Consider the following 114,125-nt stretch of genomic DNA (forward strand, 5'->3'; position numbering starts at 1 on the left):
TGAAAGCGGGTCTTTCCCCTCCCTCCCTCTTTTGCCAGCCTTTAAAGTCTTTTTCTCCGTCAGAACGGAGGGCACCACCTGTGGCTTGGGTTCTCTTGATTACTCTTAGAGGCTTTTGAAAAATAAAGCATCGCCAATGGAGATGAAAATGAAAAATAGAGGAATAACAGACAGCCGATCCACAGGGCATTTGAATCTGCTTTTAGACCAGTTTAGTGTGATTAAATTAAAGTCATGCTAGCAACCTAAATTTCAATTTAACAGACTTATGGATTGCAGTGCGATCATCGCACCCATCTTAAATCTGAATGCGATAATAAGACACGCATTGAAAATCCGGATAGAGGTACTGTGATGTTTCTTTCTGCGTATGAACTGTTGCGGAGGGCTGGGGAGGGAGGGGAACGAACGAGCGGAATGAGGTTCAGGCACAGGCTGCTTACTTTTAAAGGGCAAGAGCCCCTTTCAGGCATCATATTATACAAGGTGGTTGTTGTTTTTTTGAGAATGAGAGGGAAGGTGCAGGGGCGGCACTCAGAAAGGATGCGGGTGTCTCTTGGCCAAACAACCAAGCAAGCGCCCCTCCTATGCTTTTTCCGACCAGAGCACCCTCTCTCCAGCCAGCCCCGCGGAGGACTTTGCAAAGCGTGAGCGGCTCAGGACACACACAACACACACACAGACGCTGGCCAAAGGCGGCGGCAGCGCTCCGCCCAAGAAACAGCGCGGGAGGCCCTCCGCCTCCAGCCGCGCCCTGAAGCCTGAACTTTCATTGCAAAGGGACTCTTTGCTCAGCGAAGAGGATGACCGGGGCTTACTTTCGAACAAACACGCGGAAGAGCGGGTTTTAAGGCATACATATTGTTTGCACGTAGTGGGTAAAACAAGTTAAAGCTCCTCCCTCTCCACTCTAGTGACTTGGCCAACCCCCTCGCTTCTTCTCCCCTCAGGGTTAACACCAAAGTTTCCTCGTTAAGGAAGCACCATCAGAAGCAATTATTGCTTTAATTAGCTGTTGTGCTGTCGGTGCGGGCCGGGGAGGTTGTAAAGTGCACTAAAATCTTTTGTTGTAATGAAGTGCCAACCCTGCGGCGGGGACTGGACTTATAAGGCTCCAGATGGTATCTTTACCGCCATGAAAACCCGCTGATTCTAAAAGGGCCCCCGGGAAGTGGGCGGGCCGTTCAGGGGAGGGGCGGCTCTAGCTGATGGGAAACATCAAGGAAGTGGTGTAAGAGCCTTGGAGGAGAGCCAGGCAGGCTGGAGGGCGGGGCGGGGCGGGGTGGGGCGGGGCGGTGGTGGCGTGAAACGGGTCCAAGGCCAGCAAAGCAATGGGGGGGGGGGGCGCCAATGCGCTCCCTGGACTGCTGCTGCTGAGCTGGCTGGAGAATTTTTTATTAAAAATTTTTTTTAAAAAATGGGGGGGGGATCGGCGGGGGTCATGGCGGCGCCCCCCACGTGACCTGCAAAGATGGCGCCGGGGGCACATGCCCCCCCTGCCCCCCCTATAGTTACTCCTCTGGGCAAACTAGATTGTGAGCCCTTCGGGGACAGGGTTCCATCTTATTTGTTTGTTATTTCTCTGTGTAAACTGCCCTGAGCCATTTTTGGAAGGGCGGTATAGAAATCAAATGAATGAATGAATGAAGCAAGCAGCGGCGCTAGCAGGAGTGGCAGCAAGGCACCATAGATTTGCCCTTATACAAATCTATGGTGCAGCCACATTTGGAGTACTGTGTACAGTCCTGATCACCATATCTTAAGAAGAACTGGAAAAGGTGCAGAAGATGGCAACCAAGATGATCAGAGGCCTGGAAAACCTTCCTTATGAGGCAAAGCTTCAGAATCTGGGGCTCTTTAGTTTGGAAAAGAAATGACTATGGGGAGACATGATCGAGGTGTATAAAATTTATGCATAGAGTAGAGAGAGTAGACAGAGAATTTTTTTCCTCCCTCTCTCATAAGAACAGCCCTTCTGGATCGAGCCCAAGGCCCATCTAGTCCATCATTCTGTTTCACACAGTAGCCCACCAGATGCCGCTGGAAGCCTACAGGCAGGAGTTGAGAGCATGCCCTCTCTCCTGCTGTTACTCCCCGGCAACTGATACTCAGAGGCATCCTGCCTTTGAGGCTGGAGGTGGCCTATAGCCCTCCAACCCTCTCATAACACTAGAAGCAGGGGTCATCCCATGAAACTGAAGGTCAGGAAATTTAGGACCGACAAAAGGAAGTACTTCTTCACACAGTGCATAATTAACTTATGGAACTCTCTGCCACAGGATGTGCTGATGGCCACTAGCCTGGATGGCTTTAAAATGGGCTTAGACAAAGTCATGGAGGACAGGTCGATCAATGGCTACCTGTCTAGTGGCTATAGGCCACCTCCAGCCTCAGAGGCAAGATGCCACTAAATACCAGTTGCAGGGGAGTAACAGCCTCATCTGCTGCCTATGGGCTTCTCAGAGGCATCTGGTGGACCAAACAGGATGCTGGACTAGACAGGCAGTGGGCCTGATCCAGCAGGGCTGTTCTTATGTAGAAGGCCACATGTTCAGTCCCTCACATCTCCTGGTAATGGTGAGAAACAGCCCTGTCTGTCTGCAGGTGAGTGGAGGGAGTTGTGTATGTGCATGCACAAGGGCACCACTGCAGCAGGCATTGTGTAGGGCCATGTGCCAATGGGGGAAGGAGGGCTGCATGCTGGGAGCAGGGGCAAACACGGGCCCTCTGGGTTCTAGCTTTGTTAGCAAGTAGGGAAGATTCCATTGGCAACAGTGATCCTGAAGTGGCCAGCAAATAATACACTTGACCAGACCCCTGAGTGCAGCTGTTGCCTGGATCTGACATCTTTCCAACAGATGGTATGTTAGTTTCCATGGGGCAAGTTATGACACTTCTCTCTCTCTCTCTCTTTCTGTTGTTGGGCTGCTTCAGATGCTCCACAGGACCTCAGTGAAACCCTGGCTCGGGAGTATGTGCTGCCTCTTCCATGTCTATGTGAGCATCTACTTCCAATTTAGGTCAAAATAAACAAGTCAAGATTTGGGCCCCAGAGCAGGATCTAAGGGCACATGAAACAGGCCTGAGCCTGTTGAAGCTAAGCAGGTCTTGCCGTGGTGAGTGCCTGGATGGGAGACCCATGTAGCTCAGTGGTAAAGCATTGGCTTTGCAAGGAGAAGATCCCAGGCACAATCTCTGGCATCTCCAGCTAAGACTCTTGCCTGTATGTATTAATTGGTTAGCAGCTTGGACACCCCCATGCCACAGAAGCATTAAAGAATCTGGCAGACAGTCCTGGAAAATGGTGGGCCGTCAAAATGCTTATTGCTCTAAGAACACATGGGAAGAAGGGGCCATAGCAGTGGACGAGGCCATCGTTCAGGGGCAGAGCATCTGCTTTGCATGCAGAAGATCCCAGGTTCAATCCCTGGCATCTCCAAGTAGGGCTGGGAAAGACTGCTGCCTGAAACCTTGGAAAGCTGCTGCCAATCATTGTTGACAACACTGAGGTAGATGGACCAATGGTCTGACTCGGTTCCTAAATTCCTATCTGTCACGATGTTTCAACCAACCGACCAATCTCAGTTTATTCTAACATGCTCAAATTGAAATAAACTGAGATCTGAAATCAAGGTTTTAAGTGAGTTACAGACCACAGTTAATTCAGGTAAGTAGGTTAGAATAAACCAAGACTGGTCAGTTTGCTCATGTCTCATCTTGGCTTATTTTAACCTAAATCAAAAGTAGATGCTCACACAGGCATGGGAGGAGGAAGTATACTCTCCCAAGTCTCAGGCATGTTGTATGGGCCACATTTGCATGTAACACAGAACTGCGGGTCCAATGAAGTTGTGGTTCCATGCCCCTTCTCTCCCCCCAACTCTACTGGAGAGTGTCCTCTCTGCAGTTCGCAAGACTGCAGAGAGATGAGGGAGCTGGCTGTGTGGTCTTCCTTCATGACTGAATGACGGCCTGCACAGCCAATCAGGGAGGGAGAGGGAGCAGTTTCCCCCCTCAACTCTAGTCTGGCCAAATGCAGCCTCCAATGCTACATTTGGACAGAACGGATGCTCCCTAGACCTTTGGTTTGGAGCAGTGAAACTCATGACAAACTGAGGGTTCAAACTGAACTGAACTCCTGAGCTCAACCTCGGGTCATGCTATGGACGGGGCCGGAGTTGCATGAGTTCGGACATAATGGTAAGGAAACCGCAGGACCCTGTAACTCCAGTTCCCTGTTAAATTTGAATGCGTACATAGAGTCAGGCTTTAACTGAGGTCGCACGTGACCTCTGAACCAACTCTTTGTCTTGATCACTTGGTCTCTGAACCAGCTCCTCTGTCTTGGTCTCAATCACCAACACACATCTTTTCCTAACTGCAAACCTTTTTCAACACCAGGCAATGGAATAAATACATGCCATTCAGCTGTATGGAAAAGGGGTGTATGTCTGCCCTTGTAGAAACTGGGACAATAAAATCCAGATTGAAAAGCAAATCATGTGCCCCCTTTAAGGGTTCTCCTGCTCCTTTTCACTCATAGCCCTTTTCCATCACTGCTGTTCATGATTCTTGTTTCTCTTTTCTTCTCATCTAACTCCATACCCACCTCCATGATCCCATCAAAAATACTACTGACTAAATGCAGCAAGGATGGTCAATTTTGAGAAACCATATTCTAGGGCAGGGGTGGGCTGGCCATAGACTTGTGGGATCTATTTTGCTTAACTACAGCAGATCCCCATGATCTGCACAGTAAGTTGCTTGGGAGTGAATGACCTACATCACCCCATAAGCCATACACTGGAATGTGACCTCTGAATCAACGTTGCATATGCAAGAACAAATCAACATCTAAGTTACTCCAGACAGGAATTTTAGTACAAAACTCTAAAACTGGTTGGCTGGGTTGTTATCCCATCTGTGCTTCCTCTTTTAGATGACTCCCAGGAGGAACACTTGCTCTTGGCCCACAATGTGCAACCAACCAACAATAACAACAACAACATGAGGCCACCTGAGTCCATGAGGTGGAAACAGCCCTCTTAATAAGCCCTTGGGCATAACATCAAAAGACCAGTCTTTCTTTAGACTTTATTTTTTTTTTTTTTAAAGGTGAAATCAGTTTATTTGGCTTCTGTCTGCTTTCAACCACAGACCATACCCTCCAACTTTTCAGCAATGGAAACAGGGAAATGCTTGTAACACTTCTATTAGTATGCCAAGGATCACTTCACGAGCCACACCCCCTTCATTGTTGCACATTGGACAGCATCCTAGTAGTTCCATGAGTGGGGGAAGTTTCACTCGTGCAAGAGGAGAGGTGATTCTCACTGATGCCTCCTTCCTTCTCCTGTCCTGTGCCCCAGCCCCAAATCTGCTCTTGAGGTAGCTCCAGCCCTCAGGGACATATTTTCAGGGGGCACAGTGGACAGTGTGAAATGTCCGACTGTGCATGGCTTGGCGCCGTGGTGTTCATGCACATGCATTTATTTTCATGTGTGATTCACACAAACAACTTTTAAACAAGAAAACAGGGGCTGCCCTTGGTCAATAGGATCAGTTGGAGGGTATGTCACTGACCAGTTCTAGCAAAATATACAATTATTCATTGATTAATTTACTAATAAAACCATTTCCCTCAGAAAGCAACAGTGACAGTGACTCAAATGAGGATATGAGTGCTTGAGATAATAGACATACAGCAGATACACATTTCATACGACTATGTATTTGGGACAGACAGTACAGTGGTGTACAGAGGGTGTAGCGGGCCCATAGTGGCTTCTCCCCTGGTGGCAGTGGCTCCCCCACCCCCCAGCAGCAGCTTTCCCCCCTGCGACGGCTGCATGGCGTGGCATGGCGCTGGAGATGGTGGGCGAACAAGGGTTGAAGGGGAACCCCACCATGCTGCGTGGTGGGGTTCAGTTCTCAGTTCTCCTGCCGCTTCCCTCAGGGTGTGTAGGGGTGCTCTCCCAGCCCCAGGAATGGCTAGCCAGTGAGGTGGGGGAGGCAAGTGAGCTGGCCCCAGAGGCAGGAGCCCACGTGTGCTCAATTATCGCTCCGCCTCTGGTACAGTAGGTGAATGGGATAAGGTAGGGGTTGGCAACCTTTCAGAAGTGGTGTGCCAAGTCTTCATTTATTCATCCTATGTTCAGGTTCCGCATGCTAGTAAAACATTTTAAGGCAGAAGTCTCTCTCTCTCTCTTTCTCTCTCTCTCTCTCTCCTATTGTTGTGTTGCATGTAAAGTAAATAAAGTTTTAAAAATGCACAATAAGCTCAATTTAAAATAAATTAAACTGTAGATCTTATCAGTTTAGTGGGATCTAGTGTAATTCACTGATATGTTTCAATTGTCTCTCCATCTTGTGGGAGTTTACAATTTTAAAAATAAGATACAGTCTAAGTTTTCTTCCTGGACAAGCAGAATTTTTGAGAAACTCCCACTATTATGTTCATTCCTGGATAAAGATATGGAGAAATTCCAGTGTTCATTTCTGGATATGGGGGAAAAGATGATCTAGCACAGAAGAACTGGCTCCTGCTACATTCATTGGTGCAGTCCCCTCTCAGGAGTCGGAGTGCGGGCCACTTGACATCATTCTGTGTGCCAGTCCTGACATCTGTGCCATAGGTTGCCTACCACTGGGGACAAGGAATGAATCCCTCGGATAATAAGCATTTTCAAGGGAAACTGATAGAAATTCCAGGTACACAATTTGGGGTGCTTTCATATGGGCTGAATTCTGCCAAGGTCAATTTGATGTACAAAATCACTAGAAACAAGGGTGCAACTACAATTGAACAAGAGGAGACAAATATTCCTGGGCCCCTGAAGGAGGGGCCCACACAGGCTTACTCCCCACCCTGTAGAAGAAGGGGGACAGGGGCACACCTTCACTTTTTATCTCAGGCCCACTCCAGCCTTGCTATGGCCCTGACCAGGACCTATTTAGACACCGCTCAGGAAGGCTGTCAGCTGCTACTGGAAATGGTGGCCCAGGACCATTCAGAATAGCAAACCTAAGAGTCTGCACCTTCAGAAAAGTGTATTATATCTAGCACAAGAAAGTGTTTTACATGTAAGAAGCTACATGGGGCTAACTGGCCCCTAACAGTCCTACTGTATGAACGTACCTTTAGGATTTTTGAAAGCATTCTTAGGAAACCTGTTGCTGCTAGAAATGTCTTTCTTCCTCTAAACTTCACATAGGCAAAGCACTGCACTGCTGTGCTTATATTAAGTAGCTTGGGGGAAACTAAGTGACTGTCTAATAGCCAGAAGAAGCTATAAAAACAAAAGGCAAGAGAATTACTTTTACAAGCAATAAAATTGGTCTTCGGGAGGTGGGGGGCTCTTGGTGCCTACAAATGTACTACCTTGAAAGTGAACACATGAAGTTGTCTTATATGAGTCAGTCTACTAGTCCATCTGGGCACTTTCCAGACTAGACCCTGCAATGGGGTCAGGGCGCATCTCAGAAGCGTGCTTCCACACTTCCTGCATCCTGACACCTTCCTGCATCCTGACACCTACGCGGACAGCAGGGTGCCGTTCACACTTCCAATGCTTTGTTTCGAATTTAATCGCTGTGAAATGGAGTTACAACGTCGTACATCCGGCATGGAAAAGTTGCTGTTTTGTTGGGTTGTTAGTTGCTGCGAGACTGCTTCTCCTGCTGTTTATGTTTGGAATGCGACTTGCCCGAATGGAGGCATTTTGATGTTAATGAGCAGCTAGCCTGGAAAGTGCCCTAGCCTGATACTGTCTGTTCTGACGGCTAGTGGCTCTCAGGAAGAAATCTTTGCAAGCTCCGAACCCAAGATTCTTTAACTAGAGATGGCAGGAACTCAACTGGGAATACACACACCACATCTGCTCTATCACTGGGCTGTGGCCCCTCCCTACTGGGACCTCTGCCTGTCAGCTTTGCTTCTCTGTAAGTATGCATAGTGCCAAAGCAGGCATGATTTGGGAGATCTGTGACTGGCTCTCTCAACTTTTATTTTTGGTTGAGAGCAACTTCCAAGATTTTGATTGGAGCAGTGGCTTTCCCAGTCTAAGCACCTGCTCCAGTGGTGCCATTAATCCTTCTGGGGGGGAAATAAATGCAGCTACCTGTATTTTCCCCCCACATTAGGGCTAATAGCAGCCTTGGGGCAGAGATTTAGAATAGTACAGGAAGAAAGAGTTCAATCAAATCAGAGTCCCTGGTGGCTGTTTTAAAATTAAAACAAAACCAAATCCAGAGATGGGACCACCTGCATCACACCTATTTTGCTCTATACCTCTGGCCTGAGGGGAGTGTGTAAAAGTATGGTTGATCAGGTTTGCACTGTGACTTTGAAGGGGGAAGATGCAGCACCAGTGGAAGACACTGATTAACCACAACCTTGTTCCAAACAAGAAAAGTGCCAAACCCATTCCCTCTTTCCAATATGTGGAGCAGTTTGAAAATTTGTATTAAATGCCTGCCTTGTGTTTTCAAAAGACAAAGGATGAACATCCAGATGAACAAATAAGTAGCACTTTAAAAACTGGGGGTGGGGGTGGGGGTGAAGGGGAAGGCAAGCAGTCCACCTGAAGCATGGCAGGGAGAGGCAAGACTTAATCAGTGTCTGAGGTCTAGGTGTGTCTGTCTGTCTGTCACAGAGGCCGGCCATGGCATTTTGGCGCCAGGGACAGAGAATCCAAGTGGTCCCCCACCATGGCGATAGAACTGTGATGAACGGAATGATTCTGCTTCCCTTTAACATTGCCACAAGACCTGCTACTTACCTACCCCCCTTCCCAGTGGTCCTGCTGGGTTGTGGCGAGCCAAGTGTGTGGGGAAGGACATGGGGCTCCTGCTTGGACTGGCAGCAGGACTGGGGGAGCACGTGCGGGGGGGGGGGGGTCTGGCCCGAGACAGCCAGTGCAGCTGCCTTGTGCGGAGCCCGGCCACGGTCCTGTCTAGCCAAGGAGTGCCCACTCTGGCCAGCAGCAGCTCTTTGCTCAGGCCAAGAGGCCTTTCCTAGCAGAGATCCTCTTGAGGGGACCTGCCCAGGGCCCAGCCGGGAGCTCCATGCTTGCAAACCTCTTGTTCTAGCACTGAAAGTGGAGCCGGCTGCAGGACCTGGGACAGAGAGAGAAAGAATCCAAGTGGTCGCCCACCATGGTGATAGAACTGTAATGAACGGAATGGTTCGGCTTCCCTTTAACATTGCCACAAGACCTGCTACTTGGCCCTGTCTAATGGAAGATCCCAGCCCTGGTCTCTCATGCAAGCTGTGAAGCCCAAAAGAAGATGGCTTCACATTGTAGGTATAGAGACTTGTTTTCTCATGTTATGCCAGTCTTCAGCACCAGAGTCAATGCAGCAGTGAGCAGTCAGGAGGCATCTATGCTTGATCCTGACTTTAAAAAAAAAATCAAAAAAATCCCCAGAGTGCAAATGGCCACTAATTCCCCAATCCTCTTGCTGCCCAATATTGATCACTTTTAACCCACTGCAAACAGCTTGATCCACAAATGGCAATAATATTATCTTTTAACTGGATTTTAGACATGAGAATGACAACCAAGAACACTTCCTTGCCATCTAAATGCAATGTGCAAATAACCGTCTGATTTCATTCAATATTTATATTTATGTATACTATCTAGTTCATATAGTTATGGAAACAGTTTGAAAAAAGCATGGGTTGTGTTCAAGAAGTCGGAGATGAGTGGCCAGGGCTTTAAGTGATCAGAAGAGATCCTTGTCCTCCTCCCTATGATTATTTGTCCCTGTCACACATACCATCACCCAACCTCACAGTTTCCCACGGTTTCTGTTTTTAGTGCTGGCCTCTCTAAATGTTTCACATCCTAAATAATATTCAGAAGATGTGGTTCCTTCCAGCTTCCATGCAGCTCTTAGAGGTCCTTCTGGAATATAGTCACACACTCTCTGCTCCTCATTTCAGGGACTAAGGACTGAACAGATTATATGTATGCTTTGGGAAGCATCTGGTATAACCTGGAACGGTTTCATCACAGTCAGTTAATAGGGGATGCTGCAAAGTGCTGTCTCATATCTGAAAACTGCAAAGTACCACTACATCTCAGATATGATGTTATACAAAGAGATATTTTTAAAAATACAATATATTTCCCCCATCTCCCAGGGGTCTGTGTTGCTAAAATTGCATTTGCTGGCTGTTGCTTAGATATCATGCAATCATAGGACATGCTCTAAAAGTCAGCTAGTGCATTCTGAGCCGATATAATCTTCCCTTTGTGCTGTCCCCTCTGGTTTCCCAACAAGTTACTCCAAAGGTTAGTCTTGCATGAACAATTTCAATACCAGCAGCAGAAATGCTCTGCTATTAAGCTTCTTGCACTGACTGGTCTCCTGCTCTTCATGCAATATCTTCCTCTCCACAAGTGCCTCTATCCTGGGCACATGGCATATCTCAAGGGGTTAGCCAAGGATTAATATAGGATGGGAAGGACCATTAATACTGTTCCAATACTGGAGAGGAAGACCAGGTCATTGTTATTGCCCACTTCCTCCTCTTCATTTTCTCATCCATGTACCTCTACTAGTAAAACACCACACTTTCGCTGTTACTAGTTCCCAGATGTGAAAAAGCCCACGTTGGAATTTCTACTGGAGCAAGCATTAATAAACAGCAAGTAGACCCAAAGACATAACTGTGAATGTTCACCATATACAGAGATAGCAGCAGCATGTTAGATATTCAAACAAGCAGAAGATCTGTTTTTGTTTCAGCTTCTGCTACAGCAAACTTCTCTGCCCCAGTTAGCGTTGCTGTCCTCCTCAGGTTCTCTTTGACTTTAATAAATTCGGGTGCATTTTCTTCTTGCTTCTCTTGCTCCCTTTCCAACTGAAATAGATAGCAAAGGAATGTAATTTTAGGGCTGTATTTCAAAAGATGCAAAGAACAGTAGCAACAGTTGTAAACAATTGTTTCCTTCACAGAACTATCTGGAAAGACAATCAAGCTCAACTCCCTGTCCTAAGACAAGACTCTCTATGCTTTAAGATGGCCAGCTAGTGTTTTGCCCAATAAAATGTTATTTTTTATCTGGGCCCTTCATGCCTTATCATATTTTAATCAAGAAATAGTATCTGGTGAAGGATAGTGTTTTGGAGGCCTCAATTCCAAACAAACCCTCTCCCCTTCCCCCAAGGTATGGAAGGCAAAGGGGGGGGGGAGGTAGGAGTAACAGAGACAGGATGCAAATTTTTGAGTGGGTGGGGATTCACATTTAAGTTTCCCCTATTCTAAGTCCTACCCCATCTCTATCTACAATTTCCTCTTTAAAAATGAAAGGCAGCTGTTAGGGAAAACTAATAGGGGTTAATAAAAAGGTGTCTGGATCCTGTTTTTGCTGTTTTGCCAATGCTTTGATCACAATAAGCCAGGGTAATTAGGAAACTACTACAATTAGGTTGGGTTTGGACAATATTAATGAATAATCCTGATGATCAAGAGGAATTAAAGCAACATAAAGAAGAAAGTTAAGAACCTTTTAATTAAACTTTTAGGAATGAAAGCATTCCGTATATCTTTTAATAAAAGCACATTTTAAGCTGAGGTCAGGATATTAACCATCCAAGCAACTAAGCACTTAGTAGAATGCAGGCGCGTAACAACGATCGGGCAAGGGGAGACAGTTGTCTGGGGGCCCCACTGCCTGGAGGGGCCCCCCAGAGGCACCTCACGTGACTCCCCATTGCCCCCTGCCCAGCCCCAAGGCTCCTCAGCCACTTGCCCTGTTCGCCGTCTCCCCAGCTTGTTCTCCTGGCCGGCAATGGAGCAGCAAACACGCTGCAAAGAACTCCTTTTCTCCCGCCTCTCAGCTGATCGGCGGGTGGGCGGGGCTTCCACGGAGGTCTGGTGTAGGCCTCTGTGAATCCTGAACTCCAGTAGGGCCCAAGCCAGCCAGGAAGGAGGAGGCAGCCAGAGAGGCCTCCACTGTTCTCTGCAGCAGAAGACCCCCTGCTGCCAGGTAGAGTGTGAACTCCTTTTTGTGGTTACCTTCCCCACCCACCCACCTGGATATATAGGCATCTGCTTGCCATAGGGCTTTGATATGGGGGGGAGGGACTGAGAAGTCTCTGAATATTTATTTTTAAACAGCTTGGAAAATTTGCTGGCTTAAAAAAAACTATCTAAAAAGTCCTATAAGTGGCTTGTTTCATGGCAGAAAATTACAAAAACTTCTGGAAGAAACAGTATTATATTTATTTTATTCATTCATTTATAAATGCACTTATGTGCAAGTTGTTTTGCAACCCAGAAGGTCTGAGTGAGAACTGTGAAGCATGTCTTCTGCTTTTATTTTATTTTATTTTTCTTGTGTGTGAACTGCTCCCCAATAACTTGCAGGGACTTCAGGGTAAATCTGGCCAACATGTGAATGCAGCACCTCTATTCCAGAGGACATGTGTGTTAAAGGGCTTTAAAAGCCTCCTGTGAAAAACCTCCTGGAATCAAACTTGACTGAATTTGTTCAGAATTCTGAGAAAACAAACATAGGCTCACCCTGCATGGTTGAAAGTCTCCTTGGCTAATCTGCAGCGAGGGGCCCATTTTAATCATTCATCTTTCTAGTGTGTTCTAGGCATTAAAAGTAAAACAAATGTATAGTACTCAATGTATATCTCTATATATTGTGACATGTGCGTGTGTGTATTCAGTGAAATGTATTTCCAGGCAGCATACTTATTTTGGAATATCAGACTTAAATCCTTGGGGGCCTGGGGTGTGCGGAGGCCCTGGACTTTGAGTGGGGGGGCCCCATTTTAAAATCTTGTCTCTGGGCCCACTCCAACCTTGCTACGCCCCTGGTAGAATGCCTCTCTCTTATGTTTGAAAGTATTTGCAAATTATATAGCGTGAGGAAAAGAACCTACCTGTATTAATGAAAACAAATGAGAATGAACATGTTGGTAACTGGCCCTTCAGGAGGTGTGTGTACACACATGCTTACTCAACATTTAATTAAGATTTCTATCAGGTAAGAACATAATGTGCAACCATCCAACCAATTGCTTGCCATCCTATTCTGCGAGGCTGCTTAAAAATCTGTAGCCCTGAAACTGTTTACAGGCTCAGAGCTCTTGATGACTTTGGTGGGATTGAAGAGCTTGTAAGTGGCATAAGACTGGGGATTAAGTGAGGATAGGGACTCAGCCGTCAGGGAGAAGGCTCTGGAATCCTCATGACTGCAATCACATTACAGAGGGCAGAACATGGATTGGGAGGGTTTATTCGGATGAAAGCTTGCAAGATAGCCCTGCCAGACTTGAGCAAAGGTAATGGCACAGTATCTACGAATGGGATGGGAAGGAGAAGTTGCCAACTTCTTTTTATATTGGCCTCTGCTCCTATGCCTTCAACAGTAGCTTATTCTGCAGACAGTAGTGAAGTGAAGATGCTTCTCTGCATGCCATGAAAAGCATCACCTCATCATCTCTAAAAGTTGCTGTCAAGGAAAAAAAGAGCAGGTCAGACTGCTTTTTTCTTGCTTTGTTAGCCCTATAGATGATGAGTTACATGTTTGTCACACCCTTTCTCCATAAATGAGCAATGTCCATGGCAGAGGCGTAGCTAGGGAAAATAGCGCCTAGGGCAAACACTGAAATTGCACCCCCGTCCAAGCATCTGACACCCATCTTTCAGACAACTTTACCATAATATCAGCTCAAAAATACAAGTCAAGCTCGTTAATCTTTTAATATTTCAAAAACTATTTAGCAGTGGACTTAGCCAGACCAAAATATGCTGGAAAACTACAAATTTCAGTATGTGGGGGCTCATGAAATACCCAAATACTATGTGGAGATATACTTGGAAAACTAAACAGAAGTGCCTGTCTAATTCTCTACTATGCACTGTAGCATCACCATTACATAAGTTTTAAAAATCAATGGAGAATTTGACTTTTCCCAGATACTCTGTAAATAATTAAAGGATATGCAGAGTAAACTGTGTCACTGCTTGGAATATATTCTAGTCTTTCAGAAAGACAATTAAAATGAGAGAAAGAGAGCAAGAAACTCCCAGTGGGCCTTAATATTAAGGGTTTCACACTGATTCAAAGACAAACTCACCATTAATAGCCATATTAGCAAGACATCACATTTAACTCACTTATCACAAGAAGCAAAGTAAGAGCAAATGAATACAATCCTAGCTCTTAAGCGTCAGCTCAGTATTCACAAGCCCTGATTCTCTGTACATAGTGCCAATCTGAATATGTGTACAGTGTCTTATATTATATTATTATTATTATTATTTTTACCCATAGCCCCTTTGGGGGGCTTCCTAAAGGCTGGGGGGGGTTGCAAAGATTCCCCCTCACCCCGCTGGCCTCTAGGGCCTCGCAGGGACCATTTGAGCATGTGCAGTGGCTGTTTTTAAAAATAATCTTTTTTTTTTAAAAAAAGGCCACTGAAAACAAAATGGCCACCGCACATGCTCAAATGGCCTCTGCAAAGCCTGGCATAACCTAGAGCCTCACAGAGGCCATTTGAGCATGCACGGTGCCCATTTTGTTTTTGGCAGCCTTTTTTTTTTTAAATTTAATTTTACAAAATGGCGCCCCCCTTCAAGTGGTGCCTGGGGCACGTGCCCTGCCTGCCCTACCCCTAGATACGCCCCTGGTCCATGGTACTCCACTCATCCACACCAATTTCACCCCCACAACAACTATGTGAAGTAAGTTAGACTGAGAAGTCATTAATGTTGGAGATGGAGTTCCAGTGCATTGACCTTTTGCACCAACTATCCTAATGACCACTAAGGGCATTGGGAGTAGAGGTAGTTAGTGAGGGTCCCCTTGCCTGTCCCTGCTTTGCCTCTACTCTATGACCCCTGGCTTGACTCCCCAGGTATTTCCTGTAGCAAGTCAGTTCTACTTCCTTTCTCCTTGGAGAGCAGATGGGAGCATCTCTCTCTCTCACCCCTCTTATTCACTTTGTAGCTCATAGTTAGGATAGGTCTTTCCTATCTCAAATGTACTTAACCTAATAAACCTTATTTACTTTATACTGCACTACAATCTCCATGCTTGTTCTGGACTAACTGCAAAAATAAGGCTCTGCACTACTTCGTGGCTGGAGTGGGCAGCTTCCTCTGGGAGCTTTGCTAAACAATCACAAATTAGAACAATTAATGGCCTAAGGTCACCCACTGAGCTTCACAGCGAAGTATGGTTTTGAACCTGGATCTCACCAGGTCCTAGTCCAATAAGCTAACTGCTATATGACTCTGCCCATAGGAAATAGCAGTTCTGCTGCTCCTTCCATTAAAAAATGGCCTGATGTGCATTCTAGCATATCAAGAAGGGAAATGATTGGTTGGTACACAGTGCACTTGCTTAGGAGTTGAAAGTGACTAGTTTCCAGGCAGCTAGACTAGCTAAAGTCCGAAGGGGAATCTGAAAGCTGGCTGCAAGGGGTGGTGATGGGAGTAGAGCCGATAGAGTTAAAAATGGCAAGCACTGCTTTGAGTCTACAGGTGGAACTTGTTATGCACGTGGGTTCCATTCCTGCCAATTTCCATGGATAATAAAACAGTAGATAGTGAGAGCATCAGTCAATGGCAATAAGACCTTAAGTCAATGGCAATTGGGGGGTTAGGTTCCCGGAGGACAACCCCCCACAAAAGGCAGAAATTGGGGAAATAATGTACCGAGCCATGCTCTGTAGTTCTTCATCTGCTAACTGAGCAAAGAGGCATCTTTTTAAAATGGTGATTCTCTTTATTGAGCAGGGGGAGAGCAACTGGCCCTATCCAGCCCCAGCACAGCATCCTTCCAGTGGCAGTTGCTGGTATCTATGTTATGTTTCTTTTTAAGCCTGTAAGCCCTTTGGGGACAGGGGTCCTTAGTTATTTATTTTTACTTCTCTATGTAAACTGCTTTGAACTTTTTTTGAAAGGTGGTATATAAATATTTGTTTTCATCGTTGTCCATCTGTCTAGCAATGCCCTCCCCATCCCCCAACTGTGCCAATTTCCCCACGAAAAATTGTGGAAATTGTGGGATTTTTTTAAAAAAGGGAAGAGCCACAAAATGGCCCCAATCAGCAAAATAGTGGCCAAAAAAGTCCTCAGAAGTCATTTCTGGCCACCCAGGAACCGTGGATAGGTGAATGTTAACCCTTTGTATCTGGCAGCAGTGATATAGGAAGATGCTGAAAGGCATAATCTCATACTGTGTGGGAGAGGGCTCTGTGGTCGCCAGAAGTCAACACCATCTTGACGGCACACTTTATCTGCAAAAAACAAGGCTGGGTACACATGGCCCGACCCATGGATATGCAAAACAGCAGGTGCCGGCACCACGGAGAATGAGGTTTACCCGTATTCTGTTTCAGTGTCCACATGAGTCCCTGGCTGTATGGTTGTGTTGGGGGCACAGGATGCTGCAGACAGAAGTTATGATGCTTATCATCATTAGGGACATCATGGTAAAGTGTGCCATCCACTTGGTGTCGACTCCTGGCACCCACAGAACCCTGTGGTTTTCTTTGGTAGAATACAGGAGGGGTTTACTATTGCCTCCTCCTGAGCAGTATGAGATAATGCTGTTCAGCATCTTCCTATATCGCTGCTGCCCGATATAGTACCAGCGGGGATTCAAACCGGCAACCTTCTGCTTGTTAGTCAAGCATTTCCCTGCTGCGCTGCACCACCCAATTAGTCCACAGGATGCATACACAGGCACTTCGCAGACAGCATTCCTGATACCACTGGATGTTTTTGAGAGTCAATGAACTGTAAAGCCCTTTGTATACTGAACAGCACTACAAAGTGTTCAGTAACAACTAGTGCAACGTGAAGACACTCCCTTTGAACTAGACTGAACTTAGGGTTGTGAAAGCAGTTGGATGCAATACATTTCAGAACAGTTTTCTACCTGGTCCAGCCGCTGTTGCCTCTTCAAGAGTTCTTGTTCAAATGGAGACTTCAATTTCTTTGCCTCTTCTTCATCTTTCTTTTGTCTTATCAGCTGGTTTCGTCGCCGATGCTCCAGGACCCGCTGCAGTTCTGGTTTGCTCTCGACTCCCAGTCCTCTGTGAGTGGAGGAGCGGGGGAAATGTCAATTGAGATTGGACTTTATGTGCAGAGGGATGCATAGTGGAGGGAAATACTCCAAATTAATGATGTACAATGATTACGTTGCCATGGTACTGTGGAAGCAAGGGGAAGGCAGTCTGTCACAGGAACAAGGGCCACTGGGAGGTTGTGCCCCCCTCCCTCCTAAGAAGATCTCCATGGAAGACGAAGACCAACCTAGCCTCAGCCATTGGCCAGAGAGTGGGGAGTGGCAGGGAGCTTGGTTCCTCTTTCCTTGCCAGAAAGAAAATTCTGCTCCAAAAGCCCTTTTTTCTGGGGCTGCAGGAATGAGAGGAAGGACTCGGAAACTGGCCAGAAGCACAAAAGATGCTGGGTTTTTGTACTGTCATCTGTTGTGCCACTGCGGCACACACACAGACACAGACACACACCCCCTTCACAAATACAAGGATGCATCTGAACTGGAGATAAATATCCAGGAAACAGATTTTGGGGTCATGGGGGATAGCTCAAAGAAAATGTTGGCCCAGTGTGAAAATGGGAAATGCTGTGCTAGTGATATTAGTAAAGTGATTGGAAGAAATCCACCAGTACTGTAATGCTCTTATATAAATCAGTGGCGAAGCTGTACTTGGAACAGTGGCTTACATCCCGACTAAGCTAATAGTACTATTCAGGAGATATACCGGGACTACTAAATTGCAGGACTACTAAATCACCCGTTCACATAGAGGCCCATTGGGCATGTCCGACAGCCTCCAAAATGGCCGCTGCTGCGGAGGACAGGCCCGGAATAAGCCAAAGAGCACCTGAACTGGGCTATATGGAATTAAATGGAGGCCAGTGGCGGGAGGGGGAACCTCTGAACACACACACACACACACACACACACACACGGTGGCCACGCAGAAGCTCCAGGACTGGTTGGCAGTTAGTTTAATTATATTTTTAAAAATGTTTGTTTTTTTAAAAAATCTTTTATTTCTTTACAAACCCACAAACCCAAATCGGGGGTTGTTTGGTCCCAGATTGGTTTGGTTCAGGGGTGGTTCTACATAGAACCATCAAACTGGCCATATTCGATGTTGAACGGGTTCGATTTTGAACCCGTTCGCGCATCCTTATGCCTCACCCTGCCTCTGCCGTTGCAGGGATGGTGACAGAGGAGCTATACAGCACACTGCCAGGCCTGTGAAAAGCGAGCAGGTAAATGGCAGCAGGTGCACACACACCACTTCCCAGCTGGCCTTTCGTATACCATGCAGTGGCGCATTTAATTCCACTGCTGCCACTAAGGCAGTGGCAGTGGCAGTGGCAGCGGCAGCGGCAGCTGCCCCCTGCCAAAGGTAGAATAAATATTGCGGCACTTATGGTGCCACAATGGTCTGAGACAGGCCCAGGATCCTTTGTGGGGTGTAGCAATGGCCCTGGAACTTTGGCATCTTTGGATACAGTTAGAGCCAGATTAAAGCTATGAAGGGTCTAAAGCTAATGGGAACCACCTAATGGCTCAGCGGGGAAATGCTTGACTATCAAGCAAAGAGGTTGCCCATTCGAATCCCCGCTGGTACACCTGTATCAGGCGGCAGCAGCATAGGAAGCTGCTGAAAGGCATCATCTCAGACTGCGCAGGAGATGGCAATGGTAAATCCCTCCTGTATTCCACCAAAGACAACTAATTAAAAGGCAACAAAAAATTTCTAGTCCTTTCCCCTTTCTCCAGCAGGGGGAGTGATGCCACCAATAATCATATGCGTGAATCCAGCTTTACATTAAACATGTAATTGTATCTGATGGTGCTTTTTTGTCATGCAAACATGACCCTAATCATGTGAAGTGAGATTGTTTTTAATGAAAGGCGGTATATAAATTTAACAATAAATAAATAAAAATAAAGAATCATAGGCAGTGCAGAGGGCTGGGTGTGGGGCGGGAAATGCACTCCCCACAACAAATAGTTTGCTTCCTTATTGCTGGTTCCCTGTGGTTACTTGAAGGAAATATACCTTTCACACACTGAAAAGTGCTTTTCTTTAAAGAACAATTCCCAATGGTCTCAATTCCATCTGTCAGTGACCGAACGAGGTGGGGGAGAGAACTTTTAATTTCCTCAAAATCAACAGGACTTCAGACAAGATATATGTAAGCTGGGAGCATCATGTGAATTATGTGGCTATCTCCACCCCCACCCCCATCTCTAAAATGAGGGACAAAGCCTGAATTCTCAAAAACATTTTAGCCCTTCTGTGACCCATAATATTTTTTCTGGTGCTGCCACATCTCTCAAGTTCAACACTGCAAGCACAAAATGGCCTTGCCAATAGCAGTGGCGTTAGTAAGGGAGCTAAAACAACCCCAAACTCCTCCAGGGAAATTTTTCACACGGGGCTTTTTAAAGCTCTTTAACTCCCATCTCCTACGGAATGGAGTGGGTGCTTTCACATACTGGCCAGATTTACCCCAAAGTCCCTGCGAATTATCGGGGAGCAGTTCACATACAATTCGGGCTTTTTTCACTGTACACTGGAGTGTAGCCTGATTTATATCCTGGCCTTCCAGGGTTTTAAAACTGTTTTTAAACCGTAAAGGTTTGGCCTGGTTTCCCAGGGTTTTAAAAACTGTTTTAATTGTTTTAATAATGGTTTTATGTTGTTTTTACAGTTTTCGATTTTGATAGTTAATTGATTTTAGTTTTGTTTTAATGTAAACCGCCCTGAGCCATTTTGGAAGGGAGTTAATAGAAATCAAATCAATAAAATATCCGGGGTAAATTCCACTATTTGCATCATTTGGGGGGGACAACTTTGAGTTCGCAGTAAAGTCTCCCAGTAAATTCGTGATAAAGCCTGCTGTGTGCAGATGTCCCTGGGCAAATCTCCATTTTTGTCAAGGCTGTCTACCTATTAGATAAAACAGTCATTTGTCTAATGCACTGATATGGCAGCATTTCTGCAGTAGACTACTAAGCACTGGAAAATATTCCCCTTAAGGGATGGGGCTGCTCTTGGAAAAGCATCTGAGATTCCAAGTTCCCTCCCTGGCATCTCCAAGATAGGGCTAAGAGAGACTCCTGTCTGTAACCTCAGAGAAGCTGCTACCAGTCTGTGTAGACAATACTGAGTTAGATGGACCAATGGTCTGACTCAATATATGGCAGCTGCCTATGTTCCTATGTTCCAGTGCAGCCATTCCTGACTAGCTGATTCAGAGACAGAGACAGAAAGAAAAATCTTCATAATGTCCTATGAACTACAGGACACATTCCTCAACCTCTTTTGGTCCAACCTACCTATCCATGGTAAGGAACATATTATAAGGCTGTTAGGACGTATCCTAACTTACTCAGCTTGCAAAATGGCCAGCAGTTGGTAATTTTAGCAAGCAACTAGCCCCTGCCTGATGTGGAACAGGATTAAACAACACACTGGATGAAGTGTGGAGACTCAGAGGAGAACATATTATAGCTAGTATCTGAAACATACAAAATACATCAGCAACGGAATCAGAAATGAAGTCCAAACATTCTGATTCCATTACTGATGTATTTTGCATGTTTCAGACACTATCTATAATATTTAAGGGTTTTGTAAAAATTATACTGGCACAGTCATGCCGGTATAGTTAAGACGGAGAGTAGTTTAAACATTCCGTTATTATAAGCCCTACACATGATTGATTGATTGATTGATTGATTAAGTGCCATCAAGTCGGTGTCTACTCTTAGTGACCACATAGATAGATTCTTTCCAGGATGATCTGTCTTCAACTTGACCTTTAAGGTCTCTCAGTGGTGCAATCATTGCTATTGTAATCAAGTCCATCCATCTTGCTGCTGGTCATCCTCTTCTTCTCCTTCCTTCAACTTTTCACAGCATTATGGTCTTCCCAAGGGAGCTGGATCTTTGCATAATGTGTTCGAAGCATGATCATTTGAGCCTGGCCATTTGTGCCTTAAGTGAAAATTCTGGATTGATTTGTTCTATGATCCATTTGTTTGTTTTCCTGGCTGTCCATGGTATCTTCAAAAGTCTTCTCCAGCACCAAAGTTCAAAAGCATCAATCCTTTTTCTATCTTGCTTCTTCAAAGTCCAGCTTTCACATCCATAGAGTGTCATAGGGAAAAACATTGTCTATTCGATTCTAATCTTTGTAGGTATAGACACATCATGGCATCTAAATATCCTTTCCAAGGCCTTCATTGCAACCCTACCAAGTGCTAGTCTCCAGCATATTTCTTGACTGCTGGATCCTACTGTTGATGGTCGATCTTAAAAGGCAGAAGCTATCCACCACTTCAATGTCTTCATTGTCAATTCTGAGGCTGGTTCCTTTTCCCCTTTGTCATTAGTTTAGTCTTCTTGACATTTAGTTGTAGTCCCATTTTTTCACGGTGTTCCTTGACTTTCATTTCTAGAGCTTGCAGATCATCCGCATTCTCAGCTATCAGAGTGGTGTCATCAGCGTAGCGCAGGTTATTGATCTTCCTTCCTTCCTCCAACTTTAAAACCACGCTCATCTTCTTCTAATCCAGCTTCTCTCAGTATATGTTCAGCATATAAATTGAATAAAGAAGGAGACAGTATACAGCCTTGTCTTACTCTTTTGCTGATCTGGAACCTGTCTGTTTCACCATGTTCCGTCTGGACTGCGGCTTCCTGTCCTGTGTATAGGTTTCTCATGAGAACAATGAGATGTTCTGGGACGCCCATTTTCCTAAGGATATTCCTCAACTTGACATGGTTGATGCAATCGAAGGCTTTTCTGCTGTCAATAAAGCACTTATTGACTTATTTCTGGTATTCTTTGGCTTTCTCAATTATCCAGCATGCATGCAGCATCCAGCATGCTTGTTCCTTGGTCTTTTCTGACACCAGCTTGTACATCCAGCATTTCCCTTTCCACGCAGGGCTCTAATCTGCATTGGATGATCTTGAGCATTATTTTGCTAGCATGTGAAACATTATATTGCTTATATTACTGAACATTATATTGCTTATAAAATCAAAACCATCTGTCCAATCTGCCTGGCCATCAGCACACATTCTCTAGGTGACAGCTCCACTGCAAATTTGGTGATGATCTGCTGGAAAATGGCTTAGATTAGAGCAGTTTAAAGTTTTTCTCTTTTGAACAGGGGTTTAATGGGTTGGCTATGTTTCTTTGGACTGAGGAAGTGGTATTTAAATGACGTTGTAGTCCATTTGCACAGTTTCAGCCTTTAGACTGCATGCCAGAAAAGTGTTTTTTGTATATCCCTCTGAGACCCAATTGATGGTTATTTCACAATTGATCATCAAAATTGCATTTTAAGAGGCAGAAAAATGAATCCTTACTGCTAAAAGAGTATGTGCAGTAGAACTTTTGAAGCTGCCCACAGCATTGCCCACAACCAGTATGGCAGTTAACCTCTTTCCTGTCTGAGCCTTGGGAGCACAACCCTTCAGTTTCCTTCCCTGTCCATTTTCTCCTCCAAATCTGCCTGCTTGCCTACCCACCCTCCTTTCCCAGTGCTACTTTTTACACTTCCCGCATTTCTGGGCCACCACCTGCAATGGGCAGAGAAGCTTAGTCCACTTGATGGGCACCACCGCCGTCTTGCTGATGTCCAAGTCAACGCCACCCGCTAGGAAGTCCTTGGTGATGGAGAGGGCCTGTTCTGCTATGATAGCACTAGATGGCACCGAGGGGGGTGGGGCTGGGAACCGAAGCACAGCAGTGAGCACTGTAGACACCAACTGAGCGTGGAAAGGGAAGGGCCACCTCGGTGCATGAGTTAAATGCCTGGCTCCACAGGGCATTGCCTAATGACGCCCACTAGGTGCCATTGGTGGGGAAGCTGAAAAGGGGCAGGGGTCACTTGGATGATGTCGCTGGAAAAGGCACTCAAATGTCCCCAGTTAACTGAGCAAAGAGGCACCTTTTTAATGGTGATTCTCTTTCTTGAGCAGGGGAAGAGCAACTGGCCCTATTCCTCCCCAGCACAGCATCCCTCCAGTGGATATTGTTGGTGTCTGTCTTCTGTTTCTTTTTTTAGAATGTGAGCCCTTTGGGGACAGGATAGGGAGCCATTTTCTATCTATCTATCTATCTATCTATCTATCTATCTATCTATCTATCTATCTATCTATCTATCCATCCATCCATCCCGCTTTGGGAACTTTGTCTTATTCATATTCGTGTATAGTCTGTCTGCTGTCTCCGTCGCCTTGTCTCCGACGCCTCACTACTGCTCAGCCTATGTGTGCCTACTTGCAAATAAACCCCACTGAGTCCTCTGGGGATTTCTCCCAAGTAAATGAGTGTAGGATCGCACGTCGGTGACTGCAACACTCACAGAAGTTTCATTATTTGTAGGCAGAGGCAATAATCGCAATATACGAGGCCGCAGGATGTTGGCATGCATCTTGTTTGGGAAAGGCTATGGGTGTGTGTGTGTGTGTGTGTGTGTGTGTGTGTGTGTGTGTGTGTGCACTTAAGATTTTCCTGTTCAAGTTATTAATGAAGTCTGATTTTAAACCTGGTGTTAACATGTTTTCTTTGGATCTAGAAGCCTGCCCCCAAATTTACGAGCCAGACTTGACAAAATTACCAGATTTATTTATGGACAATGTGGAGGGTGGTGGTGAAATTATTATTATTCCCCATAGCGTCTAATCAGATTTTCAGCCTGAAAATCTGCTTATAGCTACTGTCATTGAAAAAAATGGTAACGTGCCTGATTGTGTTACCTTTGGAATTGCCCCCATAATGCACTGGGAAAGATATGTCTCCTGATGCATAAGGGAGTGAGTGGGCTTCAAAAGCTGGGTTTCAACTCCCCACTTTTGGAGAGAATTCTCTTCCTTATGAACTGCATGGGACATGCCTTCCCAGTGCATTATGGGTTATGTCAGCTCAAAGAGCAGAGCAGTTTAAACTCCCTGTTCTTGGAGCTGACTCTTTCTTCATTTTGATCATTTGAACCCTCATTTCTGTTATAGTTGCACAGAAGCACATACATGTGTATTTGTTATCAGGACTATGTTCCATGCAAAAAACAACAACCCTGCAACTTTGATATTTTACATGAACTCTGCAAATGCATGCAAATATGCTTATTTCAACATTTTCTAGGATTGTGGGAAGGAAAAGCAAGGATGCAGCACACTGAAGCTTAGCTTCCTAAACACTGGAAATCCTTCTCAAGCCTGGTCTATATTTGTAGCAATATGGCAGAGTTCTGAGGTGGTAGAGAGGACTGTACCACTTCAGATTGCTGATAGGGGATTTACATTTTTGAATGGTGCCTGGGAATTGTAGTTTGGTTAGCAAAGTCTAGGAATGTCTAACAGCGATTTATAAGTACTTTACCAAACTACAATTTCTATAATTCTTTTGAGGAAGCCATGAGACTTAAACCTGTATCAAAACCAATATGCTTGCAATGAGTAGATAGGGCTATATGAATGTTGGGGTACTGAATTCTTTACCAGATCACTTTCTTTTCAGGCATGAGTCTGGATCATAATAATTCTAAAGTAGTCCCTTCCATGTAGATAAGCTCTCATGTTTTTAATTCAAATGCCATGATATTTCACTGAAGGCTGAAGTAAGGAGTTTTTCTACAATATCTATAATACTTATCATGGCCATTGCCTAATGATGCTAACAAAAAGATGTAAATCAGCAGCAGCCCCGCCCCCATCATGATATGTGTGGGCTCTTTTTGTACTGGAGATAACCCCCTCTCCCCCAGTTATTACATGTGTGTGACTCATTCTATAGACTAGCTTCACTGTGTCTGGCTTTTCAAACAAGATATATGCTGAGTAAAACAAATAAAACTTGCGGATGTCATTGGAAAACAGACAGGATGTTTACCAGCTCCTCTGCTTCCTTTTATCTGGAAAGACCTTTACAAGCTCCTTGTCTTCCTTTCATCTATAAATACATGTATCTTTTTGTGAGGCTTTGGGAGATCTCGGGCTGTGGCTGACATTCTTTTGATTCTATTGACGTCACAAGAAACCAGGAGGAGATTATTAAATGATTGGAATTGTGCAAGGGCTTCGTTAGTAGAGAGAGAGCTAGAGGAGTGCATGTTCAATCAGGCTCAGTGATTCTGAATAAAGATAAAAGGAAATGGAATTTTTGTGTGGAGCCAAACAACACCAGCAAGGCATCTAAAGAACACCAGCAAGGCATCTAAAGGTTTACATGTACAAGATGCGTCCACATGGTGTTGGGTTTTTTCTTTTTTGGTTCTCTGGGCTGGGATCCAAATAAAGACAAGCGTGCAAGACAGAACTGCACATTTAGCTAAAGCTTTGCTTGGGCTTTTTTTTTTTTTTTAATTGCAGTGGTTCCCAGTGCTGATGAGACAAGCTGCTTTTAAAACTAAACAGCAGCTTGTCTCTTATGCAACGGTTTCTCTCTGGGTGAAGTCAGCTCATTGGATAGGAAGGATAAAGTGTTCTACTGTGTTTAGGTAAAGTGTGCCGTTGAGTCGATGTCAACTCCTGGCGACCACAGAGCCTGTGGTCGTCTTTGGTAAAATACAAGAGGGGTTTACCATTGCATCTCCCATGCAGTATGAGATGATGTTTTTCAGCATCTTCCTATATCGCTGCTGCCCAATATAAGTGAGTGGGGATTCAAACCGGCAACCTCTGGTTTGCTAATCAACTCATTTCCCTTCTGCGCCATTAGCTGGCTCTACTGTGTTTACCTGCACCAAATACTAGGCCCCCCCCACAAGTTTTTTTATATTAGAAATTAGGTTGCCTTAAATTCAGAGTCCTGTTCCATTCAAGTAAATGCAGGTATAACCTTAAAAGCCTCTACTTTTTAAGGGCGTAGTCTTAAATTCGGAGTCATCTTCAATTTGGGTAAATATAGTATTTAAGTTCAGCCTTTGCCTGAGTTTCAAGGTCTCCTTGGTCTTGATGTGTTATGCGATCCTGGCTCCTGCTTGGCTTGACAACTGGCTTTGGCTTGCTTTTCACTTCTGGTTCTTGTTTGTCTGCTTGACGTTGACCTCTGGTATTGACCTGGCTTGGTTTCTGACCTCAGTTCTAGAACTATCCCTTGCACTTAGCTGTCTATTGGGTCCTCCCATTCCTGACTTCAGGCTCCGATCCAAAGCTGGCCCAGATTGTGTATATTGCTCTACGTGCATTGAACATAATGTGTGAAACACATGCACAGATCAACAACTGGTGTACACTGTACATAGACTGTACATGTAGATGTACTGTATGTGAAATTGCCCTTATAAGGCTATGCTATTGTGCTCTAGTACAGAATGGGTGTCCATTATGTCCACAATGCTAAAACCATGTCCATAATGTCGGCTTTCTTTTTCATTCCATAGAGCAAGTTTCTAATTTGCATGGCTATATAGAAACATCTAAAAAGGTGTGAGCTATTTCTCAACAGGATTCCTAGTGGCAGAATATCTCCAGGCCTCTATTCCAAGAATCCACTTGAATTCTGTGCTTCGTTTTGGTCCACAGAGCTAGGTTCTGATAACATATTCTGCATTCTGGTGTGCAGGTGGGTGGTAGTGGAATAAAATGTGCACATCAGTGGTGCCAATTTGTATAATGTAACCACAAAAATTGCATTATTTTTCATTCAGAATTCAAGACACCATGAGGTAGGGCGCTGTAAGCAAGTATGTTGTTCCCCTCACCTTTTGTGATTCATAAGCAGCTCTCTGTGAAGCTCTTGGTGGCTTTTCGAGGCTCTTACAGGATTGAGGAGCTTTTTAGGTTTGATAAGATCAGGATTTCCATCCATGTAATCTGGATGAGCCATGATATTCCCAATATCAGGCCGTTCCCTTTGTATTTCAGAATACATAGATGCTGGAAGAGAGAGAGGAAAATATCTCTAGATTAAAACTCCAAACAAAAAACCCAGAGATTTTTCCACAGAATTTTTAAAAAATAACCAATAAGGTACATAATCAGTCTCTAAGGTCTTTCAAATGACCATTTGGGAGTGTCTGAGGGGAGGAAAGAACCCCTACCCTGATTTTCAAAGGTGATCAGAGCCTCTGATTGTCGTCATGCATCACCCCAGTGACTGCAGCAAACACTTTGTCCATGAGGGGAAAAAAGGAAATTAGGTTCTCCAAGTATCCCATGATACACTGCATTCTCAGTAGAAAGGTAGCCTCAGTACAGCAGTAGCTATCCTCTGACTGGCCCCTCTAGCCACATAACTCTATTATAAACATGGCTGCTGGCTTCCAGGAACAGTTTTAAGCAGCAGATTCAACACACAATCCAAGGAAGGGCAGCTGCTGTTTTTGTCCTACCTCAGTTAAAATCAAGGTTAAAAAGTCAGACAACCCACATTTGAGCGAACTGAGATGGAGGGCTTCAACTCAGTTCTCACAAACCTCAAAAGCTGGGTTTGATGCCTTCTAACTTTATGTTGCTGATTGTGAAAATGAACTCTCTGTCTTTCAGATATTGGAATCATCATTACAATTTGGGCAATTCCTGTACCTGAAAAAATTAAGTAACTTGCAGTGGACCTCTTTCAAGACACCCTGTATGCCTCACTATGCTCTTGAAGGACTACCTCTACAGACAGATCACATTTTGTTGCAGATTGTTTAGACTGAACTGCATTTCCCCCAGTTCAGAGTTTGGGCCCAGTAATATTTGCTACTTGTATAAAACGTTCTGAAAATCAAAGTGTAAGCTGAGAGGAAGCAGAGCAGTATTAAGTGAATTACAATTAGATAAAATTCAATAATAAATCTTGGTTTGTAAAAGAGAATTCACGATGTTGAACAGCTTCCCAATTGCATGCAAACGGGACTAGTGTGTTCCATTGCTATGGAAAAGGAATGGAGAAAACAGATCACAACCAATTACATCAGCATAATTGGGGTGAAAAGTTCAGTGCTACAATTAAATGCCACAAGAATACTGGGTCCAGTGACTCCTTCCACCAAATTATTTTGTATGAGAATCAGATACTGCTATTGGCAGAAAGCAAAAGGCAGGCTGGCTGTTGTTGTTTAGGTCCGCCACCCTGCTTACTCCTTGCTCCAAATAATCACAGCCTTATAGAACACAGTGGGCACCTGCAGGGTTGCCAGACCTCCAAGATTAGCCTGGTGTCTTCAGGAATCAGCATCAATCTGCAGGTGACTACTGAAAGCAATCCTGGAGATTTTATTGGCTTGATATTATTATTATGAAAAATATTGGGGGGAGGGTAATCCCCAGGAATAGCTTTGGTCAGAGTTGGCAACCCTAAGCATTTGATTATCTGTAGCTCCATAATCAAATGGCCCATTATATTTGGACACCCCCACCCCCACCGCCACCATATGAAGCTGTCTTATACAGAGTCTGCCACTTGGTCTATCTAGATTTGTATTCTGACTGGAAGCAGTTCTCCAAGATTTCAGACCAAGACCTTTCCCAGTCCTGTCTGGAGATGCCAGGGATTGAACCTGGGACTTTCAGCATTTGCTCTACCTCAGTGATCTTCATTATTTTTACAGCAGGGGCTTATTCTGATGAGGGGAGAGGAAAGGGGGCAGTGGTCCTGGTTGTAGCATGAGGACAGCAGGCAGAGGAAGGGAGCAAGAAAGAGAAAGCACACGAGTGCGGTGGTAGCTGCGGCAGCACTGGCAGTGGCGGGGTGTGGGGGAGAACATGGAGAGAAACATAAGAACATAGGAACAGCCCTGCTGGATCAGACCCAAGGCCCATCTAGTCCAGCATCCTGTTTCGCACAGTGGCCCACCAGATGTTGCTGGAAGCCTACAGGCAGGAGTTATGGACATGCCTTCTCTCCTGCTGTTACTCCCCTGCAACTGGTACTCAGAGGCATCCTGCCTTTGAGGCTGGAGGTGGCCTATAGCCCTCCGACTAGTAGCTGTTGATAGACCTCTCCTCCATGAAGTTGTCCAAACCCCTCTTGAAGTCAAACAGTCATACATGTGGCACTCTGTGCACTACACTGAGAAGTGTCCCCTCCCCTGCTGACTTTCTATCTTCATAGCATTTGCTCATGTGTAGTAGAAAGAGCACGGTGTGCTTATGTGTGCTTATGAGCTCGGTGTGCACGGAAAAAGCACGGTGTGCTTATCTGTGTAGAAAGAGCATGGGCCAGTTGGAGAAAGAAGGGGAGAGAGAACATGGAGGAGGAGGGGAGCAAGAGAGAAAGAGCTCAAGCCAGTTGGCTGGCTGTGGCGGCAGCAGCAGGAGAAAGAGAGCGAGCGAGAGCGTGGACGAGGAGCAAGCCAGGGGCCGCCACTGGGGTCTGTGTGGGCCCCCAGTGGCCCATGGGCCATGCAGTGAAGAACAGTGCTCTGTTTCTACCTCTGCACATTCCTTCCCTTCCTTATCTGGCTGTTTGGCTGGGGTGAAGTGACGGCTGAGCCCAAAGGGTGTTTCTAGACTGAACCAGGTGTGAATCTTTAAAGCCAATAACAGCCTGGGATCAGGCTACCCAGGACAGGGGTTGCAAACCTGTGGTACTCTAGATGTTGCTGAACTACAACTCCTATCATCCTCAACCACAAATTGTAGCTGGGGGTGATGGGAGTTGTTGTTCAGCAACATCTGGGGTGCCACAGGTTGGAAACCCCTTTTCTAGGACTACCTCTTCCCATATGAACTTGCCCACATGTGAGATTTAGAAAGCCCTCCTCTCTGTGTCCTGTTACCTTGTACTCTTGGGCAAGTACAAGAGACAGGCCTTTTCAATGGTGGAGCCAAAACTCTAGCATGCCCTCTCTGGGGAGATCTATTGGGCTTCCTACCTTCCTGTTTATAGTTGGGCTTTGAAAACCTATTATTTAAATAGGACTTTAATGCTAAACACGGCTGTTTTAAATCTGTTTTAGTTAATGCTGCTGCTCATTTTTGTTGTTGTTAGTAGGATTGGGTTTTTAAATGTTTGAATTAAACACTTGTGGTGTTTAATTTTTGTTCCAGATGCCACTTAGCAGGATATGAATGAAAACAACCACCACCAGGGCTGTCCATATGATGTGTCAGGAAAACACAAATTTGTCTCTCAAAATAAATTACTCAGCTCAAGAAAATGAACACAAACGTTCCTGTTTTGAATATGTTTGCATGCTTATTTCAAACCTGGAGGGTTTTTGTTTTGTTTTACTTGTGTTAACTGGTGACTGAAGCACAGCACTGAAGAACTGTACCCCAGCTTCTTCTGAGATATTGCAAAGGATGCTGTGTGGCACCTTTCAGATCATGTGCCGCACACAGCATCAACAGCAGCACATAGTCCCAGAGGTGTGCTCCAGCATCCTCTGTGACATCTTATCACCTACACACTACTTCTGCAGATCATGCCTCTGAGGAAAAGTCTTTGTCAGATATGGATTTACATGGTACAGGTTAAAAAAAAAAGTCCCCAGTATTGTACCAGGTAAATCAGTTTCATTGCAGAGCATGCAAAAGAGAAAGATAGGAAGAGGACTACAACTGGAGCAGACAAGTAGCCATGCAGGATGGAGAAATCGCTTCTTTTGAACTACGGAGCTTTTCCAGACACTGACTACATGAACTGTCAAATGCTATTTCCAGAGCCTTTGAAGGCTAGAAATTTGCTCAATGCAAGCCATGTCGTGAATTCTGGCCAGACAGTGGACAGAGTTATGGGACTAGAACTTCGTAGAGCTCTGCCATGAACACAAAGCAGGCTTTGGAAAGTCACGTAGCCTCGGTTGCTCATCTGTAAAATGGAAACAATCTGGACCCATGCCACAAGTTTTGAGAATGAATTAAATAAGGATTGCAAAGCAGTTTGCATATTAAGAAAACATACATGATCAGGACGCAGGAAATTATTGCAATTGCTGCTTGTCAGTCGTAGCTTTATAAATTTTTGCAGTATTTATATGCTCCTTTGAACAGACCGTTTGGGTCTTTGAAAGGTGTTGCAAGGCTTGAAACTCCAAAGTACATGACCTGATGGAGGCGCAGGAAGAGAGAGAGACTTGCATTGAGAAGAAGATGGGATTCATGAATTTGTTTATTCAAGAGAGGCAAGGAACTTCCCTACCCCAAATCAACACAGGGCAAAACAACAATCCCCAAGCAGACCACCTAAAACTTGGTTACAGGATTATATCAAACAGCAATCCAAAGTAAGTGGGTTAGCTCTAAAGATGCCTCTAAATACCAGTTGCAGGGGAATAACAGCAGGAGAGAGGGCATGCCCTCAGCTCTTGCCTGTGGGCTTCCAAGAGGCATCTGGTGGGACACTGTGTAAAACAGGATGCTGGACTAGATGGGCCTTGGGCTTGATCCGGCAGGGCCATTCTTATATTCTTGAGTGCACACAAGACATGCAAGCATTGTCTAGCAGCAGAGAAAAGCTCTCAGGCCATCTATTCAGCGGCTAGAAAATCATGAGATCGAAGAAGCTATAATACAGAGCTCACACCAGACAACCAAAATATTTCATGGGATAGCTTGGTCATCTGTAGCATCCTGCCAAGAAGAAAGGAGATTATTACCAACAGCAGGTACAATGATCATAAGCAGGGGCCTCCCCCCAGCTGGATTGCTAGTAAGTGAGTAAGTACCAGGGAGACATGCTTGTGCCTCCCCTGAACTATTGCCTTGGGTTCCTTAGGAAAGGAGTCACTTCACTTTTTAAGAATCCCATCTTCAAAAAAGATTCTGTAGGCACATTGTCAAGTTTTCTTCTCATAAAGTCTAGATAAGATGTCATTGAGGGACCTGGGATCTCTTCCTATCATTCCACACCACACCACAGTCTCACAATGTTATCAAGGCTCCCTCTGCTGAATAAAATTGTCTTAAGGAAGGTTGTACACAGTTTGCCCTTGAACTGCATCACGCCAGTGGCTGGTTTGGGGCCAAAAGGCACAAAGAATTGTAGTGAATGTTTTAAAGATGTTGCAAGGGAAAGAAGATGCCCGAGAGCCTTTTCTTTATTCATTCTTCCCTCTGTGTGTGAGAAATAAGTGTGCCCCTTTGGATGTTAATGTAAAATGAGAGGTGTGGAGAGAGACAGTCTCTGGCCACTTCGTCAAGAGTGGGGATCAGATTTTCTTGTTATTCTGAGTACTCTTAGGTAACCTTTTATTTCCTCAAGAGGACTGAACTTTGTTCTTGCAGAGGGAGGATTTGCCATCTGCCAAGAGAATTTAAAATCAAAATTGTCAATAGCCAAAAGTGCACAGGGGAGAAACACAAAATTGACATTTAGAGCCCCTGCTAATCTTATGAAGCTGCCTTAAACTGAGTCAGACCTCTCTAGTCGAGTACAATCTATTCCGATTAGCAGAAACCTTCGAGGTCTTTCCCAGCCAAGTTACTCAAGATTCTTTAACGGGAGACTGAACTTGGGACCTTCTGCTTGCAAGGCAGCTGAACCCAGAATGGCTTTCCTTATAACTAGGAAAAACAGAAAAAGACTCTCACATTAATAGCAGTGGCAGAGGATGTTTCCCTCAAGTCACTTTTTTCTGCACCTACACATGTGCAAATCATGTGTAAATATGGATATAGGCAGCTAACTTCCTAGAGACCATCGAACAGTGAGCTGGACAGCAAGACCACTCCTCACTGCTTGCTGTATTTTCTGTGATAACTCACTGTGTAAGTTGAGGCTATTACATAATAAGATTCCTTACCCTATAATCCATGGTAATGTAATTTGTGGAAGGCGCAGGGATGTAGACAAACCGTCAATGAAAATTCTCAGATGTTTCTGCTTGAGAGGAACCCTCTTCAAATTTCAGCTTCTCCTCGGAGGGACACTGAAATGTTCTTCAAATATCACTATGGAGGAATTTGAGTTCCAATCCTACAGACCAGAGAAACTCACTGAGGTTGTGCCCATGAACTCACTGGGGAGGGTGGGCGGTCTGCAGGGAAGGTAGGAGCTTGCCTGCCTTCCCTGGCAGATGAGCAGCTGCCGTCCTCCTCTCCACCATGCCACGCACCCACATAAGTGGCGGCACGGCGAAGGGAGATGCTGGATGCGGGAGGACTTCCCCCTCCCCCATCCCAGGGCTCTCTGGGGCACGAGTGTGGTAGCCGCTCTTTAGAGTAGCCACTGCACTTGGTGGAACCACTTCTTCCCACTGGCTTGCTGCTGGAAATGGCGGCAGGCCAGGGGGAAGCTGGTTAACCCAACAATGATCACCCAGACAATTGCTGGCCAAGGAAAAGTGAACCACAGGTTTACTTAACCTTGGCTAAATGCTGGGTTAAGAACTGGGGCTTGGCCCGAGGGCGGTGCCGGGAACAACCTCACTCCCAACACTTCATGTGCGCAGTAGACCCCAGGCTAGGCTGCCCTTACTATGTGAGGCTTCCGCTTGTGCAATGAGTTCTAATAGACTCAGGGTGACTGAGTGGGTACAAAGTTCCTATGCCAATATTACATCTAGACCAGCTCAGAGAGGCACATTCCAAAGGGCACCGGTTAGTTCACATAGGCCTTTTGTCTTAGCCATGGACTCACTGTGTGTTTTGTGGCAAAACCAGAAGCTAGGGATGTGCACGAAAAAGAATTTGCATTCTGTTCCGAGCTTGGAATGGAACGCAAATGCCCGGATAGTTCCATTGGAACAATTGGTCGAGCCAGTTGGTCTAACAGAACAAGCTTGGAATACATGAAACATTCTGAGCACCATTTTGGACTACTAAATGGCACTCTTCTGGCCTCTGCGCATGCATGGCAGCCATTTTCATGGTGGTCACGCAAATGGCTGCTGCGTGTGTGTAGACGCCAAAATGTTTCCAGTGTCCCGATCCCGGAATGGGGTTGTTCCATGCTGGGCTTGGAACAGGCCCTTCGCGGGGCGTTAAACTAGGCTAACACCCGCCATGGCAGGTACAGTGCGGCAGGAAGCATCAGATTAAAGGTTTCAGTTTGTGACTCCTGAGCATGGACAAGCTGCTCGGAACGGTGAGGCCTATCACTTGTTCTCTTGACCCTTGTCCAACATGGCTTGTTCTGTCTAGCAGGGAGGCTGTTGTGGGAGGCCTGGTAGAAATAATAAATGCTTCTCTGAGGGAGGGCAGGATGCCTCCTTGTCTTAAGACCTCTTCTTAAGAAGCCTGCATTAGATCCCTCAGAGTTGAGCAACTATAGGCCTGTCTCCAACCTCCCGTGGCTGGGCAAGGTAATTGAGAAGGTGGTGGCCTTTCAGCTCCAGGCAGTCTTGGAGGAAACTGATTATCTAGACCCATTTCAAACTTGTTTTTGGGCAGGCTGTGGGGTGGAGACTGCCTGGTCGGCCTGATGGATGATCTCCAATTGGCAATGGACAGAGGAAGTGTGACTCTATTGGTCTTTTTGGATCTCTCGGCGGCTTTCGATACTATCTACCAGCGTATCCTTCTGGAACATATGAGGGGGTTGGGGGTGGGAGGCACTGTTTTACAATGGTTCTGCTCCTACCTCTCGGAGAGATTCCAGATGATGTCGATTGGAGACTGTTGCTCTTCAAAATCTGAGCTTAAGTATGGTGTCCCTCAAGGCTCCATACTGTCTCCAATGCTCTAAAACCTCTACATGAAACCGCTGGGAGAGATCATCAGGGGATTTGGAGCTGGGTGTTACCAGTATGCTGATGACACCCAAATCTACTTCTACAGGAGATGGCATAACTTCCCTAAATGCTTGCCTGGAAGCAGTAATGGGCTGGATGAGGGAGAATAAACTGAAACTGAATCCAGATAAGATGGAGATACTTATTGTGCGGGGTCAGAACTCTAGAGACGATCTTGATCTGCCTGTTCTAGATGGGGCCACACTTCCCCAAAAGGAACAGGTTCGCAGTCTGGGACTACTTCTGGATCCACACCTCTCCCTGGTTTCTCAGGTTGAGGTGGTGTCGGCTGATACGCCAGCTATGTCCGTTTCTTGAGATGAACGACCTCAAAACAGTGGTATATATGTTGGTAACCTCCAGACTTGACTTCTGCAATGCACACTATGTGGGCCTGCCTTTGTACATAGTCCGGAAGCTTCAGTTGGTACAGAACGCGGCGGCCAGGTTGGTCTCGGGGTCATCTTGGAGAGACCACATCATTCCTTTGTTGATAGAGTTACATTGGCTGCCAATAGGTTTCCAGGCAAAATACAAAGTGCTTGTCATAACTTATAAAGCCCTAAATGGCTTAGGCCCTGGGTATCTAAGAGAACGTCTTCTTCATTATGATCCCCACCACCCACTGAGGTAGTTCCGGAGAGGTCCGTCTCCAGTTGCCGCCAGCTCGGCTGGTGGCCACACGGTGATGGGCTTTCTCGGTTGCTGCCCCGAGACTGTGGGATGCGCTCCCTTCTGAGATACGATCCTCCCCATCTCTGACAATTTTTAGAAAGCATTTGAAAACCCACCTCTTCACCCAAGCTTTTTCTGTTCTTTAAAATTTTAAGGTTTTAATTCGTGGTGATTTTTAAATTGTTAAATTGTTTTAAGTTTTTGTATATATTTTAACTTGTTTTATACTATTGTTAACTACCCAGAGATGAAAGTTTGGGGCGGTGTACAAACGTAATAATCAACAACAACAATAATAAATCGGTGCTGCACCTTAGGTAAGCATTTGTCATCAAAGAGGAGGAGCAGATCCCTTGAGGCTTGACAGATCAGGGATGTTGCTCAACTTCCTCTTCTCTGCAAACAATATCCTTCCGTATGGCTGGACAGCATTGGAGGGGTGTCATTGGTACCAGAGACCTGACCTTAGGTCAGCCAAGAAGGGTGCCCCCGTTTAGAGCGGTGGAGCCACCTGGAGCCAAGGTGCTAGCGTCACGGTTATTTAGGCCAAGGCGACCACTATCATGGCTGGCCTGCTAGATACCGCACAGTGGTAGGTACAGCGCCAATCCCAGCTGAGTGCCTTGCCAGCACACAATGAACTAAGTCTCAATAAAAGTGGCCAATTTCACTAAAGTATCAGGTGTCCGTGTCTCCTTGAGTCTGGGTGCAATGGCCCAGCTGCAGTTGGAATGTTCCAGCTGTGAATTGTTCTGCACATTCCTACCAGAAGCAGACCTGAACTTCCCATCAGAAGTCTGAGAATAATACTGAATTTTAGTTTGTATCCTGCCAAACACAATGAGCTTCAAGATGTTTTCAAGTGCTTGAATCTGAGAGCAGTATCTTGACTTGGAGACAACCGAGAATAATCACCAGGAAAATTGTATAGGTCAGTGTAACTGAAGCATGCACATACTTGACAAGTTGAGTGAGTTTTAGACAAATATTTACTCTGGTTTCAGTCAAAAGGAGGCGTATAGCAACTTCTTACTGGATTACACACCTTGCAAGATCACAAGTTTCATAACTCATGTGTGCAGTTCGTTCAAAGCTAGAAGAACCAGTCGCTCACTGCCAACAAAGCAAACCCACAATATGTATTATCTTGGCAGCCCCTGAGATTGCTGTAGTTGTCAGTTTTGAATTTGCTAGCTGGTACAGAATTCAACCCATTTACACAGAGATCCTGCATACTGCTGAGAGAGGAAGGGAGGGACTTCTGTGGTAGAGAGTACTCGCAGAGAAACCATTTGAGAAAATTCTCTGAAATATCTCCTTGGGATAAACCCTGAAATATTATCCAAATATCAGTTCCTCCTTGGGAGGAACCCTGGAATACACTTCAAATTACTTCAGATTTCAAATTTCTAGTCCTAGAGTGGGACCCATGGAGGGGAGGGCATCGATTTCTCCATGTGCTCTACCCCCTCACAGGGCTTTTGGCCTAGACATCTGCCGATCGAGTACCATGGTTATGGGCATGAGTTGGAAGTTTTGGCTTCAGAGCTTAGCTCAGCCATGGGTAGCTCATGGAGCAGTTTTGTACATACTACTGTATCCCACTGTTACCTCTCAGGGATAACAACACAGAACTTGGGATGTTCTGTATGCAAGGCCCACATATAGCTCTATCCTGAGCTATGTAACACAGTAACACAGGGGATATTTAATAATACATTAAATAAATGAATTAAAATGGACTTATGATTGTTGGAAGCTGCTGAGATAATGTATATGAGACACTGAGGAAAGTGCTATATATATAGCAAACTATTATTATTTGGAAGATATTACTGGATGGATGAACATGCTTAGTTGTCATGATTCCCAATTATCCTAATAATACATGCAGATTAGCATTAACTATGCATAAGCACTAGGGCCTATGATGTGACCAGCATGGCCCTTAGTGCTGAACAAATTCCTCACTTCTGCAATATATACTGTATATATCCCCTTATATGCTCCATTCAACAGCTGAGGCATTAATCTATGTTCCACTGGAGACTGAAGGTTGTTGGGTTTCTAGTAGGTGCAGGGCCTTTTCTGTTGTGGCATCAGTCTTGTGGATCACCCTCCCTAGGGAATCCTTTCTTGCTCTTTGGCAGCCAATATGGCTCCCACATTCACAATAAATATACCTTACATAAGAACAGCCCTGCTGGATCAGGCCCAAGGCCCATCTAGTCCAGCATCCTGTTTCACACAGTGGCCCACCACCTTGTGGCAGAGAATTCCACAAGTTGATTATGCATTGTATGAAAAAGTACTTCCATTTGTTGGTCCATCTGGTGGGCCACTGTGTGAAACAGGATGCTGGACTAGATGGGCCTTGGGCCTGATCCAGCAGGGCTGTTCTTATGTTCTTATTAGCAATGAATGTTGTGTCACTTTCCCTAATCATTGTGTGTCTTCTGGAACATGTGGCGCATTGACATGCAATTAGATCCTAGGTATGTTTACTCAGGAGTACGTGCTATTGGGTTCAGTGGGAATGACTTCCACAAAAGTATGTCTAAGCCAGGGGTTCCTAATCTTTGGTCCCCAGATGTTGTTGGACTACAACTCCCAACATCCTCAGCCTCTGGCCATTGTGGCTGGGGATGATGGGAGTTCTAGATCAAAACCGCTGGTGTAAGTCTTAGTGTAAGACCTTTGCTTTGCGAAAGAAGTGAAATGGTTGACTTGTCAGCATACACAGTATTTTGCAGTCTTTCCTTCCCTACATAACAACCTTGCTGGCTTTTCCACTACTGAATGTTAGTAAAAAAATTGGTATCTATCTAGTACCTTTCTTACTTGGCATCTCTTGGTTTCTTGGACCAACATGGCAACAACTCTCCATACCAAGCCATCACAATAGCTACAATAATGGAAACCGGCAATATTGCTCTCTGCGCTGAGAGAGGCAGCCAAACCATTTCTAGCTTGAAGGAGTCTGGGAGAGTAATCTAATACCTCATCTGATGGTATTAGATTACATATGCTGGCAATAATTTACAATGTGTTGGGGGGTATTAGGTAATGTTTTAAACTCCTAGGCAACAGAAATAGAAGAGAATCCTGTTAAAAGGTGAAAGTGCTTTTGACTAGAAGGGTTTGTGCGATAGGAAATGATTGAGCCAGCCATGATTTTGTTCCAGCTGGACCACCATTCACCGGAGCTTTTCTTGCTTTCAAAGCAAAGAAGGAGAATGAATTGCTTCTCCAGCCCATCCGCGCAACAATATCGATTTGGAGCTAATGTTAGGCTGTTCTCACAATCACCAAAAGCCGTGGCAGCCATGGGAGAAAGCTCAGTCCATGAAGCTCAGCCCATGAGCAGCAGCCCATGGCAAGACAGTTGTGTGCATGTCCACAGCCATGTGCTGAATTCAGCCACATCAAAGCCTGGTATGTTGCTGAAACATATGTATTGTTGGGCATCTGCAGTAGCGTGTTCAAGCCTGATCCATTCTGAAACAATGAAAACAATAAAGTAATGAAAGTTCTGTCAATAGGGTTTCTTTTTTCATCACGGTCTGACACATGCAAGACATAGGGCAGACAAAAGGAAAAAACACACAATGGGAAGTACGTCTTCACACAGCACATCATTAGCCTATGGAATTTGTTGCCACAGGGTGCAGCAATAGTCACCAGCTTCCATGCCTTCAAAAAGAGATTAGACAGATTCATGGACGACAAGTCAGTCAATGGCTACCAGTCTTGATTAGTATGGGCTACCTCCAGATTCAGAGGCAGGATGCCTCTGAATACCAGTTGCCAGGGAGCAACAACAGCAGGTGAGGGGGCTGCTGGTGAGCTTTCCAGAGGCATTCATCTCCTGCTGGTGAGCTTTCCAGAGGCATCTGGCAAGCCACTGTGGAAGACAGGATGCTGGATTAAATAGGCCTTGGGCTTGATGTAGCAAGGCTCTTATGTCCATGCAAGTTATCACTTGATGTTGCAACCATGCATCCATATGTGAAAGCCCTTTGGAGAGTGTTGATGCCACAGCTACCAGTTTCGATGTACTCTATGATCCCACCCCCAACCCCCATGATCTGTAAAATCAGAAATAGAGGCCATCAGAAAAACTGTGTGACAGTGAATTCCATAAGATAATGAGATAATTGCAGTGAGACTCGCCTCTAGGGGTTTGCGGGGAGAGTGGGCTTAGCCCACTCTCCCCGCAGATGACCAGGGAAGCAGCCCTGGGTGGCCAGAACGGTCGCCCACACGGCCGCCGTGGTGGGGGCTGCGGGGATCAGGGGCAGCGTGGCCCCTGGAAGTTCCGGGATGCCCTGCGCAAGCGCGTGGGGCATCCTGGAGAGACCCCCAGGGCCGGGAGGCTTGTTTCAGCCTTCCAACGGGGTGCTGCTATAGCGCGGAGCCGCACCGTGGCAACACACAATCAAATAGACGGGGTTAGCGGAGCGCTCGTCTAAACGGAGAGGGAATTAAGAGGGTTTGCTGCTGGGAGCTGTGTGGCTCCTGCTGCAGCACAAGATCAGCAAAAAGCAGGCTAGGCTCCCTTAGCCCGCTTTTTGCTGATCGTGAGAAGCTCCTCGATATGTTGTGTGAAGAAATATTTCTTTTTTGCTTTTCTTTTAATAGGTTGTCTATTAATTTCATTAAATGACTCAAAGTTATTGCATTTTAGAAGAGAGAACGTACAGTGTTCCCAATGCAGATTCCCCACAGCATTCAGGATTTTATAAACTTTCTTTAACCATAATCAGCTGTTTGTAATCTAAGCTAAGCAGGACAATATAGCCAAATTTTACTCCCCACCCCCTTCCCCTCCCTGTACCTTCACCATATCTTGGGGGTGTGTTGCTTACAATGGGGACTTTGCACTGTGAGTCAAAGGGGCATTTTCATACATGATATTAGGGGTAGGAATTCCACATTACATCAGGAAAAATGAGTTCCAAAATCTGGGGAAATGGGTTCCCAAATCTGCATCTCTGGGCTGTTGTGAGAGTGTAAGGCAACTCATCCTCCTTCATCCCCAGCCAGATGTATGTTTAGTCATGGAAAAGAAGCATCAAGTTTCGGGCTAGGGGTGAGATAGAGCCAGACGGAGTTTTGGAAAGGCTGGAATGGGGAAGCTGGGGGAGAGAGCTGAAGCACCCTGGGGTGCAAGGCTATTCTCTGAGGTCACCAGGTGCTCTGCTATTTCAACTCCACCAAATGCTCAAAATGTGTATTTGTAAATAAACTAAATACGACAAGGACACCATAAGCCTTGTAGTATAGCAGAGATCAAGTTCCAGTCCCTCTCTTAAACTATCTCTTTCTTTCTACACATCATCATCATCATCATCATCATCATCATCATCTAAAGACTGGCTGAAACAAGGCAACTGCTCTGTGCTTGAGTTAATGCATGAAAGAACTGTTCCCCTTCCTATCCAGCCATTTCCTGCTCAGTAGCTTGCAGTCACCTGCAACCTCCTATCATGGCATCCTTAAGACCAAATGGCTATGACTATCACCACCATTTCTGCTTCCTCTCCCCAAGTCTCCTTCCTTCCCTAGCCTGCGGACAGGATGAGTAGAGGTGGACCACAGGACTGGAGCCCAGGTCAAGCCTGGTCTTGAACAGCCTCCTTTTGGGGACACTATACACCCATGAAAATGGGCAGAAACCCATGGAGACTGTTTCATGCATGTATTGTGGCCTGAGATGTGTAATAATATTGCAGAAGCACTCCACAGAATATGCATGAGCCACATGGGCGCTTTCCAGATTGCGAGTCTTACACTGCAAAAAGCGGTTGTAAACGGCCATGCCTTGTGGTGCCGAAGTCTAACCACAGTAGAGATCCATTGTAAGGGGGCAAGTCTCCTACAACGGGCAAATACAGCCATTTTTTTGCAACGCAGATGTGACGTTTTAGGGCTGTGACAGAGCAATAAAATCCGAAAGAAAGCATGGGGAATATGAACGACACCTTCCTTACAACGCAGGGGATGTGATGTCAAAACATATGCAATATGGAAGCACACTTAAGGGACCCGTTGCGACACTATGATAGCATGCAATCTGGAAAGCGCCTTGGTGAGCTACCCTCTACCACCACCAGATGGAAAAGCTGACAAGTGGAGGCTGTATCTGCCAGCCTCAATATGTATTCGTGTAATAAAATGTATAATGCTTTTCTTTTACCGTGAAATGAAAGACAGCTAATACTAAATTAAAACAATTCAAAAGCATCAAGCACCCATAACATAAATAGACTTTAAAATAGCATTACACCAGCAGTAGCGATCAGTGAAATCCCATGTCAGCAGCAACACAAAACAGTCAAAAACAGCCTCCTGGAATAGCCAAGTCTTCATCAGATGGTGGAATATCAACAGAGATGGGGTCAGGTAAGCCTCCGGGGGAAGGGATTCAAAATGATGGTGCCACCACTGAAAACCTCCATCTTTTGTGGCCACCCAATGGGCTTGAGCTGGCAGGGGAACATGGCATAGGGCTCTCAATCAGAGTGTACGAGAGGGAATTTTATGGTAACTCTGACATGGAGACTGGGTCTTCTTAAACTGCTTGAGAGCCACACCTGGTATCTCAAAGTGCAGGTGACTGACCTGTCAATTTGGTCACCCCTCGAAAGGAGCATGTGCAGGTTGGAAAAAGGCTATAGCTCAGTGGTAAGCTTTGTAAGCAGAATGTTGCAGGTTCAATCTCTAGCCAAAATAATCAAATAGCAGGTGACAGGAAAGTCCTTGCAGAGCTGCTGCCAGAGTAGAAAATATTAGGCTAGATGGTCCAGTGGTCTGACTCTGTTGAAGACAATATTAAAGTAGGATTCTATGATTCCATAATACTCCAAGAGAAAACCAAATGTCTCATGCTATTTTCTGAAGGAAAGGAAATTACTTCAAGCCCACATCCAATACAGACTCTTTTCTCCTTGCCTAACACAGTTGGTACTTCCAAGAAGCTGACATTATAGTGGCCCATTAAACAAAACCGGCATTTTGCCTGCCAAAGTACAAATATTAAATACAAAGGAGTTTCCATGCCAACTCAAACTCTCCCCTGTTCCTTTCCAGGTTCTTGTGCCCAAGTCTGATCTTTTCCAAACTCTGTCAATTAAACTTTTTGTGTGGAAGAAATGCTATCAAAAATGCCTCACCCAATTAAAACTGTTATTTAGAAAACGTATTTTATTGAAAGGAAGACAAGAATAAAGCACAGTACCTTTGCTCCATTTAATTGTCAGGAGGGAGGATAGGGAAAATGTGCACACACACCCTTTTCTCTAAGTCTGAACAGTCTAAAAAGCAGAAAAACGGTCATGGAGATTTCTGAGGTGTGATTTAGGGGAGCACAAGAATCTCAGTATTCAAAAAACCCAAATCTTTTGAAACTCAGCTCAGTTACTATTAGGAATAGTTGACTTCACCCTTTCTTACTGCCACAGGTTGGTGTTGTGACACCATTGCATGTATTAATTGGTTAGCAACTTGAACACGCCCAACTCCATAGAACCATTAAAGAATCTGGCAAACAGTCTTGGAAAATGGTGGGCAGTCAAACACTTACTGTTCTAAGAACACAGAGGGGGATGGGGCTGTTGCAGGGGGTGGGCCCATCTTTGAGGGCTGAACATCTGCTTTGCATACAGAAGGTCCCAGGTTCAATCCTTGGCATCTCCAGGGTGTTATCCAGTCATGGCTTCATGCTGAGGGGTAACCAGAGAGCAAATCTGCTTCACAGTAGATTTGTAGCTGTTTAATTCGGATGAGAAGATGGGCCATTCACATAGGGTCGGTTCTTGTCTGCATTCCCTTCAGATCTTTCCCCTGTGTGCACTCCCACAGCTTGCTCCAGGTTTTTCTCCAACCAATCACATCCCAGGAGGAGGCAGGAGACATCTCCCTTCATTATTACTTTTCTCCCCCCTCCCCCAGTTTGACAGTTGGTGTCATTCCGCAAAATTGACTAGTCAAAACGCTTAACCTGAACCTGCTGAATCTGACCCAAATCTTTGCTGATTTTTATAATGAACTTGCCTTTGTGGTTGCCTTCATCACCTCATGTCCCCCACCCCAGACCATTTAAGAGGCCATGGAAGTTGAAAGTAGAAACCATTCCTTCCTCTCTCTGTTGAAGAAAAATGCAGCCTCATGGAATCAGCTCAGACACAAAGGGCTCAGGTTACATTGAACCTGTAGTCTCCATTGTTAAACTTCCAGGCATCCTCCAACAACATCTGCATATGTAAAGCCTACCTATCTGCCTGATTTGCAGCGTCTATGTTCCTATGGTGACCAGGCTTAAATAAGACAAAACCAGAGACTCATATATGAATTAAAAGTAGCCAAAAGACTGGAGTAGCGCAAGGATCTTGTACATACTGAAAGCACAGGAAGACCCACATTTTGCATTCCCATTCGTGCTTGGGTTTAACTCTGGCATTTCTCTCTCCCCCCCCACCCCTGGACTCCCTCCACAGAATTTCACCAATCTGCCACAACACCTTCCCCCTGCCCCCAGTGCTCACAACTGCAAATCGCTCAAAGAGCAGCCCATACTGAACACAACTGTCAACTCCCCTTCATCTAGCCTTGCGGAAGATCGACGAGACAAGTTGCCAAGCAGTGGCTTTTGCTGACACTTGGCATTCCGCTAGTTCACTCAAGTCTCCAGTTCCTAGCAAACTGTGAGGTGCTCCACTTGCCTTCAAATGTTTTTGGAAATCGACCTGGCAAGGAGTGACCTGCTCAGTAATTCAGCAAAATGGCGGGGGGAGTGATGCAGGGAGAGAGAGAGAAAGAGAAGCAGCTTTTATTGGTTGGAGATAGTGATTCCTGCTGCCAGCCTCGTCCTGTCCACAGGCACGGCATAGGGCGGGTGTCAGGAGTCAGAACACATTAGGAGAGTCTCGCTGAACTGATCTGTTGAACTGATCAGACCTGCCTTGGCAGGAGGTGAGAAAAACAAACAGCTGGATTTGGGGGCAGGCAGGCAAGGCTTCATGCCTCCTCTTCTGATCCCCAGCGAAAAGCCCCTCCTGAGCTGTAGGCTCTTTCTGAAGCTGATTGGCATGGCTTGAAACCCCCCCCCCCAAGTGTAAGTTTTGGAAAAAGCCGAATTATTGGCAATGGCCCCTCCACACATTGTGGGAGAAGCAGAGTGGCATTCCGGAAAGCTTGCACCCGACCCCACCCCCAAGCTGCAGCAAATAGAGGATTTTTTTTTTTACGCTGGACATAATTTGGGCTAAGCTAGAATGTGCAGCAGTAATTGGGGGGAAAGCAGAATCGTGTGTGAATAGGTTCCTGATAGCCCGCTGCGACTTTGGGGTAAATCCAGCTGATATGTGGACTCACACCTTCCATTCCGGAGGAGATGAGAAGTAAAAGCAATGTGTGTAGAAGCCCCAGGTAGGGCTGGGAAAGACTCCTGCCTGAAACCTTGGAGAGCTGCTTGCACTCAGTGTAGACAATACTGAACTAGATGGACCAATGGTCTGACTCACTGTAGGACAATTTCTTGAATTCATCCAATGAGTTCATGGAGAACATTAGGCCTAATTTTTACAAGCACCAGATCACTGAGTCTTACCTATAGAGAAGGAGTAGATATCACTTCCAATGCAATGCACACTTCTCATAATGTGCAGCTTGTGGCTTCACTTTAAACTGGCATTTACACAGCCCCCCACCATATATATCAATGATCCAGTGCTTGTAAAATATATATCACATTCAAAATTGGCTCAGGGCAGTTCACAATAAAAAATAAAATTGTTTAAAAATAAACCCCATTAAAAAAACCATTAAAACCACTTAAATATTACTAAAAGCCAGGCTGAAAAGATGGGTTTTTATGACTCTCGTGAAAGCCTCCAAAGATGATAAACCTCTTCTATCCACAGGGAAGGCGTTCCACAACCTAGGGATGACAATTGAGAAGGCCTGATCCCAAGTTGCAGGTTTGAATCCTCACTGCTATGTTTCTCAGACTATGGGAAACACCTATATTGGGCAGAAGTGACATAGGAAGATGCTGAAAGGCATCATCTCATACTGTGAGGGAGGAGGCAATGGTAAACCCCTCTTGTATTCTACCAAAGACAACCACAACTGGCAATGTGGGTGCCAAGAGTCAACATTGACTTGACGGCACACTTTATTTTACTCCCATTGAAATTTGCAGGACAAGTAAACTTGCCCCATTAATTTCAATAATTCTTCTTATGAGTGACTTGGTGTGAATGTGAGTCAGTGACTATAGTAGTCTGTCTCCCTAACCCTAAATTTGTGTGAGCACACATGCATGCACACACACAATCTCTATGGGGTACCTAAGCTGACGGTTTGCAACAGAAGGGATAAACTTCTTTAAAAGGGTTGGAAACCCCTCTGCTAGAGGATATTTCTACTCTTTTCTGTAAATAAAATTGTGGCATTTCCTAGATATTTAGAAGTTGCTCTTTGACTGGACAGTAGAGAGCATCACCCTCTGCTAATACACAGGTGAAACTCGGAAAATTAGAATATCGTGCAAAAGTCCATTAATTTCAGTAATGCAAATTAAAAGGTGAAACTGATATATGAGACAGACGCATTACATGCAAAGCGAGATAAGTCAAGCCTTAATTTGTTATAATTGTGATGATCATGGCGTACAGCTCATGAAAACCCCAAATCCACAATCCCAGAAAATTAGAATATTACATGGAACCAAGAAGACAAGGATTGTAGAATAGAACAATATCGGACCTCTGAAAAGTATACAGTGTACTGTGCTTGATTGGCCAGCAAACTCGCCTGACCTGACCCCATAGAGAATCTATGGGGCATTGCCAAGAGAAGGATGAGAGACATGAGACCAAACAATGCTGAAGGCCGCTAATGAAGCATCCTGGTCTTCCATAACACCTCATCAGTGCCACAGGCTGATAGCATCCATGCCACGCCGCATTGAGGCAGTAATTGCTGCAAAAGGGGCCCAAACCAAGTACTGAATACATATGCATGCTTATACTTTTCAGAGGTCCGATATTGTTCTATTCTTCAATCCTTGTCTTCTTGATTCCATGTAATATTCTAATTTTCTGGGATTGTGGATTTGGGGTTTTCATGAGCTGTACGCCATGATCATCACAATTATAACAGATTAAGGCTTGACTTATCTCGCTTTGCATGTAATGCGTCTGTCTCATATATCAGTTTCACCTTTTAATTTGCATTACTGAAATTAATGGACTTTTGCACGATATTCTAATTTTCCGAGTTTCACCTGTACAACAACAGAAGGGGTCAGGAGCTGGAAAGGTATAGAATACTGAAGTGAGAAGCAGAGAAGGCGAAAGAAAACAACTGAGGCAAAATCAGAAAATCTTGATCTCCTCATTCACACCAGGATAACCAATTGTGCAAACACAGGTACTTCCAGAGTTAGTGCCAACCAACAGTATTCTGGCCACAGTAGACTGACCCTCCTCCTTTACCCTTCCTTTTTGGTCTGCTGTATCTGGCCATGAGCCTCTAAAACAAAAGAGAAGAAGCAGAGGCACTAACAATAGTTCACATTTGTGGTCATAGGAAGATAGGAAGCTGCCTACTGAGTCAAACCACTGTCCATATAGCTCAGTATTGTCTACACAGACTGGCAGTGGCTTCTCCAAGTTTGCAGGCAGGAGTCTCTCTTAGCTCTATCTTGGAGATGCTAGGGAAGGAACTTGGAACCAAGATGCTCTTCCCAGAGTGGCTCCATCCCCTAAGTGGAATATTTTACAATGCTCATACATGTAGTCTTCCATTCAAATGCAAACCAGGGTGGACCCTGCTTAGAAAAGGGGACGATTCATGCTCTTTAAAAAGTTGGATTTTTCTCTATAAAGAACTTTGATAATATAAACGGAGGGAAAGCAGAGGTGGAAAACAGATGGATAATGATGATGTGTGAACCCTCCATAAAGAGTGAGTAAACACAGTGTGACAATCCCAGACAATATGCCTCATCTGGAAGGTTTCAGTCCCTGGCATCTCCAGGTAGGAGACTGGGAAAGGCTCCAGCCTAAATACTGAAGTGAATACAGTCTGTGTCGACAAGTCAATGTAGACAATACTGAGCAAGATGGACCAATGCATGGTCTGACTCAGTAAAAGAAAGCTACATTCACTGTATTCATGGCCAATATTAGGTCCAGTTTTTACAATCAATCAATCAATCACTCAATCAATGATTCGATTTCTATACCGCCCTTCCAAAAATGGCTCAGGGAGGTTTACAAAAAGAAATAACAAATAAGATAGCTCCCTGTCCCCAAAGGGCTCACATTCTAAAAAGAAACATAAGACATACGCCAGCAACAGTCACTGGAAGTACTATGCTGGGGGTGGATAGGGCCAGTTACTCTCTCCCTGCTAAATAAAAGAGAATCACCACATTAAAAGGTGCCTCTTTGCCCAATTATCAGGCAAAACTACAATAAGGACTGCTGCATCTCTTCTGGAGGGAGCTCAGTATACTATAAAGACAGTGAACGATCCATGAACATGTCAATGTAAGGCTCAGTTCTATTTAATGGTCCTTCTGCATGAGTGCTGTGAACCTGTGGCAGCAGCCCTATGAGCTCCTAAGGCACTCACATGAAGGGCTAGCCTCATACCTCTCAGCCATGGATTGCTCAAACTTGGATTGTGCCCCCAAAGCATGGCAGATCCTCCTACATCCAAAAGGGAACAGTAACAGCACCCATGTTTCTCCAGGCTTGCAACCTATATGTCACTATTGGGTCAGGTATAGAATAGGTGTCGACAGGTATGGTGATGGCAGTGACTGTAAGCAGGCTATTGGGTTATTGTGTGGGCCTGGTGCCATTACTTCTGAGATTTTGGAGGCACTAGCTACATCTGGATTCTTATGGCAATTTTTTAAGTATGCAAAGGGAGAAACACATAACTTCTGGGAAAGCTGAAAACCAGCAGGGTGTTTCTTGCAGCTTAAAAGTGACAGGTATATGTTTTGCTTTGCATTTTCACAAAAAGAAAAGAAGCAACACTTCAACACAATATCCTTTTTTATTTGTCTGGAAAGATTGTGCATTGCAATTCTCACAGGAATTGTATTTAATTGTAGTTCTAATTGTGCTTCTAATTCTAACTGTAATTCTAATTGTACTTACAAAGACTGAAAGAACAGAGTTGGAGTTTCGAAAGGACAGATCTAAGGCTGTTTGTTTGCCACCAAGCAGAGTTTTAGTTGGTTAAGCAGCTGGCTTTTAACTGATTACTATCTTTATAGTTTCTGTTCCATTCCCTGTTTAGTAATACAACTGTTTCAGTTGCAGCCTTGCCAATTAAAATTGGTCTCCATCAATTAATCGGTTAAAGCTGAGGATCAGAGTGAGCAGTATTCCTTTATCTCACATGAGTGTTGACCATCTTTAGGGCTGTCTATAAAACTTCAAAGATGAGCTCAGCTGGATCAGTTTGGGTGCCAGATCCAAGCAACTGAATATGTGCACAGTGCAAGTTAAGAGATTCAACTATACCCCTTCTTTGCATTTGATTTCATGTACCACCCACTTCTCTTATCACCACAGCATCTGGTCAGGACTGTCACATGCAGACCTCTTTAGCCCATGTGACGGCTATCTCTATTTAGTTAACTCTTTGTGTGCCGCCACTTATCACATAGACCACACCGTTTTCTCCACGAAGCCACGGCAGTGAGAAACAAAACAGAGCCTCACCCCTGGGATGGCATGCGGAAGATCACTTGATCTGCATGGTGAGGTGCTTAACGCTAATGGCTCACACTATGGAGGGATCATGTGGAACAAGTTAAACTCAGTTGCAACCTGTGCAGCAGCCTTGGGAGGATGGCCGAAGCATTTGGAATGGTGAAGGTCAGGATGCCACTGGGGACTGAACCTGGGACCTTCTGCATATAAAGCAGGTGGTCTACCACTGACCACAGAAAATGTGTAAGATGACTGTGCAAGTTGACAAGGCAGAGGATGTTTCATGCCAAGAACATGGAGGTTAGGAACTGTAGTAGTCGTCGTATTCCTGTTCTGTCCTTCCTCCAAGGAGTTCAGAGTGGAAGATTATTCTCTCCAGGGGTTGCCCAGTGCTGCACTGGATTCCAGTGAAATGCTCAGAGCCCCAAATCTCATCAGCCACCTGACCTCCCTCCCCCATGACCTCTTCCAGAAAAGAAGTACAGCCGTGGAGGCAGCTGTACAGAGCAACTCTGTGAGTGAGGCAGAAAGGGAATGACCAGAGCTACCAACTGAGCTGCATAGCCCAACAGGGATTTGAACCTGGTCCTCTTTGCTCTTAGTTCAACCCTCTAATCACGACACATTCTGGGTGGAGAACACTTATCTGGTAAAAGCAATCTTGAGAAAAGAACCCGTGTACCTGGAGGAAAGGTTGCAGCCTTTCAAAACTACAAACAGGACTACATTCGGATTGGGACCACAGTCATCCAGCTTTTATCATCAAAAGAAATGTTGCAAATTAAGAACATTTGCACACATTTATGTGTAACTTTTTAGTTTTGCAAAGAAATGAGGTGATTGAGTAGAAGGGAAGGAATAAGGATGGCAGCCGATTGTCTAATAGAAATAGTGCCTATAGGAGATAGGTAAAGCTAGATAGTGCAGTAATAATTTGAGCTCTGAACCCTGATATACAGCCGCTCTCGAGTTACTGAGACAAATTCTGCATTACTGATGCAGTAAGATTCCTAGGATCAAAGCTTTGGCTTAAAAAAATTGTAGCTCCCATGATTACAGAGAAATGGGTGGCAAGTTGCTTGCTATTATTAATAAAAATAATCCTATAATACTTTCCTTCTTTCCTCTACAATAATCAGATCTAGAAACTTGATTTTTTTTAAAGGCCAAAGTTTTGATTCTTAGGAAATGTACTGCACCAGGTACCAGATGCTAAACCTCTGCACTGAACTATTAACTATATGTACACAGAGCTCCTACACATATAGGCTTCACATAGGAACATAGGAAGCGTACCGAGTCAAACCATCTAGCTCAGTAATATCTACACTGACTGGCAGCAGCTTCTCCAAGGTTGCAGGTTGGAGTCTCTTTCAGCCCTATGTTGGAGATGCCAGGGAAGGAACTTGAAACCTTCTGCTCTTCCCAGAGTGGCTCCATCCCCTGAGGGGAATATCTTGCAGTGCTCACACATCAAGTCTCCCATTCAGATGCAACCAGGGCAGACCCTGCTTAGCAAAGGGGACAATTTATGCTTAGTACCACAAGACCAGCTCTCCTCCATTCACTTCAGTGGCAGGAAATTCCCCACTGAAAGTTGTCTCTTCCAATGAATGAATAAGGGATCTCTTGCAGATGCTAGGGATATGCGGGGTGTGTGTGTGTTTACCTTTAAGGATTGGGGAGGGTGCTTTTACACGCCCCCCCCATTGTGGTTCCCCTGCTGGCACTGTCTTTATAGTCGCTGGTGTGAGCAGCAGCGTACCTCCTTGCCACGCCAGTCACCATCAAACCAAAAGAGCCCAACGCGCATGCGCACAATCCTTAAAGGTAACCCTCCGCCCCCTGTGCTGAACCGGCCGAACCACCAGACCTTTGAAAAGAACTGCCGAACCAGTTCATGCATATCCCTAGCAGATGTTTCAGCTGTGTGTCTGTGCACTAAAGTTCTTTCAAATTAAACCTTATGCACATGAGAACTACATACAGCTTCAACCATCCTAGTAATTAAGTGTCTAGCCAACTACCTCCAAACTTTTGGCATAATATGCGTACTTCAGCTTAAATTTATTCTGCACTCTCCCTTTAATCAAAGGACTTTATCCTCCGCAACTGATAGGAGTTTGCAGAGATTTCCAACACCCCAGCTGTATCTGCCAGCTAAGAGGAAAATGTAGCATAACTTCAGACTAGGCACCTTTTGCTCTCTTGTTACTCACTCTCATGCTACACAATTCATCGTGCAAGAACAAAAGCCATGAAAGGAAGCGCCCCTTTGTGTGGTTTGCATCTAAAACATTAAATAATTAACTAGCCCTAATTCACCTGTATTCATAATGCAACAAGGCATCTGGAAGCTGAGGCTGACTTCATCCTGGGTCATCATCGCTAAGGAGGTGGCATTGCTCAAGGGTAGACCATCTGTCTTACTTTTTTTAAAAAAACATTTAATATCCTGCTCTTCCTCCAAGGAGCCCAGAGTGGTGTACTACATACTTAAGTTTCTCCTCACAACAACCCTGCGAAGTAGGTTAGGCTGAGAGAGAAGAGACTGGCCCAGAGTCACCTAGCAAGTGACTGTAAGTGACTGTTTGTAAACCACCCTGGGCCAAATTGGGAGGGGCGGTATAAACATTCAATAAATAAATAAATAAATAATGAAATATCACGGCTGAATGGGGATTTGAACTCAGGTCTCACCAATCCTAGTCCAGCACTCTAACCACTACACCACAGAAGGTCCCAGGTTAAATCTCTGGCATCTCTAGGTAGTGCTGAGAAAGACCTATGTCACAAACCCTAAAAAAGAATGCTGCCAGTCAGTGGTTGACATAAGACAAATTATGCAAATTAGTCCCATTGAAATTAAAGCTTGTCCTTTTAATTTCAATGGGACTACTATGAGTAATTTTCTTCATCACGTCAGCCAGTGTAGACAATACTGAGCTCAATGGACTGTCTTGATCTAAAGGTGCTTCCTATGTTCCTGTAATTCCTCCTTGACAGATCTCAAGGGAAAAGCACACTGAACTCCACTGTTTGACTGGTGCTTCTTGTCACGCAGACAGAAATAAGCCTGGTGATGCACATGGCAACCCACCCTTAGTTAATACAGGTCTAAAATCCTTTTTAAGGGAGTAGCAGGACTCCCCTTGCACTGACCCTTCTGAAACCTGCAGAAGATTTTATGGTTTTTTTAAAGTCTCAGTCAATTAATTAATTAATTAACAAACAAACAAACACAAGTTATCCCTCTATTAAATAACACAATGAATCACATTAGTGCCACTCCAAAATGTCAGGCACTTTCTGTTCACCAGACACACCCGGGTAGCTCACAACAGTTTATAGTAATTGCAAAAGTAGTACATCAATATTGGGGTTTGTTTTCTGAGAGTATACAACACTTCTCTCTGATTTTGCTAATGCAATAGTTATACAGAGCAACAGTGTGTGCTGTAAATTATTATCAGAGCAAGAATGTACTTTTTTGTTAAGCAGTGACAGCTACTAAGAAATCAAATATTTATTTGACAGCCCCACACTTTATTTTCTCTCTTGTTTAATTATTAAGCACTTAATTATCTACACATGTCTCCAAAATGGACTGCTTCCCCCTAACTCTATTTGAACATGCAAAGCAAAATGTGGTCTACAGTTTGACAGGGGTTTCTTTATTGCTAATCTTTCTAACAGAAAACCTCTTTGAAAACACAACATAACTAACTAGCCTTTCCTTTTTCAGATTTGGCCACCCTGTGATCCTGGGTTCTGCAATCCTAGAAGCAGGAGCAGTGAAATCTTCCAGAGCCACGTAGGGTCCGAAAGATAAAACAAAATGCCACCACCACAAGACATCTCAAGACAGCAAAGCTCTATGAATGAACAGAGTTGCAAAATAGAAAAGAAACGTGCAAGAGACTCTGCAGCATCTAAGAGAGAAACTCCAAGGGAGTATGAGATCCACAATTCCTGTTGTCAAAGGAAAGATGTGGGGGTGGGGTCCAGCTGCAAATCTGATGGCAATAAGATTCCTTGCGCTGCCTTCAGGTTACTCAGCAAACATTGTCAGGCTTCTGCTTACCTGATTTGACCAGCATTGCTCTGTACAGCCCAGTTGCTCCAGGTGGGATTCTCACCTGGTTTTCCATCCTCTGTTGTCAACAAGCCCTCTGTGTCCCTTTCTGCTTCCTAGAACTCTTCAGGATGGTTTAAGCCTCTTTGTTCCCCCACCTTTCCTTACCCCTGCATGTTTCTAAGTGGGCATGACTTTTTGGCAGTATACAGCTAAGCTCTTTCACTTCTGCAAGATCTTTTCAGAGGCGGTGAAAATAAGCAGTCACGTGACCCTCGAGTGACTGTATAGCTGCTGCCCTCCCCTGCTGACAAGCACATTCTGCTCTAACAAAAACCATTTCCCTGGGATCCTGTAATAATATTACATTACTCTTGCTGCGCAGAGTAACACAGCCCACACCTTCTGAAGGGGGCCTTTTAAACCCTGTTGCACTAGGTTTGTTTTCTGTGCTGCAGATTTTTGGGGTTTTTTTACGAGTGCAATCTCACTTGTACTCAAGAATCTTATGTTGTGTCCATGCCACTGAGATTTTTTTTTTTTTTTTTTGGTGTGTGGAAGTCAGCAAGTGGGCAGCTTGGTGCAAATAAAATGAGTTACGGAAAGTAGCTTCCCATGAGCTGAGGAGTAGCTGGAATGGCAATTGAAGACGGGAATATGTGCAGCACCACTCCTACGCTTGGAACAACAGGTGCCAAATCAGCACAGGCATCATAGTTAGCACCCAGGTTGCAGCAGTCACAGACTGCTTCCCTTAAAGAGGCACTAAGGCTGAGAGAGTAGTCAAACTCGTAAGTAAGTCAGAACAGCTTATGCCGACGAGTCCCTGGCTTAAGTCTTTCCGTGAGGCAAGGTGAGGCAGTTGCTTTAAGTGGCAAATTACTGGGACATGGTGAGGGACAAAATACCCCATGCCACCTCACTTGCCTCCTTCTACGATCCCCGCCCCCATTCAAGAAGCTTTTTGCCAAGTGGTGGCCCAGGAACCACTCAGTAAAGAGCCACTCCTCACCACTACCACCACTACCACTCCTTCCAAGGAGCCCCTGGTGGCGCAGTGGTAAAACTGCCGCCCTGTAACCAGAAGGTTGCAAGTTCAATCCTGACCAGGGGCTCAAGGTTGACTCAGCCTTCCATCCTTCCGAGGTCGGTAAAATGAGTACCCAGAATGTTGGGGGGCAATATGCTAAAAATCATTGTAAACCGCTTAGAGAGCTCCGGCTATAGAGCGGTATATAAATGTAAGTGCTATTGCTATTGCTTTCACCTCCTTCTCTTCACTGCTGCCACTGCCTCCTCCCTCATTTGCTGCTGGTCAAGTTAGGAGAAAGGGGAGGAAGCAGAAGAGAAAATAAGGTAAGGGAACTGGAATACTGTAGATGCTCTATAAAGTGTCTCCAATACTCTAATGCCCTTTACCAGGAATACTGTAGATGCTCTCTAGAGTGCTTCCTATACCCTAATGCCCTTTTGCAATTTCATCTTCAGCTTCCTCCCCCTCTCATTCTCAGGCCAGCAGCAAATGAGGGAGGAGGTGGAGGAGGGTGCATGTGAGGCATATTGCATGGTGGCAGCTATTCTTGTTGCAAAGCAAGAGCAGGCACACACACTCACTCAGAAATGAGTATGTGGTGTGCACACCAAATCAAGCCGTGGCTATTACCACTGCCACTTGAAAAAATGATTTGGCGCCCTGCCTCAGCTGCAAGGTAGTCTTGGGCTGCCACTGGTTGCTGGGTTGTAGCCCACCCATCACAGTAGACTAGGGTGTTAGGCAGTGGGTTCCATATGGGTCCAAGGGATGGGATAAGAGGAAGTGCTTACTGGCTGACTGGTATCTACAAGAAATATGTTTGCATCACTTCCAGGTCAACATCCAAATGTATGCCAAGGTGGACAGAGGTATAGACTTGTGTACAAAATATTGTACACAAAATAGACTTGTGTGCAAAGTAAATAAATCAAACATGCAATGATCAAGGGATGTGTATTTAGTAGGTGTAGGGATACAGTAGTACCACACAGTAAGGAGAATATGGTCTTGCATGCTTGTCAGGGGAAACTCTAGAATAATTAATCTGAAGGAGCAAATGAGTGCCAAATAACATTATCAGGGAAGCAAGGATTTCCCCCACTACTGCCTCTGTTCAGGCAGTTTGGCACATCAGGGGCAGATGTGTGGAAGAATATGTGGTGAAATTGTCACCAGTAAAGGCTTATAGTTGTTAGTTCTTTGATAATCCACACTTCTGCTGATTTGTTAATTCAAACTCAAGCATGCCACAGGAGTCTGTGAAACTATACAGGTGCCTGCATAGTCAAGGTGAGGAGGAGTACAAATAATTTATTCCTCACCTTGACTATGCAGACACCTGTATAGTTTCACAATGTTCACAAACGAAGTTCTACCATGCTAAGCCCTGAATTTATTGGACAAAAATATCCCAACCATTGGTCGAATCTGCCTGTGCAGATCTGTTGAGAAATGGCTAAGATATAGCAGTTTTTGGTGTGTGTGTGTGTGTGTGTGTAAAAAAATCAAATAAACTAATCAAAGCAAAATTGTTAGAAGCAAGCCCACTGAATGTGTTTTTCATTTTTGTGTCTGTCACAAAAAGTAAAAAGAGTGAATTGCATTGCATTGCGGGTCTCTTGTGACAATCACTGTAATTAGCTTCCATGTATGCACACTTGGTCTTGGTCTTTCAGCTAAACTTTGGGCTGGGGAGAGATGTTCCAGGCAGAAATTCAATAGATGCAGCTTTTCCAGTCACTTGCTAGCTATGTACTTGATTAATGTGCCTCCGTAGATTGAAAGACCAAGGCAAAGTGTGGATACATTGAGCGTAATTTGTAAAGCCAGCATAATATACAAGACTATACAAAGTTTTTAATGCTGATGAATTTAAGGTGACCATGTTAACCTGCAATTTCCACACTTTTTAGAGCATGCATGAAATTTTAAGCACCTAAATACTCATCTTAAACCGAAGGGCTTTTGTCTGGATATTCCACTGGTCATGTTGGTGTGCTATAAAGCACAAAACTGTTGGAAATGTTGGCACCATTCTTCAGCCCAACCTTTGTTATTCAGTGGAGGAAACTGGAGAGGGGGAGGTGGTGGTAAAAGGTGCAGTAAACATGCTGGGTACCTGGCAGGATGCTAATACTCTACTTGGTTTTTTGATGAAAAGCTATTTTCCATAACTTATTTTTTTGCACTAAACTAACCACTAACTACTTTTTCTAAAAAACCACCTCAGTTAAATAAAGTTAAATAAATAAACCCAACCCATATTCTCACACACACACACACACACACACAGAGATCCGTGAGACCTGCTTTTGCTGAAACTGCGGGGAGAGCGGGCTAAGCTGGCAAGGAGACCGGGCAGGGAGTCCTGGGCGGCCGGATCGGTCACCCACATAATTGCCAGCTCCGTGACGGAGCCGGCGGGGGTCGCACGGCCCCCAGAAGCCCCAGTATGCCCTGCGTGAGCGTGCAGGGCATACTGGGAAGACCCCCAGAGCCGGGAGGCAGCTTTTCGCCTCCTGGTCGGGGGTCTACTTGCGCTGAGCCGCGCCGCGGCTACTCATGAGCAGATAGCCCAGGTTTGTGGAGCGCTCGCTCTGCAAACCTGGGCTAAGGAGTGGGCTACTTGAGTGGGTTAGCCCGGTGGTTCTTACGATTAACAAAAACCGGGCTAGGCTCTCCTAGCCCGATTTTTGTTAATCATGAGAATAGCCCCATATTCTCTTTCACTGCCTTCTTTAATGGGGGTGGAAGAGGAGTGGAGATAGAATTCCAACCCTGCCATTGACCAGACAGGATGAGGATTTTCCTGCTTTAGCTACTGTGCAGGAGTGGGGTGGGGGCAGGTTGGGTGGGGTGAATTTTATACTCCAGTTTGCTGCTGAATTTTCCAAATTTAGGAGAAATAGTCATAGATAACCTGCAATAGTTCCACATGTGGATTTTTTTAAAAAAACCTTGAAACACACCTGTTTTCTCAGGCTTCTGATTAAAATTAATTTTAAACAATTTAATTGTTTTTATCCTGTGAAATTACTTTGTATTACTCTGAACTGTTTTTAATTGTTTTTATTCTGTGAAAGTGTTTTGTTTGTTTTTGTTTTTATATTGTAATTTGGATTGTGTGCACTATCTAGAGATGAATATATGAGACGGTATATAAATATGATAGATAGATAGATAGATAGATAGATAGATAGATAGATACTGTAGATATGGTCCAAAAAGCTTTTTAATTGAGGGGACTTCTAATGGACTGACTCAGCATCAGATGTTTTATTCAGTTTCAGAATAGTAGCTGCTTATGAACATATGAAGCTGCCTGTTACGAAATCAGACCATTGACCCATCTGACTGGTGGCAGCACCTCTTCAGGGTCTCTCAAACAGGGGTGTAGCTAGGGGAGAGGGGGCCCGTGTTCATCCCTCTCTCGGGCGGCCCCCCAGACAATGAAGAAATAGGGAGGGATGGAGCTGGAGGGCCCTCAGGAGCTGGGGGCCCGTGTTCTTTGAACCCTTTTGTTCAATTATAGCTACGCCCCTGGTCTCAAAGAGGCTTTTTATAAAATGTTAGAGTTGGAAGCGACCTTGGAGGTCTTCTAGTTCCTGTTGGTCTTCGAGTCCTTGCTCAGTGCAGAAAATGGCCACAGAAATGACCTACACTGAGCAGTCCTGCTAGCTCAGATCCTCTAGTAAGATGCAAAGACTTGAATGTGGGGCCTTCTGCATCCAAAAGAGGTGCTCTGTCCAAAGGCTCCTCCTCACACACGGGTGGCGTTGATCAATCTGTTCAAACAGTAATAGTTTAACTCTCACATTAACTTCAGCAGTGAGATATTACACTTCTGTAATGAGTCAATATGTCAGTGATGCAATGTGCATATTAACTCCAAACTCTCAACAAAAAGATCGTTTATTGCACAAACAGAGAAAAACTAAAAGTTGGTGAACATAATCGTTAACACTTCTGTAATGATCATCAGTGGATATTAAACTACTGCTGCGTGTGTATGTTGCTGCCCTGCAGAAATGGGGGCAATCCATTTAGTGGAAATAGCCAATCCCATGTAATGGAAAATGGAGGATTTTGAAAGTGGACTGCATGTCATTGTTTCTGCACAGGAAAACAAAAGTGGTCACATTCTGATCCAGAACATTGGAGGAGAGCTGGTCTTGTGATAGCAAACATGAATTGTCCCCTTTGCTAAGCAGGGTCCACCTTGGTTTGCATTTAAATGGGAGACATGTGTGAGCACTGTAAGACATTCCCCTCAAAGGATGGGGGCCACTCTGGGAAGATCACCTGCCTACTTGCATGCAGAAGGTTCCAAGTTTTCTCCCTGGCATCTCCAAGATAGGGCTGAGAAAGTTCTGCCTGCAGCTTGGAGAAGCTGCTGCCAGTCTGTGTAGACAATACTGAGCTAGATGAACCAATGGTCTGATTCGGTATAAGGCAGCTTCCTATGTTCCACATCGTCTCCTTTCAAGCATCTGATGGGGAAGAAACAACAACCAACCACTAGAACTTCCAGCATGAATTTCATATGCAACTCCTGTTTGTCTGGTGCAAACCTATTTTCAGCAGTAGTTCCAGAAGTTAATCAGCCACAGAATGCTAGTGCCAACACATGATACAGTCCAACCCTATGGTCCTATGTAGTAACCAACTCTATGGTTACTGTGCCAGGTAACATTAGAACAGGGGTGCAGCTAGGTAATTTTGGACCCTGGACCTAATGAGCTTATGGGGAGGGGAGCTCCTGCAAAATAAGCATTCTCTTTCCATAAATATACTGTACATTTCACCACAAACCCACAGATCTGGGCCCGAGTGCCTCTCCACTGCCACCACAAAAGACTACACAAGTCCTAATAATGGATTCACACAGTTTCTTGACCATTCACAAACTAAGGGGGACACAAATTGTGTTCCTTGCTTCAAGTTTGAACACAAAACCAACTTGGACATATAGTGCATTCGTAAGGAAAAAACAATTAAAACCACAACACATGCCCCTTTGCTTCACAGTTCTAATGAAGACCTTTTGGTTCACAAACCAACTTGAGCATAGCACATTTGTTAAAAAAATATATATTGTTGCTTCTTTTTTCATATGTAACAGTTGGTTCCACTTGTATTAGGTGTGAGGTATCCTATGGATAGCTATAACTCTTTCTGTCAGCTTTATATCAAAGAGCCAGTGTGGTGTAGAGGTTAGAGTGCTGGAGTTGGAGTGCCCCAAGTTCAAATCCCCATTCAGCCACGATATTAGCTGGGTGACTCTGGGCCAGTCACTTCTTTCTCAGCCTAACCTACTTCACAGGGTTGTTGTGAGGAGAAATTCAAGTATGTAGTACACCGCTCTGGGCTCCTTGGAGGAAAAGTGGGATATAAATGTAAATAACAACAACAACAACAACCCCCAGTGAGGCACTACCTTGGCGTGGTTGTGGGGCTTGTGTGCTCTGAGGAAGGTGAGAGCTATGCCAGAGGTCCAACCATACTGGACAGGTCTCACCAGAGGAGCCAGACAAAGAGTGCCTCTTCAATCAACAATATGGTGAGACGTAACTTTAATAAATCTATACCGGATCGGTCGTCGCCCGGGTCAACAAAGACCGCGCCAGGTGCTATAGTTCCTGGACATCTGGTGGCAAGTGGGCAACGGGACTCAGGATCTTCAGTTGAGCAACCAGGGCTGGAGACTGCAAGGTTACTGGAAGAAATGTCGCTTAACCGAAAAATATATACGAAAAATGGCAACAAGGCAATAATGATATGCTATTACAAGTCTAGTCCAACTAGAAGAGGTTATTTAAAAAGAATGTACCAAATTTGGAAAGAGAAGCATCCAGATACAGAAATCACAGAACAAAGGCTAGCAGACCAGAGAAGATTCATAATAAGAAATAAAGTATTCACAGGAGTTGAGCTGGAAGAACTGCAAAGAGCAACACAGGCTCAAGACATGGAAGAAGAATTACCACCAATTGAAGAAGTTGCTCAGGCGTAGGTGGAGGAGGTGTTGGAAATAGAGGATGCCACTGTTGCTGAACTGTTTCAAAATCAAAACCAGGCAACCTCCTCTTTGCCTTCACCTCAAAAACCCAAATGCCGTTTAACAGAAAAGCAACAAGAACTAAAGCAAAAAATAACTGAGCACATGAACCAAACAACCACCAGGGTTCGACTTCCAGCTCTAAAAACAGTTGCCAAAAAACAACTTGCTCAGGCATTAAAAGATGTCAATGCTGCACTTGCAGAAATAACAACCAATAATTTGCAAGAAACAAACCAACTAATGTACAGTGCAGCAACAATAACAACACAAGAGCTCGGATATAAGATCAGTGGACCTGTAAAAAAAGAAAGTAGTACATCACCTAAATGGAAGATTAGATTAGAAAATAAAATCTCCAGGCTTAGATCAGATGCTAGTAAATTGAAAGATATGAAAGACAAGAAGCTGAAGAATGAAAACACCAAACAGTATCTGATCCAATAATACCACCTAGATTCAAGGAAAATTAGAGTAGTCCTGGAAATAATAAAGCAGCAAATAACAGCAGTGTCAAAGAAGATTAGCAGATATGAAGCCAGAATTACACAACACAGGCAGAATCTCCAATTCCAGGCGAATCAGAGACGTTTCTACCAAAGCATAGAAGGAGAAACTGCAAGAAATGTAGAAACACCAAATAAAGAAGAAACAGTGCAATTCTGGGGGAAATTATGGGACAACCCAATAGATTATAATAAAAAAGGAGGCTGGATGAAAGAGGTCAAAAAATGTAACCAAGAAATGCAAGATCTAATAATAACACCAGAATTAATAAGTGAAAGAGCAAAGAAAATTAAAAATTGGACTGCGCCAGGCGACGATGAACTGCATGGCTTTTGGCTTAAACACCTAACAAGCCTTCATAAACAACTATCAGAACAGTTCAATCACATTTTGCAAGGCGGTGATATTGAATAATGGCTAACAACTGGGAAAACTCAACTCATCATGAAAGACCCAGCAAAAGGTGCAGTTCCAAGTAATTATAGACCGATAACCTGCCTGCCAACCATTCAAATTATTAACTGGAGTAATAGCAGATGAAGTGATGCAACATTAACTAACCAACAGCTTCCAGTTGAACAGAAAGGAAATTGCCCGAACACCAGAGGCACAAAAGACCAGCTGCTGATTGACAAAATGATTTTAGAAAATTGCAAGAGAAGAAAAACCAATCTAAGTGTTGCATGGATTGACTACAAGAAAGCCTTTGATTCATTGCCTCACACATGGATACTAAAATGTTTAGAAACAACTGGTGTCAGCAAAAACATTCAGATATTTATTTTAAAAAAAGCAATGAGCATGTGGAGTACACAGTTAACAATCAATGGTGAGGCACTTGGACAGGTTAGCATCAGAAGAGGCATTTTCCAAGGGACTCACTATCCCCTCTGCCCAATGGAAGCAAGATCAAGAACCTGGAAGAGAAAGAACATTACAAATACTTGGGCATTCTCCAGGCTGATAACATCGCACACACTGAAGTTAAAAGAAAAATTGGGAGTGAATACATCAGGAGAGTTAGAAAAATCCTCAAGTCCAAACTCAATGGCGGGAACACCATACAAGCCATAAACACCTGGGCTATACCTGTTATCAGATACACTGCAGGAATAATAGACTGGACCCAGGCAGAGCTAGAGACGCTAGATCGTAAGACCAGGAAAAACATGACCATCAATCATGCTCTGCACCCCCGCAGTGATGTGGATAGGCTATACCTCCCTCGCAGCTCAGGTGGAAGAGGAATGCTGCAAGTCCATCAAACAGTAGAGGAGGAGAAAAGAGGCCTTGAAGAATATATCAAGGACAGTGAAGAAGATGCACTTCAAATGGTCAATAATGCGAAACTATTCAACACCAATGAAACAAAGCAGGCCTACAAGAAAGAACAAGTCAAGAACCGAGCAGAAAAATGGAAAAATAAGCCACTGCATGGTCAATATTTGCACAATATAAGTGGAAAATCAGACATCACCAAGACCTGGCAATGGCTTAAGAATGGCAACTTGAAGAAAGAAACAGAGGGTTTAATACTGGCTGCACAAGAACAGGCACTAAGAACAAATGCAATAAGAGCAAAAGTTGAAAAATCCACCACAAACAGCAAGTTCCGTCTTTGTAAAGAAGCAGATGAAACCGTGGACCACCTAATCAGCTGTTGTAAAAAGATCGCACAGACTGACTACAAACAAAGGCATGACAAAGTAGCAGGGATGATACACTGGAACATCTGCAAAAAATACAAGCTACCTATAGCCAAAAATTGGTGGGACCATAAAATTGAAAAAGCTGAAGAAAATGAAGATGTAAAAATATTATGGGACTTCTGACTACAAACAGACAAACATCTGCCACACAATACACCAAATATAACTGTAGTTGAGAAGAAAGAAAAACAAGTCAAAATAATCGACATAGCAATACCAGGGGAAAGCAGAATAGAAGAAAAAGAAATAGAAAAAAATCACCAAATACAAAGATCTACAAATTGAAATTGAAAGACTGTGGCAGAAAAAGACCAAAATAATCCCAGTGGTAATTGGCGCCCTGGGTGCAGTTCCAAAAGACCTTGAAGAGCACCTCAACACCATAGGGGCCACAGAAATCACCACCAGCCAATTACAAAAAGCAGCTTTACTGGGAACAGCCTATATTCTGCGACGATATCTATAACAGCAACAACATTGACAATAAAATTCTGGCATCCCAGGTCCTTGGGAAGGACTTGATGTCTGGATAAAACAAACCAGTCAATAACACCTGTCTGACTGTGTAAAATAATAATAACAATAATAATAATAATAATAATAATAATAATAATAATAGAAAAAGTTGAAGAAAATGAAAATGTAAAAATATTATGGGACTTCCGACTACAAACAGACAAACATCTGCCACACAATACACCAGATATAACTGTAGTCGAGAAGAAAGCAAAACAAGTTAAAATAATCGACATAGCAATACCAGGGGATAGCAGAATAGAAGAAAAAGAAATAGAAAAAATCACCAAATACAAAGATCTGCAAATTGAAATTGAAAGGCTGTGGCAGAAAAAGACCAAAATAATCCCAGTGGTAATTGGCGCCCTGGGTGCAGTTCCAAAAGACCTTGAAGAGCACCTCAACACCATAGGGGCCACAGAAATCACCATCAGCCAATTACAAAAAGCAGCTTTACTGGGAACAGCCTATATTCTGCGACGATATCTATAACAATTGACAATAAAATTCAGCCATCCCAGGTCCTTGGGAAGGACTCGATGTCTGAATAAAACAAACCAGTCAATAACACCTGTCTGACTGTGTAAACAAGAAATAATAATAATAATATATCAGTAGGGGAAAAATTCATTAAAAATCACAGGACTGACCAATTTCCTTGAATATAAACCCAGTCATTCTGGAAATGTAAATTGTTGGACAAAGCGGGAAGGGCGTGTTGCACTTTTTAAATGAAGGCAACGGGCAGAATCCTTCATATGGGGGTGGAATTTTGATCCAAGAGGGCCTTCAGTTCCAGAGGATTTTGTAGTTTGTGCCATGGAACAAACCACTTATACTTTTTTGAAGTTTTTTTTTTTAAATTTAAAAAATCATTAAAAATCAATGGATTGACTTTAAAATGCACACACAGAGTCTTGCTGATCTGTCCTACATCTCTGCCCAATTTCAGAACTCTAGGCCAAGCCATTCTGGAAAAATAAAAAGGGAGGAGGGGAGAGTGGTGATATTTGCCTTTTTAAATAAAGGCAATGGGCAGCTTCCTCCACATGAGGGTGGAATAAAGGTCCAAAGGAGGATATCAGTTCCAGGTGTTTTTGTAATTTTCTGCCATAGAAACAAGCTATATAGAACTTTTTTGATTTTTTAATCACAAAATCATTAAAAATCAATGCATTGACCAATCTGCTTAAAAATCAATACACTGAGTCCTGATAACCTGTCCTACATTTGTGCCAAATTTCAGAAATCTAGGCCAAGCTATTCTAGAAATATAAAAGGGACCCTCTTTTCCCTTGGGGAACACAATGGGGCCCTCTAGGAGAGTGGGCACACAGACTTGGGCCCCCAGGTCCATGCCTAATGGTGCCCCTGCATTATAATAACTTCCTTGATGGTTACTCAGGGCATAAGACTCATCTCTTTTCTCATGCTTTTAGTGATTTCTATGGCTGTTGATGTTGCTGCTGTTATGTTAATATTATTCGGTTGGTTTTTACATTGTATTTTTGTTATAATAAACTACTTCTACTTTCAACTTTTTGGAAGAGTGAAATGTTTTTTGTAAAGTAATGGACATGGTCAAGTTTGTGTACAAGCTATAGCTGTAACTCTTCTCATCTAGGCTCATAGTGTCCAAAACTCTTACCTGAGCCATTAAGAACACGTTTCCCATTTTCCTTGTGGTGCTTGGACTGGAGAGAATATTCTTTCTAGGAAAGTGAGAGAGAGAGAATGTTATTTATTTTATTGTGTTTTTAAATGTCTAGCCCTTCCCCAGGCCTTGGGACAACAGACAACGAAGACAAATATTTATATGCCACTTTTGAACAAAAGTTCCCAAAGTGGTTTACATTGAGAACTAAAAATAAATAAAGATGGAGACTTTTAAATTATGTTTCAATTTTAAAAAACCCAATTTTTGGCTCATCTTCTCATAGCAGGAGTTTGACCCAAAGGTAATATAGCTTCCTTGGTAGATCTAAGGGATTATGGTGAGATGTATGAAAGGAGGCAGACTCCAAAATATGTGGGCTAAAGCTGGTTAGAGGTTCAAAATTAATTTAAAAAAATTACAGCTGTAATAAAACTGTACATAAGACAGGGGAATTCCCATATCTCCAAGTGGCAAGAAGTTCCAGAACAGTGTTACGGTTGGGCTTCCTTGGAAAAGGGACCACTAGGAATGCCTGACTTTTTGTAATATTTGCTTTTTCTACACATATGTGAACAGAGCATAAATGAAGGAAAATCGGGAGGGGGGCACTCCTACAAGGCAGCAGATCCATGGCCCCCTCATTAGATCCCCACAGAGAGGAACCTGAACCACTGAACATGGCTGTTGTCACTGGTGGGCTAGGTTGAGTGAGGGCCCAGGCCCACATGACCTGACTGACCCCTTTGCGATGGCAATGGTGACACAGGCCAGCCAACAGATTCATGCCACTGCTGCCTTGGCTACTGGGCACTTCATCTGCAAATGGGAACATCCCATACTTCCCTGTATCATTGTTGGGCATTGGGGATACCCACCTAGACGTGTGGGGAATTGGGAGAAGGAGGAGCTTCTGCACGAGTCTCCCAAAGGCCCTACAATGACACAAGAGCCTTTGGGAGAAAGCCTATTGGCTGGTGAAAGGGGGAGGAGTTTCCATCAAATGACTTGGCAATTAAGTTGGCAGTTTCTTCCTAACCTTTGGGAGTGGAAGGACTCACTGTTGAAGCAACTGAATGGTGCAGGGACTCCACTTCTTCTCATCTCTGAGGATGGGTGTACAGATCTGCGTGTGTATACACAGATTGTACATGCATTGGACATAAGGTGTGAACCAGGCTTCTATCTCTTTCAAAACTGCAAATAACGGTTTCTTCACATTCATACATAGCAACAAGCACCTGACCACTCCCTTCGTCTGGGATCGCCTTCCCCAAGTTCTGATGGCTTTGTGAAAGCAGAGTTATTTCCAACCATCCACTAACCCAGGGGTTTTCAGACTTGGGTCCCCAGATGTTGTTGAGCTATAGCTCCCATGATGGGACTTGTAGCCCAACAACATCTGGGGATCCAAGTCTGAGAAACTCTCTCTTAACTAGTAGCTCCCACAAGAAATATCAGCTGACCATTAAGGACTATTAGGAAGTAATCTAGCTAGCAAAAGGATATGGCCTGCCAGCTATATGAACCCACCACTTCCCCAAAGAAAGGTATGCCCCCACCTGACAAACTTAAAAGGCTTATAACTCCTCCTGGGCATTTTTCACACAGCAAGCTTTACCACGAGTTTGCTGTGAGGCGTTACTGCGAGTTGCCCCCCCAAAAGATGCAAAAGGTGGATTTTTTTTAAAACCCTGGATATAAATTAGGCTAAACTCTAATGGGCAATGAAAAACCCTAATTGTGTGTGAAATGCTCCCCGATAGCTTGCAGGCACTTCAGGGTAAATCTGGTCGATATGTGAACACACACCCTCCATTCCAGAGGAGATGCAAGCTAAAAGCGCTGTGTGAAAAATGCCCTGGAAAAGAGAATAAATGAACAGATTAAGAAGAAATTAAAAAAAACAAGCAAGGTGATTAAAGGTCACTTAGTTACATATGCCAGTATGAATAATGTGTTTGCAATGCATTCTTGGTTGTAGGTTATAGGTAAGTTAATCTTTCAAAAAATTATTTGGTATGGCACCAAACCCCAAAGAAGTGACTTATTAATTTGGCTCACACACTATCCTACTATGAAGGATACTTTGTTCTCACAATGTGAAACCAATGTACTATGCTTCTTTGTCAAACTGAGGGCTTGCTATCTATAAAGGAATTTCTCGAGTGTGTGTGTGTGGTTATATATGTGGTGTGTATGTGGTTACATATATAATTGGTGAGTGGCACTGGTATAGACAAGGTCACGGACAGAAAAACCAGTTTTGATTGTCATCCTGCTTGTAGCAAATTAAAGGTAAAGTGTGCCGTCAAGTTGATTCCGACTCCTGGCACTCACAGAGCCCTGTGTTTTCTTTGGTAGAATACAGGAGGGGTTTACCATGGCCTCCTCCCGCACAGTATGAGATGATGCCTTTCAGCGTCTTTCTATATCGCTGCTGCCTGATATAGTACTAGCGGGGATTTGAACCATCAACCTTCTTCTTGTTAGTCAAGCATTTTCCCTCTGCGCCAAGGTGACTGTAGCAGATTAGTTCCATTCATTTATAGGAGAAGATAGCTACTTCAGAGTAAATGAAGCAAGGAATGTGACCCAGGCCACTTTGACCTTGAGCTAGAGTTAACGGGTGGGTTTCATATCAAACCAGTTTTTCCAGAAGTTACTTGAGCTAAGACCCCAATTTGGCATCTAAATTAGGAAACAATTCCAACCTGTGCTTTTAAAGACTTCTGGACAAAAAGCCTTTTGTGTTTCTCCACAGCTCCCTGAAGGTTACTATGTGTCAGCACGGCTGGTTGCTAGGTGATGTTTATCTGGAGTAGTTCCTTTGGACAATGCTTTTCATGGTTAGAAGTCTTCTCTGGCAATAGTACTTCTGAAACTGAAATTCTTACACTTGATACCCTGAGACAATGTAATAGGAATGCAGCTCAGCCCCAAGATGGTAGCAGCTATCTGGGCAAGTCATCATCTTCCTGCAGGCTTAGCAAGCATGGCATGTTCCTTAAAAGTTTCATTTCAAATCAGAGGACTTTTGTGAGTTAACGTCACAGGCGCTGTGTTCCTCTTATCTCGCAATATGATGGGAACTCAAAGACACAGACCTGACCCTAGACAGCTGGGGCATCCTCACTGAGCCACTGCTCTCTTCCCCAGAGGTAGAACGCCCCACTCACCCCCTTCCTCACACTTCTCCCTCACTTGGCTGTTGCTCCTTCCAGCTGAGTGTCAATCAAGCTGCAGTCCTGCTCAGCTGAGGTTAGATTAAGCACAGTTGGGATGAATTAGACTGCCTTGGCCTCATTAGCTCAGGCCTTCCAGAAACATCCGTAAAAGGAAGCTGGAAGCAGAAGTTGGTGGGGGGCTCAGCTGTTTTTACCTGAGTTGTCTTGATGGTGTATTGCTGAATCTGTCCTGGTTTCCCTCACCCTTTGCTATGCCTTGCCCCTTCTGTGAAACTCTTTCTGAGCCTGTAATCAGCCCTGATCCTGTGGTTGCCAGGAGTCGAAACCGACTCGATGGCCCACTTTACCTTTATCTTTAATCAGCCCTGAATGCCTTGTCTGCCTACTTGCTGTAGGATTCCTGTTTTTATCTGACTGAGGTTTTGCTTCTGCCATCACAAACTCCTAACAGGGCCCACTTAACCACAAGAGATGCTCCCTAATGACTTCCAGGTCAAGAAAGAGTGATGATGATATGACCTAATAAGACAAACATAACCCCACTCAAAGTTTTCTCTACTAAGAATTACAGTAATGTTCCTGTTCAGTTTCGAGGCAGATAAACTTCAGCACCTGACCTGCTGACCCACCAGCCATTTAATTCAATGATGGGGTTCTGGTGAGGCCATTTCCCCTTATCTGTATGTTTATGCATACGGAGTATCAGCGTCAAATCATAGCTTTTAGAATTGCATTTTGAAGGTCATGTGCAAAAATGCACATAAGGAAACAGGGCTGGGACTAGGGCTCCGATCCCACCAGAACTTCCTTTCAGCACCTGCCAGATACAACAGAGAATGTGCAAGGCCTATCATAGTGAGAGGTGGGGGGGGGGAGCAAAAGCTTGGGGGCAGATAGAGTAAAACAGACACAGTGGGCCTATTCATGTGGCCCATTGAGAACTTAGTTCCTGGTCAGCAACCTTCCCCCGCCCCACACACACCGGAGTGCCACTTTGAGAAGAAGGTGAAGGCTATTGGGTAGGGGTGTCTATCCTCCAGGATTGGCCTGAAGTCTCCAGGGAATTGCCATTAATCTCCAGCTATTGAAAACAGTCCTGGAGGTGTTAATGACTTGATATTGTGAAAAATACTGGAAAAAATATTGAGGAAAAGCATCTCTAGGAATAGCTCCAGTTAGAGTACGAAATCCTACTGTGGGCCAAGGCCTTGCATTCCAGCTCTATCAGTAAGGCCCGTCATTACACTACCTCTCCCTACACATATTTCTTTTGCTCTTAGTTGGCAACTTGGGCAGTTGATGAGCAGTAATAGTGGATTCTAAGTTCATTCATCATTTTGCACCAAAGATGATGAATAGACATCTTTGTTCATTCATCATTTTCTTTGGTGCAAAATGATAAATGAACTTAGAATCCACTGTCATTCCCCACCAAAGAATCTACTCTCAGAATACCTCAAACATTGAAAACAACAAAACCCAGTACCCCATGGGCTTGTGGTTTTGGGGGTGGATGGGACCCTATATGCACTACACCACAACCTGCTCTGGGCCACCCTGGTGCCCCCAAGTGGAGTTATAGGGCTGCTGAAATCCCCATTATTCCCTATGGAGGAAAAGCTTAAAGATGCACCAACTTTAAAAAGAAAATTAAAAATCACTCCTTTGCCAAATTCCTTTGAAATTTGGGTGGTAGCTTCCATCCATTGGGCACTACCACTCAACCCACTGTAGCCACAAAATGGAGATCCGAATCCCTGAATTTTTCTGGGTCCGATCCTGGGTGATTAATTTTGTTCCTGTATCTGGGCAATTGAGCACAGGGGCAATTTGTTCTGTCTACAAATCGCCTGAATCAGCTAGATTCGGGTACAAATTGTCTTGTACCCGAATCGATTTGCACATCCCTAGTTTCTAGCAGCTGAGCATGGATATTTGCTATTTTTTAAAAAACAAAAAACTGTTGCAGACTAATACATGCTGTCCTTAGTAGGGGCTGCTTTTATGCTTGCAAGAATCCTATTTGGCTTGTCAATGCTGCTGGCTGAAAGATAACTTTGTATAAAGCTTCTGGCCCTGTCTGTATCTTTATTAAATATCTCACCACAATGAGAACAGCTGTTTCCATGGAGGAGGACATATTGTGCCCAATTTTTTTTTAATCATTTTCACAGCCCACATATTGGAAGGAAGTAAATACCCATTGCTTTAAAAGATATGCCAAACATTTCCTTTTTGCAACACAGAAAGCCTGATCCTGTGTTCATGTTAACTAAGCTTTATATTTTGTTGTTTTTATAGCCTGATCCTGTGTTCATGTAAATGAAGCTTTATATGTTGTTGTTTTTATATTACCATCAGTGTTTAGGTCCCAGCCCTGAAGAACTTACAATGTAAAATTTCAGTGGAGACGGATACAAAGGGAGAGGTGAGCGTAACAAAGAGGAATATGAGGAAGCTCTGTAATGTTTAACAGTGTAGTCCCAGGCGTGTTTGCTCAATAGAAGCCCCACTGTGTTCAGTGGGATTTACTTCACTGTAAGTAACATTGCAGCTTTAAGCTTCATTTCAGTTACACCCATGCCACCCGGGCAAAGTGCAGCAATCTGGGTACTGGGATGGGCATATGTGAAGAGAAATGGCAACTGACTAGTCTTTATGCAGTACCCTAAAACCAGAGAAAGTGAGGGTATGAGATAAAACACTTAGAATAGTATATTTCCACAGAACAACTGAGGGCGGTGATCCGGTGTAGTGGTTCACAGCCAGATCAGCATTGCATTGTTAGCTAGCTGCCAAAGACTAAGGCCTGAGAAAGGCCCACTGATGCATGCTGAAACCACCTTTGTGCTCATAGCCTTTGTGGGGGTGGGGGGGGGTGTGGGGCATTGGCCTTGGGGCTCACCCAAACAGGAGGAGGGCCTAGAGTTGCCAACTCTATATTAAGAAGAGTTGTGCTGTTGAGTCAGTGTCGACTCCTGGCGACCACAGAGCCATTGGTTTTCTTAGAATACAGGAGTGGTTTACCATTGCCTTCTCCCATGCAGTATGAGATTATGCCTTTCAGCACCTTCCTATATCGCTGCTGCCCAATATTGGAATTTCCCATATTCTGGGCAACACACCAGCGGGGTTTCTAACCAATAGCCTCCTGCTTTCTAGGCAGGTTGCTTCCCCGCTGAGCCATTCGTTGGCTTCAACTCTATATTGCCAACTCTTTATTGTGAACTGCCAAGGGACTTTTTTCTATGGGGCGGTATATAAATGTACTAAATGAATAAATAATATAAATAAACTCCGACTGAAGCTATGCCTTCAGGTTTCCCCCTCAATATTTTTCACAGTATCACAACATTAAAACCTCCACGGTTGCTTTCAGTAGTAGAGGTGTGCACGGAACCAATTCCAGCGGTTCGGTTCAGTTCAAATTTGAGCCAAATTTGAACAGGACTGCCAGACCACAAGCCACATGCACGGAGGCCAGAACCAGGCCATGCTGGAATGCCAGACCAGGTCTGGAGGAGCCTCACCGCCGCCACCACCAAGGTGCCCTCTCACTGCCCCCCATTTGGAGTATTTTAAAGGCAGGGTTCCCCCCTTTGCTTGCAAAGGGGAATCCTTACCGGATTCCTCTTTAAAAGCATGCTCTTCGAAGCACCAAACCAGTTCAGAACTGGTTCCATTATAACCTGGGCTGGTTTGGCTCAAACCTGGGCCAGCGCCCCCTTTTTGGGGTCCGGTCCGAGTCTGAACTGATCAAACCAGCGTGGATGGTTCTATCCAAACTGGGTTTGAATAGAACTGGTTCTGCACATCCCTATTCAGTAGCCATCTGAAGATTGATATTGATTCCTGGAGACTCCAAACCAGTCTTGGAGGGTTGGCACCTCTAGAGGCGGCCTATGAAGGGCAGTCTGCTGTGCACTCCATGAAATCTGGAGCCGGCTCTGGTTGACAGGTCTTGCCGTCTTCTGTACCATTTGCATGTACAAAGTTCCACAGGGATGGCATAATACTTCAGGGGTAAGGAAAGTTGCCAAAATTCCACCCTCAGCAAAAAGCTATGCTTAGGCTGAGAGGCCTCAGCTCTGTGGTCAAGCATATACTTGCCATGTAGAAGGTTTCAGGGCAGTGGTGTAGTGAGGCCGTTGGCAGCCCTGGGGCAGGATTCCAGGAGGGGGGTCTACGAACTATCTTTGTGGCCCCCTCCCATCTTCATCATCTGCCTTCATGGCCCCCTTCGTCTGCCTCTACCACCACTACCACCGTCTGCCTCTGCCACTACCACCATCATTTGCTCACTGCTGCCACCTAAGCCCCACTGTGTCCAATGGGGCTTACTCCAGGAAAGTGTCTCTATAATTGTAGCCTTAAATATTTAATTCAGTGGATTGCTGTCTGGTGTTTTTCACCTTCCGGGTCTTAGCAGCTAAATTTCCATCTCCTACACAAACATTAATGGTATGAGAACCCCGTCTTCCTTGCATAAGACCACCCCTAATCATAGTTTTATCTTTTTATCTGTGATTGAGGTATTAATTACCTATCCATGCTAATCAAACTGATCAGTGACTACTGCTCCAGTATGTCTTAGTGAAGAGAGCTGAACTATGAGAAGGTTAATAAAACACAAGGAAAATGAGAATGTGTGTGCGCGATGGAGGAGATCACCCAACCATTTTTAAAAATATCATTCTATTTTAACAATCTTCGAACTTGTTTTTCTGAGAATACTGACATTTCTCATTTCCTGGCTGGAGAGACACAGCGTGACACAAGGTGGCGTGACACCACTGAGTCATCTGGTGAAAACGGTTGCACCAAATGATAGTCATCTCTCTCTCTCAATAACAAGCTAATTAACTAGCTCAGAATCAGGATATTACATAGAAAATATACTCCTAAAACATTTGTGCGCGATTGTCTTGAGTGCATTTCCTGGATCGCTTGTGGAGGACAGATGAACAGGATGTGCATTTTAAAACAAATGCTATTTGCTCCAGTTTTTGAACCTAACCCTTGTCTTGTTTAATAAATTATTATTATTATTATTATTATTTACATTTTATATCCCGCTCTTCCTCCAAGGAGCCCAGAGCAGTGTACTACATACTTGAGTTTCTCTTTCACAACAACCCTGTGAAGTAGGTTAGGCTGAGAAAGAAGTGACTGGCCCAGAGTCACCCAGCAAGTCTCATGGCTGAATGGGGATTTGAACTCAGGTTTCCCCGGTCCTAGTCCAGCACTCTAACCACTACACCATGCTGGCTCACAAATAAAGATGTATACAGGTAAAACTTGGAAAATTAGAATATCGTGCAAAAGTCCATTAATTTCAGTAATGCAAATTAAAAGGTGAAACTGATATATGAGACAGACGCATTACATGCAAAGCGAGATAAGTCAAGCCTTAATTTGTTATAATTGTGATGATCATGGCATACAGCTCATGAAAACCCCAAATCCACAATCCCAGAAAATTAGAATATTACATGGAACCAAGAAGACAAGGATTGTAGAATAGAACAATATCGGACCTCTGAAAAGTATACAGTGTACTGTGCTTGATTGGCCAGCAAACTCGCCTGACCTGACCCCATAGAGAATCTATGGGGCATTGCCAAGAGAAGGATGAGAGACATGAGACCAAACAATGCAGAAGAGCTGAAGGCCGCTAATGAAGCATCCTGGTCTTCCATAACACCTCATCAGTGCCACAGGCTGATAGCATCCATGCCACGCCGCATTGAGGCAGTAATTGCTGCAAAAGGGGCCCAAACCAAGTACTGAATACATATGCATACTTATACTTTTCAGAGGTCCGATATTGTTCTATTCTTCAATCCTTGTCTTCTTGGTTCCATGTAATATTCTAATTTTCTGAGATTGTGGATTTGGGGTTTTCATGAGCTGTACGTCATGATCATCACAATTATAACAAATTAAGGCTTGACTTATCTCGCTTTGCATGTAATGCGTCTGTCTCATATATCAGTTTCACCTTTTAATTTGCATTACTGAAATTAATGGACTTTTGCACGATATTCTAATTTTCCGAGTTTCACCTGTACATGTTTGTGCTGATACTGTTGCTGGGACCAGAACTCCAGACCTAGCCATGCTAACTGAGCAAAGAGACACCTTTTAAAGTGGTGATTCTCTTATATTTAGCACAAGAAGAGCAACTGGCCCTATCAGAACCCAGCACAGCATCCCTCTAGTGGCTGTTGCTGGTGTTTGCCTTATGTTTCTTTTTAGGCTGTGAACCCTTTGGGGACAGAGGACCATCTTATTAATGTATTATTTATTTTTCTATGTAAACTGCTTTGAGAACTTTGGTTGGAGATTGGTATATACATATTCGTAGTAGTACTAGTCATGTCAAGCACCCTTTCCTTTTTTCACCTGGCCCCTCGCAACTTCCCCATGATTAGGGTTCCCATCTTTTTAACTGGCTCTGCTCATTGATTTTAACAGCAGTCTCTGACATGCAGACATCTAGAAGCTGAAGCTTTCCCCATTACTTATGTCCATTTTCGGGAAAAGGTTGCCTGTGAAATTTCTGCATGCTAGGCTTCTGTTAAAGGCACAAGAGCAGAGACAGTAAAAGTTGGCAACTCAACCTGGGTTTTGGAAATGCCTTTGGTCTTGCTTCATCAGTTTCTTTCATGAAACTGGAGAGTTGGACTAGCACCAGGATGTTTCCCATGAGATGTAAAAGCAGCACAGGAGATAAAGAAGAGTGCCATATGCCTTCCATATTATTTAGTATCTTCCTCCTTTGAAGGCAAAACTAGAAATGATATGGGAGGCCAATGATTAAGATACCCTGCTTTTTTTTTTATTAAAAAAACCCCCAAAACATAAAGGAGAGAACACCTCAGTTTGATGGGGCTTGTGTCACTAGGATGGTAAAAGTTAATCTTCCTTACATCATTTTCCTGACAGAAACAGACTGTGAGGCTATTCTCACGGTCTGCCAAAATCAGGCTCAGGGAGCCAGCCTAGCCTGATTTTGTCAGTCAGTGAGAACCACCAGGCCTTCAGATTGTGTGTTGCTGCGCCATGATTCTGCACCATGGCAACTCACGAGGAGACCTCCGACTGGAAGGCTAAAAAGCAGCCTCCCAGTTCAGGGGTCTCTCCAGCATGCTCTGCGCACTTGCGGATCCCCTGATCCCCACTAGTAGTGTGCATGGTTCGGTTCGGGCACACTATTAAAGCCCTCCGGACTGGTTCGGAAGTCCGGCAGTTCGGAGGTTCGGATGGGCGGGGGACTGTTACTTTAAGCGGGGTGTGTGTGGTAGTACTTACCCCCCTGCCGCTCTTTCCCCTCCAACACTGATCCTTTTAAAAATCTTCTTGGGGCGGCAGAGTTCCTCCCTGCCGCCCCTGCCCCCGTCATTGTTCCTTAAGGCTAAAAGAGACTAGAGCTAGCGACGCGCATGCGCCCTGCACGGCGCGCGCACTCGTCTCTGACGCGCGCAATGCATACGCCATGAATGCGGCCTGCGCGCGGCAGCATCAGAGATGAGCGCGTGCGCCGCACAGGGCGCATGCGCACCACTAGTGCTAGTCTCTTTTAGCCTTAAGGAACAACGACAGGGGCAGGGGCGGCAGAGAGGAACTCTGCCGCCCCAAGAAGATTATTAAAAGGACCAGCGCTGGAGGGGGAAGAGCGGCGGGGGTGTGTGTTAAGTACTACCACCCCCCGCTTAAAGTAACAGTCCCCCCCGTGCTGGACTGGGAGGGACTCCGGACTGTGCACACCCCTAATCCCTGCAGCCCCTGCCGGCTCCATGACAGAGCTGGCAGTTGTGTGGGTGGCCAATCCGGCCACCCAGGGCTGCAGCAGGGATCGTCTGCGGGGAGAACAGGCTATGCCCGCTCTCCCCGCAAACCCCCTTATGGCGGGTTTCACCAATCGTGAGGTCCGCCTCTGTATCTTAACACCACAGCAAAGAAAGAACCCTAAACAAGCCAAAACCACCACCAAAAGGAAAAAAACCTCAGTTTGGACCCATGAGTCTGAGCAAGTCTCTGTAACTTTTTAAATTTTATTTTGCAAATTATGTTGTTTGTGTCAAGAAAGAAACTTTAAAGTGCAAAGTTATCATTTAACTGTTATTATTGTGTTTAATTTATATGGAAAGTTAAAGAAATCTCACAAGGCAGGATTACACTGCCAGTTGTAAAACAACCCATGCATGGTGTAAAGATAGTGTTATACTAGAAAAAATAATATATACTAGAAATATACTAGAAAAAAATATATATACTAGAAAAAAATAACAACAGGCTCTACACCAGAGGACAGGAAAGTAGCTAATGTAACTCCAATTTTCAAAAAGGGATCTAGGGGGGATCCAAGAAATTACAGGTTGGTTAGCTTAACTTCTGTGCTGGAGGCATACTTAAGGACAAAATTGTTAAACAGAGAAGAAGAGGCCTTGCTGCAGCATGGCTTCTGCAAGCGAAAGTCTTGCCTCACTAACCTTTTGGAGTTCTTTGAGAGTGTCAACAGGCATGTGGAAAAAGGTGATCCAGCTGACAATATACTTGGACTTCCAAAAAGCTTTTGGCAAAGTTCCCCACCAAAGGCTCTTGAGTAAACTTAGCGGTCATGGGATAAGGGGACAGGTTCATGTGTGGATTGGTAACTAGTTGCAGGACAGGAAACAGAGGGTAGGAATAAATGGACAGTTTTCACAATGGAGGGAAGTAAGAAGATCCCTGGTATCTGTATTGGGACCAGTGCTCTTTAACTTATTCAAATGTTCCAGAAGTTGGCGTAAGCAGCAAAGTGGCCAAATGTGCAGCTGACACGAAATGATTTAGGGTAGTGAAATCCATGACCAGGAAATTTAGGACCAACAAAGGAATTGATCTATGGAATTCTCTGCTACAGGATGTGGTGATGGCCACTAACTTGGACAGCTTTAAAAGGGGCTTGGACAAATCCATGGGAGAAATTTGTTACTAGTTTGGTGGCTACAGGCCACCTCCAGCAAGACCTCCCTGCAATTGGTCTTGGGCCCTCCATTATAACTGGTAGGTCCTTAGATGACTCCTCCAAATAGGGTGATGGAGGCAGGGCTATGTCTTTGGGTCCTTGTGGGGATCCAAGTTCCCTTGATTCACATGGAATGAAAGGTCCAAATGGCACAGGATAACCCTGTGCCTGAGTCATCAGTGCCTCCCACTGTATCTCTTCTCCTGGACTTTCTGCCTTATCCGCTATCTGAACATAAGAACAGAACTTCTGGATCTGGCCCAAGGCCTATCTAGTCAGCATCCTGTTTCACACAGTGGCCCAACTGATGTCTCTGGGGAGACCACAGGCAAGAGGTGAGGGCACGCCCTCTCTCCTGCTGTGGCTCCCTTTGCAACTGGTATTGGGAGACATCATGCCTCTGAGGCTGGAGGTGGCCCACAGCCACCAGACTAATAGCCATTAATAAACCTGCCCCCCACCAATTTGTCTAAGCCCCCTTTAAAGTGTCCAAGATGGTGGTCATACAACATCCCAGGGCAAAGAAAGAATTGCATAGATTAATGATGTGCTGTGTGAAGAAGTACTTCCTCTTGTCATTCATTCATTCATTCATTCGATTTATATACCGCCCTTCCAAAAATGGCTCAGGTTGATTTACACAGAGGAATGAATAAATAAGTAAGTAAGTAAGAAAGAAAGAAAGAAAGATGGATTCCTGTCCCCAAAGGGCTCACAATCTAAAAAGAAACATAAGATAGACCCCAGCAACGGTCACTGGAGGTACTGTGGTGGGGGTGGATAGGGCCAGTTACTCTCCCCCTGCTAAATAAAGAGAATCACCATATTAAAAGGTGCCTCTTTGCCAAGTTAGCAGGGGTCCTAGATTTCCTGACCTTCAGTTTCATAGGATGACCCCTGCGTCTAGTGTTGTGAGAGAGGGGGAAAAAATTCTCTCTGTCCACTCTCTCTACTCCATGCATAATTTTACACACCTCCATCATGCCCCCCCTTAGTTACCTCTTTTCTCAACTAAAGAGCCCCAGATCCTGTAGTCTTGCCTTGTAAGGAAGGTGCTCCAGGTCCTTGATCATCTTGTTTTCCCTCTTCTGCACCTTTTCCAGTTCTGCAGTATTCTGGTGCATCCCAGGATCCAGGTTCATGACAGCGAATAGGGCTCCTATCTCCTTGCTTTGTTCTAGGAGCCACGTACAATCCAAGAACAGAGGGGTTGCCCAGGGGCGTATCTAGGGAAGAGGGGGCCCATGTTCACCCCTCTCCCAGGTGGGCTCTCAGAGTGAGGGAGATAATCAAGAAAATAGGGAGGGGTGGAGCGGGGGGGGGCTCTCAGGAGCTGGGAGCCCCAGGTTCTTTGAACCCATCTGCTCAATTATAGCGACACCCCTGGAATTGCCCCTGCATCGACTCAGTAACACAGGCAAGCTCTCGCTTTCCTCTCTCCCTCCGCACAATGGATGAACTCTCTGGCATTGTTTCTAGGGCTTCTCCCATGGGAAGCCCAGATTTGCAGGCCATGAAACAGGCTAAAAGATTAGGGCTCATTCTTCAGCTCAGCTCTTAGCTCAATTGATAGCATGGAACATGCTAATTTAGATTTTTAAAAATCTCAGGAATTAATCCAGGGGTGTACTGTAGCTGGATTAATTTCAGCCAACTTTGAATCCTGAAGTTTGCTGAAATTTCATTCCAGTGTTCTCTCAGCATTGGACTAGCAGCAATATGTCTCTTGCAACCTCTTCTTCTCATTCTCCTCCTCCTGCTATTTCATTTCTGCCAGCAAAGGTGTCAGAAATGGCGTTTAGTGCACATGCCTTGCCTAATGGCTTTCTTGAAAGACAGCATGCAATGCTACAAAGCCAGAGCTTTCTGCCGGTTCTCCTAGGCTAAGTATTAATCATGTGATAATTGTTCTACACCTGGCTAGCACAGAATCACCTTTCAGTGGAATGAATGCTGTCGGCAGTCTCTGCTTGTGTCCTCGCTTTCATTGAGGTTGCTTTGATAAAGCCAGCTGTCAGCCTGCTCATAATCTAAGTACCAATAATGCAGATTTAATTGCTCCATGGCAAGAATGCCTCTGAATAGATTTAGGCCTGTGTGAAAAAGCCTTGTGTGAGAGTGTTGTCGTCACTGTATTATGCTGCCATTCAGATCTCATGAACTGGGGAAGGAACTGCAGATAGACTGGGGTGATTATGAAATATTAAGTTCCAGAAATTTCCATCCAGCAAGGAACTAAGAATTCAGGCATTGTCCGATCCTATATACACCAGTACAATTTCAGGGAGTGTATCAGACCATCTTCCAATATACACCATGGTTGACATACCGCGCGATGCAATGCAATGTGGTGTAGTTGGGGCACGGCTTGTGCTGCCGCATACGTGTAAACACTGTCAAAATTGTTTGTTTGTTTGTTTGTTTATTTATTTTTACATTTATATCCTGCTCTTCCTCCAAGGAGCCCAGAGCGGTGTACTACATTACTTAGGTTTCTCCACACAACAACCCTGTGAAGGAGGTTAGGCTGAGAGAGAAGTGACTGGCCCAGAGTCACCCAGCTAGTATCATGGCTGAATGGGGATTTGAACTCGGGTCTCCCCGGTCCTAGTCCAGCACTCTAACCACCTCATGCTGGCTCCCGATGTTGCACCCTAGGGCAACTCTGCTCTGGTGCACAAATGCAGTTACTCAGACACAGTTTGCACAACAGGATGCCCTTTATTTGGACAGGATGGAGCTGGGTCTGTAGCTCAGTGGTAGAGCATCTACTCTGCATGCAGAAGGTCCCAGGTTCAATCCCTGGCATCTCCAGGTAGGGCTGAGAAGGACTACTCCTGCTTGAAAGCCTGGACAGTTGGTGCCAGTCAGTGTAGAAAATGCTGAGCTAGATGGACCAATGGTCTGACTCAGTATAAGGCAGCTGCCTGTGTTCTTCTTATTCAGATGTCCGTCCTTGAAGAAGTGAATGTATTTGGAGGGAGCAGGATTTCAGCCACTGGTCCCACTTCCCATCCTCCATATGTACACTCAAACCTGTGAACCCAAACTGATGCACAGCTTTGGTAGCCTTTAGTTGTGTCACTGTGCAATTGGGGACCCTGAATTTTGCATATGTGCAGCTCAGGACCAACCATTATAGCAGTTTCTGCTCATTTCTTTGCCAATCTGTGTTCATTTTGCACATATGTACATCCTGAATGCAAACAGGCTCTCTTTACAGGCTCAGGTGAATGCACACGGAATGAGGACAGAGCAGCAACAGCAGCACAATCTCACTCCCCACATCTACGTGGCTGAGCTGTCTTTATACTTTCACCTTTCTTCAGGCAAGCCTGCCCCCACACCCCCACTGGTGCCTGAGGTGGCATGGTGAGCCATTGCCCCCACTTCTGTAGTGTACAGAGTGTGCTGCACACTGATTACCTCCTCATATCCGATTCCAAGGGTGCACAAAGTCACTGAGCATCAATTTCCTCTCCATCTCCCCTTACCTGGTAGCCAGTGCCTACACCAAATTGCTACCAGAGGCAGTTGCCTTGTGAATAGGCCAGCCCTCTACTCAGTGGGCATCTACACTACACATATCAAACTTTTACTTGTATAACTTACATCAGGGATTCTCAATGTTGGGTCCCCAGATGGTATTGGACTTCAACTCCCATAATCCCCAGCCCCAGTGAACTTTGGTTGGGGATTATGGGAGTTGAAGTCCAATAATATCTGGGGACCCAACGTTGAGAATCCCTGACTTACATGTTCCTTGCAAAGAATTCTAGGAATTGTAGTTCAGTAAGAGAATCCTCTGGTAGAGCTCCTTGTCCTCCTCACAGAGCAATAGTTCTTAGGGTTCCCTGGATTGGTGGGGAGAATGACTATTAAACTGTTTTGTGGTAAAGATTTGCATACAGCCTCAATTGTATTTTTGCATCTGATGAAGGCTATTGTTATCTCTGCAGGCTCGTGTTTTGACAAGTCATTCTCTTTCTAAAGCACTGCACAGCTGCTTTTCTTTCTAAACATCATGATTTGTGCTACGTGTCATTACGGTGTCACTGTGACATTGTGAATTTATTTGTGGTGGCTCTTCATGTATCATTTTAATGAAGTAGTAACATGAAATGAGGCTTTTGATTATTTGGAACCAAGGATATTTCTGTCTGCGCATTGGGTCCTGGATGATTTCCCAGAATGCACCACTAGAAAACACCACAGAGAAGAGAAGTGTCTCATGGGCATCAGGCTGAAAACTTGTGAGGACCATAACATGGATATCCTAAATCAGAGTTGCCAAGCAGCCTTGAAACACTCTAAAATACAAGAGCTTTTATGTTGACTGTCACTGCTGTGGCACTGCTTCAAAGCAGGTCCTTAAAAAGAAAATTTCTAGTGAGAGGAGCTATCAGCATTTGGCAGTGAGATCTATGGCTTGGCAGCCAGCTGGAAATCTCCCCAGCATATAAGAAATGCCAAACCATTGATAGTTTGCTCACACCAAGCTCCTTCGGCTGTATACAGAATGACAGGTGTATGACTTAATGTCACAGTGAATGCAGCTTAGGCGCAGGTGCAGACATCATGGCAGCAAGTACAGTTCTGTCAACGGCCTGGTGAATATGCAACTCCGGAGCGAGCCACAAGTTCAGCATACTTCATTATGTCAGACGCCACCAATGTTGGGTGGCCAAGCAGCACTTCCCTCAGCCACCTGACATCTGTAACCAAGATCTGAAGTTGGGTGGTGGGTGTTGGGTGGCGGAGGGCTGCTCGGTCACCTGACATGGGTGAGTTCAGACGTTATGAAATGCACGGAGCTTGTGGCTCGCTAGACACCAGCAATTGGTAGCACCGTACTTGCTGAGGTGTTGTGTGGAGCCACCCAACAGAGATGAGTAGAGACAATTCAGGAACAGTGTGCAAAGCAAGAGAAAGGAAAGAATGGATGGCTGGTTTCATAGGCAAGCTCAATTGCCAGCAGTTCTCTCTCAAGCTACAGGTAAAGTGTGCCGTCAAGACAGTGTCGACTCCTGGCAACCACAGAGCCCTGTGGTTGTCTTTGGTGGAATACAAGAGGGGTTTACCATTGCCATTTCCCGTGCAGTATGAGAAGATGCCCTTTCAGCATCTTCCTTATATCACTGCTGTCCAATATAGGTGTTTCCCATAGTCTCGGGGAAATTTAACAGCAGGGATTCGAACCAGCAACCTCTGGCTTGTTAATCAAGTCATTTCCTGCTGCGCCATTAGGTGGCTCTCTCAAGCTAGTTTCTGATTCATTTATATTGAGGAACACAGGAATCTGCCTTATAGAACTGAGTCAGGCCACTGGCCCATCTAAGTCAGTCTTGTCTTCACTGACTGGTGGCGGCAGCAGCTCTCCAGGGTTTGAGGCAGGGGTCTTAATTCCTAGCCCGATCTAGAGATGCCAGGGATTGAAACTGGGACCCGCTGCATGCAAAGCATGGGATCTACCATTTAGCCACAGGCCCTTCCTCATTTGTCTCTCACTTTGCTTCCAAAGAGCTCCAAGGCAGCATATATGGGGTCCCTACACAATCCTGCAACGCTGGAGTGGCCAACATGATGCACAGTCTCCTGTTGGCAGTAAGGACCCACTGGGGCTTCTGCACAACTTAAAAGGCAGTCCCAGAGGTATAGCAAAGGGGTGGCTGTAGAATATCTTTAAACCACTTCCAGTCAGTGGCAGAGCACTCCTTTCATTGTTTCTGGAGAGAGAAGAGCTGGTTTTGTGGTAGCAAGCAGGACTTGTCCTCTTACCTAAGCAGGGTCCACCCTGGTTGTATATGAAAGGGAGACTAGAAGTGTGAGCACTGTAAGATATTCCCCTCAGGGGATGGGGCCGCTCTGGGATGAGCAGAAGGTTTCAACTTCCCTCCCTGGCTTCTCCAAGATAGGGCTGAGAGAGATTCCTGCCTGAAACCTTGGAGAAGCCGCTGCCAGTCTGTGAAGACAATACTGAGCTAGATAGACCAGTGGTCTGACTCAGTATACGGCAGCTTCCTATGTTCCTATGAGCGCTGCACTGCTGCTAAGTAGTTTATTTTTACATTTATATCCTGCTTTTCCTCTGATAAGCGTTGTACACAGTTTATGTTCATCCTCACAACAACCCTGTGAGGTAGGTTAGGCTGAGAGATAAGGGACTGGCCCAGAGTAACACAACTGAGTTTCATGGCTGAATGGGGATTGGAATTCAGTCCTCCTTAGTCCTTAGTCCTAGCTCCACACTGTAATCACTATGCCACACACTGGTTCTTGAGGGCCTTGAGTAATTCCTCAGCAGCCAAAACAAGGTTGGAGGCTGGGAGCTTGATTGTGAGCTAAGCCCCAGGTGGGTACGATTATTTTTCTTCTTACCTAGTTCTGAAGCTGGGGACGAAATCTAGGTAAAGTATGCTCATCCTACCCATCTGGGGCTTAGCTCACAATCATCAAGCTCCCAGCCTTTGACCTTGTTTTTCAATGGCACACAACTGAAAATCAGGAGCTCCCACAGCTCCCGAATTAGGGTAGGAGGTTTATCCTACCCTAATGTTGATCATGTGAACTGCCCTTTTGTCTATTAATTCTGTTCATTTTTCTTCCATGGCAGAGCCACACTGCAGTGCAAACGTAATGGTGCCATGTTTTGACTCAACAGATGCTCTTTGGCCACTGCCACCTGCTGTATCATCTTTGCTTCAGCATATCACAGTATCCTTTCCGAAGCACATAGAGCTAGAATGAGAGCTGTCTGTTTAAGACATGTCTTATACTGACTTAGACCATTGGTTCATCTAGTCCAGTACCATCTGACTGGCGCAAGTTAACCAATGTGCCCATTGGATCTCTGCTACCTGAGATCCATAGCCTTGGATCTTCTGGCCACTGTTGAGCTAAATCAATCCAAAGAGGCTTGAGCAAAGAGGCAGAGAATTACTATTGACTAGGCTATAATAACTCCCTCTCAATCCTTTGGATTAAAAAAAAAAAATCTTACAGCTTTTTCACCTACAAAAGTGGGTTTACTTTAATTATTTTTAAAGTGTATTCTCACCCACCTTGAACTTTCAAGATAGGGCAGGATAAGGCCCCCTACGTTTCTGGAGAAGTGGATCTGTTCTTGTAGTCAAATACACTGTTTCGGTTTTCTTTACATTGATGTTACACTCAAGTGTCCTAGCATTTTCTGCTCATTCCTTTGTCAGGATGACATAGCCTCTCCTATTTGTCCTTCCTGTCTCCTAGTAACATCCACAGACATGTAGGCAAAATGTTTGATTGTTTTTTAAGTGATGCACAAATATAGTACTGTATTACGTTTGTTTCCTGACCTCAACATAATAGATTTTGGTAAGTATCATATTGTGCAATGCTCTTTAGAGTACTGAGTGTTTGCTGTAATATTGTGTTACTGATCTTCTAATTTCAGGAGGGAAAACAAATTCCAGTTCCCATGCTGGCAAGAAGGAGGGAGAGCAGGGCGTTTTGCACAGAGGGCTTTTAGCTCACATCTCCTCCGGAATGGAGGGTGTTCATTCACAAATTGGCCAGATTTACCCCAAAATCCTCGTGAACTATCGGGGAGCACTTCACACACAATTCGGGTTTTTTTACTTGTGAGTTAGAGTGAAACCTGATTTATATCCTGGGTTAAAAAAAAAATCACTTTTTGCTTTGGTTTTTTGGAGCAACTTCAAACTCACAGTAAAGCCTGCTGTGTGAAAAATGCCCTGGGGAAAGAAGAGTGGAAATGGTAATGCTCCTGTCACTCTATAAAGTGTAGCCACCTGTTGGATGCATGAAGTGTAACCCCATTTTGGCCCAAGGGAGCAGTCTGAGGAGACTGAAGGAAGAAGATTTTTTAGTTTTCTAAGTGCAGGGATGTTTATTTTTGTATGTTGGAACATTCAGTCATGTGATCCCACCACCTGTAGTATAAAGTGGTACAGCCCAGACACAGGTTTACCATCTCAGGAAGAGGTAGGCTGGCCTTACACTGATCTGACTTCCTCCTTTGCATAGGATACTATGTGCCATATCAACCAACTGCAGGGTGAAGTCCTTACAATTACTACTACTACTACTACTACCTCCACCATCTTTCAACATAATAACAATAAATTATAATATATGATAATATATTGCTGCCTTTCAGTGGAAAAGTTCTCAATGTGATATATATAGAAAAAAGAATAGTAATAATAAGATGGTCACGATCTCCACAGCATTCACAATCTTAGAAGAAATACAAGGTAGACAACAGCAACAGCCACTGGAGGACTAATTCAGGGACACTTGAAGGAACAGAACTGTAGGTGGTAATCCTAATCAAAAAGAAACATCAGGTAGGATCAATCACTGAGAAAGAACTGCAGCTAGGATTTGTTTCAAGCACATACACAGCATGACTTGGCACCAATAAAGTGTGTTTTATCTTCAGCATTTTCTCCAGCCTTATTAAGTACAACTAGCTGGCCTGGGTGCAGAGCACCTGCGCCTCTAGTTCTCCCCACTCCTTCCCCCTCCCTCTCAGCTCTCCCCCTGTTCTCAGCCCCACTGGGCGCTGCCACAGTTTTCTCCCCCCAGCCGACACAATTTTCTCCCACTGCTGCCACCATTTTCTCTGTCCACTGCCGCTTTCCTCTCCCCCTCCCGGCAGTTCGCTCATGAACTCTCGTGAGAGCTGCCACACATGGGATTAGTGATAGGGACGTTTTAGAGAATTATATATATATATAGATGTTCACACCCCTTATTATTGATTTGCCTGACATTCTTCTCCCACAGATATCATAGTCATATAGACACTTCTCAATCCATGTAGGAATGATAGCTTATGCAGACTGCCACATGATTATATTTAATCTGGGGGAAGTGGCAACACCTCTACAAATATTCTTTGTGTAAGCATTCTTGTTTAATCTGCATTATCAGGGTGGAGCCACATTGAATTTACAGGGCCCAGAGTGAGCCAAAATATACCTGGTTTTTGTGCTTTCTGCATTTTAGCAATACACACTGGCCTTTTAACTACATCGCATAACTGGAGGGAGTGCCTAGCAGACACTGCTTCCTTGAAGCAGCTGAAGGACTTCTCAGGGTGTCTTCCATAAGAACATAAAATAAGAAGAGCCCTGCTGGATCAGGCCCAAGGCCTATCTAGTCCAGCATCCTGTTTCGCACAGTGGCCCACCTGATGCCTCTGAAAAGCCCATAGGCAAGAGGTGAAGGCATGCCCTCTCTCCTGCTGCTGTTTCCCTGCAACTGGTATTTAGAGGCATCTTGCCTCTGAGGCTGGAGGAGACTAGTAGCCACTGATAGACCTGCCCTCCATGAATTTGTCTAAGCCCCTTGTAAAGCCTTCCAAGCTAGTAGCCATCACCACATCCCATGGCAGAGAATTCCATAGATTATTAATGTGCTGTGTGAAAAACTTTTGTTGGTCCTAAATTTCCTGGCCTGAAATTTCATGGTGTTGTTAGAGAGGGAGAACAATTTCTCTCTGTCCACTCTCTATACTCGAGCCTTTGGTGGGAAACTCTATCGAAAGCATTTTAGAAGTCCAAGTAAACTATGTCGACCAGGTCACCGTTAACCACATGTCGGTTGACACTCTTGAACTCCCAACGCAGGCTAACACACACACACACACACACACACACACACACAACACCTGTAAAGAAGAAGTGGATGGTGTGACATCTAATGGAAACTTGATGGGCAGGAAAAGAAAGGGCTGCTGAACCCTTCCTTCACCTATCACACCCCCTCCCCAATCTCTCCCATCTCATTTTTTCTCCAGACAGGCTAATTTCTGGTTGGAGCCCTCCATGGAAAAAAATAGCTGAGGAAGGAGCTGCAGGGGGGAAAGCACAGGTGGAAGAAGGGCTTGGCATTTCCTCTCAGCCACTGCTTTTCTGCTTGAAATTACACACACACACACACACACACACACACACTTAATGTGCATTGGTAGTGACCCATGTTTGAACACACAGGTTTGCTGCTGTCACATGGTGTTACACTGACCACCAGTGCAATACCTCACTGACAATTGACTGGAAATAACATATCCCACTGCTGGCTATCCCACAGCTTTTTCTTACTGCTGGCCTTTGCTTGATCTCTAGAGTGGAGGAAACTTTGCTGGTGCAGAGCATAGGCCAAAAGAAGATCTCTCATGTTCCACAGAATGATAGTTGGGAGATAACAACAAACGTTCAATCCCCAAGTCAAGGCCTCAACAGCCTGCTGCCCTGGTAAACCTACACAATCCAATGTAGTGGTCAGAGTGTTGGACTTGGACTGGGGAGATCCAAAGTAAAACCTTGGTTGTGGAATCCACTCTTGGTCAGAGTAAGAGCGGCAGCATCTCTGATGGCCTTTAGAAATACATTCAAGACATACCTATTCAGCCAGGCTTTTAGTCAAAGTTTTACTTGATTTTACTTGGTTTTAAATTTAACTTGTTTATCTGTTTTTAAAATCAAATATTTAACTGTTAATTCAAATATATTAAAAAGCAAATATGAATTTGTTTAATTCAAGTGTGAATAATCTTAAGACCTTTGGTTACAGGCAGTATAAAAACAAGCAAACAAACAAATAAATAAACAAACATCCCCGTTCAGCCATGAAACTCACTGAGTGACTCTGGGCCAGTCATTTCTCTCTCAGCCTAACCTCCCTCACAGGGTAGTTGTGAAGATACACATAACCATGTACACTGATCCCTGGAGAAAGAGTGGAACATAAATGTCAACCAGCCAGCCAACCAATCAATCAACCAACCAGTCAATCAATCCAGACCTCAGTGTGCCATAAGCCAAGATAAGATGTACCTTGACTGTGGTTCTTTCACAGCATTAGCTCCAGATGACTGCAACACAAAAGAAGCATGTGTCTACGTAGGCAAATGTGCACCCCAGAAGATACATCTTGCCTCCAACACACTTACTTATGGGGTTCACTTTTGTTTCTGAGGGACAGGAAACCATAACCAGTAGATGGACATATTTTTAATAATGCCCTGATAACGAGATGTAAGTGAACCTGGCAGCACATGAAAACAAAATTCTTGCACTGCCATCTGCTGGCTATGCAGTTTGCAGGCCTTCAGAAGAAGAGAATATCTTCAGTCCTTCATTTCATGCCTTCCAGGGAAAACTCATCTGCTCTTGTATAATTGATTGTTTCAGGTTAAAATGGAATGTATAGAACCACAAGTGGAGTCCACAGATTTACCCTGTAGGGCAACCATCTATGAAATTTACTCATCTGTAGTAGGCCTGACTCACACAACGTAGGCCAAAGCAGCAGTCCAGTGAGGCCATTCAGAGGCCATTCAAAGAGGCCATTCAGCCTTTATTCAAGTGATCATACTGAGCCATCACATGTCTGCCAGCTCATATTTTTCTGTGAGTAATGAGCTGGCCAAGAGGCTCTACAGAGGTATGTTTCTCTAGTCAGCATCTCTGGGCTTCCTAACTAGACTTTCACACTAGTTTGTTAGCTGTGTCAGATTTAGGGGTGTGCAAACCGGTCCGGTTCGAATCCCAGTTCGACTCACAACCGGGGCGATTCAAGTGGTCCGGGTTTGAACCAGACAGCCCCCCACCCAAAGTGTGTGCTGATCTGAGTTCGGCCCAGCTTGGCCCTGGTTCAAACCTGACTTGTTCGGGGGTCTACTAATAAAGGGGAATCCAGTGAAGATTTCCCTTTATGAGTAAAGGGCTGGGTGGGGCGGGGGCTTCCCTACCAGTAAAGGAGGTGAGAGGTGAGTCAGGGGTATTTACTTTAAGGAGCAGCGTTGGCAGCATCAGGGGCGGTGCTGGGGGCATAGGAATCTCCCCTCACCCCCGACAGCCACCTCCAAAGTAGCCCGGGTCGGCTGCAGCCCAGTTTGGGCCTTCTCTGGCCCAGTTCAGCACAGTGGCTATTTTAGTGAGGTCACTAAAGTGAGGTCATTTTAGTGATCTCATAAAAATGGCCTCCGCATGTGTGTGGAGGTCTGAAGAAGGCCCAAACCGGGTTGCAGCCAGCCTGGGCTACTCTGGAGGAGGCCGGTGGGGTAGAGGGGAGCTGCTACCCCCCAATGCTGCCACCGTTTAAGGTAAGTACTCCTAACTCCCCTCTCACCCCCTTTCGCAGTAGGGAAGCCCCCCTGGCCCTTTACTCATAAAGAGGAATCCTCATTGGAGTCCCCTTTACGAGTAGACTGCCAAACCAGCCTGTGAACTGGTTTGAACCAATCCGGCAGTTGAGCCGGACCAGGCTGGGTCTGTGCACATCCCTAGTCAGATTAACCATTGTGCTAAATACTATATACAGTAAGCCTCCTGTAACATTAGGGTCCTATTGTGATCCAATGATTACATTGTGAAAAAAATGAACATCTCTTTTCCTGGTAGAGCTCAGTAGTGATCATTAAAAAGGACCATATTTGTAGTTATCATCTATCCTGCTGTTGTGGTGGTCTTGGTTTAAGATTAGATTGTGTTGTATCCGATCTGATAATCAGTTTTGTTATTTTGAAGTTTGTTCCAGTGGGAATCCTGTGTAGAGAGTGCATGTGTGTTTGGGGGCTGTCTGGCTAATGGTGATCAAGAGCCTGGTTATCAGTGATGTATATGTTACTGAATAGATGGATAGATAGAAAGATAGGCTCCTTGCAGGAAGAGTGGAATATAAATGTAAAACTATTGAACAATGCCAGCATTTATTATTTAGAACATAATTATATTATACCACATTTCAACCAAAACGTTCTCAAAATAGTTTACATAGCAAAATGAATAAAATGCCTCCCTGCAAGTATTTTACACTTCATGGTGGATGTTTATCTGTAAGCTGTTCTGGTTGTTGTTGCAGAAGCAAATGGGGGGTGGGCAGCAGAAGGGAAGGTCATCAAGTTCTTAAAACAAAACTAGCCGACCCCGCACAGAGCATCTGTGCCCTCTTTGGGGCCGGTGGTTACCTCTCCCCGCCCTTCTGCCCAAGTCTCCGCTTCCGGGCCCAGCTGCCTCTCCTCCCCACCGCCCTTTCTCTCCCCCCTCCTGGGCCTTGCCTCTGCGGCCAGGCTGGGCCCATAACCTCTGGCCCCCACGGTTGGGCTGCGGCAGTGGCAACCCATCCTCCTGGGTGCACCTCAGCCAATCAGGCACGTCCGCTGCCCAGCCAATCAGCTGGGCACTGGGACGCACATTCCAAGGCACACCCAGAAGAATTATATAGATAGATGATTAATGTTAAGAAGAAAGGTGGGAGTCAAAACCATGCATCACCCAAAAACCTGCAAGCAGATCCCTATCTACCTTTTGCTCGCCCTAACTATTCCCCAGATCAAGGATAGCCAGTTTGGGAGTCTCTCGCTGCTGTTGGACTATCTTTCCCACCATCCTGAACCACAACAGCTAGGAATGATGGGAACAATAGTCCAGCAATGGCAAAAGAGCCCCAAGTTGACCACACCACAGTCAATGCCTTGCAGGAGCTCACAGGAAGCTCCAGGTGAGTCAGCAGCAGAGGAACTCTCCGTCTCCATGCTCTGACTGGACTCTGCAGACAAAGCAACAAGACCTCCCCACCTTGCCAGCAGCATCTCCTTTTGGGCACAAAAGAACCAGGGGAAAGAAATAACCTTTAAAGTCCCCCCCCTCCTCCCCATTGCCCCCACTCACTGTTTAGCTTGTTGCAGAGAGAAGAAGAACTCTGGCAAAATAAATTGAATACATGAGCCAGAGAGAAAGAGCTCAAGCATTCAAAAGCTACACACAATAAATATGATCATTTCTCATTCTTCTAAGGCACTACAACAAGAGTAGCAAAGCAACTGTAGTTCGCTCCGCTATTGAAAAGACAGAAGGAGTGAGGGAGACGAGAGAGTGGAAAAAATCCATATGGAGAACACATGCCTGCTTCCTTCCTTCCTTCCTCCCCTGCTTGCCTTTTACCTTTCCACACATACTTCCCCTTCCACTGCCTCCCACCACCACCCTGGCCAGCCGAGACCACCTCTGTACTCTTAACTTAGATTAGTGCTGCTGTGTGTGCACAACTGAGGGGGGTGGGAAGAGAGCGAGAAGCTGCTAGCTGCTGCAGCAGGAATTTGGAGAAGTCTGAATGACTAAGCCTTCCTGGCAGGCACCTGTGCAAGCCCCGCCCACCCACCTCGCCGCTGATTGGTGGGTGAGCCACAGGAGCAGCTCAGTGGGCAGCAGGAGCCTGTGGGCTGAAAGCCAACAAGGAGAGAGCTCTGTGGAGTTCATGCTGGCTGCCAGCTTGCCTTTGCTCGCCCTCAGCCACCAAAATGCAGGAGAAATGCAGTCCTGAACTGGACAAACATTTCCTCCCTGAAATGAGGGACGTCCCTCTTAATTCCAGACAGTGGGCAACCCTAGGAGATCCTTTCTCATCACTTCAAATTGGCCCAGTTCTTCAGCCTCCAAGCCTGAGAAGCTCTGTTCCGGAGTGGGTATATGGTCAGTATTCTCTGCTGTGAAGAACTCATCCAGCTTCTCTGCACCCTCCTTATCCTCCATCTAATCACTTTCGTGCCCTCATCAGCTAAAGGTCCAACTGCCTTCCTGTCAAGTTTTCTGCTTCTGATATATTTAAACATGTTTTTGTTATTCCCCTTGAGATTCCTTGCTTGCTTGCTTGCTTGCTTGCTTTCTTTATAATAAATATCCTCAAAACACTCTTCAAAACACGCTCCTCAAACACTCTTTTTGCATCCCATCAGGGGAGGAGCCACCATTGAGTGAACAGGTTCAAAGAAGCTGGACCGCCGCCCCTCACGGGCCGTGCCTCGCATCCCAGACACGCCCCCTGTGTCTGATGTCAGATGCCGGGTATGTGTGTGATTTAGCTCCCAAGTGGGGCCGTACAGCCCTGTTTGGAAGCTAAATTGGCCAGTGCTGCATTCGCAGCGCAGCCGGAGCAACTCTCTCTGTGCCTTTTAAAGGCAGGGAGAGACTCTCCTGAAGACTTCCTTCAGAAAACGGAAGTCCTGTCCAAGTGAAGAGAACAGAAAGGAGCATGAATGCAGGCAAAAGAAACGCAAGGAGACAATAAGGGATGCAGGAGCAGAGGCAGGCCAGAGGTGGCCCGGGTTCTGCCATGGCCCCCCTAGCCCCACCGCCCTACATCTGACATCAGATGCAGGGAGCATTTAGTCATGCCCCCCCACATGTGACATCAGACACAGGGGTGTGGTTTAGCTTGGCACTGCCCCGTCTGGGAGTTAAATCAGCCAGCACTGCATTTACAGCCTGGCTGGAGCAACTCTCCCTGCCCTTTAAAGGTTCTGCCACTCTGACATCTCACACCAGGTCCTGGGCACCACTCAGTCCATCTGTGTTGGGCTTCCTTGGCAATGCTCCACTTGCATCACATTTCCATCATGTCGAATGCTCAGCAACTGATCTACCCAAGCTGAAAAATCTGTTCTGAGCCCACCTTTCCATCCCACTTGGGGAGCCCTTTTTCTTGCCAAATTTCGCCTTCCAGAGGAGAAAGTTATAAAGCAAGTTGAAAAGAGGGCATGTGAATGGCTCAGCCGTTTAGGCACTGCATCTCTTTCCTTTCTCTTTATAGCAATGTTGTCCCAGGTCCTAAAACTCTGGCAGAAACATGGCCAGGCTTTCTAAGTAGCTGGCATTACATGCTAATCCCCTGGAAACATTAAAGGTTCTCCTCAGTCTGCTCTTTGAATGAAAGAGGCCCTTCCTTTTAGTGCTATAAAAACTGCCCTCTGTTTTGCCGGCCACAAACACTGCTCCCTTGTCTGTTTTTACTCTGCTTTTTCCAAAATAAGGAACATGCATTCTTGCAGCTGGGACAAAAGTTTTCAGCTTTTGGATAATAGGTCTTATTTCTCCTTCTCTTTATGTAGTAATAGAGATAATAAACAAAAATAAAGATAGATAGATAAGTTTATTCGGTCATTGACCAGCAAATAAAGATAATCAAGAGCCAGCGTGGTGTAGTGGTTAGAGTGCTGGACTAGGACCGGGGAGACCCGAGTTCAAATCCCCATTCAGCCATAAAAACTAGCTGGGTGACTCTGGGCCAGTCACTTCTCTCTCAGCCCAACCTACTTCACGGGGTTGTTGTGAAAGAGAAACTCAAGTATGTAGTACACTGCTCTGGGCTCCTTGGAGGAAGAGCGGGATATAAATGTAAAAATAATAAATAATAATAAAAATAATGCAATCTGTTGGCCAAGGCTATTAAGGAAAAGCTAGGAACTATTTCCTTTAAGACTTTTGTTAATGCTGCTTCTTTCACTTCCTCCAAATAATTCTTTAAAACGTGTGTCCCCACACCACCCGTGAAGCCTTTAACTCATCACCCTCTACAAAACCCACATGTACTTGAATTGATGGCACATTTCTTCCCTGTTTATGGTCACCTCCACCCTCCTCCCTTCCCTCTGTTGCCTCCCTTGCGGCAAATTTTTAGACGGTAAGCTCCTTGAAGCAAGAACTTGACTTCTTTTTTTGTTAGTGTGTAAAGCACTATGCACACTGACAGTGCTATGTAATTAACAAAACAGAAGTTATTAATGTCCAAGAGCAGAGCCTGCCAAACTGTAACAATAAGTGAGACTAACGAAGCTTCAATCTGGAAGACTGGGAAAAGGGGGCAGAGTCAGGGAAAACAGGGTAAGCAGCTTAAGAAAAAGCAGTTCAGTTTGGCTGAGAGACTTCAAATAAAGAACACCTATTTCCTTAATTAGTGTCTTGATTACTAAAAGGAAATCAACACACAAACTTTAAAAAGTACTTGCAGCCTAGCATAATTCCTTTTGCTGTGCTTTATAGACTTACATGTTACAAAATTAGCAAACGCCTCAACGAAACAAAGCAGTAAATCAAAAAGAAATGTTATTTTCTCGGGGTGCTAAAATGTGCCAGCTATCCAGAGCACTATTCTAGACTACAAAGAACCGCAAATTTTAATTTAGCACTTAGAAATATAGGATACATATTGAAAACAAGGGGAGGAAATTAATTATTACACCCTGTTGTATTGAAAATACAGATTCATTGTCACCCAAAACAAATCATCATCATCATCAACAACAACATCAACAACAACTGCTTCTGCTAGATTTATTTAATATCAGTGTAATTGTCATGGTTTCTTCAAAGAATCCTGGGAAATGTAGTTTATGAAGAGTGTGTTGTATTCTATTTAGCAATATTTGCTGTTTTGTTAATTAGAAGTTTATCCCTGTGGGAATCCTGTAGGGACTGTGAGGGTGGAGCCAGAAAAGAAAAGGAAAGGAAGGAGAAAAATGGAGTTGTTTCTGAATAAAGCATAGGTAAACAAACATAAACATTATCAGTCGGGTTTCAGGCCTCGGCATAGCACAGAGACCGCATTGCTTGCTCTGGTAGATGACCTTCTTCGGGACCTTGATGAGGGTAGTGTCCCTCTCTTGGTCCTTTTAGATCTCTCACCAGCTTTTGACACTATCGATCATGCGATCCTCCTTGACCGCCTGCGTGGATTGGGTATCGGGGGCACTGTCTTACAGTGGTTCCGTTCTTACCTTAGCGGGCATGTCCAGTCGGTATGCATTGAGGACAGATGCTCTGAGCCATGGCCACTCCTTTATGGAGTTCCCCAGGGTTCAGTTCTTGCCCCTGTCCTCTTTAACATCTATATGGAGCCGCTGGGTCAGCTCATTTCCCAGTCTGGGGTGAGATTTCACCAATACGCTGATGATACTCAGCTGTGTATTGCCATCCCAGACCATTCTGGAGAGGCTGTTTCTGTGCTTACTCGATGCCTGAAAGCTGTTAAGGTCTGGATGAATCAAAATAAGCTCAGACTGAATCCCACCAAGACTGAACTACTCTTACTCAGCCCTTGTAACGGCCAACAGCTGGATGTGAACCTTGTTTTAGATGGGGCGGCGCTGCCCCCGAAAGAGCTTGTACGTGACTTGGGGGTCCTTCTGGATTCGCACCTCCTGCTTGAACAGCAGGTGGAGGCTGCAGCCAGAAGTGCCTTTGCCTAGCTCCATCTGATTCGTCAATTACGCCCTAACCTTGATCGGCAAGCATTAATGACAGTGACCCATGCCCTTGTTATCTCCCGCCTAGATTATTGTAACGCCCTCTATCTAGAGTTACCTTTGAGGACGATCAGAAAGCTACAACGGGTCCAGAATGCAGCGGCTTGTTTACTTATGGGTGCCAGAAAATATGACAGGGTAACACCTCCTGCAGTCATTGCACTGGTTGTCTATTCGCTACCTAGTTCAATTTAAGGTCCTGGTTTTGACCTTCAAAGCCTTGCGGGGTTTGGCACCTGTCTACCTACAGACCCGCCTCTCCCATCCAGTTACATCCTGTCCGGGCAGATCTGGTCAGATGGCCCTTTTGTCGGTCCTCGATTTCCGAGAGGTTCAAGGAGCTAGAACCCGTGAAAGGGCTTTCTTGGTTGCCGCCCCACTTCTCTGGAATTCCCTTCCCCTGCAGATTCGTTTAGCTCCTTCTTTGTCGATTTTAAAATCTTTACTGAAGACTTTTCTTTTTCGCCAGGCTTTTACCCTGTAGTTTATCCGTTCCCACCCCCCACCCCGTTAGTTACTTTAGTTTTATTTAGAATGTAATTTTAATGCTGTCTTGTTTTGCATGTTTTTGTACACCGCCCAGAGTCTTTGGAGTGGGCAGTATATCAAATGTTTCAAATAAATAAATAAATAAATAAATAAAATAAGATTATTTTGTGTTCATGAGGGAAGCAGCTATAAAACATGGTGCTGAGAATTTTCTGTTAGAGATAGCTAGACCCTTTTACAGAATTACAGTTTCCTCTTAAAACCAATTTAAATATTTGGCACAACCAGTTTATTAGTAAAAGGCACATTTGTTTCTACTTAGTTGCATGCAGTCTACACATCCCACCCCCGCTCCCACAATCCCCAGTGCATTCAGGGCCATTGTTATTGTTTGTGGAATTGTGCACTTTGGTGGCATCAGATGAATATTTGTTGTGGAACAGTATGCGATAAACACCGCGACTCTTCCCTGACCTGTTCATGCTGTTGCTTGTTCCATTTGTTCCAGGGCCAGCCCACTATCGAGGTGCAGTGAGGTAGCCCCCTCAAGTGGAAGACCGGCAGCGGTGGCGGTGGGGAGCCTTGCACCCTCCCTGCTGTCAGTCGCCTGCCTCATTGCTCTCCATTGGTGGCAGTGGCCGCCCCACTTGAACAGTCATGCTGGCAGTGCCCTGCCATGCCACACAAATGCCGCCCCTTTTACTCCTCCTCCCCCCTCTCCCTGCCTTTGCAAATGGAGCAGAAGGAAGTGTGGGCTCTACACCTCCTTCCTCTGTGCCCCACCCCCGGCTGGAACACTGTGGGAGAAGGGAAGAGATTCCTATGCTGCCTCAGATATCAAGCTGGCTTCAGCCTAACTTTGGGTGTTATGTTACTTTCTGTTATGTTAATTATCTAGAGCCCAGCCAGTATTTCATTTCATTTCATTTTTTAAATGTATATCCCGCTCTTCCTCTGAGGCGTTCAGCATAGTGTACATGCTTATTTTTATCTTCACAACAACCCTGTGAGGTAGGTTAGGTTGAGAGATACATGACTGGCCCAGAGTCACCCAGTGAATTGCATGGTTGAATGGGGATTCAAACCCGGGTCTTCTCAGTCCTAGTCAAACACTCTAACCACTATGCTTTCACCGTACAACTACAGCACAGGAGCATCTACCTGTAAATGTTTATAAACATTGTACACACCACAGTAAGGATATCTCCTCCCACCTACCTCAGCAATGCTCTATCTAAGTATGCAAACCACTTGCTGAAGGATTTTCTGTTCTTTGGAGGCTGTGCCATGGGCATCTGCAGGACTTTTCCTTGGCGGAAGGGGGAACCCTATACCCACTTACCTGGGAGTAAGCCCCATTGAATTCAATGGGGCTGGCTCAATCAAGAGGGCGGGGGGGGGGGGCGGCTACTGCCCGTTGCCCCCCTCTGGACACCCATGGGCAGTGCACTCCCTCTCTCCTGTGAAGGAGTGCGCATCCATCAAACTATTCCAAAAGAAATCCTCAAAAGGTGTCAATACCAGTGCAACTATTGTCTGTGGCAAAATTCCACCAAGACCCTGCCCCTTCCATGGACAAGGTCCTACCATACAATTGTAGGACAATTGTAATGGGGAAAGGACTGGAAGGAGAATCACACAGGGGCAAATGCAGTTGGTGGACTTGGTGTGTAAAGGTCCTTCAAGTCCCTGATAGGCAGCAATATTAATAAAGAATTAAGACACCAGACAATGGGATTAGGTCAGATCAGGAGAACAGCAGGCCACACTAATAGGCTTTTGTTTAAAATAACTCCCTCCCTCAAAATAAAAAAAAAGAGGAGAGACTGAGCCGGGTAAGGGGCAAGAAAGAGATTTTGAGGGAGAGACCAGGATTGGTAGAACTTCCAGAGCAGAGGCAGAGCTATAACTGGGTGGATGCCTCTGAGAAACACACACTGCCCTGCCTCTGGGGCCTCCTCGCTCCACTCTTCCTCCCCTGCTGGCCAGCTAGCCAGCCACTTGCTCGCTTGCCACGCCGTTGGCTGGTGTGTTGCCCTCACTGCCCCCTCACTAAGCTCCTCCCAGCTGATGGGAAGCCAGAAAGCCACAAAGGGCCCTTTCTGCTTCTCACCAGCCAAGAGGAGCCTAGCAAAGGGGCAGCAGGCATAGCGTGTGGCTGCGGAGGAGTGGGGTGCACCACGCCATGGAGGGCAGAGGGGTCACCCATGTTCATGCATTGACAGGGGCTCTCTTTGCCCTTGCCATGCCACTGTTCCAGAGGAGCTGCCCTGTCAATCTGCTGCCGCACAAACAACCAAGACTCTTGTGACACCATAAGGACCGATTGGTTTATGAAGCTTTCATTGGCTACAGCCCACTTCCAGCTTATGCTGCAGTGATTCTGTTAGTCTTTTAAGGAGCCACAATGAATACATGACAGACAATGCACAGCAGTGAGGAAAGCAGAGTATACCAAAACTCTTGGTTTTGGTTACCTCTTAGGAATGTGTGGTGGTGGTGGCGGCGGCAGCAGCAAGAGACTGATGGGTGGGCAAAGCTAGATGCACACTGCCTGGGGCACAGGGCTGTCCTTAGAGAGCACTGGCAAGGTGCAGGGCCTGGATTAAATCAGCCAGTGTGGGGCTCCATTCCAGTTAATTTTGATGGGGGTTAAAAGAGCAGGGCCCGGGGCGGTCGCCTTGCTTGCCCTGCCCTAAGGACAGCCCAGTGTTACAGCAAGTAGCAGCATGGGCAGGTGGAAGAGCATGCCCTGGCACAGCCTCCCTGGCAGCTGAGGCCAATGTGGAGGAAGAGAAGAAATGTGGGCACTGGACTCCAGGCCAGGTGTGAGGCAGGTGAGGCCTCCCCAGGAGTGAGGTCGGGTGGACAAGGGGGAAGAGAAGAAGACACCTGCAATGGGTGGCAGTGGCAGCAGCAGCAGTAGCAAAGAAGAGGCAGCAGCAGATTTCAATGGGCAGATGGGGTGACACCCATGGCGGGACACGAAGTTGGGCACCCACACTCACTGCCCTGTGGTGCACTCACCAACTGAGGCTGTCATCTCACTCGGCCTCATGGGAGAGCTGCCTTGGGTGATGCTATATGGTTGGCAACTACTGATGAATCCCGCAAATCTGCCTCCTCATCGCCTTTCAGGACAGTTGGAGGAGGTGGACCACTGTCCTAGCAGTGTGCTCTCAGGTTTGAAGAGAGGAGAGGAGGGGAGGGATAGCAGTGGTGGTGGGTGCCTGGAGGTTGGTCCCTTGCTCAGGAAGCCAAACACAGACTTCCGCCTGAGATCTAACAACCCTCCACGTGGTGGGGCAGCAGCACAGGAATCTGTGGACTCCTTGCTTTGGTCCACCTCCCAAGAATTCCTGATACTGGAATTAAGCACCACTCCAGTACCAGCTGACTGGCTTCCATTGTCTCTTTGTCACCAACCACGTCCACTTTGTCTCTACCTGGAATGGAAGTTTGGGAGAACAAGTTTTGTGCTGGAGAGACAGTGAAGGAAAACAGGTGAGTAGATAGGTGTGAAGCCCGATGCATGCTTCTTACAAGAGCAGCAGCAGCAGCAGGACAGAGCAATGCCCCCCTGGAAGGCATCTTTCGTGCCTTTGCATGAAAGCCATGAACATTGCACATACATTTGGGGACCAAGACCCCCAGGAGATTTCCACCCGATCCAGCAGGGTGGGAGATGCCAGGACATTAGGACTATATGGGAGGGATCACCCTTTTGGGGCATGCTCTGCCCTCCTTTCCCCACCACGGCTCTTGCAGAAAGCATGCCTCGGGCTTCACACCTGTCTGTCTCATGGCCCCTGCTGCCCCTGCACCAACTTGCCTGCAATCTCCTGCTGCCTCTATAGCACCAAACAGGCCCATGTTGTCCCCATTTTAGAAACAGTCAAAGTAGAGGAGAGCTGGTCTTGTGGTAGTAAGCATGGATTGCCCCCTTTGCTAAGCAGGGTCCACTCTGGATGCATTTGAATGGGAGACTACATGTGAGCACTGTAAGCTATTCCCCTTAGAGCATGGGGCCACTCTGGGAAGAGCACCTGCATGCTTACATGCAGAAGGTTCCAAGTTCCCTCCTTGGCATCTCCAAGAAAGGGCTGAGCGAGACTCCTGCCTGCAGCCTTGGAGAAGCCGCTGCCAGTCTGTGTAGACAGTACTGAGCTAGATGGACCGATGGCCTGACTCAGTATATGGCAGCTTCCTATGTTCCTATGTAGACAGGTTTGGCGCTGGAGAGGCAGTGGGTACAAGCCAGCTGGTACTGGAGTGGCAGTGCAATGGCAAAAGATCCGCAGCATACATCTAGCTTCACCCACTAGATGTATGGGTGAATTTAGATGTATGCTGCCTACATACATGGTGAAACTAGATGTATGCTGCCTACAGAGCATACCCGGAGGTGAGGCTGGTGAGAGGGGTGCGTCAATGCTGGGCTCCTGCCCAGAGGACAGGGCTGGTGAGGCAGGGGGTGGGGCATCACAGTGCACCTGTCAGTAAAGGTGGAAATAGTGCCTCCCACTAACTATTTGATGATGAAGAAGAAGTAGTAGTAGTAGTATTGTCCCAGCCCTGCCAGCATCTCTGTTTCTGGGCAACCACCCCCTAGCCCCACTTCAGACAGCCCTGGAGGAAAGGCACCGAGTCACACCTGCCCCTGCCTCTTGAACCTCAGATTTGAGGATGCCTCTGCCTGGAGCTCTCCCAGACAGCGGGATTAAGAGGGATGAAGTACTGCAAGTTATGGACATTCCGTATTTGCCTAAAAAACCAATGCAAAAAGTGGATTTTTTTTACCCTGGACATAAACTGGGCTAAGCTCCAATGAGCAATAAAAAACTCATATCGTGTATGGAGTGCTCCCCGATAGCTTGCAGGGACTTCGACTTAAAGCTGGATGATATGTGAATGCACATTTGCCCCTCCTTTCCAAATTACACCCTATAACAGTGTCACTACTGTCCACTAAGTGTGCTTCCATCCTGCCTGTGATTCAACATCACAGTCCCTCCGCTGTCAGCATGGTGCCATTCACATTTCCGATGCCTTCTTTTGGATTTTCTCCTTGCATTTTAGTTCTACAACACTGCATGCACGTTGCAAAATAATAGCTGTGTTTTCCCTTTGTAGGAGAGTTGCTCAAGCTATTTACGTTTTCAAAATGACCCTGCCAAGCGAAGCATTTTACTGCTGAACAGTGTGTAATATGGAAAATGCCCAGGTTAATAAAAGTAAAATTGCTATCTGGGAATGTTCCAGGTGAAGTATTCCCAGAATCTGCAGTGATCTGCCCACCCCAGCATCATAGGAATGTTGTGAGGTTGAAATGACGAGGTGCAAGAGAACCATGAACACTGCCCTGAACTCCTTACAAGAAGGGTGAGCTCAAACAATAATAAATAAAATAATTAATTTTATTAATTATGCTGCTTTTGAGCAATAATCCAATTCAGGCTTTGGCAAGTCTTTAAAGCACGGAATGCCACAACTGGGGTCAGCCACCCAAACTGCCTCTTGTTTTCTGTTGTGGCTAACTTGGCACAAAGGTAGTCCAGAGAAGGAATTTTCAAGCCCTTTAGTGGGGACCATTTGCTATTTGGCCCCTCCCTGCTTGAACTGTCCCGTGCAGTGTCCATTTAATCTAGATGTTGCTTATTTTCCTCTTCCCTCCTCATTCCTTTTCCCTTCTGTATCATGCCTATTTGATTGTAATTTTTTTTTTTAAACAACTGTGACCTGTTATGAGTGCATTGGCAGAAAGGCCGTATATAAATGAGGTCAATAAATATATGAAGTCAATAACCAAGCTAAATCATGGTTGAAAATGTTGGTGGATGAATACCCATTCCAGTTTCTGAAAGCCGATTTGGTGTTGACTTCTGAATCCCCACTGGAATTTCCAAATGTATTCCCTTATTACCAGAGTTGCAGGGCCATTAGCCATGCAACTTAGCCAAAGAGAATACAAAGAGGCAGAAACTCTGGAGAGCTGCAATCCATGAAGCCACCTATGGGTGTGTTATTCAAGTGACATATTATTATTATTATTTTTACATTTATATCCCACTCTTCCTCCAAGGAGCCCAGAGCGGTGTACTACATACTTGAGTTTTTCTTTCACAACAACCCTGTGAAGTGGGTTAGGCTGAGAGAGAAGTGACTGGCCCAGAGTCACCCAGCTAGTTTCATGGCTGAATGGGGATTTGAACTCGGGTCTCCCCGGTCCTAGTCCAGCACTCTAACCACTACACCACACTGGCTCTCATGTATATGGATGAAAGCATTTCTTCTATATGCATTCATGGGAATTGCTTCAATCTTTTCAACTGGCCCCACCATCTGCAGTGTTTCATTTTAATTCTGTATGCATTTTGTCAGCTTGGGTCCCACCCTGCTCTTTTGGTTGGCTTTGCAAACACTCCCCCCACTCCCAATGGTTAATTGATCAGTTTGATTAAGTAGAAGGATTCCATCCTAATGACATATGACCCTTCACATAGTGGTTGCTTCTTAGCCCTGCTATAACTTGACAGATCCATTGCAATGGGTTAAATCCCAGCTACTGGTAAGTAGGCAGTGCGTGCCGCCTCCTGCAGACCACAACTACAAATAATAAAATCGTTACCTTTTTCCCATGAGCTGCTCCCATTGTTTTAAGAGCTTGTTATTGTCTCCAGCAGCAATTTTGAACGGCCCTCCCGGATTTTGCAGTGTGTGAGAGACAGAGACACCCGCGCACACACAGTCCTGGCCCTTGTTATGCTGTCATCCTGAGCAGGCCCCTATGAGTGGAGAGACGCATCTCGCATCCTGTGCTAGAGAGAGAGGCAAGCTGCCGCTCCTTGCACTCCACTTTACTCACAGAGTAAGAGGGGCAGAAAAGCAGCAGCAGCAGCAGCAGCAGCAGCAGCAGCAGCAAGAGGATCTTTGAGGTGATGAGCAAAAACGTTTCTCCTTGTCGGCTTAGCCTGGCATGTAAAGAATTCATTTTTGTTATATACCTAACGACTGGCTTGCCCACTGCCAGCGGCGACACACAAAGGCAGCTTTCATGCTGCTGATGCCCAGCTTCTCAGCAGAGTTCCTTGTTGTGAATGCTTGTTGCAGATTAGAGTAATCAGACTTGACACAGCAAGATGTCACCGAACACAGGGCTGAGCTGAGGAGGAATTCCACCTGCCCCGAGCAGTTGGGCCCCAGCAGCAGCAGCAGCAGCAGCAGCAGCAGCAGCAGGAGCCTCTTCCTCTCTAGGGGATTTGTGCCATCCTCTCCCTCTCCCTCCCTCGCCATTTGCTCCTCCTCACCTCAATGCTGCTTTGGCAAGAAGACCTGGAAAGCAAACACACTGGAACCCACTTCTGGAAAAACCATGCAGCGGGGTGCTGCTGACCAAGTGTGAGCCACCACTTGGCTCCCTGCCTGCCAGGCGATTTGTGAACTCCCTTCTCTCCAAATTCTGGCTGCTGCCCACGGAGAAGGAGCTTCGGCAAAGGGGTTGTATAATGGGAAGGCAGCAAGGCATAGCCATGGAGCAAAGAAGTGTGAGCACTGGCAGATATTCCCCTCAGGGGATAAAGCCGCTCTGGGAAGAGCAGAAGGTTTCAAGTTCCCTCCCTGGCTTCTCCAAGATAGGGCTGAGAGAGATTCCTGCCTGCAACCTTGGAGAAGCCGCTGCCAGTCTGTGAAGACAATACTGAGCTAGATAGACCAATGGTCTGACTCAGTATATGGCAGCTTCCTATGTTCCTATGTTCCTAAAGTAGCCTGAGTGGATCCATCACACAGCTCTCGGCTGTATGTGGTTTCGATTCCATTTGAAAAGTACCTGTGGCGGCCTAATAAGATACGCTAATAGCTGACATCATGCAGTGCTTCAGACGGGATTTCAGCTCAGCCATTATTTCACTGGGTGGTCTTTGAAAAAGTGACTCCCCCTTAGTCTCCATTCTCCTCATCTCCATTTGTAATATGAAGATAGTAATACTGGCCTGTAAAGTAGACCAGTGAGGTCTTTTTAAAGATTTATAGGGAGTGCTCTGAGCACTAAGTTCCTGTTTACAGTACCCATTTAAACTAGTGGGTTTAAACCACTTTAAAAGCCTCAGAATCCTAGAAAGTGCAGTTTGGTGAGGTGCTGAGATCCTTAACTATTCTGGTGGTGGTGGGAAATAGAAGAAGTAACATTGGCAGGTCTGCAGGCTGTTCCTGTTGGAAGTGAAGGACTTTGCGCTGTCTCTTGTCTCAAAGACAGTGGAGGACAGACTAGTGAGTCAGAGGGCTAGAGGGTCAAGACATTGGTCATCCCTTCTCTACTGCTCTGACACGATGGAATGTAGATTGCTACTCTTAGGGACTAACTTCCTTCCTTCCTGCTTTGCACTTCCTCTCTCTCTTCTCTTCCTGCTCCTTCTACCTTGCAACATGCAAGCTCCTCTCCCCTGCACCATGTGTGCAGAGATGCAGAATCCATCTGCATTCAGCTAGCTAGATAGATTAGAGATCCTAACTCCTCACTTTCCTGTCTAGAATGGAGTTCTCTAATAAATATCATTTATATTGATTTGAAACTATAAACTGGCTCCAAGTTACTTACTCTCAGCTTACACACATGCCTAACCAAATTCCGCTGTGTTGTGCCTCTGTGCACTCTGCTATAATGAAAAAGTGTTTCTCCTACCAGAGATAATTCCCAACAGGTTATGGGAGCCCAGTATTTTGAGCTGTGTGTACTGCAACTAAAGAGTTAAGTCTGTTCCAGGAGATCCAGTGAGATTTAGCTGTGGACACTTTGAATTGCTAATCTACAGCAGCTGCCCTTTCATGGAGCTCAGTGAGGATGGCTACTTACCTAGAGGGAAAGCTCAGGCTGACTATCCTGAACCCAGACAATTACTTTGAATGGAAAACCCAACTGAGGATTGCATTGCGAGCAGAAGGACTACAAAGAGTCATTGAAGAAGAACCCCCACACACCCGCAGGTGGAACCACAGCTGCTGAGAAAACTGCTAAAGAGACGTGGCTACTCAAGGATGCAAAAGCTCAAGCTTTGATTGCAGCTTCTGTGAGTAAAAAATATCTTTCTATTATATATGATCTTGAGACCTCAAAGGAAATGCTAAGCAAGCTAGATTCCTTGCATATGAAAAAGGGGTGGGCATACACCTTTAACTTGAGAAAGAAAATGCAGAATATCCAGTATAAAGATGGGGACTGTTTTGCCACACATGTTGGACTGCTATGGGACCTTTTTTTTGCTGCATTTAAAGCTGCAAAGGAGGAATTTACAGAGAATCAGAAGTTGGAAGCTCTGTACCTAAGCATGCCTCCCAGCTATAGCAATATAATCGGCCAATTGAAGTCCACACCGCTGTAACCTTTGAGAGAGCTGTGGAAACTATCTCTTCTGAGGCAAGCAGAAGGGAAGTTTTGAATTCTTGACATGAAGGTGAATTGGCAAATAACTTTGCTCATAAGGCAACAATTGGCCATTCCAGAGGAAACCCAAGATGGGGAGGGAATGCTGCAAGAGGAAACCGCATGCCCCCCACATTTGCATACCAAAAGGTCTGGCTTGGTTGCCAAGGGAACTCAATCCAGAGAGAGAGGTCACATGACCGCCAGCAGGGAGACTGCTCCTAGAATGAGGCCAACTGGGACTAATGCCTTTAGATGTTTTCTGTGTAACCAGTTTGGCCACAAAGTGGCGAACTGTCCCAAGAATCAGACAAGAAGAGTTGATTTTACTGAGAGCGATTTAAATAAGGACTTTAAGATTGCTGATTCAAATAAGAATTTCAGTGTTGCCCTGTTTCAAGGAGAAGGAAAATTCATATTAGACAGTGGTTCCACGAGTCATATCTCAAATTGTTTGGATTTCTATACTGAACTGTTTGATATTCCTGAAGAGGTTGTTCATTTGGGCAATAATACTACAATTAAAGCAAAGAAGAAAGGCGAAGAAATTTTGTATCGTGAGTTATTAGATGGATCAATTAAATAATTTTTTGTGAAGGATGTTTTGTATATCACTGACTTCTCAAGCTCCTTGCTTTCAATGTCCAAGCTAGAGAAACAAGGCTGTGAACTGTATATTAGAAATGGACAATGTGTTGTTACCCAGAATGGAGACGTTTGCCTTGTAGGCTCTGAATGCAAAGGCCTGTACAGTGTGCAGGAGCAACCTATGTCAAAGACAGACAGAGAAAGACCAGCCTGGTCCAAACCTGAAGCATGCCAGCCCAATTAAGTGAACCTTGCTCAGTCATGCTCGCATGAAAACTGCTTGCTACTGTGGCATAGACGCCTAGGACACAGAAGCTATGAGTCAATCCAGAACATGAAGGAAAGGGGATTAGCTGATGGCATTGATTTTGTACCATGTGACATTGTGACTAACTGTGTTTGTTGTCTTGAGTCCAAAGCAGTTAACCAGCCATTTCCTAAGCAGAGTGAAAGGAAGACCAGAAGACCCCTGGAGCTGATCCACAGCTATATATCTGGACCACTACCAGCGACCATAGGCAATTTCAAATATTTTCTCACATTCATCAATGATTTCTCATGATACACGCTTGTATTTCTACTAAAGGAGAAATCACAGATGCTTGAGAAACTCCAGGACTACGTGGCCATGGCAAGCAACAAATTTGGGCGGAAGCCAAAGATCCTGTGCACAGATAATGGAGGAGAATATATGTCCAGCGCCACACAGCAGTTCCTGAGAGAACATGGAATCGTGCATCAAACCACGGTAGCTTACAATCTGTCATCATCATCATCATAATCAATTTTATTACGGCCGTTGGCCAGCAGAAATAGGAATTACAAATATACTCAATACAACGATCAATAAAACAGTGCTAAAACACAATAAAACAGAATACAATCACTCATAATAAATTACTTAAAAACAATAGACAGCTCTCGCAATTAAGCACTTAATAGGGACCTTAGCCTGATTGCAATGCAGAAAAATTTAGCTACAGTTGTTGTAATCCCGGGGCTTGAATCCGCGAGGCAGTAATGTGTATAAAAGAGCTCACACCTTCCGGGAAATTTGACTAACAGAGGGGAAATAAGTTCTTCTCTAGCATCCCGATAGAAAGAGCAATATAGCAGTACATGGGTGACAGTTTCCAGAAGGCCAATGCCACAAGGGCAGAGAACTGCAACAGGATGATCTTTAGCAAATCTCCATTCCAAAAGAGAAGAGGGCAACACATTAAACCGGGCCTGAGCAAATGAGACCCAAAATTTAGAAAAATGCAGTGTTGTTAAGTAATTAGCACCTCTATCTCCCCAAGGTGGCAAAATCCCAAAACGTAAAGGGGAGCAAGTCCTATTGGCTGAAGACATAAGTTCCTGCCGCTCAATATCGTGCAACCGGAGAAATAATATTTCCTTCACCTTATTATATTCCCAAGTAAGGAGTTCTGAAGGAGAAAGGCCCAGTTGAATAATTTTATTATTTACATACGTTAGCCAAGGGTTGGGATAAGAATCCACCCATAAATATTGGAAAAAAGAAAATTCCTGAATCTCTGAACAGAGTTTACTCCATCTAGCAAAAGTAAGCTCCCAGGCTTTACAGACAATAGAGAAAGACCCAGATTCCAAGCACAGAGCAGAATAAGGTACAATCTGTCACAAAATGGAGTCTCAGAAAGGAAAAATAGAAGCCTCCTGAATATGGTAAGATGCATGCTTGCTGACGCACACCTCCCACAGAAAGTTTTGGGAGAAGACATCATGACTGCTACATACATACAAAACAGAATGCACACAAAGCCTAAAGGAACAACACCATATGAACTTTGGCATGGTCATAAGTCATCCATGACACATTTGCGTGTCTTTGGAAGCACAGCTTACTCATACATCCCAAAGAAAAAAAGGACTAAGTTAGGGGCTAGGGCCACAAAAGGGATTTTTGTGGGCTACTCAGTGCAATCCAAAGGCTATAGGATTCTGGCTAGTAGTGTGCATGGACCGGTTCGGAGGCCATTCTACTGGCCTCCGAACCGGTCCGGATGTGGGGTAGTTTTGGTTCGGGAGGGTTAGGGTGGGGGGGTTCCATTAAGGGCAGGGGGGGGCTTTACTTACCCCTCCCGCCCTTTCCAGCTTTGGCGCCGTAAATATATATATATTAAAAAAAAAAAAAAATCCGGGCGGCAGGATCCCTCGCCGCCCGCTTCTATCTCCATGGCTCCGCGCTGCTCCTTCCTGTTTAAAAAATCGGACGGCAGGATACTTCCCTGCCGCCCCCTGCTGCTTCTGAAGTCCCCTCGAAGCTCTCTCGCCCCCTTAAATCTCGCCCGGACCTAGTCCGACCGCGCTCGGGCGGGCGGCAGCGAGATGTCCTTCCGCCCGCCCGCTCCCTTCCCTGCCGTCTGACTCTGCGAAGTGCAGGAAGCAGGAAGGCTTCCTGCACTTCGCAGAGTCAGACGGCAGGGAAGGGAGCGGGCGGGCGGAAGGACATCTCGCTGCCGCCCGCCCGAGCGCTGTCGGACTCGGTCCGGGCGAGATTTAAGGGGGCGAGAGAGCTTCGAGGGGGCTTCAGTAGCAGCAGGGGGCGGCAGGGAAGTATCCTGCCGTCCGATTTTTTAAACAGGAAGGAGCAGCGCGGAGCCATGGAGATAGAAGCGGGCGGCGAGGGATCCTGCCGCCCGGATTTTTTTTATATTCACGGCGCCAAAGCTGGAAAGGGCGGGAGGGGTAAGTAAAGCCCCCCCCCTTAATGGAACCCCCCACCCCAGTGCCGAACCGCAGCTCTGCGGTTCCGTGCACACCCCTAATTCTGGATCCTGACACCAACAGATAACCATAAGCAGATCTGGAAACCACCACAGCGTGCACCAGCAGCACCAACTCATTGTGGGTGAGCGCCTTGTAACAAAACAAAATACAAAACACCTCAGCTCACTAGCTTGCTTTAGCACTAGAGATGAAGGTGAGTGGGGGAGAACAAGCCTGGCAACTGGGGCAGGAGCCGAGCCGCGGTCGCCGCTGAAGTATAAATCAAGGACGGGAAGGGAAAAGAGTGGAGGAGGAGGAGGAGGAGGAGGAGGGAGGGTGGGAGGGATGATAGGGGAAAGCCCCGCCCCCCACTCCCTGGTCATTTTGGGGCCTGCTCTGTTGGCGTCTGTTTTGGTGCTCTGTTGGTGCCTGCTCTGTTTGGTCAAGGTACAGTACAGTGTATTGTCGAAAATGTCAAAAGGCCTGCAGATACCCCTATGGGTAACAGTGATTAGAAAAAGAGGAAGCATTTATGTATATCTATAGCACAGAAAGTAAAGCTGTTGGAGAAACTGGACAGTGGTGTAACTGCGAAACGTCTTTCAGAAGAGTATGGAGTTGGAAGGAGCACCATATATGACCTGAACAAACAGAAGGGTAAACTGTTGAAGTTCTATGCTGAGAGTGATGAAGTTAATAAAAAATAGAAAGACACTGCATAGAGCTAAAAATGAAGATCTCAATCGTGAATTGAAAGAGTGGATCCGTCAACGTTGCAGTGAACACATGCCACTTAATGGTATGCTGATCATGAAACAAGCAAAGATCTATCACGATGAGCTGAAAATTGAAGGGAACTGTGAATATTCATCAGGCTGGTTGCAGAAATTTAAGAAAAGACACAGCATTAAATTTTTTAAGATTTGTGGTGATAAAGCATCTGCTGATCACGAAGCAGTGGAGAAATTTATTGACGGGTTTGCCAAGATCATCACTGATGAAAACCTGACGCCAGAACAAGTCTATAAATGGTGATGAAACAGCACTGTTTTGGCGTTATTGCCCCAGAAAGGCACTGATGAGACAGCCCCTACAGGAATTAAGGATGCCAAGGACAGAATAACTGTGCTGGGATGTGCTAATGCAGCAGGCATGCATAAGTGTAAACTTGCTGTGATAGGCAAAAGCTTGCGCCCTCGCTGTTTTAAAAGAGTGAATTTCTTACCAGTCCATTATTATGCTAACAAAAAGGCATGGATCACCAGGGACATATTTTCTGATTGGTTTCACAAACGTTTTGTACCAGCGGCCTGTGCTCACTACAGGGAAGCTGGACTGGATGACGACCGCAAGATTTTGTTATTCCTTGACAACTGTTCCGCTCATCCTCCAGCTAAAATTTTTATCAAAAATAATGTTTATGCCATGTACTTTCCCCCAAATGTGAACAGAGGCGTGGGTGTGATACGTTTTCAAAAGGCGTTTAGCATGAAGGATGCCGTATATGCGGTTGCCAACGCTTGGAACACAGTGACTAAAGACACAGTTGTGCATGCCTGGCACAACCTCTGGCCTGTGACTATGTTCAGTGATGATGATGAACAAGGTGATGACTTTGAAGGATTCCGTGTGTCAGTTGAGAAAGAAATGATGTCTGACCTCCTTACATATGCAAAAAATATACCTTCAGAGTCTATCTGTAAGCTAGAAGAAGTGGATATCGAAGAAGTTTTTAACATCAATAATGAGTTGTTTATTCATTGACTGATGGTGAAATAGGCGAAATGGTTCTGCATCAAGGTAATAATAGTGACGAAGAAGATGACGTTGTTAACACTGCAGAAAAAGTGCTTATAGATGACATGGTGAAAATGTGTGATGGGCTTATTGAAGGATTAGAGCAGCGTGCATTCATAACAGAACAAGAAATCATGTCAGTTTATAAAATCAAAGAGAGACTGCCAAGACAAAAACCGTTGTTAATGAGGCAGATGACTCTGGAGGAAACATTCAAAAAAGCCATCCAACAGAATGTCTCCTCATTGCTAGAGGACACACTTCCTGGTCCCTCAGCTGCTTCTGATGTTCCTTCTCACGATGATGTCAACAATGATGTATCCTCTCCCTCTCCCTCAGGTTTCTCAGGCCATATGTAGTTCTGGTATTTGGTGCTGCATTTATCTTCTTTTGTAAGCAGAGATCAAGCTTTTTTTTAGTAAGTACAAAACATTATTTTCACATGAAATCTGAATTTCATCTCCACCTAAAATGCCATGTTTGAGTCTAACATGACCACACATTATTGCATTGAAACTTTTCTCGCAATTAGTTTTCATTACATTTACATCTACCTGTAGTTATCGTAAATTCAGTGCTTATTTGTTTTTATACTTTAAATAAAACCTAAAATAATAAAATGCAGTGTAGAGTAACCTTTAGTGTTTAGACTTGGATCCCATGCCCAAGATATCTCATTACGTATGCAAATATTCCAAAATCCAGAAAAGTCTGAAATCCGGAACACTTCTGGTCCAAAGCAGTTCAGATAAGGGATACTCAACCTGTACTAGTATTTATATGTGGTTTTTCAACAAAAGAGGTTCTTAAAGTGGTTTAAATAGAAAAAAGAATAATAATAATAATATGTTTCCTTGTCCCTCGAAGGGCTCACAATCTCAAAAGAAACACAGGACTCTAGCCCAGCAACAGCCACTGGAGGGATGCTGTGGTGGTGCTGGATAGGACCAGCTCCCCTCCCCCCGCTAAATATAAGATAATCGCCACTTTGAAAGGTGCCTCTTTGCTCAGTTAGCAGGAGTAACTGAGTCAATAGGGGTTCCGCTCCTATCTCTTGGGTAGATTCCAGATGGTGGAGCTTGGTGACAGTTGCTCCTCAAAGCAGGAGCTGTTATATGGAATCCCCCAGGGCTCCCTTCTGTCACCAATGCTTTTTAATATCTACATGAAACCGCTGGGTGAGGTCATCAGGAGATTTGGTGCTGGGTGTTATCAGTATGCTGATGAGACCCAAATCTACTTCTCTTTTTCATCTGTATCATCAGGAAATAGCGTTCATTCCCTTAATGCCAACCTACAGGCAGTAATGGGCTGGATGAGGGATAACAAATTGAAGATGAATCCAAGCAAGAAGGAGGTGCTCATTGTAGGGACTCAGAATCTGAAGGAAGTGTTAGATCTCCCTGTGCTGGATAGGGTTACACTACCCCGGAAGGAGCAGGTACACAGCTTGGGAGTACTACTGGACCCAGGCCTCACCATGGCCAGGAGTGCTTTCTATAAGCTTCGGCTGATTCCACAGGGCTCTGTGGTCACCAGGAGTCGATGCCAACTCGATGGCACACTTTACCTTATGGGGCTGAGACAGCCTTGGTTGGCCTGATAGATGACCAGGGAACTGAAAGAGGGAGTGTGACTCTGCTGGTTCTTCTGGATCCCTTGGCAGCGTTTGATACCATCGACCATGGCATCCTTCTGGATCTCCTGGGGGAGTTGGGGATAGGGGGCATTGCCTTGCAGTGGTTCCACTCCTATCTCTTGGTTAGATTCCAGATGGTGGAGCTTGGTGACAGTTGCTCCTCAAAACAGGAACTGTTATATGGAGTTCCTCGGGGCTCCATTCTGTCACAAATGCTTTTTAATATCTATATGAAACTGCTGGGTGAGGTCATTATGGAGATCTGGTGCTGGGTGTTATTAGTATGCTGATGACACCCAAATCTACTTCTCCTTGTCATCCTCATTATCAGGAAATGGCATTCATTCCTAGGTTGGTCTCTGGGTCACCTCAGAGAGACCACATTACTCCTTTACTGATGGAGCTACACTTGCTGCCAATAGGTTTCTGGACAAAATACAAAGTGCTAGTTATAACTTATAAAGCCTTAAACAGGCCCTAGGTATCTAAGAGAGCGTCATCTTCACTACGAGCCCCACCGCCCATTAAGGTCATCTGAGGAGGTACGTCTCCAGTTACCGCCAACTCGTTTGGTGACTGCACAGAGATGGGCCTTCTCGGCTGCTTCCTCGAGATTGTGGAATGCTCTCCCCTGAGATACAATCCTCTCCATCTCTGGTAATTTTCAAAAAACACCTGAAGACCCATCTTTTCGCCCAAGCTTTCTCAGCTTCCTAAATTTTTTAGGTTTTAATCTCTGGTTTATTTTTAAATTGTTAAATTGTTTTAAGCTTTTTGGATATGTTTTAAACTTGTTTTATGCTATTGTTAACCGCTCAGGTACGCAGCTTGGGGAAACTCCTAGACCCAGGCCTCACTCTGGTATCTCAGGTGGAAGCTATGGCCAGGAGTGCTTTCTATCAGCTTTGGCTGATTTGACAGCTGCGTCCATTCCTTGAAGAGGATGATCTCAAAACAGTGGTGCATCAGCTAGTAACCTCCAGGCTTGGCTATTGCAATGCACTCTACGTGGGGTTGCCTTTGTACGTAGTTTGAAAACTTATTAGTTCAAAATGCGGCAACCAGACTGGTCTCTGGGGTAACCTGGAGAGATCATATTATGCCTGTTTTATAATAGTTGCACTGGCTGCTGATATGTTTCCAGGCAAAATACAAAGTGCTGTTATCTTTAAAGCCCTGAATGGCTTAGGTCTGGGTTACCTTAGAGAGCGCCTTCTTCTGCATGATCCCCACTGCATGTTAAGGTCATCTGAGGAGGTCCATATCCAGTTATCACCGGTATGTCTGGTGGCGACTGAGAGGTGGACTTTCTCTGTAGCTGCTCCTGGGCTGTGGAATGCACTCCCAGGAGAAATCCATAGCTTGAGTTCATTGTTGGCTTTCAGGAGAGCCCTTAAAACCTATATCTCTTTGGCCTGGCCTTACAGGGTTATTAAACTGCTTTAAATGTTTTCATTCATTCATTCATTCATTGCTAATGGTTTTATGCTGTTTTTAAATTGTTCTGTAATGATTGTTTTTAAACAGGTTTTTATGCTGTTTTTAAATTCTTTAATATTGCTTTTAAAAGGATTGATTTGTGGGTTTTATTTTTATTGTTGTACACCGCCCAGAGCCATTTGGATATGGGACGGCATATGAATGAATGAAGCTATGTGTCTCATCTCTTTGATAGTGCCACAGTGTCAAGACTATGAATATCAAGCATTTTTAAATCCAATTGAATGTATATGCCATATAAATGTATATAAGAGAGCATAACTATGGCTGGGCAAAATCCTTTTAATCACAGAGTAAGATAGCCAGTGCTTAAAGAAAAAAATGAGAGGGACAGGGAGAGGTTTTCTATTTAAAAAACAATAACAAATGGAAGAATAAGATTTGTTTCTTATACAATTATGGCACAGGTCTAATATTTGCCATTTTCCTCTCTCTTCTTAAGGAAAGATTTCCACCTACTGGTTAGAAGATTGAACAGCAACATATTGAACTTTCATTATAACTTAAGAATTTATTCACTGAGAATTGAAATATAGAATTGTTATATTGAATTAGTGTTTGTTTTTAAATTTTTTGTCCTTGTCTTTAAAGAAATATATTGAATATGGAGAACATTTGTCACTGAAATTTCAGTTTGTTTCAGTGTTCCTTCTAAAGGAGCAGCCCGTGCAGTTGAGGTGGAGTGGTACATATATCTGGAGCTTTGTTTGATGTTGCTATTACAGGGACAACTCACAGAAATGATCATGTATCAATATATACTAGCTGATCCAACGCAGAGTATCTGCATCCCTAGTTTGCCGCCACCTTCTCCCCGCCGCCGCCGCTGTTTTACCTACCCACCCTGCCTGTCTTCTCCCCCTGTGAAACAAGATGCTGGACTAGATGGGCCTTGGGCCTGATCCAGCAGGGCTGTTCTTATGTTCACACAGTGGCCCACCAGATGCCTCTGGGAAGCCCACAGGCAGGAGCTGAGGGCATGCCCTCTCTCCTGCTGATACTACCCTGCAACTGGTATTCAGAGGCATCCTGATTCTGAGGTTGG

The 114,125-nt window shown here is 45.1% G+C and overlaps 1 protein-coding gene and 1 long non-coding RNA gene across 4 annotated transcripts; one reads left to right on the plus strand and one right to left on the minus strand.

Moving 5' to 3' along the window:
* Window positions 1-5,063: 5,063 nt before the first annotated feature.
* On the minus strand, window positions 5,064-102,621 carry FAM107A (family with sequence similarity 107 member A). 3 transcript variants are annotated; one of them, XM_053295932.1, is made up of 5 exons: window positions 102,034-102,621; window positions 64,619-64,682; window positions 26,754-26,928; window positions 16,920-17,076; window positions 5,064-10,873 (listed from the first exon to the last, which is right to left on the minus strand). In XM_053295932.1, the coding sequence occupies exons 1-5, from the start codon at window positions 102,055-102,057 to the stop codon at window positions 10,727-10,729; spliced, it is 567 nt and encodes a 188-aa protein (XP_053151907.1). In that variant the 5' UTR covers window positions 102,058-102,621; the 3' UTR covers window positions 5,064-10,726. The 3 variants fall into 3 exon arrangements, with proteins under 3 accessions (XP_053151907.1, XP_053151909.1, XP_053151908.1); XM_053295934.1 differs by lacking the exons at window positions 64,619-64,682; window positions 102,034-102,621 and adding an exon at window positions 53,212-53,532; XM_053295933.1 differs by lacking the exons at window positions 64,619-64,682; window positions 102,034-102,621 and adding an exon at window positions 53,157-53,521.
* On the plus strand, window positions 11,671-30,130 carry LOC128344902 (uncharacterized). Its single transcript, XR_008316115.1, has 3 exons — window positions 11,671-12,002; window positions 27,538-28,226; window positions 30,031-30,130. It is a non-coding gene; the product is annotated as an uncharacterized LOC128344902 (long non-coding RNA).
* Window positions 102,622-114,125: the final 11,504 nt, after the last annotated feature.

The sequence above is a fragment of the Hemicordylus capensis genome, chromosome 2 (genome assembly GCF_027244095.1).
Source record: "Hemicordylus capensis ecotype Gifberg chromosome 2, rHemCap1.1.pri, whole genome shotgun sequence".
NCBI lineage: Eukaryota > Metazoa > Chordata > Lepidosauria > Squamata > Cordylidae > Hemicordylus > Hemicordylus capensis.

Coding starts and splice junctions, on each gene's coding strand:
- FAM107A (XM_053295932.1), bottom strand. CDS start 102,057: ATGGGAGCAGCTCATGGGAAAAAG. Junction 17,077..26,753: donor CTGCTTATGAATCACAAAAG/GTGAGGGGAACA, acceptor CTCCACTCACAG/AGGACTGGGAGTCGAGAGCA. Junction 10,874..16,919: donor GGCAACAGCGGCTGGACCAG/GTAGAAAACTGT, acceptor TATCTATTTCAG/TTGGAAAGGGAGCAAGAGAA.